Source organism: Chrysemys picta, chromosome 1, assembly GCF_011386835.1.
Source record: "Chrysemys picta bellii isolate R12L10 chromosome 1, ASM1138683v2, whole genome shotgun sequence".
Classification (NCBI taxonomy): Eukaryota; Metazoa; Chordata; order Testudines; family Emydidae; genus Chrysemys; species Chrysemys picta.
Genome location: NC_088791.1, coordinates 171,033,649 through 171,177,827, shown reverse-complemented (window position 1 = coordinate 171,177,827; position 144,179 = coordinate 171,033,649). Strand labels below are relative to the sequence as shown.

Here is a 144,179-nt window from a genome sequence, read left to right as displayed (position 1 = left end):
GGAAGAAGAGGGTATCGTTTTCTGCTGCCTGGTGATTATAATAGTAGTGGCCCTGCAGTCTTCCACTTCCTCCCTCTCCAATTCCTGTCTGTAAGTGTAGGAGGGGAATACCCTAACCAAGCAGCCTGCTTCTTTGAAAGTCCAGTATACATCATTTTTTAAATAAATCTTTTCATATGGTTACTTTCCCCTCATATTATAACTGTGAAACAACTAAAGAGACTCAATCTTATTTATTTAAGGCAGATAGTCTGCTCAACTTTGTATAAGCATAAGTTGCAGGCATCAAACTTATGTTTTAACATTGTAATGACCTGGCAAGAGGGGGGGCGGTGTGCATGAATCAAGGCCCTTTGCTGGATGGAATCATAAGTAATACCATAGACTTTCAGATCTTCAAAGATATTTAGATCCCAAAAGATACAGACTGGTGCCTAGTGGGATTCGGCTCTTTTGAAAATCCTATTAGACAACTAGAACTGCTGGGTGTTTGATACTTTTGAAAATTCAGACCACCGATCTAGTACCAAGCATGGATTTAGGAGCCTAGCATTAGGCATCTAGTTTTGAAAATCTTGGTTCTGGATTCAATTCCTGTTGTTTTTTGTGAAGTTGTGGGAGGCCAGGTTGTGCCATTCCTACTATTCTACAATAGGCCATGGATCTATTAACATGTTGCCTGTGCTTGACAGATTACTACTGAAGGGCCTTCCTTTAGTAAAGTATGTGTGCTTCCACATTGTTGCACAGGTGGTGTATACTGATGGACTATGCTATTCATAAAAGCGGAAGGCTGGAAGGGACCTGGAAAAGTTATCAAGTCCAGCCCCATGCACTGAGGCAGGACGACGTAAACCTAGACCAACATTCCCAGGTGTTTGCCCAACCTGTTCTTAAAAACTACAATGATGGAGATTCCACAACCTCCCTTGGAAGCCTATTCCAGAGCTTAACTTCCATTGTAGTTAGAAAGTTTTTCCTAACATCTAACCTAAATCTCCTGTGCTGTGGATAAAGCCCATTATTTCTTGTCCTACCTTCTGCGGACATGGTGAACAACTGATCACCATCCATTTTATAAAAGCCTTTAACCTATCTGAAGACTTATCAAGTTCCCCCCTCAGACTTCTTTTCTCAAAACTAAGCATGTCCAGATTATTTTAACCTTTCCTCATTGGTCAGGTTTTTATTCACCTTTTATTATTTTTGTTGCTCTCTTCTGGACTCTCCATTTTATCCATATATTTCCTAAAGTGGCACCAAGAATGGGACACAATACTTCAGATGAGGCTTTACCAGTGCCGAATAGAGTGTGACAATTACTTCCCATGTCTTATGTACAATACTTCTGTTAATACATCCCAGAATGATATTCGTCTTTTTTGTAACTGCATTACATTGTTGACTCATTCAATTTCTGATCCACTATAACCCCAATTTCCTTTTTAGCAGTACTACCACCTACTCAGTTATTCCCCATTTTGTAGTTGTACATTTGATTGTTTCCTTCCTACATGAAGTATTTTGCACATATCTTTATTGAATTTCATGTTGTTGAAATCAGACCTGTTCTTTAATTTGTCAAGGTCGTTTTTTTGGCTTGTGTTCCTTTCCCCTTTGTTGTTAATATTAATTGTGTTGTGTATCTGGTTACCATTGACGCTTTTAGTGAAGACTGAAGCAAACCAGGCATTAAATAACTCAGCCTTCTTGACATCACGTAGACTTGGTAGGATAAGTCTAATGACTGGAATATTGGGAGAGACGGGTATAGCTTGTTTAGGAAGGGGAAAAGGGAGGTGGTGTTGCATTGTAAGTCACGAATATATACACCTGTTGTGAGGTCAGAAGGAGGTGAGAGGCAGACCAGTTGAAAGCTTCTGGATAAAGATAAAAGGGTTACAAAATAGGAATTAATTTATGAAGGGGTCTAATATAAGGAAGGAGTGAGAGCAGTAGAATAGGGACAACATACTTCAAACACGCAGACTAACAAGCTCAGAGAACTAGTAGGTAAAGCCCCCTGGGAAGAAAATCTAAGGGAAAAGACTTCAAAAGACTTGGCAGTTTCTCAAGGAGACAATATTAACTGCAATCTATCCCGATGTGAAGGAAAGATAGGAAAACGAGTCTGAGGCCAATATGGCTCCATCAGGAGCTCTTTAATTACTTGAAAATCAAAAAGGAATTCTACAAAAAGTGTCAGCATAGATGTATTGCTAAAGAAGAGTACAAAAGAACAGCAAAAGCACATAAGGACAAAATTAGAAAGGCTAAGGCACAAAGTGAGTTACATCTACAAGGGACATAAAAGACAATAGGAAGAGGTTCTTTAAATACATTAGGCACAAGAGAAAGATGAAGAAAAGTGTAGGTCCTCTACTTAGTGGGGAAGGAGAGCTAATAATGGACGACATTTTTGTTCCAATGCCATGCTGTTGTGAAGTTAATGGCTATTAACCACACAGAATTGGTCACCCAAACACCATAATATGCATCACAGAATCCAAGTTCACTTACACACAGCTATGTCCTGAAACATTAACACTAAGAAATGGCTGGGTATAAATATGCATAATTAAAATTTTATATACACTGGAAGTTCCAGCTACAAGCTCCTTTCAGCCTGCTGCAGTTCCCAATACAGCCATTGAATGAGGAATCGTTTAATGAATGACATGGCACGAGGTAAATACGCTACAGAAAAAGACAAAGCTAAAGTACAGAAAATGTAGCCAAGTGAAGTAGGTATTATAGATCATTCCTGCCTGATGTGTATGATGAAATTCTTGATGGTCAAACCCGTCCAACACTACACTATACCATTTAGCAAGGAGAAGATAAACAATACTAATGAACTGTCAAGGTAGAAAATGTTCTTATCTTCTATCTAATAAATGACAGCAGATAAACTTTCATCATGAACACTAACCAGCAATAATTTAAGAAGGACAATGTATTCCTAGCTCCACATATGTAACAAGGGATACTGCATGATAAGGCTGGTTGCCATTGTCACAGTATCAAAGTAACTGCACCTGTATTTGCCCTCTGTGGACCACCAACGGCACCCACTTTAGACTTCTGGCTCCAGTCATCACCTCTCCTAGGCGGAGACTACCATATGACTCCTTTCTGACCAGGGTTTTTAAGGCTGCACCACTCCCTACCTTACACTGTGATAGCCTCAGTAAGCCAGACTGCCTAAAAGACCAGCTCCTGCACTTTACTTTCTCTCCAAGGGCTATGACCAGTGTACTGCCCGCAGTTGTAAGTTATCACATAGCTCCCTCTAAGCAAATTCATTTAGGTCTTAAGGTAAAAACATTACAGAGAAAACATATTTAAACAATAAAAGAACCTATACACATGCAAAAAAGCTTAGCAGGAGGTCACCCCCAACCCCAGCATAGGGCTCTGGTAGGTTTTAGTCCTTTGAAACTCATAACTGGGTTTTCCCCATGGTTACAAGTTCATCAGTCTTAGATTCAGAACCAGAACAAAGACTGGGCAGATCAGTTGTTTCTTTCTACAGCTTGCGTCTTTGATTTTGGCCTTCTGTAACAGGAAATCAACAGACAATGACCCTCTCCTCACAGCGTAGCGTCAAAAGGCTGGGTTTTTACATAACCAGAGTTGGGGAATTTGCATAAACCTCTCTTTAGGGATTCTCCTGGAAATCCACTTAAAACATTGTCCAAAAAGCCCATACGTGTCTGGCACATTTTTAGTATAGTTTTTTGAATTCTCAGGTCTCACATCTGTCATCTCCCCCATAGAAAGATTGCATGGCCCATAATAATACCTAAATTTAATACAATAATTGCCATATCTGTCACAGCCAAGTTGGATAATAGCCCACCTGTCAATAGCTGTAGTTAGTTAAATTAACTTACTTTGAATGGATTATTTTCCATGGCTGAATGTGGGGGTGAAAGATCACCTTCATATCCAGAAACATCAGAGTTGAGCATCCAAAGACTGGCACAGTTGAGTCTCCTAATCCCCTTTAACCTCTACACAAGTTGCATCTACACTAGATTTCTGGATGAGAAAAGGGCAAATTGTTCTGTTTTTCTGAACCTTTGGAGAAAATTTCACAGTACCCTGAAAACAGAGTAAACAGAGTATGTTTTTGTTTTGTTTTTATAATATCAGAGAAGAAAAAGATCTAGCGGTAGAGATTTGTCGAACTAGGCGATTTTCAGTTTCTATGGCCTTGTCTTGCACTTGGAAATTTTACAGCAATAATGCAGTTGCAGAAGTGGTAGAAATCATGTCAATAGTAATATAGACAAGGCTAAGGTATTTTTACCACCAGGTCCTGAAAACCATGAAAAAAAAAAAAGCAAAAATTCCTAGGCCCTGTCTGCAGTTGCACCATTGCTAGTAAATGAGTCCACAATTTACTATTTTGGACAAGACCACAGAGCGTCAGAGTATATTATAGTTTATCCATCCTGCATCTCTAGAGCCCTTTTTCTAGTGACATCATCCAAAACCATGCCCTTTGCCTGGACACTCTGTTTTCAACGTACCTTCAAATCACCAACCTCTGATGAACTTTTTTTCTGAAGAAACAGAACAAAACCAGAAAAATTTATCTTTTTCTCATCCATAAATTCAGACACTCCTCTGGAAATTATTTCCACTGAAATAATGAATTGCTGAGTTCAGACATGACTACTTTTATCTCAGCCATGAAAAATATTTTTTTTTGCTAGTTCAACTGCTGTCATTAGTTATTCACTCACTGTCCGAATGTGTTAAAAATTTCACTAACACACTTCACTGCCACATCTACTACCCTTATCCATGTGTTTTGTCTTTTAGAGTCTGATTCTGTTCTCACTTATGCAATTGTAATTCCATTGAGTTCAGTGAAGTTATTGTTGTTCTACCATGATGTGGGGAATGAGGGGGAGGATAATAAGGCCTTCAGATTTAGGTGTCTTTAGAATTTTTAAATATTAAGTGTCTCTTGCTAAAAATCAAGTTGGGATTGGCGGATGTTTTATGTTCTGATTTTGGTGCATAAGTACCACTGTGCTTTGTCTAAGAGAGGCACTGTATCTTTTAAAATATCGCTCTATTTCTTCCTAAGACTATTACTGAATCCACAAACACATAAGAAAAATAAGGAATTTATGTTAATTGCAACCTTATTTCATTTTCAGTGTGACGTGATTCCAAAGAACATAAGTTTTGTGGTACAGTTTCACTGAACTGGAAGATTTACCTTTAGAAGAGGATTTGTATTCATTATTATTATTATTTCATTGATGTATTTGGTATGCCAAAACCAACAGAAGGTACTTTGATATATCTCTGATTAGTCATTGTCAATTTAAAAAGTCAAGTGAGAAAGAGGAAACAAAGCAAGCAAATATATTTTGCTGTGGATGAAGTAAGAGATTTTAGAACAGAGAAAAAGTCATGAGTCTCAACATACCTGCTCTCCTATTGGTTCAGGACAGGTGTGTCAAATCCCCTTGTTGGGGATTTAATAATCAGAAGAATTGAAGGAACATTCTTCAAGGAAGCAGTCAACAACAGGACAGTGTGCTGCTTTCCCAGAACAAGGACATGAGATGTCACTTAAAGATTTGATATGCTTTTGAAGTCAACGGTAAGGGATCAATTGGTTATGGTTCAAATCAACACTACTGACACTCCATCACAGGACATCTCGCAGATAGTAGATGACTTCAGGGAACTTGGAAGCATGCTGAAAAAAAAGAATGTCCAGGTGATATTCTCTGAGATTCTTCCTGTCCAATGAGTGAAGGAAGACAGAAGGCAGAAGATTCCAGAAATGAATGGCTAGCTAGATAAGTGGTACAGGGTAAAGGGCTTTGGTTTATGGAACACTCGCCCACTTTCTCCAGGGAGAGGGGACTGTGCAGTTTGGATGGCCTCCACCTCAGTCAAAGGGGGACCAATCTCCTCAGGGAATGGCTGTCTCAAGTCAGGAGGGAATTAAACTAACAACAAAGGGGAGGGTAAAAAGAGGAAGTTATGAGCACTCAGCACAAAATCGAGATGTTGAGAACAAAATTACTCAAGGAAACAAAAGACATGAAAAAACAATCTTTAATTGCCCATACAGCAATGCTAGGAGCCTGATTAACAAACAAAAGGCATTGGAATTGCTCGTTTATGAGCACAAATTTGATCTAGTTGGCATTACTGAAACCTGGCGGGATGATTCCCAGGTAAAACCAATAGTTATAACCTATTTAGGAAGGATTGTGTTGGTAAAAGGGGAGGGAGAATGGTACTTTATGGCAAAAAAATGGAACTGCCATAAATGGAACTGATCAAAGAACTAAATATTAACAGGAACTTACGTACAACTGACCATGACTTGATCACATTTATCATGTGCAGATAGAATGAAGTCCAGACCAGCAATATATATATAGTTGCTTTAAAAGAGGCCACTTTCACAAGCTGAAAACAATTATAAGCCCAACCAGCTGCGAGGAAGAATTTAATGAGAAAAATATGAATGACAACTGGGAATTGTTTAAGAACATGTTACCAGATGCCTAAAAAGGCACGATGCCACAATTGAGGAAGAAGCTGTGCTGGATAAAAACTGACCTGGTGTAGAGGGGAAGTGAAGGCAGCTGTAAAAAACAAAAGCAACAAATGGAAGAAAGGGTAAGTTGATAGTAATTAATATAATATAAATCAGGAGCTAGGAATGATAGAAAAGGAAGCAGAGAGACACATGGAGAAATCTATGGCAAGAAGAGCTAAAGACAATAAGGAGTTTCTAATTATATTAAGATAAAAAAGAATCCTGACAATGGTATTGGTGCATTACTAGATGGATATGATAGAATTATCAATAATCATTCAGAAAAAGCAGAAGTGGTCAATAAATATTCCTGTTTTGTATTTGGGAAAAAACAGGTGACAGTCATATCATATGATAACACCGTTTCCTTTCGCTAGTATCTCAGGAGGATGTTAAACAATGGCTACTAAAGTTAGAGATTTAAAAATCAGCAGGTCAGATAACTTGCATCCAAGAATTTTAAAAGAGCTGGCTGAGGAGCTCACTGGATTGATCATATTGATTTTCAATAAGCCTGGAACACCATGGACATTCCAAAATCATAGAATCGCAGGGCTGGAAGGGACCTCAGGAGGTCATCTAGTCCAACCCCCTGCTCAAAGCAGGACCAATCAATCCCCAGACAGATTTTTGCCCCAGATCCCTAAATGCCCCCCTCAGGGATTGAACTCACAACCCTGGGTTTAGCAGGCCAATGCTCAAACCATTGAGCTATCCCTCCCCAAAAAGATAGGAAGAAAGCTAATGTTGTGCCAATATTTAAAAAGGCTAAATGAGATGACCCCAATAATTATAGGATTGTCAGTCTGACATGGATCCCAGACAAAATAATGGAGTAGCTGATATGGGCCTCAATAGAGAATAAAATGAGGGTAATATAATTAATGCCAATCAACATGGGTTTATGGAAAATAGATCCTGTCAAACTAACTTGATTTTTTTTTACAAGATTACAAGTTTGACTGATAAAGGTAATAAAGTCTATGTAATATACTTAGAATTCTACAAGGCATTTGACTTGATGCTGGATGACATTTTTATTGAAAAACTAGAAAGAGATAAAATTAATATCGCACACATTAAATGGATTAACAGCTGGCTAATTGATAAGTCTCAAAATATAATTGTAAATGGGGACTTGTCATTATGTGGGTTTGTTTCTAGTGGGGTTCCACAGGCACTGGTTCTTGGCCCTATGCTATTTTACATTTTTATTAATGACCTAGAACAGGGGTCGGCAACCTATGGCACGCGTGCCAAACACGGCATGCAAGCCGATTCTGAGTGGCACGCTGCTGCCCATTGAGAGGAGGAGGAGGAGGGGCGGAGGGGCGAGGGGCTGGAATGCACCACGTTGTGCGAAGAAGTGGGGGAGGGGGAAGCTTGGTTGCCGCAGGATCAAGCTTCTGCCTCCTTCCCCCGCAGGGGACAGCGGTGGGCGGGGGGGGAGCTGAGTGGGGCGGGGGCCCAGGACCCCCTCCCCACTGCTCTCCCCTGCGGGGGCAGGAGGCAGAAGCTTGATCCTGCGGCAGTCAAGCTTCCCCCTCCCCCGCTTCTTCGCACAACGTGGTGCATTCCGGCCCCTCCTCCTCCCCCCAGAGGAGCAGAGCCGAGCGGCAGCGTGCTCCCTGCTCCATAGAGGAGGCAGAGAGCTGTAGGGACAGGCCTGGGGGAAGGGGGTGGAACAGGTCATATCCCTCCCAGCCCCCTGTCCTGAACTGCTCAGGGCAGGGAGCACCCCCACGAGCCGAGCACCCCAGCCTTATGCCCTGCACCTCCCCACCCCAACACACACCCATCCCTCTGCCTTGCACCCCACACACAGTCCCCAGCCCTCTGCCCTGACCTCGAGTTGCCCCCAACACCCAACCTCTGCCCTGCATCTCCACACACACCCCAGCCCTCTGCCCTGAACCCCCCCACCCCACACACAGCCTTGTGCCCTGCACCTCCACACACCCCAGCCCTCTGCCCTGACCTCGAGTCCCCCCCAACACCCAGCCCTCTGCCCTGAACCCTCCACCCAGCGGGCTGAGCAGGCTGGTGGCGTAAGATCAACATTTTAATTTAATTTTAAATGAAGCTTCTTAAACATTTTGAAAACCTTGTTTACTTTACATACAACAATAGTTTAGTTATATAATATACACTTAGAGAGAGACCCCTTCTAAAAAAAACATTAAAATGTATTACCGGCACAAGAAACCTTAAATTAAAGTGAATAAATGAAGACTCGGCACACCACTTCTGAAAGGTTGCCTATCCCTGACCTAGAAGAAAACAAAATCATCAGTAATATAGTTTGCAGATGATGCAAAGATCAGGGAAGGGACAAATAAAGAAGAAGACAGATGAGCGATGCAGAGTAATCTGGATTGCTTGGTAAACTGGGCGTAAGAAAATACTGTGTGTTTTAAGACAGCTAAATGTAAATGTATACATCTAGGAACAATGAATGTAGGCCATATTTACACAATGGAGGAAGCCATCTTGGAGAAAGTGAATCTGAAAAAGACTTGGGGGTTATTGTGATTAATCAGCTGAACACGAGCTCCCAGTGCAACGCTGTGGCCAAAGGACTTAGGAGATCCTTGGATCTCAAGAAGGAGTATCTTAAGAAGGAGTGCAGAAGTTATTTTACCTCTGTATTTGGCACTGTTATGACCACTGCTGGAATACTGTGTCCAGATATGGAGCCCACAATTCAAGGAGGCTATTGATAAATTGGAGAGGGTTCAAAGAGCCACAAGAATGATTAAACAGGTCTTATGGTGATAGACCCAATGAGCCCAACCTATTTAGCGTAACAAAGAAAATATTAAGTAGAGACTAGATTATAGTCCATGAGTACCTATCTGGGGAACAAATATATAACAACAGACTATTGAATCTAGCAGAGAAAGGTATAACACAGTCCAATGGCTGGAGGTTGAAGCTAGACAAATTCAGACTGGAAATAAGGCATAAGTTTTCAACAGTAAGAACATCAGAACAACTTATTAAAGGTTGTGGTGGATTCATCATCACTGACCATTTTAAAATCAAGATAGGATGTTTTCCTGAAAGGTCTGCTCTAGGAATTATTTTGGGGAAGTTCTCTTGCCTGTGTGATATAAGAGTTCAGACTAAGTGATCACAATGGGTCCCTTCTGGCCTTGGAATCTATAAAATACATGGCCTGGGCGTAAGATCAAGTGCACTTGGTTGGATGAAATCCTGGTGTCATCACAGTCAATGGCAAAAACTCTCACTGACTTCAACAGAGCCAGGGTTTATAACTAATATTTCCCAATTTATCAATATCCTCCAGAACATGACACATTCAGATAGGGCAAAATCTAAACTTTCATTTATTTTTTTCTGTTAAATTGTATTTCAAGGGGCCCTAGCTGTAGAAACACATAAAAAGGATGGTCTCAAATAGTTTACACTTGAGGTTTAAAATGAGAGATGACAGGCGGATACAGACAGACAAGAGGGAGCACAAGGAAACAATGAGACAATTCTAGCCTTCATGGTTGCTTGCTTGAAGCAGCTACTTTTCTTGAACTATGAACTCCCCCGCCCCCTATTACCTCACTGGAGTGGCAACACTAAAGCCCAGTGAGGACACTTCATTGTCAACATTAGCTATTCCACTGCTGATCATTTTAGCAGACCGAATAGGGAAGTGGGTAGGGGTGAAGTCCACGCAGGGGCAGGAGGGGCAGGAACTGGGCAATGCTACAAGAAAGGAAATGCAGAGGGAAGAACTGAGCAGAGACACACAAAACAAGAAACAGAGAGAGAAAAAGAGAAAGGAGGATGGGGAAGGAAGAGAAACAAAGGGCAGAAATACCAGCGGCCCTAAAAGGGAGCAGGTTTTCTCAATTAGTATTGAGTGTTTCTCAACTGAATGGAACAATAAAGCACCAAACAGAAATACTACTACTAACATTAAGTTACTGCAGTAAGGCCAGATTCTGCATTTGATCTCTGAACTAGTCTCTTATTGAGATCATTAGGAGTTCTGCTGGGAACTGAGGGTAGTATGGAGTCCTAAATTTATACCTTGGTCCACTAATTATAACTAACAAGGGAATTCAGCACCTCCCACAGAATGAGCCCAACCCCTGCTTTGGGTTATGCCAGATTATCCGATTAAAATCCCCACTTAATACAAAGCCAAACGAATGTGAACACTGATTTTCTGTGACACAAGGGGAAATTCCATGAGTTCTGCTAAAAAGATTTCCCCTGCTCAACATGTTAGCTCTCTTATGTATAAACAATAGCACCATGCTAACAACCTGCTGAGGGAAGAGAGGTGGCAGGTAAAAGGCACAACTGATATTAGTAAAACAAATGCGTATTGTTTTTACATTTAAATAGTTCTAAATCTTTTGACGGAAAAAGATGGTGATTTCTCTGGAGCCTGCAGAGTACCAAGTCTTTATAAATATTGTGGGTTTCATGTCTCATTGTAATGACATGTCATATTGGCACATCTTTTGTTGTGTTAAACAGCATGCCACCTACATGGGTTTGACAGGTTACCATGAGACTGCATCAGGCAACTGATTTAGAAGAAAAACAAACTGTTGTCAGCTACAAACTATAATATGTTTTCAACTTTTTTATACCTCTGTTCTCTGTGGACTCCTCCTTGGATGGAGTTACTGAGCTAGAGTTTTCAAGCGATAACTAGTAGGGTGCATTTGTGGTCTGAGAGAAGGCAAGGTGAGAATACATAAGTACAATTGTTGTAAGTCAGGGCAGTGAGATGTACATGGCAAAGGCTGCATATTACTGAATCATCATGTACTTACTTTGAATGTTCACAGGGTCGAGAAAATTATGTACCTGTAAGTCTGGCCACAGAAAATGTTCTGAAAAAATAACCAAAAACAAAAATTAGAACAGTTCTTCCATATGAGGTCCAGTTTTGCAACCCTTATTCCCCCTCAGTAGTCCCATTGATTTAACTGGGCCCACTCACCAAGGCGTGTAAGGATTACAGAGTTTGGCAACAGATATGGCAATTCTAAAAAAAGATTAGTTATTAAATGATCAAATTGTTAATATAAACTAATGTAAATATTAAGGTACATTGTTAATGTAAAATGATAAACACCTGCAGTATTAGTCTGTATGATTCTTTTCACCTGCCTATTAATCAGCCATGGAGAAATTTAAAGATACCGCACACTCCCAACAGCAGTAGTGACTGAGATCTCCAGAAAGGAACAATAAACGGAGAAAATGGGTCCAGGAGCCAAATATAGGCCAAGCTAGGGTAATGGCTGGGAGTGGGGCAGGCTCTCCCAGGCCAAAATGGTAGAAAGAACACTTGGGAGAATGTAGTGATCCATCCTGGTGGTCTCTTCCCTCCATATCCTCCTTTTTTCTGAAGATGTTCTGGATTACTATAAACACCAGACCTGCAATAATCTCCCTGGACCTTGTTCAGGGAAATAGGAGAACTGGAACTTGCAGAAGGCTGCTTGGGAGCTTAAACAGTCACTGGTGTGAGCTTTCTGCCCCCTCACCCCCACCCCGGTAGCTATGTGATACCACGATGGAGAAGGCACAGGGCTCTCCTCTGCACCAGCCTGACAGTCTTCAGAATCAGTCAGGCAGGTGCATAGCCAGAATACAGTGGAGTAAAGGGGGTGTAATTACACCCTATTGCTGCATAACAAAGATTCAAAATAATAAAGTTCCAGTATTGTCAAGGTAATGCTCCAGATTCCTCTGCAAGCTGACCCTGAATAGTTAGGCATCTATAGTGCTTTCATTCTAACTTGTCTTGAAGTCATTATCATGATTCTCAACCCCTAGCTGTGGAATATATTCTTTTTTAAAGTAGTGCTTTTAACAAATGCTTCCATGTTCTCTCCACACTGTCTTCCTCTCCTTGTTAGCTAAAATAATCACCTATCACTCCAAAGGAAAGAAATATCGGTATATCATGCTTTGATGCCAGCTGAGCCTATTTTTCTTCTGCCCTGTTATGAGATGACAGTTACCCAAGCATAATGTATTCGTTTAAGATGTGCCTTTTTATCAGGAATCTGTGGACATCTGTGACTGTCATTTTCCTAGCTTGCTAATTATCAGGATTTTTTTATAAAGCAGACTACATTTGAAGTCTCCTTTAATATTGTTTGGTAGAGAAAGGTTTTAAGTATTACTTGATTTCAAGTGATCTCTGTTGTATCGTCATCCCTAAACAACTAAGTTTGCCCCACAAACGTAGGTATTTCGCACAATAGAGCTGGTCTATTCCATTCAGTCTGCTAGCACCACCTTTTGCTTTCTTCCTCGCCTTCCTATACTGCTTGGACCCAGGGTGAAAGTAACTTAAAGGACTTACCGGTACGCTGGAGTCCTGAGTGGGGGTGTGGCCTCAACCGCAAGAGGCGTGGCCTCGACTGGAAGAGGCGGGGCCCTTCACGATTTAAAGGCCCTGGGGCTCTGGGACAAATTGATCTTTCGTCGGGATGCGGGACAAACACCTAAATATCAGGACGGTCCCGATTTTATCGGGACGTCTGGTCACCCTACTGGTGGCGCTTTAAAGGATCCCCGCAGTGGCTGGAGTTCCGGGCCCTTTAAATCCCCGCCCGAGCCCCGACTTCCACTGTGGAGGGGTCGTTTCTCAAACTTCCCAATGTTATCACTTCAGACTCTTTCAGTCAAAGGAAAAAGTCATGTTTATCAAACCATTTTATGGGTTGAGCAATGTGATGAGCCAAGTACCCCTATGGACAGGGCCATGTTAACCAGTATGACCAAGACACACAGGTCTAGGGATTTTAGAAAGACATGGTGGGTGATGGAATATCTTTATTTGGACCAACTTCTGCAGAGGAGAGAGACAAGCTTTTGAACCATACAGCTCTTCTTCAGGCCTGGGAAAGGTATACTCTGAGCATCACAGCTAAATGCAAGGTGAAACAGAATGTTTAGCACACATTTTAAGGGCCCATTCAAGATTGAGTTAACACCTCTGAAGTCATAGGACAAAAAGAGGGGGTTAGTGGGTTATAGATTGTTGTAATAAGCCATCCACACAGTGTTTCTGTTCAGTCCATGATGATTAGTGTCTAACAGCTATGAATGTACCAGCTATGGAGTTGATCCTTTGGAGAAGAAGCTGAGCAGCGATGGGAGCCAGCCAGGGGAACCCAGAGGAACAGCAGGCTAGATGGCATACATTTAATAGCTGCAGCTGTGTCAGACAGCCTGGGAGAATAGTCGCAAATGTGTACCAGCTATGCACAGCTGAGCAATGCTGTACCAGGCAGGGAAAAGGGAGTAAAGCTTTGAATTGAGTGGGAGGGGCTGCACAGCTGATCATAAAACAGTGGGGTTCTGTGAAAAAGGGTTTACATTGTCTCCAAACGCTTTGATTTGACCACTCTTTACATAATTTGTACTAATGTATTGGGATTATGGGGTTCAGTATACAGAGCAGAGTCATAACATCTGAAAGCTTATTGGTGTTTCTGAGGTTGATCCAACTCTGCACCAAGTCAGGAGAAAAAAAATGATAATGTCCACGCCTTACAAACACTTCTTTACAGGAAGGTACAAGTAGGAAAGTTATGGAAGAGCGTGGATGATACCAAACTGCGTCTTAAAACAAACTCAGAAAAAAACATCGAATTGAGGTAGAGCTAAGTGCTTTAGGAATGCAGGTAGCCAACTTGCTTGTGAGCTTGCATTTTGTTGAGTTGAATGAAGGAAAGAGATTGGTTGGAGACACATAGAGACTGTCATAATTGGAACATTATTGAAAGGTAGAGAACTCTGTTAGGAATTGGAAAAGAGTTTGAGAATGGAGCCTCTTCCTGTTGGGTTCAGGTCTAGTCTGAGTAGTCTGAGTCATTTGGACAGGAATACCTGGAGAAAGAAGGATGGTGTCCAACAAAACTGACCAGTCCTTAAAAACCTTTACGGTTTAGGCCAATTTCTGTGTTTAAATCAGTTTGCCCATCTCTGAACATTAGTGATATATCATTGCAAAGTATGCAATGAAAAAGAAAGATCTAAGAGACCCCAAAGAAACTGGAAATCACATGGTTAAGTATAGCATAAATGGGAAACATCAGAGTTGTATGAAGCTTAATGAAGCAAAGCAGATGAATACTGATGTATCACCATGTTTATAAAAGTAAGGGAGAAAAAAAGTCACTGTAAAGATCGTAGCCAGTGGAGCTCACCCAAACCCAAATATGTAGCTCCTTATCATTATACTTGTCAGTTTATGAATAGATCCATTTTACTTGTTCTAGATGAGATAGTATTTTTTTATCTAAAGAGAGTATATACCATTTTGTGGATGGCCCAGGAAAGGTATTCGTTAATAACCCTTATAAGCAAGTATCTTTTCCAACATGTAGGTTGACTCACACACTGATTAACATTTAGCTGAATATTGTATGCCCATATATCACTTGCTTCACAGACAAAAGAATTATCAGAAGAATGCCAGTCATTTCTAGAGTACAATAAATGTGCACTCTTGCTTTTAAGATTAAATGGAGAGATTTAGTGCCAGTTTTGTGCCACTTGTCTTATGGCTAATGGTAATTAATGTTTTGACAGTATTGAACATTTGGAGGATGTTCAAGTGGTAAATAATTAAAAAACATAGCTCATTCACTAAACATTTAACAAAGGGAACTTTTGTCCTTTCTGCCTTCTCAATGTAACCATTAAATTAGAAGAACTACATTTTTTTTCACTTCTCTCTGAATGGCAAGACCAGCATAGGTTGTTATTCACAAATCCTGCCCTACATAATTTCTTGGTGGGTCCAAAATATTCTATATCATTGCAAATAGGGAAAATGAAGTTTGAGTAAGAGAGGCCAATTTGGAAAAGGTAAAGAAACTGGATCAAATTGTATTTCATTAATGGAGCACCATGCTTACACTCTAGTCCTATGAAATCAACTTGAAATCAATTCAACTATATCAGCAGAATGTTGGAGTACTTTAGGCTTTGTCTACATTACAAATGCTTTGCCAGTATAGCTATACTGGCAGAATCCCTTACTGTAGACGCAGCATATAAAGACAGAAGGTATTTTTCTGCTTTCATAGTAACAACATCTCCCTGAACAATATTAGCTCTGCCAACAGTAGCACTCTTCTGCCAGCATAGTTGCGTCTACACAGGTGTTTTGCCAGCATAGCTATATTGGCTAGGTGCTGTGATTTTTCCACACCCTGGCCAACACATCTCTGCTGACAAAACTTTGTAGTGTGGACTTTGTCTTAGTGGTGAATCAAGCACACATTAAGTGTAAATTAAACTCAGATCAATTATTCAAACATGACAGCAAATCAAACTAGATTGATTCAGTTTCTAATTACTTTGTACAGAATATTATGGATACACCATGAGAAGAGTTAAAGTACATCCAGATTACCCAAATGCCCAGTTCCTTAATGCCACTATATACCTTTAAGCATCATCAGTGAGTTCCCAGAGGATGGAAAGGACCTATCGTGGAATCACCACTGGTCATGGTTTAACTCACAAGAGTAACTCATCGATGTAACCTTTGATGGGCCACTAGTTTGGGACATTTTTCCCAAGAAAAAGCTAAAGAGTATAAAAACCTGCAGTATTATACAGTATCAGCCCCAGTTATACCCTTTCTTTACCTGCACAAGCGAACACCCAAGGGCATTAAGAGTTATGCAACTTTTTTCTCAAATCTTGTGTAACTATTAGAAGTTACTTTGCTCATTCATTAATTTGCCAAAATATTCAAAATTTCCATATTTATAGAAAACTTCAATTTATAAATATTGTTTTATCTACACACGCTGGTTTTCATTAAATGTAGCAAAGCAGTGACAGTTTTTGATCAATAATCAGCAGACCTTTTATTTTTCTTCTTTTGAGAGTGGCAGGAAAGAAAAAAAAATCACTTATTAATTACAATTTTAACAATATACCTACCTACTTATCTCTTCCACAAATTGAGCCAGAGCCATAAAATATTAATAATGGTATTTTATTATTTATGGGATATTTGAAGTATCCTGGGCTGCTGGTATATAAAAAGGCAGCAGAGGTGGCTTTCTAGAAAATGGAGTGCCTTAATTATGTGCATTAACTTTCAGTGCGTACCAGGTATCAGTTAATGTACCTTCATAAAAGTGGCCTGATTTTAAAGGTGCTGAGCACCCACAGCTCCCACTGACTTTAAGATTTGTAGATGTTCAATACTTCTGAAACATTAAGCCATTTTTATTTAGGTGCCTAAATATGGATTTAGGAATCTAACTTTAAGGACCTAGCTTCAAAAACGGTGGTCAGTATGGAAATGCCTCAAGAAAGCCACAGAATTGCATATGCTACAATAATTTCCCTCCCGCCTCAGTTTATCACTGTCAAGCAGTGTGTTCCTTGTTGCTGGAATCTTTTACAGTATGATTAAAACCATTGCCATTGCTTTAGAACTTCAAATAACCCTCATTGCTGTGAATTCATTGATTTCCTTCCATGCCCTTGAACATTCTGAATTATTCGGGAATGGAACAGTTGTCTCTCCTCTATCACTCTGCTGAGGTTTACTTAATGAGATAATAGCACATTTGAGCAATGTAATATTGTAGTGATGATATACTTTGGGCTCTTTCCAATTATTTCAGTGGGAGCAGCTGGATGCTCAGCGCTTTTGAAAATCAGGCCATCTATTTGGGTTCTTAACTAAGGACCTAAGAACCATCTCATTTTTGAAAACCTTTGCCAATTGTTTATTCCTTTTCTTGGCCCCCTCTTATAGGCCCAATCCTGCAAACATCTGTGTATAACAGCAACCCCTTGTATACTCATCTCAATAATGATTTTTTTCTTTAAAAAAACATACTTCATTGACCAAAAAGGTTTTTGTGATCCCTAAATATTTGACCATGTTCTCTGTAGCATGAATCAAGTTAGTATGGTGAGAATCCAATGGAAATTAAAGAACACTGTGGGAAAAATTTCTTATCAGAGTCATGCAAGCAAAGGAGTCAGCTGACAAGATAGTGGGTGTCCCTTCTGAAGCTAGTCATTTTCCACCACTGAAAAAAACCCTCACCCCATAAGCTAGTTTAACAAAGAGCCATTCTGCATCTGTAACAATAATCCTTGACCAGATCTGAGGGGTTTTTTTTAAGTGAATGAGGCCAACGACTCTTACATTCACTCATGCAACTCACTTCTACTTCCCTGTGCCTCAGTTTATCTATCTAATGATACCTAACTGCCAGCAGTCTTATGATACTTAGCTATTTCAAGTCTGTAAAGCACTTTGCCATCTCAGATGAAAGGCATAACAGAAGTGCAAAGTATTATTTTTAGTTAGTGCATAAACTGATTATCAGCCAAAGTTAAGAAGAAATGTCCTTTCTTCGTACAGTACTGTCCAATTACATATATTACAAGGTGCAGGTATAGAGGTATCTGACATTAACCACTGCTGGAAACAAGATGCCAGACTACATGGATCTTTGCTGTGTTGAAATGTGGTAATTCCTATGTTCTCAATTATTCTATACTGAGAAGATACCACTTTGTGTCAACTAGTCACAAAAAATGTCAGGTTATAGTGAAATATCTTCCCCTAAAAGTGCAAGAAAGTGACAAGCCATGGTTAGTTTTTATCTTTTACTTGTGGTAATATCTGTGACCAACATAGGGAAGAAAAATGCCTATTTTTAGCTTGGCTGCCATGGTAACATGAGATGGTCCCATTATTTCAGTCATCACAGTACTGTTAATCTGAGGGATAAAGGTGGGATGACTTTGAGCCATGATGGGCAGGATTATTTTCTCCGAATTACTGTGTAAGGAATTTGGATGTAAATACACTAACCATTATTGAAATAATGGCTAGACCAGGCCATTGAAAAACTAAGTAAACTAAACAAGGTAGGCAAAATCTTTGTTCATATTACATAGTGAACAGCATAGTACACTGAAAATGTGAGACAAAAAGTCTGCTTGTTTTGGGTAGGTGGGAGTGAACTGAATTCTTAGTAATTTACTAACTCTGCCTTATAATCCTTTCTTTACTTGATAACACATAGCTAAGTCTACCTTCTGTTTTCCTGTATTTTTAGTGGGAGGGGGTTTCCATAGAACCATCACAGCTCATACAATTTAGCCACTCACCACCCTGACCGCCAACGACCTAAAATAATAGTTGTGCACTGAAGCAAAAATGTTTGGAACCCTTTAAGATATCTTCGTTCTTATTTCAGTGTTTTGAACCCTGCATATAAAAGGGGGTGGCATCAGAAGAAAATTGCTGCAGGATATCAGTTATCCAAGGTAAAGGAAAACTATCATCATTACTGGAAGTTAGGTCTCATATGCAGTATTCTCTGCTCTTAAAGCCAGCAATATAAGAGACTGCTGGGGATGCAATTCATACCTTCAGCACATACTGCATTATAGAGTAACAGAAATGCACACATCACAATCGCTAGGATCAGCAAAGGCACTTTTGTCAGCAGACCTTAGAAATGTGTTCTGGAGAACTTGAGGGCGGGGCACTGGGTGAAGGTTCCATGCCTACAGAAATCACTCCTGTCGGAGCCAATTTTTTCAGCCTCCTGAGAATTGATACAAGATTTTTCTTTCCACCCAACCCTCACTAATCTAAAGTAGGAATGATCTTTTCATTCCCACTTCTCCAATTAATTTTCTTGCCATGTGAATGGTTAATTAGAAGAAGATTGAGATTTTTCTGCTACCTATTTAACTAGCTACCCCAAAAAGTGTTTCCCATCCTTCTCCCCTATGGAATCCATTCAGGATTCACTTCACAAAGTCCCCTGTTGATGAAAGACGACTTGGTCTCCTTGCTGCCTGTGACATTTCACTATATGTGACTGTGAGCTAGTTCTAGGACCCACAACAGATTAACTTGTGGGTGCTCAGCACTGCTGACAATCAGGCCCTAGGAGTCTCAAAGTATAGCATCAAAAACAAAGACAACTAATAATGTGTGCACCAATGGACGTTAGACCTGAACTTTGTCCCGGAGTTTACTGATTTGTAATATAAGTATTTGTGGGATTTAATTAATACCTGTAAGCCATTTTGAGATCAAGTGGAAGTTGCTATTCAAGTGTAAAGCATCAGCATTATCCCGTGGACACAATTTAATGATCAGTGAATGAGTAACAGCATATGTATCAAGGTATTTTTCTTGGTTTAGGTTAACAGTGTATGCTCAGAGGATAATTACTACTTTTACCGAGAATTTGGGAAAATTTCCCCTCCAACGAACAGGTGAGTAGAAAATGCCAATCCCAAACCCACAGAGAAGGGCCACATGGTCATTTTGTGAAGTTGCAATAATCAAATGTGTTACTGTCCCACTCTGGAGAAAGTGTTCTAATGAGAATGGAATGGAATGATGAAAAGGCATGTGCTGAAAACAAAGCACACATTAATTTAAAATTAGTAAACAAAACATGGAGATGAAATTACAAAACTTGTGGTTGAAAGACAGATTAAAGTTTAATTTAGTAGATTTTCTCTGTTAAAATAGCAGAACTTGTTAGCTTTCTTTGAATGTATTATGCCCTATGATCTTCAATAAGGATGGTAATTCGATTTTTTTAAATTACAAAACCATACGAGTTCTTGTCAAATAATTACTAATATAGTCAATTATCTAGCAAATACCTTGTGTTAATAGCAGGACTCCATATAGTTTATAGCAAGCACTGTAGGCACAAGTATAATGATAATTAAAAAGTAGCGTACGGTAAAGATTTAACAAAAGCTTAATTAACTTCAGCAATGTCACCCATATATGGTGAGTAGAAAGTAAATGTTACATTAGCAAACCAAAACTACATTTAGTGGCAGTTTAGGTGGCAGCAGGGTGGACTACATCTACCCAAATTCTTAAAAGAATTGAAGTAAGATGGGGAAAGACTTGTGCATTCCTTTCCACCTTCATATTGTCTACAACATGGTTGATAATACACTGCAATGTTCCATAAGGCTTTCACATTCATTTCCAATAAATATCCCAAAGCAATACATACCCCAACTTGCACTTTAGTACAAAACTTTAACCATCATTTCATGTGCTTTTATTATAGGCGGAACTGGTAGTGACAACTGTAGTTAAGGTTGCCTGATATTTCTCATTATAAGACTATGTTTTCAGTTGCTTATAATTTAGCCAAAGTTTAACCATTCGGGCTAAAATTATTCATGCCAGGCACAGGCGCCAACTTTTGTTGGCACTGGTGGGTGCTCGCACCCTCCCTGGCCCCAGCCCCGCCCCCGCCCCCTCCCTGCCCTTATTGGATTCCTCCCCAAATCCCCGCCCTGGCTCCGCCTCATCCCCAAGTGCACTGCATTCCTCCTCCTCCCCCCTCCCTCCCAGGCTTGCCACACCAAACAGCTGTTTCACGGCGCAAGCGCTGGGAGGGAGGTGGGAGAAGCAGGATGCGGTGGCCGCTTAGGGGAGGAAGCGGAGGCAGAGGTGAGCTGTGGGAGTGGGGCGGGGAGCTGCCAGTGGGTGCTCCGCATCCACCAATTTTTCCCCGTGGGTGCTCCAGCCCCAGAGCACCAACGGAGTCGGCGCCTATGATGCCAGGTGTCTGTCATTTTCAGAAAGGAGATTATGGAAACCTACATTTTGCCCAAATTTAAAAAATGAATCTATTTTGTTGAGGAGCTCTTAAGCGTCCAGGCTTTTAGACCAAGGACTTGAATTTGGCTGGCAAGGGAAGAGGGTCATTCTGGTATCAGGTATTTGCCATTTTAACTGTCCATATTAGGCTAAGTTACAAGCATCTGAAAAGTCTCAGTTCACACATGCTCAATAGAGACCTGTTAAGAGTTTGGCAACCAAAAACGCTCAAAAGATTCCATCTGCACTAAGCATTCCCCAACCCCTCACTACTCCTATGGATTGACTAGACTGCACATGTTCCCACCCAGGACTGCAGAGGCTGGGTTGCCTAGGGAGGTGGTGGAATCTCCTTCCTTAGAGGTTTTTAAGGTCAGGCTTGACAAAGCCCTGGCTGGGATGATTTAGTTGGGAATTGGTCCTGCTTTGAGCAGGGGGTTGGACTAGATGACCTCTGGAGGTCCCTTCCAACCCTGATATTCTATGATTCTATGAACTAGACTTTTCCTTCAGCCTGGCTGCTGCAATGATGGGCACAGGAACTGAGAGCAGGGAGATTGTCTTATGCTCTCATTGTCCCCGCCTCAGCTCCTGAGGAGCATGGCTGGTGATACATGACTCAAATGAGAGGGGACGAGCTGGACCTGGATGGGAGGACAGGGAAGTGAACAGAACAGACTGTGACAAAGAGCCTTCTGAAGAGGAAGACTGGGACTGGGAATTGTATGTGGGGGTGTCTGGGACTGGCTGGGGAAGGAGACAGCTGTGGGGGAGGAGTCTGGGAAGACAGATTGGAAAATGAGCCTGGGGAGTGGAAAAGCTCAAGGAAACTGGGGCTATGTCTACATTTAAACCACTACAATGGCCCAGTTTCAGTGCATAAGTGTGGACACTTACTACAGCAATAGGAGGAGTTCTCCCATCACTGTAGTAAATCCAATTTCCTGAGAGGTGGTAGCTGGGTTGACAGAAGAATTGTCCTAGCTCTGTCTACACAGGGACTTCTTCTCTTCTTCAACGCTTAGCCAGACAGTTGGCTGTAGCGATTGTTCACCACTCAGGGATGTAGATATTTTACACCCCTGAGCAATTACTCCTGGGGGAATTCAGTGCCAAAACATTTAAAATTCTGCAACAAAAATTAAAAATTCTGCGCACAATATTTTCAAATTCTGCAATATTCTGCATATTTTATTTGTCAAAATAATACAATATAATCATACCAGTTTCAATTATTTTTGGTCATTTATTTCAAAATACCTGTCAGTAAGCATGAGTATAACAATACAGACAACAAAAAAGACTCAGGAAATGTTTTTGACAAATAGATTCCTTACTAGGCATATTAATACAGCACTCTGGGTAATAATTCATTTAAACTACACTACAGAACTGTACTGCACCCCTCAGAAGCAGTGCAAAAGCTTGGGGGAGTCAGGGGTAACTGAGAAGCTGAGGAGAGGGAAGTAATTGCTGGGAAGGAGCTTGGATGTGAACTTGGAGGGTTGTTGGGTATGGGTGGGAGAGCATGGAACAGGTTTTTTGGAGGGGGCGGGGGGGGCTGGGAGGGATTGTTAGGAAGCTTCCCCCATGCAGACACTGACTGACCCCTAGCCTCTCCCATTCAGTCAGGCACATCTGTCCCTGTCCCCATGTGTCCTTGCACCACCACCCCCATGTGGCCTTGAACACCCTCCTGTCACCATGTGGCCCTGCACCTCCCTCCCTCGTGTGGCCCTGCGCCTCCACTCCCATTCGGCCCCTGCCCCAGTCTGTCCTCCCACACTAGCCCTTATGAGCCCCTGCCTTACCCTCCCAGCAGTCCCATGCTGTCTGTCTCCTGACCTGGCCCAACAGGTGCTGTGAAGAAGTCAGGCTTTCTCTCTTCCCTAGCTGGCCAGGAGCTGCTGCTCTGTTCTATTTCCACCATGCCCTCTGGTGGGCAAAAGGCAGAACTTCAGAAACTTTCCAGCAGAAGCTTTTTCTACACAAAAAAATAAAAATATGTATGGCTCATTAATTATGCACATGCACAATGGTGCAGAATTCCCCCAGGAGTAAATGATGTATTCACAGCATGGTCTGAATAGTGTGCAGTAAATAAGTCAGGGGGCACACACTGAACAATGAGGAGAAAACAAAATATTGACTAGCTTCTCATTCAGTAATCACCATTTATCCAGTGCACTGAATGAGTCAGGGGTCCTGTGGAAGAAATAATATATAATCATGTAACTAAAGACTGTATCATAACTCATAAGGGAGATGAATTATAATAGTACACATACACGCACATTTCATTAAGGATGATCAATATTCTCATGCCACTGCCAAAGGTTTGGACTCTGCAACTATGTAGCATATGGAAGAAAAATTATAATCCCTGACAGCCTGGTTCTGTCACCATTACTCACATTGAGTAGTATTTAACCCCATGAAATCAACGTGACTACTAACAGAACAAGGTACTACTCACTGTGAGTAAACATGGCAGAATCTGAAAAATGACTAAGACTTCTGATTATATCTTTCCATAATATCTTAGTGAAAGTTCTACTGTAGAATCCAATGATGGATATTGACATGCATTATAAAAATTGACATTCATTATAAAATATTGCCACTGGGTAATGTATTTATTAATTCCACTATAGCCTGCAACAGGAGCTGAACACATATTCCGGTAACATTAATGTATTCTCTAAATAACACTGTCTACTAGAACACTGTCTAATATTTGCATACACTAACTACAATGTACTCATTCAGAGATCCCAACAGAAAGCTGGAATGCATATAAAAGCACTTTGTTGGGCTATCAGCTCACCGCATCATATTAAAATTATTTTTTGTATTTGAAGTCTTAAGTGGACTGAACAAAAAAGGCTAATGGATAATATCACTTCTAAGTCAGTCCCTCGGTTTTATTTCAATGTAATTTTTTGGGGGGGGGTAGGGGGGAAATCAATTCAGCTCTCTTTTGAAGCTCACAAAGTAATTATTACACAGCCTAGTCAAGCTCCATTCCTTCAATGTCTTTTTGGTCTCTCATGGAAACATCTAATAGAATTAGATAATTTTGTTCACACCCCATTATTTATCTATAAAATCAGTCTGGCTCCATTCTATGTCACAGTTAAATATGAGACTATGACAGAAATCTGATGAGAAGTGCTGAGCTTCTGTGATTCCTACTACTGAAGAGGAAATCTTGAATTTCAACTGATTTAATGAGTCTTCTGCTATTTTCTGGTCAAAATCCCATGAGAGCATCACTTCAGATTTCATCAGCATTGAACACAAACCTAACCCTGACTAGTCCTCAAACCCAAACCCCAAGCCCTAAACCAAGTATAATCCTGATTTGGATCCAAATGCTGTTTTCTTTCCCCACATCTGTTCATGTCCTAGGACTAGAATCCAAATTCCAAGGGGTGAAAAGCCAATACACTTAGCAACCATGCCACATAGCTTCTTCAAAATGCAGTGGTTAAAAATGTATATATTTTTCTAAACACTCTTCCTGCACAAGATTTCCTCAGACTTTTGCCTCCCTTCCTGGAGAGTCAGCAAAGTCAAATGACAAGGCTTTACCATTCACCTTCAAGAAAACCCTATTTTTCTTTCTATTTAATCTCAATCCCTATCAAATCCCCAAACCCTACCTTAAACCCTTAGTCTACAATCTGCCCTTTAAATCCCATCTTTAATGGGTCTCTTACCTTCAGATAGTTGGGTAAGGTCTTTATATAGCTGAATACAACACTTGCAAAGAGCAGAAGTTCAGCCAGACTATTCAATACCCTGAAATTATTGATTAACAAAACAGAGCAAATCACTTATCCTGCACTGTTTCTTTAATTTGTTAGAATTAATTAGGTCATAAACTAGTAATGCCATTCAATGTAATTTGTCAAATTGCTAATATGATGCTTATATTGCTGTATTTGAGGAGTACAAAAATCACAGAATTGCAAAGGTCAGAGGATAAGTTTTGAGTTCCATTACATGTACAATAATTTCAAGAAGCCAAATCCTGCTGTTTATTCACTATGGACTTTTTTTCCTGCTTTCCCATGGACAAGAGAAACTCCCCATCAAAAGTTACGAAGTCACCACCCTAGCCCGTGTCTATTGTGATACCTACAAATCACTTTTATCTGGCATTGACTAGGCAAGTGGTAAGCTGAGACTTCTGCTTTTCTGTTACACTATGCATTTTATTATTATCTCATCCTCCCCCACACCTACTCTGTTCATATATTTTATCCACTTGTTGCATCCTGTCTGATACGTAGCTGTCTGACGCATGGAATTCACTGATACATTTCTATACAGTTCCAAGTACATAAGGGACTTGTGCCTTGACAGGATTCAAAGACAACAACAGATGCACAACCATTTACTTCAGTGGCACTGCTTGTGAGAGAAAGGGGAGTAGGATTTGGCCTAACGATATTAAATAACCTCCTTTTTAGTAATGCTGAAAGAAAAACTGATTTTCTATCAAAATAATTCAATATTATTGGCTACACAATGGAATTTTTCTAGTTTTACTTAACTTGTCTCAGTCTTTACTGTGTTTCTGACATGCCTATTAGCACAGTTTGCAATATCTTAACCGCATTGCTTATTTATTCTGGGGCAGCATGTAGCAATGTTATGCACTCCAATTTATTATGCCTTATATAAACTACATATTGGGTGCATCATGTAATTTGCAATAATGTATCTCGTGTGTATTTATAAGAATCTTCCTTCACTGAGATTTAAAAAAAACTGAGAAGTACTTGCAGGTATACATTAGCAAATAATACCATAACTTTAGTTTAAGTTTTCATTTCAATTAAGTAATATTGGCAAAAGGCCAAGATTCAGATCCACAAGTCTCCAAGAGCCAGATTCTGCATACTTTACTTCCAAACAAGTACTCCCTAAGGAACTCTCATAGCACTGTTCGTCTGAGCAAAAACAACATGATTTGGCCCTGAGAAAGCATAAATAAGGAACCCCACTTTGAGTTTTCACAGTCATATTAATGACCACAATAGCACTTTACGTGAATTGAAAGCTGCTGCAGCATCCATCACATTTCATCTTTTTTTTAATACTTTAGGGAGCCTTATGTGGTTTCAGAATAATGCAAAGTCTGGCCTTTTTCTGTATTTCTGTTGCAGGACAGTGGAAATAAATGACAAAACCAGACCCTTCTTTATTTCAGTCCCAAATATGGTTTCCTGCAGAAAAAAAAGACACATGACATCCATATATAAATACTGAAATCCCTGGGTTTATTTGAATTCGTCCAAAATCTGAACATACCACCTTACTGATGCCCATTATACTTTGCTAGAGAGCGTATGCAACATGAGAAGCAGAAAGAAACTTTTAGTTCATAAAGACAAACTATTCCTTTCGTATTCAAACCCTACTCACATGAATAGTCCTACTGACTTCCGGGGTAAACAACTCAAGTGAAGGAGATGAGCAGGATTTGGCTCATATGCATTGCAGTTGCTGTACCTTGTCAAACTCCAATTTATTCTCTTTATAGTTTCTCTTCCTGCATTGGACATTATCCAACTCTTTGATTATCCCACCTCTAATGTTTCTTGACAATCTGACAGTCAACTTCAAAAAGTTGATTAGTCAGAAGTCACAATAAAAACATCATCTGTCCATCTTGACTTTTCATATTGCACTCTTCACCATACAAGAACATTACTAGTTCAAAAATAAACACAAGGAAGGACCTCTAACTTCACATTCCCAAAGGCACTGAGAGAGTTTTGTTTTACTGTGTGAAGACTGGGTCCAAAGTAATGGATTTTACATTCCATTGTAAAAGCAATGAGATTAATGGTAGTTCATATATTTTGTTGTCTTGAGTACCACAGATATGGATCAGTTACTAAGAAAGCTCCATCTCCTATTCTTAAAGATTGTGGTCAAGGTTGGTAGGCCTAAAAATAATTTAACTTAACTTGATTACTTTTCAGAAGGATTTATCTTTCAGACTCTTTCTCCTATTTCTCCATTGCTGTTTCCCCTTGAAAATACACACTCCCAACCTATTTAAAAAATGCCCACAAGCTTTGTCTAAAAGTTTAAGCTAAAACAGAGAAATAAAATTCCAGAATTATATTGAAGAAAAATAACATTAAACGTTATTCATGAACATATTTCTTTCAAAAACCATAGCAAAATCAAATTTTTGAAACCTGATTAAAGAATATCTGATATTTCCCCATTTAGGATCCATTCTTTCCTCTATCAAAGATAATAGTTTTTCCATTAACTTAACTCTGAGAAAGATCAGGGCATTAATATACAACACCCAAAACTCCCAAGTGAAAAGGAATTCAGGATCAATCCCTTAATGTAAAAACACCTTCTGTAGCTTATTTTACAGGATGTGCTTCTGTGGAGCATCATTTCCATCTCTCCCACCCCCCAATACAGCCATCCCTTTCTGGCACCAGTTCAGCAAAGCAGTTAAGCAGTTGCTTAATTTTAATCATGTGCATGAGTCCCACTGAAGACAACACAGCTTTCACCTGCAGTCTATCAAAGCTTGGGTTCTTCTACATTTGCCATAGTTCCATTTTTCCTTAAACATAAAGATGCACCTGCCTGGCACCTTTTCTTCACCAGGAAAAGCTTCTTTTTCCATCTATATATAATTATTTGCTAACAACAATGAAAATACTTAACACATGCTACAAAATCCCACAATACGGCATCTGTCCCCTTCAGCCTTTGAAGCAGCATTTGATTTTTCTGCAGTGATTACTCTTTCTTTGCTCTTGTCAAATTCATTTATTTAAGGAGTTGATATTAGAAAAATCTGGTAGTTTCTTTTCTGATTAATGGCTCATTGGCACATACTTTCAGGAAATTCTTCCTCCAGTAATGAGGGTTATTCATAGGCTCTTGGATCTCTGTTCAGCAGTAAAAGCAATTATTTTATATTGCCACTTCTGGTCACTGAGGATTGTTATGAGGTAATAAAGCTTTGGTGGTTTTGTTCAAGAAAGATATCCCTAGGTGTCTATTCATGATTAACCTATTGGCTACTCAGTGAGGTGGTCACTTGAGTTTCTTGCTTAATTCTAGATTTAAACAACTCATTGCCAAAGCTTTTCTCTTCCTCTTTCTTTTCCATACATGGGAGTTCACAGTTTTTGAACCTGCTATGTTCATTTTTGCAGCAATCAAACATATTGTCATGGTTATTTTTAAATATGCAAGAGCTGCTCAGATGCTATGGAGGTGGGGGCCATATAAGTATTTGGACACACACAGAACACTTCAACATGCAATTTTATCCAAGGCTTATCTTCAAATCAGCTCTTGAATCTTGTAATCTCAAATGCTACTTGGCTTCTATAAAAGCCTGAGTTATACTCTATGTACACCTCTGAAAATAGATTTTTTTTAATCCAAAAGATTCTACTAAAGTTAACATGCTGCTGCAGTTGAGCCTTTTCAATTTGAATTGAAGATGGACTAAGGCGGAAGTGTGTTGGACTCAGGGATTAATCAGATATAGATGTCACATTTAGGTTTGGATAAAAGGCATCCATACTTTACAAGTTGCTTTTGCAAGATTTCTACCACATTTGGAAAAGTGACCACTTCTAATTTTGCATCTGAAAACCTGGGATTTGAATCTGAACTCCACAAAACTCAAAGAGGTTCAACTCTGGAAGTTCTATTTTTGGTCCATCTTGATCTTTAACCCTTTTTAGCTTGGAAGAAGGTCTCATTCCAGGAGCATACACATACCGCCCCCCCTCCGCAACCATTTGGAAAGTACGTGCTGCTAGATTTGAATTAGAGTAGCAATACACTGAAGTCCTCCCTTTACATACAGAACAGGTATGCTCTGTTCTCAGAGTGAATTTCAGAATTGCATAGGCCAGCTACATCTGCAGTATCTTGCTGAAAAGCAGACTGGTTTCAGTACAAAGTACTTATTATGAATATAACTATGTACAGAAATGAGGTAATAAAACATCCTATTACTTTGTGTAGTTGCAGCCTGCAACTGCCGTTTGTCCCCTCCTCCCCCACACCCCAACTCACCCCAGCAGTAAGTATGCCCAGAAACCAAAGACGACATGTAGTGTGTACAGGAAGTGTGGCATTACTACATTTCCTGTAGATCTTATTCTACCATACATCATCTTTTTTTAAAGATTCCTTTAAGTTTCCTGCGGAACTAAAACACTTAAACTATCAAACTATTACAAATACAATAACCGACTTAACTCTTCAGGTTGCTTAAACACAATCTTAACATGTTTCAATCACTTTTTTAGGGTGTTTCAGCAATCTTCACAATTGGCTGTATTGCAAACACTCTTTAGTTAAATCCTTGTCTACAATAGACTGTTTAGTCTCATGTTCATTGTGAGACTCATGTTCATGTGAATTGTTTTCAGTTTGTATGTCTATTCTCTTCCCTTTTCTCAGCCAAGTTGTCTGACATCTAGAGCCAATGCTTATGATTCCTTTGTAAGTGTTTGCCTTAATCTGTGATCACCGAGTATGAACATGACAACTCTTCTTTGATCACTGTGGCATTGACTGATCATCTTGCCATATTGTCACTGAATCTTTGTTTTTTAACTGTGGAAGAAATCTGACTTCTTTACTGTAATTATCTTTTTTTTTTTTTTGGTATTATTTCACTTTCTCTGTCTTTTCCTTACTATCACTGACTCCTTAGTTATCCTTGTCTTTTGTCCCACATCTGGTAACTGATTATTCATATGTCTGTTGTAGACAAGTTCAGTAGGTGACTTTCCACATTGCAACAATGTAGCTCTATATTGGAGTAGTGCTAAATATGTATCTTCTCTTTTATCTGTTTGTCTTTTAGCAAGTTCTTCACTATATATACTCCACAGTCAGCTAATTCATTGGCTTGAAGATATCTGGGACTAGATATGATGAAAGTCGTAATATTTAGCAAAGTCCAGGAATTCCCTATTCTTGAACTGTGGTCCGTTGTCAGTTATTACCATTTTGGAATTCCATGACGTGCTTGACCACTGTTGCTGCAATGGATTTAATTTAATTTATCAGCAAATTTAATTAGCACATTCCTACTTTTTGTACCTGGAGGTTGGTTTTTCTTTTGTTTGTTTGCCTTCCTCTTCCACTTGTGGGTGCAAGTCACTTTCCAGAATTATCTGGGTATATCTCATTTAATAATTTTCATGCTATTGTGGGAGCCTCAGGCATTGGTGCATCTCGGTCCCACCTATTCCCTGCCTGTGTCACAGCAGTCTAGTCTCCTCAGGGCCATAATACTTTGGTCTAATTTGGTGGTTGGGTTTACTGTACAGATGCTGAATGGTGGCCTGTGATATATAGTAGGTCAGACTAAGGGCAAAAGGGGCCACCAGATCACCTAAACTCTGTGACTACTTCTGGGAAACTGAGAAAGTGAGTTGTTCATAAGGTATCACTGGTTCTTTTTGCTGGGAATCTCTGTACTGACATGATCCATATCTGCTCACCATTTCTTCAATGTCATCTGTGGCCAAAATACAACTTCTCTAGCTCCCCTTTTTGATTTGGTCATTCCCAGGTGCCTTCTGGGTAATTGTTCCAATATTTTCCATCTCATCATTGTGGGAACCATGATCTGTGTTCCCTTCAAGAGCTCTCCTGAGATCACTCAAAGCTCATTTATATAGAGAGAATATGCAGGTGAGAAGTGCTGATTTTTTTCTCCTTTACTTATCACTTATATCACTGCTTGCAGCATTTCATTATTAGCTGTTTCTGTCTCTGATTCATCCAGTATGCCTGGAGGTACAGCACCGTGACACTTCTGTCATAGTCATATGCTTGTTTTCTGCTTGTCTCAGATTGTCAGGCTGTGTATTATCAGATGGAATGTATGCTCAAGAGTGTCTGCCATTACCAAGTGGCATCCAGGCTGGAACTCCAGGGTCACGTCCAACGCTTTCTCTCTGTTGTCTTTGTACTGAGTGAGCTTACACTTGTTCAAGGACAAAATAGGGGGTTGTGTGTATAGGGGTGACTGTGTGAGGGGTGTAGGTGAGAGGTGTGCAGGAAGGGATGCCCTAGGATAGCTTCCTCCCCACTATCACATATTAGTATCTGTACCCGCCATTTGCAGCCTTAGAGGTCTAGCCAGGAGCCTATGCAGAGATGTGTCAAGACCACCCCTCCCCCAGGCTGGGGCCTGGGCCACAGCTCCCTCCCCATGATGCCTCTAGGCTGCAGCAGCAGCCACACCTTTGGACACCAACTGCCCGGCAGGCACGTGGGACAGGAGTTGTGCTTTGGTTCCAGGAAGCTACAGCTCCAGAACCTCCGCTGACACCACAGAAACTGGCCTGGCCCCTCATCTGAGCTCAAGGGGCATCCTGGAGCACCCACCTCCATCAACACCACTGCTGCCACCTCCTCCCACACCAATACAGCATGTTCCCGAGACCAGAAGTGTTTCCACTCTTCCCACAGGCAGGAGACTGAGCCACACACACAGCCTGTTGGTAGGGGAAGGGGAGAGAGGAGTGAGCAGAGCAGGTTCTTAAAAGGCCACACCATGACCCTGCTGGGGCCACGCAAGTTTCTGAACAGCACAAATATATACAAGGTTGCTGCAAGGCTGCACATGCATGCAGTTTACAGGGATCACTGGTCGGATCATGCTTTTGTAGTCACTATCATTGGTGGTGCAATCAGTGGTTTGTGATCAGTTTCTACTTTGAAGGTATCATAGAGAAAGTAATGAAATCTTGTACATCCATACTCCAGACCTAGTGCCTCGTTTTTAATTTGTGCATACATCTTCTCTGCAGCTGTCATAGCCCTAGATGAATATGAGACTATCAACCAAACCATAATACTGTAATAGAACTGTTCCCAGCCCTTCTTTTGATATATGTATGGAAGGTTTGATGTCTTTCAATGGGTCAAAAAATTGCAGCCCTGGAGCTGATGTCAGAATGTGCTTTAAATCACTGAACTCTTTTGTGCTCTGGCATCCACGCTCATTCATTGACCTTTTGGTGGAGATATCTTACATGAGTTGTGAAAGCTGCATAATTAGGTATGAATTTGCTGACATAATTCAACATACCTCACAGCCTTTGAATGTCCTTTTTATCTTCAGATTTTGGCATTTATGGTGCTGCTCGAATCTTTGATTCATTGGACAAGGATTCCCTCAGAGGTTAATCTCTCTCCCAAGTAGGTTATTTCTGTTGTTTCAAAATTACATTTGGATTTATTCAGTTTAAGGTTATTAGATCTCACATTTCCCAGTACTCTCCTCAGTTGCTCCTGATCTTCAATGGCAGAGGTGTCCCAATGTCTATCGTTTATGTCACATGTGCCATTTGTGCACATTTTAAATAGTCAAACTTTTGAGTTTTTAGCTTCCTCAGTTATTGTGCTTAAGAACAGCTCTTCATTTTCTGCACTCCCTTCCTGAAGAAGAATCCCTTGAAGAATCTCTTTCTGCACTCTATACATGAACTTTACTCCTTTCTCTGGACATTGTAGCATAATGATTGGGTTTATTACAGTTTCTATATATTTACCTGAATGCTGGGCATTTTCTATACTCATGCAGGTTGCTACATTGCTAGGATGGTTTCTTGCTTTCTGTCTTTTTGTCTTCAGCCAATTTGAAGTTTTCCCTGGCTAGTTTAGTGATAGAACTCACAGTCATGTGCTCTGTACCTTTCTCTAGGCTTTTTATTTTTGTTTTTGCTCCCTGCTTCCTCTTCCTACTTGGCACATAGAGTTTCTGGACGTGGTTGCCCAATGAGCTTCAACTAACTTGACCTGTCAGACTCTTAACTTTTTGTATGTTCCTTGAATCCTGCAGACAAGCACAAAAGCTGGAAAGGGCTGCTTGCAGTGAAGTCTTCATACTTAGAAATTAGGTACAATACTATTGTCCTGCAGAGAATATTGTACTCCTAAACTTAGTGGAAATTCTGTACCTTACATCTGAAAAAGTTTCCCAGTGAGCTGGATGTTCCCCCCCACCCCCATGGAAATTGGGGTTTTGATCACAAAAAAAATCACAGAAAAATGTTGTGGTTTGATTTTTTTTTTCATTTTCGGATGAAATTGTACAAAAAATGTTTCAAAAATATTTTGGGTTTTTTTTTCAAAATGATGAGAAAACACACGTTTTTGTCACTTTTTAAAAAAATGTGTTCTCCTTTCACCTCACCTCCCCCAGTTGAAAAAGGGAGCTGAATGGGAAGGGAAGTAAAACAAGTAAGAGAAATTCTGTTTCTTCCAGTAGGGGGAAAAAGGGGGAGGAATAAAAATTCTAAACTTTTCCTCATTTCGATGTATGATTTGAATTTTTCAATAAGTGAAAAAAAACATGAACAATTTTGAATAAAATGAATATTTTCCCCCCCAAAATATGTTGCGATGGAAGATCAGATTTTGACAAGTAAGATTGTAACATAGATTGCACGACGAAGCTCCTTGGGGGAGGGACCATTCTTTTGTTCTGCGTTTGTACAGTGTCCAGGCAGAATGGATCCTTGTCCATGAGTAAGGACCAGGCTCTAAGGGAACACAAATTGAAGATACAGAACAATGAACTCTAGTTTTCAATCACTTATAACTCAGCTACTTTTAAATATTTTTTAGATTAGCCTCAGTACTATAAAAAATGTAATTGCTGATTTTTTTTAAAAAAGAGGTTCAAATTTGATCACAAGTTTGAAAGTTTTGGCAAAACTATTTCTCAACAAAGAATAAAATTAAAAGGTATATGGCAGTGATACAGTTAGGCGCCCATTCGACTCTCACTTTCTTAAGTTAACAATAGCTAGGGCTGTCTACATTAAAAATTGTGCCTCAGGAATTACTTCAATGTAGTTCTACAAGTGCAAACATCTAATTTATACGTGCTGCGTCACTGCACAGTGGGGCTTACATTAGATACAACTTAATTTGTTATGTTGTCATATTAAGCAGCACCACTGCAAAACCTACATTGGACCAGTGCAGCTGTCTGCATCACTGCAGCTACATTAATGTTGTGGCACTGGTCTAAATTTCCTTAATATTGATAGGGTCTAAATTTAGATCCCCAGCTAAGGCTGTTTTGTAAGTGGATGTGCATTCTCCCCTCCCCGACCTTCCCTTGCTCTCTAATTAACTCACTTTCAGTATGGAAGCATCACAGGTCTGCATAAGTTAAAGTTTTCACAAGGTGAAATTCAAAGGAATTCTAGCCCTACAATAAATATTTACACATATGGTTTCTAGCTTTAGGTTAAAACTCAACCTCAAAGCTAAAAATATGAAAATTTTGTACTAAGTTTTTATAAATTATATATGAAAATACCCAGAATTTGAAACATGTGAACTACTGAAAATTGTTTGATGAGCAAGCTGTCATCCACATATCAACTATTACTGAGGACTAAATTCGTGGGAAGCATGGGGCTTTAGAGTTAGCAATTATTTATTTCTTTACATTATCCCAAGTAAACCTTTTTGTATACCTTGGTAAAAATGATTTAGTTTTAATATTGAGTGACAATTTACATAAGAATAAACAGTAGAATTCAGAAGAACAACTGGAAATCTGGGCACTGATTCTTAAGTCCATCTAAGCGCCCATCAGGGCAGGATAGGTCTGTTTCATTCTGGACGGTAACAGGCCCCTAAGGGACATAACACCAACTGAGCACAGGCTCTGTACCCAAACTACGTTTCCTCCACTATCTACCCATCATGTCTCCTACATGAGGAGTGTAGAGCTAGCTATGCCAATTCTATGCCAAACAGGGATTCCCTCATGCTTTGGGGAATCTTCAGGTGCCCCTTTAGATCCACACTGTGGTACAGCAGCTGGCCCCCAATTATATTTTTGAAACATTACTCAACATCACTTTCACTCACATGCAACAACAACCATCCCCAATTATAAGAAACTGTTGGTTTTTTTATTTTATTTTATTTTTAAAGTATTTTGTTGTTTCCTTAAAACGTTCATTGACTCCAGTTAAAGTCATTTGGAGATAAAGACATGTCTCTACTTTCCAATATTCACACCTCTGTATTTGGCGGCTAGTCTATTTCAGAGGCAGTAATTATCTTGTTCAGAGGTGCCGATGTGTACATTAAGGTTTCCATGCCTCCCCTTCACTGTAGTCAACCACTAGGTGGCAATGTTTGCTCTTCATATGCTTTTAAAGACCATACATGTTAAACATATCGTATACGCATGATAGTGTAACAAATTTGGTCCTCAGTATAAGTGAGGACATATAAAATGGTTCAGTTCTGCTCTTCAGGAATCTAGAATCTTCCAAATAAATTTAACAACCAGAAATGATCAGTTTTCTATAGTGCAGGTGTTTTTATGAAGAAGCTAGATAGGGGCATGCTACATTTCAACTAATGTTAAACTAATATGCAGAAGGTTACATCTAATCCCCCCCCCCCCCCCATTTTTACGGCTTTTCAGTGCCACTTCATAGTGGAACTATTCACACTTTTTCATTGATTTGTTAATAAAATGTTAAATAAAACAGAATGAAAAGATATAAGGATAAAGAAAGCAGCAACAATCAGTACATCATAATATTAAATTAAAATACTGCATAGCAAAACATAAAAGAGAAGTCTCATCCAAGCATTAGAAGTCCTCTGTTTGCTGAAGTAGTTATAACCATCATAAATATGATAAAGAAAAAAGGGGCAGAGAGGTATATTATAGGATGAGTTTAACTAGTTCAGGAGCTGTGCAGGATGAAGGTGAAGTAAGGAAATCCTTAAGGCACAAGACTAGGAATCACAAGTGCTCTTCCCATCCCAACCATTGATTCATGATGTCATCTTGACCAAACCACTTAACCTCATTGTGTCTCACTTATATAAAAAGAGGGTAAAACACTTAGTCTATGTAAAGAGTTGGCTGTTTGCCACAGACAGAGGACACACAGAATCTTTGACTGAAAGGTACTGTAAGGGCAAAGTATTACTTGGCTGAATCAAAAAATAAACTTGGATTAAAAATTTACAAGTTTCCTGATGAAAACATAAGCTACTTCATTCCCCAAAAAGCCAAACTCAGCTCTAAGTGGTACAAATTTAGAACAACTTTTCATTTGTTCTTGATATTATGATAAAAAAAAGCTAAGAAACAATAGCATGATGTACTTGTTGAATGGTTCCATTTTGAAAAATGGATGTACTCAACAGCTGAATTTACTAGGAATCCGAAATGATGGATTTTTAACAAGATACTAATTAGGACTCATCCACATAGTCCTATTGGCTTCTGTGGTCCGCACTACCTGTGGCTCTCATCTCTCTTTGCTCTTTAGGCTTCTTCTCTTATGTCTGCCTGTCCAGTCCCTCCTCCCCAAACTCTATCTGTCACTGTCCGCCTTTCAAAGGCTTAAACAACCTACCATCTTTCACAGACTATCTTGACTGGCTTTACTGAGAGTCAGACAAGCCTCTTGTGAACATTCCCTAAGCCCCAATAAGCATCCTCACCCCTTTGTCAAGAACTATGAATTATGGACAGCAGCCCATACCTTCTGAGACAGTTCCATTAACACATCTTACATGAGACAGAGATGATACTTTATCCCAAACAACAGTCAGTCTGTTCTATACTCCTAAGGTCATGACATTGCTGCGATAGGACAAGTAATTTATTACACTTGGATTACAAAGAAAAGACCCCTTCGGCAAGGTGAAACATAAGATGTGCTTTAGGAGGAAGGAAGAGAACTTCTGAGAGACAAGGGGTAACATTTTCAAAATCACCTAAAAGACTTAGGCTCCTAAATCCTATTTTCAGAAGTGACAGGCATTTAGGAGCTTAAGCCTCATTGCACGTCACTAAGGCCAGATTTTAAAAGGTTTTTAGGCACCTGAAGATGCAGATAGGCACTTTGAGAATCCCACTAGGTACCAATGGGAATTAAGTACCTAAACACTTTTGAAAATCCCACTATGTTGGTGAGGAAAATAGTAAACATTTAATGGGATTTTTTCTAAAGAAAATAGGATTTTTGAAATTTCCACCAAATGTTTCAACTATCAAAAATGCAATCAGTTTTACAGCAAGTCAAAAACATCAAAGTGCTGATAAAAAAATTAATCAAAAGGGTTTTTTTTTGGGAGGGGTGTTCCTGTCAAAACTCAAATTTTAACTGCTATAAATTTGAAATGTTGAAATATTTGATTAGCCCACTTTTGACTTATTCTCTCTTTAAACAGCAGTTTCTAAAATGCACTCTAGTTTAAGGTTTATTTTATGAGGTATTTTTTATTAAGAGGAGACAAGAAATCTCTCCTTTCAAAGAGAAGCCTCTGGACAATATAATCCAAATTCAATTTTAATACAATGGTTTAAGTGAAAATAATTATTTAACCTTTCAGTTAGGTGAATATATCTGCCCAATACACTTACATTTCAAAGTACAATTGGAATTTCCAGGTTCAAGTTGAAACTCAATAAAAAAAAATCAAAGCAACCTTCCAAGAATCTGTGCTTTCAAAACGAAAAAAAGAAAGAAAACAAATTAATCAAAATTCAGAATTTTTGCTGGGCTCATTTTGTAAAAAGTTCATTTCCTTAAATAAAAATCTAAGTGTCAAGAAAGCATGACTAAGTATAATTTTAAAATGCAATGATGAAATATTACATAAACATGAATGTTACTCTAATGTGTTTTATAATGATATAGTATATCGCTGAAAGATAACAGAATCAATAGTGACATGTATTTGCTTCATTCTATCAGTTTGAAAGACACTTGTCCTACAGATAATAACGCTTGCTTTTTCATCCACATAGGACTGAATTCGCTTGCCCCTTTGTGCTTCGGCCACCATTCCAGAGGACATGCTTCCATGCTGATGATGCTCGTTAAAAAAAAATAATGCGTTAATTAAATTTGTGACTGAACTTGGGGGAGAATTGTGTGTCCCCTGATCTCTTTTACCCACATTCTAACATATATTTCATGTTATAGCAGTCTTGGATGGGTGACCCAGCACATGTGGTTCATTTTAAAAACATTGTCACTGCAGATTTGACAAAACGCAAAGAAGGTACTGTGACAAAGTTCCTCCTCTATCTTGGTGGGTCCTGCACTTATTGGTGGATTTTCTTGCCTCAGAGATTCACCATGTGGGTTGGGGAACAGCCCAGAGACCTTCCCCTCTGGAAGAACCCACAGTCCAGGTCAATTGGGAGGTTTGCGGGGAACCCGGGCCCGCCCTCTACTCCGGGTTCCAGCCCAGGGCCCTGTGGACTGCAGCTGTCTATAGTGCCTCCTGTAACAGCTGCATGACAGCTACAACTCCCTGGGCTACTTCCCCATGGCCTCCTCCAAACACCTTCCTTATTCTCACCACAGGACCTTCCTCCTGGTGTCTGATAACACTTGAACTCCTCAGTCCTCCAGCAGCACACCCTCTCACTCTCTGCTCCTTGCGCCTCTTGCTCACAGCTCCTCACACTCCCACCACAAACTGAAGTGAGCTCCTTTTAAAACCCAGGTGCCCTGATTAGCCTGCCTTAATTGATTCTAGCAGCTTCTTCTTAATTGGCTCCAGGTGTCCTAATTAGCCTGCCTGCCTTAACTGGTTCTAGCAGGTTCCTGATTACTCTAGTGCAGCCCCTGCTCTGGTCACTCAGGGAACAGAAAACTACTCATCCAGTGACCAGTATATTTGCCCTCTACCAGACTCCTGTACCCCACTGGTCTGGGTCTGTCACAGTACCAATGTGAGATTTCTAAAGATAGCTACAGCACTTGAACCAAGGTTTAAGAATCTGAAGTGCTTTCCAAAATCTGAGAGGGACTGGGTGTGGAGCATGCTTTCAGAAGTCTTAAAAGAGCAACACTCTGATGCAGAAACTCAAACCACCAAAAAAGAAAATCAGCCTTCTACTCGTGGCATCTGACTCAGATAATGAAAATGAACATGTGTTGGTCCATACTGCTTTGGATTGTTATCGAGCAAAACCCATCATCAGCACGGATGCATGTGCCCTGGAATGGTGGTTGAAGCATGAAGGGACATATGAATCTTTAGCACATTGGGCACATAAATATCTTTGCAATGCCAGCTACAACAGTGCCACGAGAACGCCTGTTCTCACTTTCAGGTGACATTATAAACAAGAAGCGGGCAGCATTATCTCCTGCAAATGTAAACAAACTTGTTTGAGCGATTGGCTGAACAAGAAGTAGGACTAAGTGGACTTGCAGGCTCTAAAATTTTACATTGCTTTATTTTTGAATGCAGTTTATTTTGTACATAATTCTACATTTGTAAGTTCAATTTTCACAATCAAGAGATTGCACTACAGTCCTTGTATTAGGTGAATTGAAAAAATACTATTTCTTTTGTTTTTTTACATTGCAAATAATAAAAAGAAAATATGAAGTGAGCACTGTAAACTTTGTATTCTGTGTTGTAATTGAAATCAATATATTTGAAAATGTAGAAAACATCCAAAAATATTTAAATAAATGGTATTCTATTATTGGTTAACAGGCGATTAATCGCGATAAATTTTTTTAATCGCTTGACAGCCCTAGTAATAACTATTGGGCTACAAAATATTCATGGCCAATGGGCTGAACTTTAACTCAATATATCACACAGTTATTATCTCACATCACATACCTAGTTCATTGTTATAAGTGGGTGAATTGCCTTAGGTTCTCAGTTTATCTACATCCTTGTTACGGCTGACTATTAAAAACATAAAATTAGTGTGTAGAGTACATATTTTTCTTTGAAAAAAATCAAAATTTTAGTTTATTAACTCATTCCAGATGACAAAAAAATGCACTATCCTTACAGACAAATATCTCCTGCACATCAGAAGTCACTGCAGCAAGATATAGAAAAAAATGCAATATACATGAACTAGAGGACCTAAAGAGAAACAAACACACATAAAAACAATAATACGTTACCTTTTAATGGCACCTTCCAGATAAAGATCAAAGAGCTTTACAAATATTAATGAATCACATTATCTTATGAGGTAGGGAGGTATTTCTAGCCTCTCTTAATATATAGGGTAAACAAAAGGTCCAGTAACTTTAAGTAACTTGTCCAAGGTTACACAACAAATATGTTGCAGAACAAGTAATAGATCCCAGATCTCCAGTCTCCTACTTTTGTACTTTAACCACAGGACCATCCTTTCCAAAATGCAGAAATCTAGGCCTCTTGACCTAAGGTCTCACTCTGGTGAGAATTATTAGTAACTTCACTGAAGTTAATAGCATTAAACTGGTATAAAACCAGGTTAAGCAAGACTGGACTCAGACACATTAGGAATGATTGTCTACTGCCTTGTAACTTAGCTATTTACACTGAGTTCAATAGGAGTGGCAGGTGATGAGCACCTCTGAAAGAATCAGGCCCCTTATTTAGGATGTTAATTTGGATTTAGATAATTTATATTTCGAGAATGAAATCCTGGCTCCATTGAAGGGAATGGCAAAATTCTCATTGCCCTCAGAGAGGTCCGGATTTCACCCCATGTATCAGATTCCCCATTTGTAATACTTCTCTGCTTCACAGGGGCAGGATTAGAGACCAAATAGATTAATTCTTTGCAAAATCCATTGACGGCCTTGAATGGAAAATGCCATGTAAACGCAAAGTATTACATTATTATTATATTTTGTGTGTTATGGTCTCACTCTGGCAGGCTTTACTTCCAGTGGCATTTGGACTTTCTTTTTAGAACAGCAAAAACAGATACAGAAGTGTTGATTTAATTTGTGTATTTGTATGTGACAAATTGTTTCCTTTATAAATTCATCTTCCTTAAACACAATTTAAGCCCCAAAAGAATGTTGTTCCCAGCAAAGAACTAGTTTCTTCTTTCTAGCCAGGGCCGGCTCCAGCCCACCAAGCATCCGTCCCGAGAGCGGGGCCGTGACTGGGCTCGCCGCCCTCCCCGCGGCGTTCCCGTCACTGGGGAGAGCGGGCTCGCTGCCATCCCCTTGGCGCTCTGGACGGTCGAGGAGAGCGGAGAGCCCCGGCCGGGCTCTCAGCCCTGCTCCCGGCCCTCTGGCCGCCGGGGAGAGTGGCGGCCGTGGCGGGCTCGCTGCCCTCCCCCCGGCGCTCTGGCTGGTTGGGGATTGTGGGACCGCGGCTGGGCTCGGCGCCCTCCCCTGCCACGCTGGGGGCGGGGGGGAGGGCGAGTGGCTTTTTTGTTTCTAGCATATCCTTTAACTATATTGGTTCACCTTACCCTGTTCCAGATGCTTATAAAATTCAAAAATACACTTAAAAAGCAAGCCAGAGCATCTTGGTTTAATTTATTCTTCACACAACCTTCAGTTGAATTCCCATTGTTGAATGGCAAAGGGTGCCATAAAATTTACTAGGTCTTTGACACATTCTTCACATTTATTGATGACTGAGTATGTTCAATAGGATTAAACAGGCAAGTTTCTTTATCTAACCAGTGAGAAGAAAAAAAGGAAATTGAATCATAAATCATGATCAGATTTTTAAACTTCTAATTTGCATCACCTCCTTCAAGTGCATGAGCGCATACAAAGCAGCAGCTATTGCAGTTTCATGGAGTTCAACCCTTGTTCAATTTGTATTAACTTATACTGCTAGTAATACAACCACATGAATATCTTAATTTCTACTCAAAGTAGCAGCCCTGGGGACAGCGAATAAAAATAACTTGTGATTACAAATGCCCATTTTGATCCTGATTATCCTAATAGCTGCGTATCATGCATCCATTTAAAAAGATTTAACTTGCACTGTATCCACTCGTATGGTAATGATTTCTAACACTGGGGGCTTTAAAAAAAGAGATTGTCTATGAGGAGAAGAAAATTCTCTCTCTGATATAACCTGGGGGCAGAATTCTCATAGGAGAGGTCAGGGTCAGAACTTGCTCATTGAACATGGAAGATTCTCTTTTATGTAGCTAATCTAAAATGCCTTAATTAGTTTAGAGGTGTTAAGTAAATGGTTTCTTTTGTTTTGAATCCATTTTCACACCATTTATGATAAATTTTGCTTTAAGGTAGTCTACTGTTGGGTGTTTCCGGCAGTTCATCCCTAGGAAGAAAAAAAACTTCCGCAACCCTCAAGGAGAGGTGCTAAAGGGCAAAATTGTTATGGGACCTAAACCACCGGCTCAGTCTCAGTTATAGGGCCTGGGCAATGTTTTCTGTAGGGCCAGCAGCACATTAAGGGAGACATCAGCAGGACTAAGGAGGATAAGTGAGTAGAAGGCTGGCTAGGTGGTATCCCACCCAATGGAATACAATTGTGGCATCTTCTTGGAAAATATGAGACAGAGGGGAGTTCTCTCTCCTTGTTGGAAATCAAAAGGTTTATAAAACTGAATACTAAACTATATAATCATCCAATATGAAATCAAGCAAAGAAAAAATGGAATGGAATGATAAATAAAGGATGCTTCAGACTTACGCAGTAAAGTCCTAGATCTGTGAACACATATTAGCTTAACTTCAATGGGTATAAATGTTTGCTGTATTGGGGCTTATATATGCTGCATGCATTAGGCACCAATGTGTGGTCAACTCTTATGTACATACACAGCCTCATTTAAAAACAACACATTTTAAAAATTATGGTGGGGAGTGTGACATTGGTTTACCCATGAAACAAAAACAACCCTGGCGAAACACAAGAGTCAAGAAAAGAGGAGGAGAACAGCTGCCAGAGCGCCAAACCATGTCCTGTGTTCCAAATGAGAGAGTGTTTATTATTTGTTTGTTTTGGCACTTGCTGGTATGAAAAATATACTGCAGCATCAAGAAAAAAGAAAGGAAAATGATTAGTTTTACCTAGATAACTCAGCCGAAGAGGCAGACAGCTGCCAAAGCAGGAAGGTACTGTAATGTACAACGGTGAGTAGGCAGGACAGACTTTATACCATATTATAGATTAGACTGCTTTAGCAGTGAATGAAAGAAGAATGAAAGGTTGAATTCAAATGGCAAATTAGTTGAACTTCAGCTCTTAGATTTCCTCCTCATTAAACAAACTATAGACATAGTGGTCCAAATTTAGCCTGGGTGCAAGCAGCAGGAAGCAATGGAATTGCACCTACTTACACCAGGGCACAATTCTGCTCAACCTCAATTTTCTGTTACATTCTGCCTACAACCCACCCCCACCCCTGCTTCCTCTATAGACAGTGTAGAAGCAACCAAAATATTGTTCACATTATTTACAAAATAATGATGAGCCTCTGTCTCATCAGGGCTCAGTGATAAAGTAAATTGAATGAAAAACAAAATTAATTTTAGCTTTTGTGCTAGCACACACTCTCTGTCATTATATCCAATGGTTGCTGGCCCCGCATGGGAGAAAGGTTCCATGACTTGCTGCCATCTCCACTTTTCGTTGAACCATGTTTGAAAACGCAGTTTTGGACTGTTTTCCAGCATAGCTCCAGCTAAAACATTTCCATGCAAAAGTTGGGCTGGACAGTGAGGAAAGGGACCAACTTTCTTAAAAACTCATAGTTTGGTCTTTTCTATATTGACCAGTCAAACAGCCTGGGGACTGGTTTAGGACCTGATTCTGCAAACCTTCCACATGTTGAGTAGCAATTACTAATACAGGTGACCCCATTTAGTTCAAAGTTTGTGGGACTCATGTGAGCAAGTACAACACAACCTCAGAAAGAGTTCCAGAGTCAGGCCTTCAGTTGGAACTCTCTTTTAAAAACTCTCTTTAGTTGTCCATCTGAAACCAAAGGAAACGTCTCCTTCCTCCCCTCAATAGCCTAAGCTTATCTGGAGGAACTACACATTTGTAGTGTAAAGTCTGGATTGATGGTAATTTATTGACACTGGATCTGCTATCTATTTATTCTGTCTCCTACAAGAAATAATCCCTTTCTTGAGCTCAAGTGTTCAAAGCCAGAATCTCATTTTAGGAGGACAGTCTAACACATGTATGTCTAAATTTAAGTGGTTGTTCCTGCTCCACGGTGCCTTGATTTTGGCTTCCAGACACAAAACAAGTTATTTAGCAATTCCCTAATTTGAGTTTATTCCCAAGCATGGGACAGTCTATCAATTGAAAAATGACCCTATGATTGAAGTACTGGCAGTTCTTTGAATCCCTTCTCCCAGTTGTCCCAGAGCCAAATCTTCACAATTATTCTGCCTTGAAAATAGAGGACTCTGGAGTTCTGCTGTGCAGTGATTCTCAGACAACACAAATGGAGCTTTAAAATAATCCAGGGCACCAACCTGGGAGAGCCATCATCCCACGCTATCTATAATCACTCTAACACAAGGAAAAAGATAAGAAGTCATTTAGGAGAGGTTCCCTGCCAACCCATTCATGTCACATTACTACACCAAAACCAGACATGGCTAGTTCAGCTTCTGCTAAAAAACATCACCTATATCTGAAGCAAAATGTGTTAATTAGAGGCATACAGTTTTACTACTGACATACCTCTGAGAACAGAAGGCAACAATGTATAACTATGCTCAGAAGTACACTTACAGTGAGGAAATAATCCTAGCACTTCAAGAGTGGGTGATGGGGAGAGCAGCTGGCTCATTTTCAGTCCCTGTAACACTTCTGCATATGACATATCCTCATTCAGCCATTCTGAACCAGGCCATTTCTCTCAGCACGCTCCTCAAGCACATCTGGAACTTGACAAGAAATCCTTCTGAAGAGAAATATGAAAAGGTTTTTTGAAAAATAACATGGCAAGCACTGTGCAGAAAATCATATTTATAATGCCATACCACTTCTTTTATTGAACTGGAAGTCACTGGATACAACTCTTGATGAGAGTAGCTGTAAACAAGTAAAGGAGGGATTCTCAGATGTTTGTCAGTCTTAATTTCTGGAACATGTACTCTCTATAGGTAAGTTTACATATATAAAGAGAAATCTTACAGCTGATATATTAAGCAAATCCTACCTTCACATAGACTTCAGTTGGATTTCCACTACTGCATGGGAATTGTTCCTACATACCTCATTGAAGTATCTCACCCATTCCATCCAGGAACCTTGCACTGGAGAACATTTTTCACAAATCACAAGGCACTTGAGTAAATTCGCTGGTAGAAAATGCAGACACATGAAATGCGAGTAGTCAAATCAGACTGAGTAAATAAACAAGAAAGCAAGCTGATCTATTCAAAATGGTGACCATCACGTAGGACCCCTTCTCACCTGTGGAAATACAATTCTCTGTGCCAGTGCAAGAGGACTGCCAACCCGAAGAAGAACCCAGGGGATCTTCTCCCTCAGCCCATGAATCCGTCAAGACCTATGTGGCTCTTGAAGATGCAAGAAATATCTATGCAGATGCGTGGATAAAAATCACATTAGAGAATGGCTCTCTTCAAAACATAATTTCCTGTTACTTTGTTAATAAGTATTCCTGATATAACAAGAGGTGCATATTTAGGGTATGTTAGTGAGGTATATAGGGTATGTTAGTGGTAGACTAGTATTTCTTTAAAAGAGGGTCAGTTTAAATACAAAGTGGACGTTAGACCACATTCTGTTCACTTCACTCATGTGATTCAGCTCACAGAAGTCAAAAGGGCTGCTCCCATGAGAAGTGTCAAGTAGAAGCTGGATCATAACAGATACACATATTGTCTGACCAGAATGAAGTTTGGAGCTTGTGGCTGCTCTCCAAAAAAGCATGTATCTTACAATTTAACATCTTTTCCATATGGCCATTCAAAGCTGTTTACGGAGTCTTTTGGGCTCCAATGTAATCTAATTTCCCTTTAAAAGTCAAGGTTAATTTTATTTTACTATCTCTAATTTTGAAAGCAAATAAGGCCTTACAAGACTCAATTACCACTAACCTGATTTATAAACCACTCAAAATTACCAGACACCACTTCTCCCTCCCAGCCCTCAACCGTATTTGTTTGTTTGTTTGAGATTTTTTATACAGCTGGCAGCAATCTGTGGAATAATAACCAGTCACCAAGGTAAGAGTAATTTCCCCCCCCCCCCCAACATCTAATCTTAAAAACAGTCGCTAGTTTAAGCATTCCTTGCTAATGGAGGTGGCATCTTTACACAATGTGCCCACTTATATTGGATCACGATCACATAAAAATTGAGAGGAGCAGCAAATTTAATAAATTCATTCCTTTCCTGTAAAAAAACAAACAAACAAAAAAACAAAACAAAAACCACATGTAAAAATGCTACTTCCTCTTTTATGGGTCCAGTTGTTGGAAGAATATTTTAAGGTAACTTTAACGGCAGAACTGAATAGCCTTTGGCTCTTTTGTTTTATTTTTATTTCTGATCTCCAGTATAGAAGGGCTGTGGTTAAATTTGAAGTCCAGCTTCATCTTGCTGTTTAATTGTCAAACAAATAATAAGAGGGTTTGAAACAAGAACATGTCAAGGATAAGGCTACACTACTGAAACTGTGTTTTGTATAAAAATCCTGCATACGTAATATTAAGACAATGGGAATTCTTCCTCTAAGGCTTCTTACAAATGGTAAGAACATTAAGCCAACAATATACTTGAATTTTACAGCAGCATTTCCATAATACACAAAACCTCTTTTATCAACATATGGATAATTTAATCAAACCAAAAGACTTCAACTGATTAAGAAAAGAGTCAAAGTGAAGATAGAAGTGTTGAAAACATTGTGATCATCAGCTTTTGTGATGGAGAAATCAAGGACAAATTGAGAATTAAGAATTCCTGATAAATCAAAGAGGAGTTTTATCAGACTTCATTGCTAAGAGTTTTTATAAAATGCTGGGTAAGGAGGTTCAAAGGGATCTCCACTTTTCCAGATGTCCAGGGTCATTTGGCTACACCAGTTCATCCCAGCAGAATCCTGGTATTGTGTATGTACATACTCATTCATTTGTTAACCTGAAAATTAGCAACTGATTTACAACACTAACACTTGTTTGGTTTGAGAGGACTACTGGCAGAACAGTATATCCCACTGCTCTCATTTTCTACAGAATGTGTTTATATTGTAGCCAAATATCCTCTAAGTCAGGCATTAAGTGACTGGATATAATTAACACAGGATGCTAAATTCTCAAGTCAATGGAAGCTTTTCCTGAAGGTCTGAAAAAGGGCTGCAGGATTTGCTCCAGTGTTTAAAATAAAACTAACTATTACTCATAATATAACCAGCATAAAACGATCTGAAAATATAGACAGATTTTTATAGCCTTTCCTGTGACATCTGGCTACAGCAAATGTGTCTTCTTTTACTCTTGATGACAGAGCTCTAATGATGCTCCTTATATTTTGGGATTTCTTGACTGTTTTCTAACTCTCTCTTCTTCATTCCTTCCCCTGGTTGTTAATCAGATTTAGTTACTGTGCTCAGATCCCAACTGACTAGCAAAACTTCATTTGTTTATTTTCCTGAGATTTTTGACTCAGCACATGTGGCAGTTTAAGCCTTCTCTTTAAACCTCCACTTGATAGATGCAATTGATAATTCTCTTTCTCCAGGAGAGAATATCTGGAGCTATCACCCTCTTTCTGTTGAACTCATCATTCTGACACTTGCCCACCTCCCTCTAGCCCCTTACTGAATTTATTGTAGCACAAATTCCATATCCACTATGAAACCGACTGAGAAAGCTCCATTGCTTTTGTGGTAAATCAAACCTTGCTTGACGTAGAGTGGGGTCCAAGAAATGGCTCACAAACCATGACTAAGGCTAAGATTTTGTCATCCATAATTTTACTAAAAGTCATGGACAATAAAGAAAAATTCACGGAAGCCCATGACTTATCCGTGACTCAGAGCTCCAAGGTCCCCCTGCTGCCCACCAGGGTCCCCTGCTGGCTCCAGTGGCTCAGAGCTCCAGGGTCCCACCATCACCCATGGCGGCTTGGAACTCGGGGGCCCCCCACTGTCTCTGGCAGTGGGGTGCCCCGCAGTTCCCGGCTGCCAAAGGAGGCAGGGAGACCCTGCAACGTCCAGGCGCTGCAGGCTGAAGTCATGGAGGTCTCTGGAAGTCACAGATTCTGTGACCTCCATGACAAAATTGTAGCCTTAACCATGACATACATTGTTGAGGACTGCAAAATGACAACTTCTTGGAGGTTTTCATACCTTGAACATTGTTGATAAGAATGCGGTGGCTTGGCTTGACAGGATCGCATCTGCCAAACAAACAAACAAACAAACTGAATTTACTCCTTGTCTAATTGAAAAATAATGTTAAACTTGACATAACATAGTGTTCAGGGCCTCAACAGTACTATTAAGTAAAAACTTTCCTGCTTTATGAGTTAAAGTATAAGGTTCAACTCTGGAACCACAGCTCTAAAAAATGCTTTCATGGCTCGTCAAGTTCTTGAACCTACGGATCTCCTATACTTTTTCACAATATATTCAATGCATCCCTGCTACCCTTTAGTCTTTGCCAGGGCTTTGTTTAACAGCTGAAAAGGGGCCTGCTTGTTATCTTTTGGCCAATCTAAAAAAAGGCTTCCCTTCCGCCTCAGGGAAGATTAAACCCTTTGTAGAAAGGTTCTGGGTTATCTTTTCCATATTTGGAGGGAAAAGGAAGTTTCATTCCTGCTCTTCAGTGAAATCTTGTGCATCTTAAAGGCAAAAAATAATCCGTCAAGAAGCATCAAAGATTTAGCAATAAAAGTCAAATATGGACAGGATAGTTCTGCAGTAAGTACAGGACAGGGTTCAATGTTCCTCACTCTTTACCACACCCTCCTCTCCTTCCCCCCTCCATACAAAAGCTTTGTGTATGTACATGCACTAACATTATTTACTTCTATTTTATTTTAACATTTTGGCATTCACCTTTAAGCCATTTTTTTTAATTAACTTTTCTGTTGCTGGTTTTGTTTTCCCTTCCTTCCATTTTTCAGTCTTTCAACCCATGTTCTGTTCTTCTGTTGTACAGTTAGTGTCTCTTCCCATGTCCCTCAATGTCTGCCTCTGTCTTTTCTCTTTCCTTTGACCTTCATGTATCTTGTTCTCTCTACTTCTTCCTTTCCTTGCATTGTTTTTTCTCCCTCCTTCCCTTCTGTCCCTGGGCCTTTCAATCCCCATATTTCTGTCTCATTCATCAACAATCTTCTTCCTCTCTTCTGTTCTTCCCCCTTATTCTCTCACTCATCATCCTATCCAAATCCACATTCTTCTTCACCCAAGATATATTAGAATTGTGAAAAGTGCAAAAAAGGAAACCAAAATTATTAGGGTATGGAGCAGCTTTGATACAAGGAGAGATTAAAAAGACTGGGCCTGTTCAGTTTAGAGAAGAAACGACTAAGGAGAAATAAGATAGAGAGCTATAAAATCATGAATGGTGTGGAGAAAGTGAGTAGGGAATTGTTATTTATTCCTTCACATAACACAAAAGCTAGGGGTCTAGGCAGCAGGTTTAAAACAAACAAAGTATTTCTTCACACAATGCACACTGTGGAACTTGTTGCCATGGATGTTGTGAAGGCCAAAAGTATAAATGGGTTTAAAAAAAACTAGATAAGTTCATGGAGGATAGGTCCATCAATGGCTGTTAGCCAGAATGGTCAGGGACACAACCCCATGCTCCAGGTGTCCCTAAATCTCTAACTGCCATCAACATTTGGCACTGGCCATGGTCAGAGGCAGGATACTGGGCTAGATGGACATTTGGCCTGACCCAATATGGCCGTTCTTAAGTCAAATGGTCTCCTGTCCTCCTTCTCCTCCAGCCTGCGCCCCTCAGTTCTGCTTTATTCCTTTGCTTCCCGGAGTCACTGCTGTTAGTCTCTCCTTCTTGCCCTCTCTCTCTTCCTTTTGCCTCCCTCTTTTCCACAAAACAGGCAGCAGCTCTTGGCTCCACTCAGGAGCAGCCCATAAATACGACTGTCACTTCCTTCTGTTGTGGGAAGCAAGGACAGCCCCCAGCTCCACACCCTTCTGCCCCTCTGGAAGGACACCAGTGTGGAGTGAAGAGGCTGGCCTAGCTCCCTATAGAGCACAGTTCTGGCAGTTACTTTTATACCTTGCTAGAACTGCACTAGATGGAACTAGGGAGCATTGTCTGCTATGTCAGGGCTGAGAGTTTAACTGGGTCTGGAAGAAGAATAATGGGGCCGAGTGTGCAACCCTGAACCCAGCCTGCATCTAAAAACATTGCCTTCTTGCTCTGTCGGTATTGGTTTCCCAATTTTTGTCACAACATGACACTCCTAATAAGTCACAAAACCACTGAAATTAGAGATAGAGAAGATGTACTGTGCCATTTTACCGTTCCTCTCGCTACAAACAGGGAATGTTCCCTACAGTCAAATTTCGATTGCTTTGTGGAGCCTAGTGAACTTGCATGAAGAAACGAGAAGATTTTCATTTTTGATTTTGTCTGATGACACTAAATGGTATCTATCACATACATCACTTAGCATCTAATGAAACCAGGATAAGACCCTAAATTAAGATTTCAAAATTGATACTGTCAGGGGGTACATGCAGAATAAATGCTGACAAATTACAGGACAAGAAAATGAATAAAATATCACCTGTCTCTCAACTCTGTTGTCATCGATGCTATCTTCAGAGTGAAACCTGAATGAAATGTTAAACTAAGCAAATGATCAAGATGACCTCACAATTAAACATTTGTCCTTAAAACTGAATTAGACAGCAGTTTTGCTGTAATGCAGCTAAATGAAAACTATGTAAAACCTACTTTTTCAATAACGACGAGTGTCAGAAACCAGCAAAATCAAAGACTTTGAGGTGAGGGTGCTCAGCCATTCACTCAGGTTGTTATTGTGCTGGGCATGGGGCCTACTCCTAGTATGGCAACTAGAACTGATAAAAAAAATACAAATTATTTATTAAGTTGGCACTCAGAGACCCTCACCCTGCAGAGCACGTGATCTACAAACCCCCCTTTACATTTGTTTTGTACATAGTCATTAGATATTGTGTTCACGGTGCCATAGAAATCCATTGGACAGGTAGTCAAACCTTATGACTGTCTCATGATGTGGCAAGCAGTTGGTGAAGTTCCACAAATTCTGATTTTGGTAATGCCCACTAGCAATGCTTTAGTTACGTGAATATCAACTTTTCCATTGTAAACTTTGATTTTTGTAAGTTTATAACAGATCTATAAAATTTATTTTTGTCAGAAGCGTGGCACAAAACACAAGGACTTGATACCAGAAAGTTATTTTATTATTTATAAAATATTCACAAAACAAAAATCAGTCATTTTCATGTTACAGAATATAAAATGGGTAGATATTGACTTGTCTGCTTTTGTTCAATAAAATCATTCAACATGTCTTATTTCAATTGTGTAATTGAGTAACTGACTAGTACAGAAATACAATCATAGTATTTAAGAGAAAAAATATTAAAAATGAGTGAGCTATAAAAATAAGTTGCTACTGCACATGAAAGTATGCCCTCCTGGTCCTAAGAATAGTAAAGTTCACCTGTTCCTCCCTAAGTTGATTTGTAGTGCACCTTCTGATCAGTGCCCCCTGGGTTAGTCATCCTTCTTAGGATAATCACAAGTCTTGGCTCTTTGCTCCTGGTCTTGAATGATATAATATATCCCTGGTTGGTCCTTCCACCTAGTGTCTGGTTGAATAAATGAATAGCCATACCTCTAAGATAATTCTAATAGAACTGGTCAGGAATTTTTCAACAAAACATTTTTTGTTGGAAAATGCCAATTCATCCAAATTTTGTTGGGAAGGTTTCTGAGGTCCAGGATAGAATTTCGATTCAAATCTACAGAGCGAGAGAGAAGAGAAAAAAAAAAGAAAAGAAAAGAAAAGAAAAGAGAGAGAGAGTCTACAATAGCCCTGTGGTTAGGAGACTCAGCTGGTATGTAGGAAACCCTGGTTCAAGTCTCTGCTCTGGCTGATTCTGAGGAGGAACTTGAACCTGTGCCTTCCACATCCCAGCTGAGTCCCCAAACCAAAAATCTCTTGCTCTCTGACCCAATGAGCATGTAATGATTTACACAAAGTGGAACAGCTCCAACAAGAGTGATTGAGGGGAGGACTAGAAAGAAAAACTAATGTCTACTGCATGGATTAGCAGATGCCACGTACAGGCTACTCCCCCAAGTACGCTTCAGGAAAACATGCCTTTCCTTTGGCTGTGTACTGGGTCTGCAATGTAAGTGTTTCAGAGGTACTGTTGGAGTCTTATGCTGTGCTTTTTGGGACACAATACCAGGTAGGCACTTCTCCTCTTCATGTAGTCGACCTTCTGTCTATTTTTGCATTGTCCCATTCTACATTCTTCCATATGGTAGAACAGAGCAGAGATTAATGCATATTAAGATAAATTATATTTCAAATCCACTTTTGAAGCAGCCACTTCCCTAATGAAAGTGTTCTTTCAATAATAAATCCACTGTTTTATTTTAAAATTTTAATTCACTTTTTTAAAAAAAGAAACAGACTGCTATTTATACCACACCAGGTTTTGTGTGTGTATGCTTATATCCCTTCTCTCTTCATTTTTTATTTTGTTTTTGTTCGAAGATATTTCATAAGGCATACAAAACATGGAGGCAGTCAGTTGAAAAAGCCAAACTACCCTGAGGTATGAACAATAGTAATTAAAAGGTCATCTATTCAGCACTGAAATGTTGTATGGAAGAGGCTACATTTTGCATAAATTAGGATTTCTGAAACTGGTTATTAATGTAATGCCTCAGTTCATTAATTCTATGATATTATATTCAGAGAAACAGATTGTAGATAGAGCTTTAATTATGCAATACATTTAAATACAAGCCAGATTTGGGGATGTGCTCACTTATTACATTGAAAAAGAATCTGTATCTTTTTGTTCCATGTCTGAATGGATTTATATAGGAAAATAACATTATAAAACCTATTAAGCTACCAAAGAGCTTCATTCAAATAATGTCAAAGATCCCACTTAAACGTATAAAGAGCTAAAGCTACCACTACAGAAATAAACCACAACTGAGCTGTGAATAGGCTATTAGTGTATGCCACAGGTCTATCTGCCTCTGCCTTATGCCTTCAGCCATCCAATAAGTGCAACAGCAGCCTAAGCGAGAGGCTAACGGCTATTAGAATATGGCTAACAGTGGTTTGTTTTTAATTTTCAAACAAAAATTTCATTAAAAGAAGATACATAAAAAAACAACCTGCCAGTATGAAAAGTGGCTCGTAGTCAAATTAAGAGGAAATAATAAGAAAAGTTTATAGATACCTTTTTTCTACTATTTTGAATCTCTCTCTTCCTCCCTCCCTCTCTCCCTCTCTCCCTCCCTCCCCCACCCCTCTTCCAAGGTTCCTTGGAACCAGTTTAATTAGGAATATTGAAAAGCTCCCAGTTCAGCTTTTACACTAGAAAGTTCAAAAAATGACTCAATGGGCCACGCATTGGCAGAAGTGCAACTTGGCACTTAGGAGGAAAGGGTAGCTCAAAAACTGTTACTTATTCATTTCACTCTTCTTCACCTCCCTTCCCCCCCACTCATCTCTTTTTACCCTTGTTGCGACCATGAAATTTATCTTGTACAAATTAAAAGGGATAATTCAGGAAATTAAGAATATTTTTCCAGTAGTGCCATCCACGCCCTGAAGCCTCTTGCATATTTTTGCCCATGAAAATATAAAGGTTGATTTGCTTTTTGAATTTCTCCCTCTTTGGAGTACAATGCATTTAAGAAGATGTTGGTTTCCCACTGCCCAACCCTGCTGCTTTCATTTGTTACAATTTATCTTTCTGTCTTTGCCAGGTGAAGCAGCAGCAAACCCTTGACATCCAAATGGGAAGTGCTGCCTGTGAACACTCCATGTGGAGTGCAAGCTCAAACAGCCCTTCGGTTTTGACTGAAAAGGGTTATAAAGAAAATCCCTTTTCAGTCAAAGACGAAAGGTTGTTTGAGCTTCACTTCTCTTCTGGCTTTTGCAGGGACATTTCCTGCTTACGCACCAGGAACTGGAGTACCTTTAAAGCTCTTAGCTTTTATTATAAACCACCACCCCACCCCCTCCACATGCTGACACACAATCACCATGTACAGTGAACTGAAGAGGTTTTTCATGGCACTTCAGTTCCTGAGGCAGCAGGAGAGGAGAAAAGGAAAAACATGTTTCAGAAAAGGCAGAGAGGGAGAAGTGGAGAAGCAAGGTAAAAATGGTTTACAAGCATAAATACCTTTGGATAGTTTTTAAATCACTTTAAAAAAAGAGGTAGGGAGAGGTATTAAAAAGCATTTTCCTCCTTTCTTTGCCCCTGTCACGTTATTGATTTAATCTGGGACCACATAGAACATGGTTGCATCCAAAGCCCTGTACTGGCACCAAGTCTTGTATAAAGGGGGTCAAATGAGGTGTCTAAGACAAGGTTATGGTTTGCTGGTTATGATTATGCTGTCTATATGTGTATCAATTTTGTAGTTAAAGTTATGAATATTGGCTCTATACTGTCTGTATTTCAAACTTATGAGATGCTTCTGGGAAACTTCCCAGACAAGTTGGTGTTAGCTCTGCCTAGCCTGCTTGATGGCCCATTAAGGACCATCAGCTATACAATTGACCCATTGAGAGAAGGCAAATATGCCTTGCAACTCAGCAAAGTATGCAGGGACTGGCCCATGTGACTCCAGACTCCATTTTGCTGTAATTTTCCACAGTAAGGACAAAGGGTGTTCTTACACCTGGAAAAGACTATAAAAAAGCTAATGCCTCTCCTCCATCTTGTCTTCAATCCTGCTTCTTACCTCTGGAAGGACATTGCTGCAAACTGAAGCTCTGAACAAAGGACTGAGGACCCATCCCAGCTGGGGATGTATTCCAGAGACTTGATTTTGAACCTGTAGTTTATTTCATCACTGCTACAAGCCTGAACCAAGAACTTTGCCATTACTGTATGTAATTGATTCCATTTAACCAATTCTAGCTCTCATCTATATCATTTTCCTTTTATGAATAAACCTTTAGATTTTAGATTCTAAACAATTGGCAACAGCATGATTTGTGGGTAAGATCTGATTTGTATATTGACCTGGGTCTGGGGCTTGGTCCTATGGGATCAGGAGAACTTTTTTTTCTTGTATTGGGGTATTGGTTTTCATAACCATTTGTCCCCATAACGAGTGGCACTGGTGGTGATACTGGGAAACTGGAGTGTTTAAGGGAATTGCTTGTCTGACTTGTGGTTAGCCAGTGGGGTGAAACCAAAGTCTTCACTGTCTGGCGGGTTTGGTTTGCCTTAGAGGTGGAAAAACCCCAGCCTTGGGCTGTAACTGCCATGTTTTAAGCAATTGGTCCTGAATTGGCACTCAGTTGGGTCCATTAAACAATGAAGGGATATTTTTGAGTGCTCGGATTCCCAGCGGTGCACTAGTGAGAGTTGGTATATGGCCAGTTAGAGCTTTAGACAATCTGTATATCCAGTCACATACTGCCATATTCTTATGCACATGTACTTTGGCTTTTGATTCACATCAGCTGCACAGACTTCAATTAAGTTATGTCATGGATGAATATGATACATGCAGGTATACCTTTTGCTAGATTAATCGAAAATGTGCCTGTGCACATATTTCAAGCTATTTTATCTTTTTCTCCCTTTTATAATCCTAAACCTACAGAGAGTCTATTGTAATATAAAATACTATGTTCCTTAACATCAAATAAACTATAAAGAAACACTAGTATACTTTGAATCAAAATAAATACCTATAGAGATTGACTGTAAGACTGCATTCTACCATTTCAACTTAATATTCTAGCAACTTAAAGACAGGCCAGTTTTGGAATATAGAAAATGCTACTGCAAGGGAAAGGGTGTAGCTCACTATAGCCTGAAAATTAGATACAAAAATCAGAAGTCCTTGTAATCTTTGAGATTATCACTAATAAATTACCAGTTTGCCTGTCCAAGCGAATCTTGACTTGAGCAGCTGAATGATAGGCCTACAAAATGAATGGCTATTGAAATTCTATTGTCTCTCTCTCATGTGGTAATGAAATTAAAGTCCTGGGGAATCACAGTTTGTGGACACCTCATATTTAAGCCTCGTGGCTCAACAATCTAGGACACTGCTGAAGAAATACATTATTGTATGCTCCACAATGGCCATTAGTCAAATAATAGACTGTCTTTCACTTTATTTCTATTCCCCAAGTAAAATGCTATTAGGCAGTTTTACAAAGACAACTGTTATTAGAAACAAAATCAAATTAAATTAAAACTGGGGGTTAAGCTGGGGCAGAAACTAACAAAAAATAGACCATAGGATCATGAAGGTTATCTATGAAAAGGAAGACTGCCAAAGCTGCCCAGTCCAATGAGAATGATAGTTCTCCTTCATGAGATTGTGCACATATACATTCCATTGCAGGTGTATACGCACCCAATGCACTCAAGTTGGAGACCTTTGCCAGCAGTACCACTAGGTGGTGCATGTGCTCCTGCTCTCTTTGTGCTCTCAGGTAAGGGCACAAAAGGAAAGGGTCTGCCACCTTCCTCTCCGTTCCCTCACACCACTGTATGTAACATCCAAAGTTGCAGGGAAGGTGGGAGGGTTGTGGAATATATATGTACATGTCATATCTCAAAGAACATTTACTGTACAAGTAACTAACTATTTTTTCTCTTGTGAGCAATTGTGTGCACAAAGGTTCCACAGCAGGTGACTCATCAGCAGTTCCCTTACAGGTAAAGAAACTTTGGATCTTCTGAACCAAGATTGTAACACCAACTCACCAAAGTTGGCATCACCACGAGAGACTCACATAGCATCATCTGTTTTACTGGAAAAACAAGTTTAGATCCTTCTAAGGGCAAATGTTCTGCTGTGTTTTGCAGCTCCTTTGCCATGCCAGAAGCTTGCAGGCAGGAAAAACACCTCATGGAAATCACAATGGCTATGGAAGATGAGGCTGTATCAGCAGCATCAATAGCTGCTTGAAAGGATGTTTGGGCCAAGAGACGTCCCTTTGAAACAAAAGCCAAAAACTGTTCCTTATAGTCCTCTGGCAACTTGTCAGCAAATTTAGAAATTGCAGAGAAATTAATAAAAGTTTATTTAAATAAGCCAGGCTGATAATTAGCCACTCTCATTTGAAGAGTAGTGGTGGCATAATTCTGGTCACATAAACCCAGTCTCTTAAATTCTTTATCCTTGGGAGTAGCTTTATGATAGGGTTGACAAGACCATTCATTAGTAGCTGTAACCACCAAGGAATCGGGAACTGGGTGAATAACAAAAAATAATCAAAATCTTGATGAGGGACTTGGTATTGTCTGCCCACTCACTTGGCCATAAGAGGTATATAGGCTGCGGCCTGCCAGAGGATGCATTAACTCACTCTTGAGCTCAACTTTGAGTCAGAAATCTCTCTTTGAGTCATGGGGGGGAATGAGGTACAAATAGGGATTTGTCCCTGACGTGGCCTTCACTAAGACAAATCAAGCTCTTGTGCCTACTTGTGACAGGGTTTACAGCCCTGCACATAGTACATTGCTTAAAACCTGGGGATTTTTTCATAATAAATCCTCCAGGTAACTACTAAAACTATACTACACTAAATAAACTAAGATATACACACTACAGAGTTTGAAATGCTGGCTAACCAAAACAAATGCTAGCTCCAAATCTTGCCACAGGTGGTGAGAAGGAACTGAGAGTGATGTGGTGGACACACCCCTTTTATGCCCTTCCCTGAGACCATGACAAGAACAGGGTTTCTTTGTTAGTCCTTAACCGGAGTCAAACTGTCTTACTAAGGGTTCTTGAAATGACCTTGAATGAGTAAAAGAAAATATAAGAGGAAGTTTTGCTGTCTCCTTGAAAGCTAGTGTCACATTTCCATATTTCCATAGAATGGGTAATTGTGAAGTTCTGGCTTCCATCTTGATGGTTTGTGAAGCTTTTAGGGTTCTGGTGGCATTCTTTTTTGTACAATTTCTGCCATATTACAGAGATGCTTTATGCAGCTCACAGTGCGAATCCCCACTACCCAAACAAATTTACTGCACAAACTTAACTAAATATTAGTGGACATTTCCCTCTCTTCCAATTATTCTTCCAGTTAGTCAACGTGATTAGGAGTCTGCACTCTTTAGCTACGGCTAATCACCATAAATTTTGGTAGCATCATATTCTCAGCTGGTTTGTTGTTTTCTAACAACCTTTTATCATCTTCACTGCATAAAACCTGCACAGCCAAAACAAATAGTTTTTGTATTATCATTTTGTAAAATACAGTCTTAAAGCTGAAAGTGCCAGCTCTGTGTTTTAGTGATAAATTAGGCAGTGTGGTTTGCTTAGAAGGAAGGAAGGTTTTTCAAGCGGACATGAAAAGAAAACTAAAAGATAACAAAAATTACTTGAAACATTAAGTTTCTGGAACAACCATGCAAAATGTTGGCCTTGGCAGCAGATGCTGACCCTGTTGGGCGAAGCTAAGTGAGACTAGCTGAGTCTCCATGGCAAGTGCAGCTTGTTAACTCCATATTGGATATGGCCTTTCAGTCAGTGGAATCTAGGATCCTACGCTCAGCAGTCCTAGGATAGAAACCCTAAGAACAGCCAAGCTTGGAGAGAAGGTTAGGGCTGGAATTTGAATTAAACTTCTTAATACAGCCATATTCCAGTAGATGTTCAGATACCAAGTGATGGGTAAGTAGATAGATGACAATGTGGTGATTTTTGACCATATATAAATCAACTGTGTTTTAGAGCAGGGTGGGAATGCCACCAGTTCACTGACAAGTTACAATATTTGGCATAGAATTGTATACACAAGTAAGTACTTGTATATGTAGAATGATTCTATGCCAATAGTGTAACCTGTCTGTGAACTGGTGGCACTCCCTCTGTGTGAGTGTGAGATATCTCTTTCTCTAATGGTCTCTCTCACACAGACACACACAATGACCGTACACTAGATATCAGAATTTCGCAATCTCAATCCGCAGGATTACAGATAACATTTAGCGTGCTGGCTAATGCGGTTATGTTATAGGCATCCATTGTGTACATTGTTTTTAAGCTGAAGTAAAGCCAGTTTGGAAAGTCGATTCCTTCTCATCAAGCATTTCTAAAAAACATAATATTTTTGGAGTCCTTCAAAAACAAGACTTCCATATCACGATTACTTCCTGCTGGTAACGAGGTAGTTATTACAAGAGCATCAAGGATGATACAAAATAAGTATTCATATTGCTAGCTACATGAAGAAATTGGAAATGTAGGACAATCTATTGCCCTCAATCCTTCCTAGTGTGCCACTCCCACTAATGTCAATGGCAGTCTTTAAATTTTAAAATTAAAGTGTAATAAAAATATGTTTCAAATTAATTTTGCATAAAAGTCAAAGGTTTGCCTTAGCACTTGGATTTACCACAGTGGCAAAGCAATGAACCACAATTATATACAGGGTGGTGTCCTATGTGAAAAACAAGGGGAGAAGGTGTTTATAGTAAGAATCCTGCTTCAAAAGGGATGCCTTTCAAACAAAATCTAATAATTAAAACAGGAAAGTGAAAGAAAATGACACTGCCATCAATCTCAGCATTTCAATCCAATATTTTATGGTAAGGTTAACTCTGCAGTATAGATAAAAATGGATAATATAAATTAGTTTGTGAAAAATTAGTTAAGTCCTGTGGTACAATTTATGCTGTGTGAATTGCAGAAACTTCTTGGCAGTCCTCATACACTATCTGCCAAGTAGGACAGATTTCCAATATGAATGGCATGGATAATGAAATCAATGGAAATCCAGCACACACTAGTCAGTAAAAATAGTTTCTTGCCCTGTTGCTGAATACACATGCTGGATCCCAATGCTCTGTGTTCCTATGTGAGGCTGTTTCTAATGGGTGCAATATGTACAGGAACGGGGGAAATACACAACTGATTAAGTTGTGTATAGATGTGCACACTGTTTACATGTTGGTAGAAAACCGCAACATTTAGGTTTAATTTTGTTTGTGCATGCCTGTCAATGCTGCCATATGACCAAAATGCCAGCTCCTGACTGCTGTGATGAAGGCAAGAGAGTAAAGGCTACTCCCTTCACCTGATGTTCTTAACCTTCATCTCTATAGTACTCACCCACATAACCACGGATGGTTTACAGAAGGGGAAGGGGCAAAGAGAAAAGGACATTGAATAGGGATCAAGGAAGGACCTCAGTAAACACACAGAAAAATCACTTTTAAATGCTGAATGAAATGTCTCTCTCATTTAACCTGTCTGGACTTCATTTCCCGGTCTGTAAAATGGGAATAATAATGCTTCCCTAGTTCACAAGGGTATAGTGAGGATGAATACATTAAAACATTGTGAAGTGCTTTGAGGTATACTGATGAAAAGCATGATGTAAGAAATTGGCATTTTCTAGTGAATGCTATAATTTGTGGATTATTGAAGTAGTGCTGCAATGTTACATATCCTTTTAGAGGCTTTTATTGTATTATAATCTGCTCTTCTTATTACATTACTACTACTGGCGACCACCTGCTTTCTCTCAAAAGTTAATAAAAATTGAACACATTTCATTTTCATATTAAAAATACCTTTCAAGGAAAAGACAACTTTTCAAGCTTTATAAAAACATGCTACAGTATTCTATGGTGAGAGTTCATACCCTGCCATCCTACAGCAATGATGCTGCCATGTTTGGGGCTATTACTCTAGAATACCGGCGAGCTTTTTTAAGGACAGGATGGCTAAATGAGCTTTATTTTGACACTCTCATTACCTTGTTCTAACATGGCACACTCTTCAATCCAGCATTGCAAAAGCAGAAAACCATCACCATGGTGTACCTGTGAGTGAGGCAAGCATACTAGGTTGTTAAGGTGAGCACATGGTTTTGGGGGAACTTGGGGCTGGCAGTGTGTTGGGGTCACTTCACTGGTTATAACCAAGGAAACTAGAGTGGGGCTGTTGGACATAGACAGGCTGCTGAACCAGAGCTATCTAGGACACAGACACTCCAGAAAATTCAAAATGACCTTGACAAATTGTAGAACTGGTCTGAATTCAACAAGATGAAATTCAATAAAGAAAAGTACGAAGTACTACACTTTGGAAGGAAAAAAATCAAATATATTAAGGGCTGCTATAAAGAGGACTGTGATCAATTGGTCTCCATATCCACTGAAGGTGGGACAAGAAGTAATGGGTTTAATCTGCAGTAAGGGAGATTTAGGTTAGATATTAGGAAAAACTTTCTAACTGCAAAGGTAGTTAAACTCTGGATTAGGCTTCTAAGGGAGGTTGTGGAATACCCATTTTGGGAGGATTTTTAAGAACAGGTTGGACAACCACCTGCCAGGAATGGTCTAGGTTTACTTGATCCTGCCTCAGCATAGGGGACTGGACTTGCTGATTTCTGGAGGTCTCTTCCAGCCCTATTTTTTATGATCCTGTGCTGATCCTACAGCAACCTTTCATGTTCCTGAGCTTTTTTCCCTTATGTTTAGAAGCTGTTTAATATTTGCTTAACCTCACAATGCATTAAAATAATAGAAAACAACAAAGAAAAGAGATAACAGCATTCATCATTCATTGTTCTTATAATATCCTTTATGCTCCAGTGCCTATATCTGTTTGACTCAATATACAGGGATCAACAATTCATGAAAACTCTTTTCAGTACCTACTTATAAAATGGTTGGCAAAAATCAACAATTTCAGAGCAAAATATCCTAAAGGGAAGATACTTGTGCATGACATGGGAAATGTTTCTATGTACCTGACTGCATCTTTTCATATTGCAGCATCAGCATTTGTTTAAGTGGCTTTCAATTCTGTCAGCCTTACTTATGCAGTAGTACCTTACCTTACTCTGCATGTATTCCCATTTACTTCAATGGGTTACACAAAAAGTACAATGCTATTCAATATACGAGTAAGACTGCAGAAATGCACCTCAGAATGATCACACCAATTTAAAAATTACTCCATGGTTAAGCTTTGTATCTTGTCAAAGCAAGCATGAGACATTTTGAATGCTACTAGAACAACAAGGGGCAGAGTTAATTTCATAAGTGTGCATATATTGAACAGTTTCTCACCTAGGGTGACCAGACAGGAAATGTGAAAAATCGGGACAGGGCTGGGGTGTAATAGGAGTCTATATAAGAAAAAGACCCAAAAATCGGGACTGTCCCTATGAAATCGGGACATCTGGTCACCCTATTCTCGCCTAAGATGAAAAAAATATAGGCCAGCATCTGAACATAAGTATCATGCTCCCAACCTAGTGTGTGTGTGGGCTGGGAGAAGGAGAGTCTTAAGTCAGCTTTATTTAGGTAGTTAGTTAGGCTTTACCCTGTCGCTCCTGACAATTCCTGACATCGCTCGCCCGCGCCGCTTCCCGCCGCCCCCATTGGACTGGGACGGCAAACCACGGCCAGTGGGGGCTGCGATCGGCCGAACCTGCCCCGTCAGCAGGTAAATAAAACTGGCCCAGCCCGCCAGGGTGCTTACCCTGGCGAGCCGCGTGCCGAACGTTGCCGACCCCTGATCTAGACCATTCCTGACAGGCATTTGTCTAACCTGCTCTTAAAAATCTTCAATGACGGAGATTCCACAACCTCCCTAGGAAATGTATTCCAGTGCTTAACCACCCTTACAGTTAGAAAGATTTTCCTAATGTCCAACCTTGCTGCAAGTTAAGTCCATTGCTTCTTGTCCTATCCTCAGAAGTTAAGAAAAACAAATATTTTTAAGAAAATATTTTTCTTCCTCCTCCTTGTAACAACCTTTTACATACTTGAAAACTGTTATGTCCCCTCTCAGTCTTCTCGTTTCCAGACTAAACAAACCTTTTTTTTCCCCAATCTTCTCTTATAGGTCACGTTTTCTAGACCTTTAATCATTTTTGCTGCTTTTTTCTGGACTCTCTCCAATTTGTTCACATCCTTCCTGAAATGTGGCGCCCAGAACTGGACATAATACTCCAGTTGAGGCCTAATCAGCGCAGAGTAGAGCAAAAGAATTACTTCTCATGTCTTGCTTACAACACTCTTGCTAATACATCACAGAATGAGGTTCACTTTTTTTGCAACAGTGTTACATTGTTGACTCATATTTAGTTTGTGGTCCACTATGACCCCCAGATCCCTTTCCACAGTACTCCTTCCTAAGCAGTCACTTCCCATTTTGTATGTGTGCAACTGATGGTTCCTTCCTAAATGGAGTACTTTGCATTTATCCTTATTGAATTTCATACTATTACTTCAGAACATTTCTCCAGTTTGTCCAGATCATTTTGAATTTTAATCCTATTCGCCAAAGGACTTGCAACCCCTCCCAGCTTGGTATCATCCGCAAACTTTATAAGTGTACACTGCATGCCATTATTTAAATAATTGATGAAGATATTGAATAGAACTGGACCAAGAACTGATCCCTACAGAACCCCACTTGTTATGCCCTTCCAGCTTGACGGTGAACTACTGATAACTACTCTTTGGGAACAGTTTTCCAACCAGTTTTGCACCCACCTTCTAGTAGCTCCATCTAGGTTGCATTTTCTTAGTTTGTTTATGAGAAGGTCATGCGAGACAGTATCAAAAGCATTACTAAAGTCAAGATATACCACATCTACCGCTTCTCTCCTATCCACAAGGCTTGTTACCCTGACAAAGAAAGTTATCAGGTTGGTTTGACATGATTTGTTCTTGACAAATCCATGTTGACTGTTACTTATCACCTTATTATCTTCTAGATGTTTGCAAATTAATTGCTTAATTATTTTCTCCATTATCTTTCTGGGTACAGAAATTAAACTGACTGGTCTGTAATTCCCTGGGTTGCCTTATTTCCCTTTTTATAGATTGGTACTATATTTGCTCTTTTCCAGCCTTCTGGAATCTCTCCCGTCTTCCATGACTTTTCAAAGATAGTCGCTAATGGCTCAGATATCTCCTCAGTCAGCTCCTTAAGTATTCTAGGATGCATTTCATCAGGCCTTGGTGAATTGAAGACATCTTATTTGTCCAAGTAATTTTTACCTTGTTCTTTCCCTACTTTAGCCTCTTCTGATCCTACCTAATTTTCATTGGCATTCACTATGTTAGACGTCCAATCACCACCAACCTTCTTGGTGAAAACCGAGCTAGTTTGATCTTGTTTTATGCCTTGGCCTTTCTAATTTTGTCCCTACATAATTATGTTATTTATTTGTATTCATCCTTTGTCATTTGACCTAGTTTCCAGTTTTTGTAGGGCTCTTTTTTGATTTTTAGATCATTGAAGATCTCCTGGTTAAGCCAGGATGGTCTCTTCCCATCTTTCCCATCTTTCCTACACAGTGGGGTAGTTTGCTCTTGTGCCCTTAATAATTTCTCTTTAAAAAATTGCCAACTGTCTTCTACTGTTTTTCCCCTTAGACTTGCTTCCCATGGGATCTTACCTACCAACTCCCTGTGTTTGCTAAAGTCTGCCTTCATGAAATCCATTGTCTTTATTTTGCTGTTCTCCCTCCTTAGAAGCATGAACTTTATCATTTCGTGATCACTTTCACTCAAGCTGCCTTCTACTTTCAAATTCTCAACCAATTCCTCCCTATTTGTCAAAATCAAATCTAGAACAGTCTCTCCCCTAGTAGCCGTCTCTACCTTCTGAAATAAAAAATTGTCTCCAACACATTCCAAGAACTTGTTGGATAATCTGTGCCCTGCTGTATTATTTATCCAACATATGTCTGAGTAGTTGAAATCCCCCATCACCACCAAGTCCTGTGCTTTGAATGATTTTGTTAGTTGTTTAAAAAAGCCTCATCCACCTCTTCTTCCTGATTAGGTGGTCTGTAGTAGACCCCTATCATGACATGACCCTTGTTTTCACCCCTTTTATCCTTACCCAGAGACTTTCAACAAGTCTGTCTCCTATTTCCATCTCAACCTCAGTCCAAGTGTATACATTTTTAATATATAAGGCAACACCTCTCTTTTTCCGCACCTGTCCTTCCTAAGCAAGCTGTCCCCTTCTATACCATATCCCACCAAGTATGTGATGCCAACTGTCTCATAGTTGTATTTATTTAATAGCATTTCAAATTCTTCCTGCTTATTCCCCATACTTCTTGCATTAGTATACAGACATAGAATCATAGAATCATAGATTATAGGACTGGAAGGGACCTCGAGAGGTCATCGAGTCCAGTCCCCTGCCCGCATGGCAGGACCAAATACTGTCTAGACCATCCCTGATAGACATTTATCTAACCTACTCTTAAATATCTCCAGAGACGGAGATTCCACAACCTCCCTAGGCAATTTGTTCCAGTGTTTAACCACCCTGACAGTTAGGAACTTTTTCCTAATGTCCAACCTAGACCTCCCTTGCTGCAGTTTAAACCCATTGTTTCTGGTTCTATCCTTAGAGGCTAAGGTGAACAAGTTCTCTCCCTCCTCCTCATGACACCCTTTTAGATACCTGAAAACTGCTATCATGTCCCCTCTCAGTCTTCTCTTCTCCAAACTAAACAAACCCAGTTCTTTCAGCCTTCCTTCATAGGTCATGTTCTCAAGACCTTTAATCATTCTTGTTGCTCTTCTTTGGACCCTTTCCAATTTCTCCACATCTTTTTTAAAATGCGGCGCCCAGAACTGGACACAATACTCCAGCTGAGGCCTAACCAGAGCAGAGTAGAGCGGAAGAATGACTTCTCGTGTCTTGCTCACAACACACCTGCTAATGCATCCCAGAATCATGTTTGCTTTTTTTGCAACAGCATCACACTGTTGACTCATATTTAGCTTGTGGTCCACTATAACCCCTAGATCCCTTTCTGCCGTACTCCTTCCTAGACAGTCTTTTCCCATTCTGTATGTGTGAAATTGATTTTTCCTTCCTAAGTGGAGCACTTTGCATTTGTCTTTGTTAAACTTCATCCTGTTTAACTCAGACCATTTCTCCAATTTGTCCAGATCATTTTGAATTATGACCCTGTCCTCCAAGGTAGTTGCAATCCCTCCCAGTTTGGTATCATCCGCAAACTTAATAAGCGTACTTTCTATGCCAATATCTAAGTCGTTGATGAAGATATTGAACAGAGCCGGTCCCAAAACAGACCCCTGCGGAACCCCACTCGTTACGCCTTTCCAGCAGGATTGGGAACCATTAATAACAACTCTCGGAGTACGGTTATCCAGCCAGTTATGCACCCACCTTATAGTAGCCCCATCTAATTTGTATTTGCCTAGTTTATCGATAAGAATATCATGCGAGACCGTATCAAATGCCTTACTAAAGTCTAGGTATACCACATCCACCGCTTCACCCTTATCCACAAGGCTCGTTATTCTATCAAAGAAAGCTATCAGATTGGTTTGACATGATTTGTTCTTCACAAATCCATGCTGGCTGTTCCCTATCACCTTACCACCTTCCAAGTGTTTGCAGATGATTTCCTTAATTACTTGCTCCATTATCTTCCCTGGCACAGAAGTTAAACTAACCGGTCTGTAGTTACCTGGGTTGTTTTTATTTCCCTTTTTATAGATGGGCACTATATTTGCCCTTTTCCAGTCTTCTGGAATCTCTCCCGTCTCCCATGACTTTCCAAAGATAATAGCTAGAGGCTCAGATACCTCCTCTATTAGCTCCTTGAGTATTCTAGGATGCATTTCATCAGGCCCGGGTGACTTGCAGGCATCTAACTTTTCTAAGTGATTTTTAACTTGTTCTTTTTTTATTTTATCCGCTAAACCTACCCCATTCCCATTAGCATTCACTATGTTAGGCATTGCTTCAGACTTCTCGGTGAAGACCGAAACAAAGAAGTCATTAAGCATCTCTGCCATTTCCAAGTTTCCTGTTACTGTTTCTCCCTCTTCACTAAGCAGTGGGCCTACCCTGTCTTTGGTCTTCCTCTTGCTTCTAATGTATTGATAAAAAGTCTTCTTGTTTCCTTTTATTCCCGTAGCTAGTTTGAGCTCATTTTGTGCCTTTGCCTTTCTAATCTTGCCCCTGCATTCCTGTGTTGTTTGCCTATATTCATCCTTTGTAATCTGTCCTAGTTTCCATTTTTATATGACTCCTTTTTATTTTTTAGATCGTGCAAGATCTCGTGGTTAAGCCAAGGTGGTCTTTTGCCACATTTTCTATCTTTCCTAACCAGCGGAATAGCTTGCTTTTGGGCCCTTAATAGTGTCCCTTTGAAAAACTGCCAACTCTCCTCAGTTGTTTTTCCCCTCAGTCTTGATTCCCATGGGACCTTACCTATCAGCTCTCTGAGCTTCCCAAAATCTGCCTTCCTGAAATCCATTGTCTCTATTTTGCTGTTCTCCCTTCTACCCTTCGTTAGAATTGCAAACTCTATGATTTCATGATCACTTTCACCCAGGCTGCCTTCTACTTTCACATTCTCAACGAGTTCCTCCCTATTTGTTAAAATCAAGTCTAGAACAGCTTCCCCCCTAGTAGCTTTTTCAACCTTCTGAAATAAAAAGTTGTCTCCAATGCAGTCCAAGAATTTGTTGGATAGTCTGTGCCCCGCTGTGTTATTTTCCCAACATATATCCGGATAGTTGAAGTCCCCCATCACCACCAAATCTTGGGCTTTGGATGATTTTGTTAGTTGCTTGAAAAAAGCCTCATCCACCTCTTCCCCCTGGTTAGGTGGCCTGTAGTAGACTCCTAGCATGACATCTCCCTTGTTTTTTGCCCCTTTAAGCCTAACCCAGAGACTCTCAACACTTCCGTCTCCTATGTCCATCTCTACCTCCGTCCAAGTGTGTACATTTTTAATATATAAGGCAACACCTCCTCCCTTTTTCCCCTGTCTATCCTTCCTGAGCAAGCTGTACCCATCCACACCAACATTCCAATCATGTGTATTATCCCACCAAGTTTCAGTGATGCCAACAATGTCATAGTTGTATTTATTTATTAGCACTTCTAGTTCTTCCTGCTTATTCCCCATACTTCTCGCATTTGTATATAGGCATCTAAGATACTGGTTTGATCTTTCCTCCCAGTTTTGTCCTGACTCTCCTTTCTCTCTGCCAGTATAGCCCACACTCCCTCTTGTTTCCGACCCATCTCCCCGGTCTCCATGTTCCCCACTTACCTGTGGGCTTTGCTCACCTGTCCCCGTCGAACCTAGTTTAAAGCCCTCCTCACTAGGTTAGCCAGTCTGTGTCCGAATAGGGTCTTTCCTATTCGGACACAGACTGGCTAACCTAGTGAGGAGGGCTTTAAACTAGGTTTAAAGATACTGATACATCTAAGATACTTCTAAGATACTGATTTGATTCCCCCCCACCCAGTTCTGTCTCGTCTTGTCCCTCTTCTATCCCTGTCATAACAGCCCATGCTCCCCACAAATTCCAAACCTTCTCCCAGGTCTCCATGTTCTTGACTTACCTGTGGGCTTTGGTCACCTGCCCCCTTCAAATCTAGTTTAAAGCCCTCCTCACTAGATTAGCCAGATATATTTTAAGTATATTTTCTGCCTCTTGCTTTTTTTTTAAGCATTGCTGCATCCCATTCTACATTTTCTCATCCACCTTTGTTGTTCCTAACATCCTGTTCTCTACACTATTCTTTCTTTGCTCCATTTTTTTCCTCCTCTCCTAAGCACAAGAGCTACCAGAGTCCTTCACAATGGAGTGGAAATTAAGATATGGGTGAAATCACTGTATTAAATTAATTAACTATTCCTAATACACTTTTCTCGTAGTTTGTAGTAACTATGGGGCTGATTTTTCTTTCACTTGCACCAATACAAATCAAGAGTGACCTTTCTGAAGTCAGTGGAGCTACCTGATGAAGGGGGAAGAGAATCAGGCCCTGTATTAAATTTGTTTGAGATTTCTGTGGTCACATATGTTCTAAAAACTAACTGAATTTGGGTTCCTTAAGCACATAAGAGACTGAGCCTTTGTATTTGTATTTTGATCAAATAAAATAGCACTACTGAAATGAATCTCCGAAGGCTGGGGTCCCCAACGCGGTGCCCGCGGGTGCCATGGCGCCCGCCGGGGCATCTAAGTGCACCCGCCTGCTGGCTGGCAGATGAGCATCCGCCGAAATGCTGACGACAAGCAGCAGCATCCAGAGGCGTCGCCACCAAAATGCCGCCGAAAATCGGCGGCATTTCGGCAGCGACGCCTCTGGATGACGCTGATTGTTGGCGGCATTTTGGCGGCGACGCCTATTGACATTGCCACTTGTCGGCGGCATTTCGGCAGATGCTCGTCCGCTGCCACGGTCCTCCGTGGCTCGTCGCCTGGCACCCGCCAGACAAAAAACGTTGGGGACCATGGTCTTAAGGTAAAACAAGAAAACAAAAATTAAATTGGAAACAGAACAAATCTCAGTCTAACATAGGGTGCAACAATGGGAGAAGTTATACAAATATTTCTCAGATGCTTTCTTTAAGAGCTATTCAAGTATTTTATGCAAAGTGGAACAGCTTCAACAGGAGAGTGAGAGACCCTCACCCCAGCATATGCTGTAGCCCAATGATTTGGGTGCTCATTTGCAATGTGGGAGAGCAAAATTCAAATCCCTACTCTAAATCAGAGATATTGTGGACTTTAACCAAAGACTCCTACAACCCAGGTGATGGCCCTAAACCACTGGGCAATAAGATATAATGGCAGCACCTTGATGTTTGTGACTGGTGCCGAAGTCCTATTGTGAATCTAGCCTGAAAATTTTGATTTTGTCTGAATTATTTGGCGAATTCATGAATAGTTTTGATCACCCTGAAAACTGCATTTTTCAGCAAATAAACCATTTATTTGAAAATAAATTTATGCGGCTCTGAAAATTTACACACATATTTCAGCCTTTACCAGATTGGTTCCTAAATAGTTTTGTGCTAACAAACAGGCTCTTCAACTGCTTTCCCATTGAAACCTCACTGGCCTTTGACTTCACCGCTATATCATTATCTGTCCTCCCAGACTACCAACCACCACAAAAGCCAACCCAAGGTCTTTGGAGCAGCTCATGCCTCACCCAACAAAGACATATGTTGTTCCTTCCCTCACCTTATTAAGAGATTGACTTATAGGAATTAATACTGGGTACTCATTGATGTGAAAACTTTGAAGACCTTTTCATATTGGTGGGCAATTATCACATGATGGCCAGGAGAAAGCTTATAGCTTCCAGCCCAGGCTTAACAGCACATGGAGGAGGGCAAGTCATGAGGAGACTACTCTGGAGGCAATGTAAATTTGTAACAAGCATTCAAGTTTTGGAGACTTTTACCACTACTCCATTTGCTACTGAGCAGGGCATAGGCGTCGACTCCATGGGTGCTCTGGGTGCTTAATGGCCCTGCAGATGAGCTCCTGCCCCTCCCTCCCAGCACCTCCCTGCCTCCATGATCAGCTGTTCCATGGCATGCAGGAGGCGCTGGGGAGGAGGGGGAAGATCAGGGATGGGGTGTGCTCAGGGGAGGGGGCGGAACTGGGTGGGAAGAGGTGGGTGGGGTGGGGGCTTGGGAGATAGGGTGGAATGAGGGTGAAAGGAGGTGGGTAGGGGTGGGGATTTGGGGGAAGGGGTCGGGTGGGGGAAGGGTCTGGGGCAGAGCAGGGGGTTGAGTACCCCTGGGGCCTGGAGGAAGCCGGCACCTGTGGAGCAGGGGATATAATCCAGTCTTGCACCGAAACATCTCCCTGGGCTAATAAAATGTGTTAGTAGGAGTCCCTGATAATTGTCTGAAATACTAGTGTGCTAATTAGGCAACCAACCCAGAGCGTGCAACAAAAATGACTTGTTTCATAGTTCTACACTAGTGACCCTATACATTTATTATTCGTTTCCTACTCATTCATTTTAATTCACACTTTTTATATCCATGCCTATCCTACCCTCTACTTGTCTGTGATAAAAATGTACATAATACAAAAGACACATAGATCCAGTGACTAACACACTCCCCCCCCCCCCCCCCCCCACACACACACATACATTTCAAATACGGCATACATTTTAGATAGTCCTGACTGGGGAAGGTGCGATTGTGTTTTTGATTTTACTCTTTGGCAGGTAATGGGAGGAATTTGGGGGTTTAAAGCAAAAGTCTTTTATGGAAGAACCAAGCACACAGCAATAGACTATCCTACAATCTGAGATCCATACTGGTAAATAAATACTGGAGAGAATGTAGTATTATATCATGCAGTCTGGAAACTTTCTTCAGCATGATGATTAGAAGTGGGCCTAAAACCCAAAATTAAGACAGTTTGATGGTGGTTATATAGGGTTTGGTTTAGTTAATTTGGTTTGGTTAGGTTAATCAGCAATAAAGTTGGAAGCTGGATTCAGGTTGGGAACCTTCACAAAGTCTGAAAATATTTAATCCCAAGGGTTTAGTTTCCAGCCCATCTCTAATGAAGTGATTCATGTCCCTTTTTCAAACTCCAAATCCACTCCATGCTTATAACATGCCAGTCGATAGCTTCATCATTTCTCCTGAGAGAGAACCTAAGAAGAACCTAAGTGCCACATCCAACCCTCCTTCCACCCACCCCAGTCAAACTGAATTAGCTCATAGTATGAGATAAAAACCAGGCCTATAAAGTGCCAGCCAGTAACTTCAGTTTGTCATTGTCATTGACTTCATTATGAGAAAAAGTGTGGACAGCAACACAGGCATCACATAGCTCAACAACAGCACACTAGGAGATCTAGATTTTGTTGATGACATCACTAAGGGACAGCTCAATCAACATGCAAGCAAACACCAGAAGACTGTGCAACATAGCAAGAGAGAGAGTGTTAATCAATTATGAAAAAAATATCTAACGAGGACCCCAGCAACTCCCAATTCAATCATTGCAAAACAGTACAAGAAGTGAGTAAATTCACATACCTTGTCAGGAATGTGGAAGCCAGCGAGGATATCCAGAAGCATATGTCATGAATTACTGACAGCTACATTAGGCAGCTTCAGCAAGATTTGGTTGTGGAAAACCTACAATTTAAAGACCAAATTATTAATCTTCAACTCAAATATCTTAACAGATGGACTTGAAAGTTGGAAATCCACAAAAGGTACACACAGATGTCTAAATGCCTTTGAAAGAAAATGCCATAGAAAAAATACTAGGTATTCAATGCATGAATTTACAAGAAATGCTGAATTTGACAAAGAATTTAACTCCTCCTCCTCTCCATTGGGCCACTGGGCAGCTGGAGAAGCACACAAAAGGACCCCTCCGTCAGACACTACTCCAAGAATGAAAACTTATGGGACTCAACAAATAGAAGACATGCACAGAGTGACACAGTATAAACAGGGATAGTGGAGTTCCGTACGCAACATCTGATGGCATGGGGAAACTTCAGATTCAGAATAGCATCAGTCATTTCCCCTCTGGGAGAGCCTCAGAAATGAAGTGCCACATCAGAGCCTATCAGATGTTGTCACTGCAAGACCTAACAATTTCATACTAATTAAAGTATCATTTAGTTCCATCAGACTCCATTCCAAAAAAAAAAAAGGTAAATCATGAAGGATGTTATACTGCATACATGCTGGCCATAATTTCTACTACAGTTTTGAATATAATACTCCCAAAAAAGACCTTCAGCTTTTTCTACAAGCCTACACGGTATGTTTCAGAGCACCTGCAATTGCTTGGCATTTCCAGCATTTATCGGACGCTGAGGATAAGTCTGATGTGTGCTGTAATTCATAATTAGTTTGATTTCACTATTTCATAGGATTTTCTCCTGTGCTTCCTAGTCAAGTTTGCCACTAATCTGCATATCAAAAGTATTTCAGTATATTTATAGCAATAGACTTTAAACACTCGAAAAGTATTAGCACGTTGGCATTAATATAATCAATTTTTTCTGGCATTTCCCCTTCTCTCTCCTCCCAACCCATTCATTTTACTCACATAGACAAAAATACGTATGTAGGTTTGGCTGCTAATTATTTTCCATCTCTGAATACATATTAGGCATCCATATATAAAATGTCTATCTTGCTTTTGTCTTCCTTATCTCACCCTAATCTGATGAGTGAATTTTTCCTTGACATTACCACCACCATAAAGTTGCGTGAAAATTTAATTACAAAAACATGCACACATTCTTATCTGTAGTGTTATAAATAATTGCAACAAAAATCTGCGTTGATTTTTCAATTTGTCATGGAAAAAGAAAAATATAAAAAAAGTTTTAGATTATCTAGTATAAGTAGTCTTTAGACATTTTAAAACAAGCGTTTCATTCAAATTGCACCCATTTTGGAAATACACATTTCCAAAAAGTTGATCTTGCAGATAGTGATTCCTCCATCTTTCTCATGCTGCCTGTATTGTATTTATCAGGCAGACGCTATTCTCTACATACACAATACTGCTTTCCCAAACTTTTGAAGTATGTATCATGATGTGATATACTCAGTGCTCAGTTCCCATTTCAATACCTAAATAAAGTTGCCAGATTTTTCAAAAGATGCCTGAAATCCTTCATGAAACTCTGCCCATAACCTTTCTAAAGTCTATTGGAAATGAGAAATACAACTTAAACTGGATCATATTGCTGAGAATAAGTTCATTTTGCAGCAAGCCTTCATCATCTGTGAAACTAAATACACTCAATAGTATACATACCAAGAAGGTAAATTACAAATAATCCTATGGTGGAGTGAACAGTTTCACATGTTCCCTCTTGTTCCATTCAGAAGCTTAGTCAGTGTAATTGCTTTTCTATAAAGGAGACGTGGGGTAGCTCGCACACTGGAAAAGTCAATGTTTAGAAATCAACACTACCTTTTTAACAATCAGTCTTTGCCTTTTGTAAATTATCATGAACATATGCAGAATTCTTTTCAGGGGGCACAAAAACTCACTACGTATATTACATTGACTTTTAAAGTTCTGTAACACCACACACCCACTGTGCATCTGTCTTCCACTGATGCATCTCTTCTGTCACCCAGGGACTCTCTAGACTCAAGCAAGTACAGCAGGCATTAACTTTATATCAAGTTTAAATGCTTTTCATCCAATTCATGAGGAAATTCAGTGTTACAGTTGCAAAAAGTAACTGCAAATTGACCCCATTGCACATATATTGACATATTTAAGTGTGCAAGACTTATTCACAATACTGCCCTACACCAAAGTCTAGCTCTTCTGAATTTTTGTAATAATTTCAAACACTGCATTAACTGGTGTGGTTTTCTTGTTTGTTTTTTGTTTTTCCTCCCAATGGTGTTATAAGCATTCCAAGAAGTCAGGTTAGCTTTAGGTTCAAAAAGAGATTTTTTTCCCCTTCTTCTTTTTAAAGATGGGTGGGTCAGATGTAGAGAAAAATGGCTAGACACAGATAGAGAAGCCATAAATTACCCATATCTAGCTTCTACTTACAAAATGTAGTAAATCTTTTTAAGACAGATACAAATAGCAAGAACAGCAGCATCCAAGTCTATTTATATGAACAACAGCTAAGATCTCCTCCTCTGAACAAATTTTACTCTTTATAATCCCCACACAGAAACTATCTCCTGCTGCTCAGTCTGGTTCAATCATGTTTGAAACCAAATTTACATTCAATTGCAAAACTGGGTGTGCTCTCTATTGGTCATGCTGCCTTTCAGATTCAGGGATTATGCAAATAGGTTGTCTGCACTCTGGACTGACACTAGAAGGTGTCAAGTTGTCTTGCCCAACAAAAGGGACTCAGTTAATTGCCTGCATTTCCCCATCAAAAAAAAAATCAAAGGCATCCTCCCTTATCCTATCTTAAGGTGTCCTTAAGCAGGTACCAATTAAACATAATTTGTTAGTGAAGAAGTTTCCTTGTTCTGTCAGTGAACTTGGGCTCTGGACCATCTACAGAAACTAAGAGGTATATTTCCATCATATGAAACCTGCTAGAAAAAGCATTTAAAAGTTTTATATTATTTGCCAACATACTAAAAATAAACATTTCCCAGGATCTGGTTAATGTTTTACAGTGCTAATGACTTTCACATCTATTGATTGGAAAACAATTAATGATATTGACAGACCATCCGGCATAACTGCCCTTTCCCCATCCCAAAATATTTCTTCACCTACATTACCTCACTAATTTAAAAGCTGGTCATTTTCTACTAGATACAAAATGGTCATGGTTGAATGAGAGATTGAAATCGAAAAGGAATGAAGAAGCACCCTGAATAATCAAGTGTCAGCATTTTCACTTTCTGCCTGGATATCTTTAAATGACTCGTGAACTTTGTAACTGGAGTTCAGTAGTATATAACATGTAGGTCAAATTCTTCCCTCAGGCACACCCATACAGTTGGGAGAATGTTGCCCTAGTTTAAACAACAAATAATTGCCTGTTAGTTCATCCCAATTAAGCAGGTCATCAAGTGTTCAGAAGTTGCAATATGCACACAATAGATTTCATTAGCATTGCAGAAGGCACATTTGGTGTTCCAGGCCTTTGATCAGAGCTGTTTGAGCATTAGAATATGGAATCTGGGCACCTATTGTGATTTAGGCAACCAAATATGAAAACATAACCCCAAAAAGGCATCTGCTTACACAGAAGAGATTTTTAACAGAACCAGTTTATAAGTAATGCATGTTCACTATTCTGGAAGTGCAACTTGCTCATTGCAATATACTGAACCAATCTGGACTTTCACTATAGTCTACTTCACTGTAAGCAGAATTCACTGTATTTGTTACCAGAAACTATCATTTTACAACCCTAATTAATCATAAGCTTTTAATAGATATGTACAAATATTCACCCTTTAATGTTTCACCAGATGCTACAGAGCAGAAAAAGCACCATACTAATGAGAGATTTGCTACAGTAGCACTTCCTTGAAAAGCTTTGGCAAAGTAACAGTATCAGCAGTGAGTACTATGATATTTAAATATGCCGGAGATCTGTGGAAAACAAATGTTATCAAAGATTGAAACAAGCAGACACCACATAATAGGGCATAATTTCAACATTTGTCTATATTGATGAAGATGTTCCATAGACAGTAAAGAAACTGTTTATATGCTAGACATACTGCAGGACAACTTGTACTTGAATTCATCTATACGTACATATCACGTGCACACACACACGACATCTTGCACTAATTATATTAATCAGGAATCTCAATCAAATCTAGAGCCCAACTGTGACCAACTATATCAACAATTACAATCAAAAGAGTAGGTCTACACTGCACACTCATAGTGACAGGGAGTACAGACGCTGTATGCCCAACCCTGCAGAGTATAAATAGCTGTGTAGCTGCTAAGGCGCTGCTTAGGCAAGTCAAGGCATGTCTGAACCCTGTGGGTATGTACCCTACATGGCTCTCTACACACCCAAGCACAGCTTCCCACATCTATACTATTTTTAGCAATGTAGGGTCCTGCTGCCAGGGAAAGGCTCCAGCAGCAGGGAAAGGCTCAGAACTTCCTCACTGTCTCTGCCTGCAAGAGTTTTTCATTGCTATGTGTCACTATACACTGCAGTGAGGATGCAGCCTGCTCTGCACTGCAGCATGTAGCTACACGTACCCTACATGCCACCGCCAGTGTAAACAAGGCCCAAGAATTTTGTCTTTTGTTTCCAATGGACAGCATGGTAAATGGAGTCTGGGAAAAGGGGGGAAAGGAGACAAGCGGCAACAAAACAATTAGAAAATTCTGAGGCATGTCAGTGACAGGACAATGCCGGGAAGGATACTCTGACAAAACGTAGAACCATAAAGGAAATTTTAGCATCGTTATTTAAAGATGATTTTGTAATAAAAACAGTCTTTGGAATAGAGTCTTTGAAGGTCGGTTACGGAATCATTACTGGAGACTTCTAAGACCGGCTAGAACAATATCACTCCTGAGTATTTGAGTGCCTATTCTCAAGTGAAAACTAAAATATGGCATCATTAGCTTTAACAAAATTCACAGCCAAAACCATAAAACCCTCTCATCAGTACCCAGCAACTCAGCCCCATTTTAATCAGGAAAAAAAAACACTTTTAGGTTTCAGATTTTATCATGGAGATTTCACACAGATGTAGTCATGGATACAACAAATGTTGTTTCTGGAACAGCCATATGTGTATGTTGACTATTCTCTATTCCACCTTTTTACAATGCAGTTCTTCAAAGTATACAGCAACAAGGTGATCAAACTACTGAATCAGTCTCCCAAATAATGCTAATATCATTATGAAGTGCTGGAAAAGCAGCAACATAATAGCAATGCTAAGCCCTCACAGCAGAGAAACAAAGATTGTAACCTGGAGCAATTAATCAACAAGAAAGAAGCAAATGAAATGGTCTGCTAAACCTAACATTTACCTCTTTCATCAATAGGACATCAATGAAATTAACCTCAGACTGAATAGTGACCAAAAAGTCATCATTATCTGATGGCTGTTCCATGGCTGAGAGTTGTGACTTGGTACTACTGATCCCACAAGTTTGGTATCCACACATCACAAATGTGCACCATCAGTAACCTCATTAACTAGTATTCTTATTGGCGGACTCAGGAAAGAGCTCTGGACTGAATGGACATGGATCTTCAACTATCCTCTCACATCTGGAAGTAGCCCCACTAGCCCATTACTGAAGCACACTGTACAAGGTTGTGAGGCAGAACCTACCACTGCCACATGCCATGGTGTACAGGTTCTATGGATAAACGGAGACTTCAGTTTCCAGCACTATCCGATTCAGTACTTTTCATAAGTACAATCATCTATCTAAGAAATAAATAAATACAAGTAAATTTACTTACATGATTTAAAAATGTATTGCTAACAGAATGTCACAGGCAAAACTAACCCTTTAAAACAATAGCTGACATGAAATAACCATAAAAAAAATCAGGATAATAAAATTTACTGGGTGAAGTTCAACACTGACAAAGTTTTGGTAAAATTACTCCATGGATGAACACTGCCTCTTGTGTGTAGCTAAAAATCTTCTTGCATATCTCAAGACAAGGGAGAACAACATTTTTGTTAGAGGCAAGAGCGTATAAACAAAATATCATCATTTTGCTCAGTAGTTATGTGCTAATGTTTCCAAACTTTATCCAGATGCAAAACGCTTTTGGAAAATCATGCAAACAAACTTCCCATTGGAACCAGCATGAGAAAAATTGACTGAAAAGAAACCAGGCCTATACACCCTATCAAAATTCATGTCCAGTAACAACAAAGATGGCCAATTCCCCACAATTTACACAAATCACTCCCTTAGAGGGTCTGCAGCTAGTCTACCATATGAAAATGGTATTGAAACAAGACATATTGTGAAAGTCATGAAAATGAATCCAGCACAAATAGTTTTATTACAAGAATAAATTTACAACCAAGACAATGTTTCAATAACATAACTGGAGCGAAGGACAAAAGCTGAAACAAAGGAACTGATTTATGCTTCATCCCCAACCTGTCCTGAAAACAAAATGCACCTATATATATTAAATCTCAAACATGAATGCCTGCATGAAATGAAATCCAAACAGCCAACGTACATTTTTTCTACCCAATTGCTTTAAAAGTAGCTGATCAGAACCCCATTGTCTGATTCCCAGTGCAACCTACTCTGTGCGGTCACTGAAGTGAACTAAACTGAGCTGCAAATCACTTTGCTTAATGAATTACCTAAATATGAGATAAATATCTCAACTGATGATATTTTCAAATAAAACACCTACTGTTTCAATGCATTTTCTCTTTAATCTTGTGGTATAACAAGAATAAATATTCATATTGCTGGAACATGCCCACCATAAACAGCTTTTGAGGTTATCAAATGCCGCCGCTGCACCTGAGCATCCCATTTCCCTGAAAACATTTTTTACTTTTGCATTCTCAAACACAAAGAGTATTATTATTCGTGATTTTATAACACCAAGGACTGTTAGGTGCTTCAAGTAACACAGAGAAACCACCCACACGATTCTCTCTGCGGGACTGGAGCCTAAATTATACATGCAAAATGATAAGTAAGGATGATAGACAATGAGGATAGAGATGGGGATTTAATCTTAGCACATTCAGTAGCTCTCACTGAGAATCAGATACTAATATCTTCATTCCATGTGCAGAATTGTCATTAGAGTCAATGGGTTTGCATAAAGATGAAGAGCAGATTATGACTTTGTGGGTTGATTTAACTTTATGATGGAATCTACAGCTGGAAAAATACTACTAATTATACTTGATCTGAGTCAGGGCTGGCTCCAGGCACCAGCTGAGCAAGCTGGCGCTTGGGGTGGCAGATTGTTGGAGGCGGCATTCTGCCCAATCCGAGGGCAGCACGGCCGCTTTTTTTGTTGTTGTTGTTGTTCCGCTCCGGCCGTCCTGTAGGGGGGTAGTGGCGGAGAGAACCAGAGCACCCTGCAGGGCAGTCCTCTTCCTTCCCTCCTGGCAGGTGGCGACGCAGCGGGAGGGTCCGCGTGGCAGCGCCCCTGCTGTAGCCCTGGCCGCCCACTTCTCTCTCTCCCCCCCCCCCCCCCCGTCGGTCCCCCTGGACCTGCGCTCCGTTTTTTTGTTTGGTTGGTTTTTTTTGCTTGGGGCGGCCAAAAAGTCAGAGCCGGCCCTGATCTGAGTCTAGAACGAACTAGCATTCCATGCAATTTAATGACTTTAGAAGTCATCGACTTAAACACTTTAGTTACAGTGTAATTAAATACACTTATTACAAACCACAAAAAATTATCTTTGAAATGACTTCAGAATCCTTTTTTCATATAGAATTTTAACATTTATGTAAATGGATCCAATTCTCCATTGCCTTGATCTTGTATAGTTATTTACACCTGGGCAAAGTGGGCATAAAACAATGCCTAATTCACCCTAATTCGGTAGCATTTTACACCCACATTTCACAGGTGTAAAATAACGAGGCAATAGAGAAACAAGCTTGATGGCTAATCATGGGAAGATGAAGACAAATTTGGTTTCATTTCAGGTTGTTTGGTATGTATTTCCCAATTATTTTTTCTAGTCAAATATTGTAGCACTCACCACTTAATCTATACATCATTCATGCTTTCAAAGTAAGAAGATTGTGTTGTCCCAAATCAAATAATTTTTGTGGTACCGTATTTTCAGAGTCGTAAAACACTTGAGTCCTCTCTGCTGGCTCCTTTCTCTGATCTGCTCTGCTCCTCTGCCTGAGCATGAAAAGCTCAGTCTGCCTCTCTCTCTCCTACACCTCTCTGTTCCTTGCTTCCCTCCACTTCTCTGCCCAGAGACAGCAGAAACTGAGGCAGGGCCGGCTCCAAGGTTTTGGCCGCCCCAAGCAGCCAAAAAATAAAAGCGAACAAAAACAAAAAAAGCTGCGATAGCGATCTGCGGCGGCAATTTGGCTGGAGGTCCTTCGCTCCAAGCAGGAGTGAGGGACCGTCTGCCGAATTGCCGCTGAACAGCTGGACGTGCCGCCCCTCTCTGAAGTGGCTGCCCCATGCACCTGCTTGGTAAGCTGGTGCCTGGAGCCGGCCCTGAATACAGGGGCCCACCTCTTCCCTTCTTGTGCCCCATCCCCTCCCCCACCAAGGGGACTGTGAAGAGGTTTTTAACTGGCTAGAGTGGGTCATTGACTCATTGGACTCATGCTGTACTGTTGTTGCATGAAAAGTTATGACAAGCTTTAACCCTGAAACACGTGCAATCTGTGTGATGACAGTGAGACAGGTGGGGAAAAAAACATTTTATCAGAGAGCAACGTACCTTGAACAAGCATTTTATAGTTTTAAAAATGGTATATTGATAGATGAAATAAAAAAAATGGAGAACTGTCGTCAGGAAGCCAGAAATCATCTTGGGACACCAGAACACTAAATAAAAAAGTGGGATTATTCAAGGTAAAAATCAGCATGTGTTGTTTCTATGTTTAACTAGTTTGGAAAGATCAATCATCTCTTTACTGATAAGAAGTTTATGTGCTTCTAACGTAGACTGTGGATGGTCACAAAGTGTTCATATGCAAATTTCTTCCCCGTCAATTCTTCCCCTTCAATACTTCTAGGCTTGGAAGAATTCCATTTTTATTTTAATAATTCTGACAAATAAAAAATAATTACAAATATTGATATTTTCAATTTACATTTATCATTGTTGCAGGAAATTAGGGGCAGGGGGTCAGACAATTATCTAATACCAACATTACAACACATTTAGGTAGGACTACAATAAGTTCCCAAGCACCATTTTTCTTACTTTGCTTATCTGTGCATTTCAACTAAAATGGATAGAAATATTTTTTCAATCAGTTTGTGTGTACAATGAAATTGACATTTACTGACAAAAATCTTATTCTTCCAAACCTACACATACAGTATTTTCATCAGTCATGCTAAAAGCAAAGCTAGCAATGTGTTTTTAAACTTTACAAGGGAAAGGCTTATATAATACCCTCACAATGCATATTGCTGTTTACAACAAATTAATGAACTGTTATGGCCATAAAATAATACAATTCAATACAATTCACAATCTGAGAGTCAGTTGAACAAGTCTTACTATCAATATATGAATAGCTAATCAGCTAGAGAGAAAAAGAAATCAAATGGTTTGTAGACTGTCTGCTACTGAGAACATCATCTGTCAGCTGCAATTTAAATGTAACATCAGTGGTGCTAGTTAAATGCAAAAGATTTAAAATATGATCAGATCTCACCCCAAAGCCCTTAGGACTCTGGTTAGCTTGCTCAGGACAGCATGACCAAGGAAGTCAATGAACCTGACTTTTCTCTTACTTAAATCGGAATAAATCAGGAGTAACTCCACTCTGAAGTTTCAATGGAGTTCCACTAGCATATGGAGTGTGTGTGAGAGAGGATAACTAGGCCTACAATGCCTAATCTTTACTGAACATGTCATTTCAAAAGGATTCTGTCTTAAGTTCAAAATGCAGCTTCTAGTCGTTGACTTCACATAGACTGGCTCTATTTAAAAATCAAAAGCACATCTTGCACTTTAAATGTCGTTACCATAGGTCTTCACTTACAGTACTGTTAAAAGTTGAGAGCAGCAGGTTAAGTAATAGCCAATTTCTGGAGGGTTTGTTTCTTTTGTTCCGCTAAAAGTTGTATTTAAATTTTAAAATTGACCCCATAGTAAATACTGATAACCAGCCTGTGGTCCTTACTCAGCTATTCCGTCCTTACTCAGACTGACCCCCACTAACATCAGCGAGAGTCAGCCTGAAGGAGGACTGGGAAGAAACCCAGAGTAAAAACAACAAGCCAAACCCAAAGGGCCTTTGCTCCTTTCAGGCTCACTGGAGTGTGTGTGGATGGCTGCACTGCAGCCAGAGTCCATAGAAGAATTGGCTGACTGGCTCCATCAAAATTCCTTCAGGGGTCTTCTGGGTAGCACAGCCCAGGGTGGCAGTATCCCCTCCCTTGGATGCTCCTTCTCTCCTTTGCTCCCACCCATTTCAGTGGTTGACCACAATCAGAGCCTGTGCAAGGCCCTCAGCATTTGGCCCATTTATGAGAAAAGGATAAAATATAGCCCCAAACATCTGGCCTTGGTTGCTTCAGTACATTGCATGTACAGTAAGCTACATAAACATGATCAACTGCCCAATAACTGTACTAATGATCTCCAAGGAAGTGATGGTAGCCATTGTCTCTGAGTCCACTACACTGGACAAACCACTTGACCATACCAAAAGGAACTTCCTGCTTAGGCAGAAGAGGAGGAACACTCACCTAATAGGTATTTTCCATTGCTCATATCTATGATTATATTAAATACAAACATTTCCTTAAGCTGATCATTGGAAGCTGTGTATTGAAGAATTGACAGAGCATTTACTTAAATTTCCTATCACAATCTTCAGCTTTTATTACATGAAGAAAAGCTCCAGGAGTTAGAGGAATTCAGAGAGCAAGAGAACCATCTTCCAGGGAGTTCTCTAGTAGCTTTCTCTACATAGCAAAGTTCATTGTCAGTATACTACTCCACATAGCTTTTTCTCCACATGTATGCATGGAACATTCTGCCAGCTGGTGGGACTGAAGACAGGGGAGGGGTCACTTGATGACTGCCCTGTTTTGTTCATTCCCTCTGAAGCATCTGGCATTGGCCACTGTTGGAAGACAGGATACTGGCTTAGATGCACCATTGGTCTGACCCAGTATGGGCATTTTTATGTTCTTATGTTGCAACAATGTATTAGTATTTGTTTGTTCCACAGGCATTTCTAGGAAATAAGAACACAGCAGACAAGTGTCTCAATTAACCCACGTGCAACAGATTCAGAAATATTTAATTCCTTTGTTGCTGGATTAAATACTGTGAAGAGTACATAATGTATGTAACATCACAAATTCATTCTCAGGCAAAAAAACAAAACAAAACCCTATATCCTGAATTTTTCCCCAAGGATTTGCTCCTCTCTACTTATTAGATCAGGAGGAAAAGCAGCTTATTAACAGTGCCAATATTTATACAGTATCTTCACACTTGGCGATTTGATTATTTTAAAATTAAAAATCTCTCTTTAAGAGCCTGAATCTAATCCCAATGATGGAAGCAACAAAACTTCCTTTGAGATCAATGGGAGCTGCTAGGTGCACAGCACTTTTGAAAAAAGAAAAATCAGACCCCTTATTGCCAGTTATTTAGATATCTAAAATATCCACTTGGCCTGACTTCAAGCACCCTTTTTTGGAAAATGTTTGTCAGTATGGTTGGCAGATTTTTAATCATCAGCCATAGCTCTAAAGACTTTCCACCCGCCCTATATTTATAGAGCTCAAATCATCTTGTTTTAAAGTTTTTTTCCCCCCTAACCTGTTTAATGATGTGCAATTTCATTCATAAATCTTTCTGATTTCTTCTTTCAGCACTGTTTGGAAATAGATTGGGCTTGTCCTTGTGATTCATAAAAGGATTATTCCTTATGCATCAAATCTGACTAACACTTTAATAATCAGACCCTCTGAAGTAACCTGGGAAATGCAGCATTTTGGGCCTTTTGACAGTGGCCGAAAATAGCAGAAATGGTAAATTCCTTGAATCAGAATCCTTTAAGTCAAGTTGAGATAACTTCCCAAGTGTTTTAGGGCTAGATATTATATTCTTGAAGATCACTTCAGTGTCCTCACAAGAAGCTCTCCATTACGTCAAGACAAGGTCATCAGTATGCATGAAGAAAGGAATTCTTCAGCCTAAAATATTTTAGGCAAGTCATTTGGACTACAGTGAGGATTTCAAGGACCTGTTTGGTGAAAAAAGGCAAGGTTTCCTCCTATATACTGAACATGCCAAGAGCACAGCTGCCCCCTAAACAGTGAGTAGGTATCACAATCACAATTCTACAGAATGTTAGGAATGACCATTTCAAGTTTTTATAAATTGGACTTGCTGGTCATGGTAGAATGGAAAGTATCGCCTTGTTTCACCAACATTTATTTCTTTAACAGGCTAATTTCCAATATAGTGTTGTTTGCTTCTGTAAAACACATTACTGTAATGATTTGTTCACTTATTTTAAAAAGCTTTATTGAATCACATCAGAATCTGACCCAACATTCTTCAGGACATTTCCCTAACCCCATCTTTATGTCAGATCTTTTTTTTTTTTTTTTTTTTTAATTTAAGCTAAAACTCCTACTTTGTATAAAAACAGACCAACTACTCTTCTAATGTTTCAGAATCATACCACTATATATTGTTACATTAAGAAATTCACTGTCACCTAACAAAGTTATGATTTTATTTAAATTAGAAAGTAACAGAGCGGACAAAAAAATTAAAATCTGGAAACCAGCTTGTCATGTGTTAGCTGAAAAAGAGAGATTTACAAATATCTAAAAGTCACACAGGAATATGGTTCACCTATAAACATTTCCACAGACTCTACACTTTTGAGCAGAATCCCATTCAGGATCAGACCGAAAACGAGGGCCTGACTTTGCAAGATGCTGAGTAGTGAAAAATGGTTGAAAAATGGAGAAAGTTAGTCAAAAATTTGCATGTTCAAAAAAGTTTGATCACTGGTTGAAATAAAACCTCACAAAAACCAAAACCCACGTTTGTTGGGGGGGGGGGGGGGGAGAGGAGGGGAGAAGGATTAAAATTTTCTTTAAAAAAAAAGAATGGCAAAGAATGTCAGATTTTTGAAAGTTTTCTGCCAGTGGTGCTGTGGAGCACTCCTGTAAGGAGTCCCTCAATCTCTCCACTGCTAATTACTCTCCCACTCCTAGCAAGCACTTGCTTGTGTAGTTTAATTTTCTCTTCAAAAAATTGTTCCAGCACCTCCTGAGTAATCTGAATACAGCAGAGTACATTTCCTCAAAAGAAAGAGTCACCTTTGACAGTGTCAGCGTGGAGTGATATGCCCAATGTTGTACTTTAGGTTCTTTGTAGATTTTAGAGCACTTAGAAGAGCTGAGTTTTTAAACAGAAAGCTGGTCTTAATCTTAAGTATAGCAGAGTGACCATATCAGAAGGACTACCGGTGAGCGTACTTCCATCAGCACCTGTGTAGATATCATACCTGCTCCTGGCACCAATCTGAACAATGTCCCCAAATGCCACTCCTCATATAAGGTACCTCTTGACCCTTGTCACCCCATCTCAGGCAGCTCTTTCCTCTGGAAGTTTTAATTTGACCCTGAGACTAGTACTGCAGAAGCCTGATTTTCTTTTTTGGTGGTTCAGGTTCTGTAGTTTTTGCAGAGTGTTGCTCTTTTAAGACATCTGAAAGCATGCTCCACACCTCGTCCCTCTCAGATTTTGGAAAGTACTTCAGATTCTTAAAGCTTGGGTCGAATGCTATAGCTATATTTAGAAATCTCACATTGGTACCTTCTGCAGAGACAGAAGGGGGGTTTCTCTGCTGCTGTAGTATGTCCATCCCCCCTCGAAAGGCAGTAATTAGAATTCCTCCATCAACCTAGCTGAGTGTACGAAGGTTAGGTCGATCTAACCACATGGCACTGGGCACAACATTTTTCACAGCCCTGGGCATTATAGCTAGGTTGCCTTAAGTGTCAGGTGTAGCTCACGCTTCAGACTCTTGATCACCAAGTCTTTGTTTTAAATGCCTTTGGCATTGGAGCTGGGGTTTCCCCTGAAATGGTATTTCAACTTCATTGGTCTCATTTCCCTCTACTTCTATTTTAGCTGACACTTGTGTAGCAGACAAAAACAGTGTGATATATTTGATGGATCAATTTAAAAAAATCCTCCCAGATCACTGTCATCTTTGCAATTCCATTCACACTTTTTTCCCTCCCTTTCATTAGATGTTGTGCTTAAGGGCAAATGAATGTCACAGCTGCTTATACCAGGACTGAAACTGGTCCACAGACTTTATTCTTACTAGAAAGGAAGAGCCGCCAAAGATTCTGTTAGAAAAAGCACCCCAAACTGTAGATGTTTTTATTTCTACCTTATCCAAATCTCTTGCATCTATGGAACTGGGCTAGAAGTCTCATAAGAAACTCTTTTCAACTTTCCGGTACCCTTTCTGCTTCCAGGGAAGTCACCAATGATAAAATGTTGGCACCTCTCCCAGCTGGAGTCAAGGTGCATAAAGAGCTCAAAAAATAAAAATAAGGAGGGGCACTGGAAACTTCACCAGATCTCAAGGATGAATCCATGCTTTATTTTTACTTTATTCTAATTATATGCTTTTCCACCTTTATTTTTATCATCTTTCACATGAGGCCTCTGGTCCAATTGAACCGTGGTTGGTGCAAGAGCCAAGGTGGGCTTTAGTTCACTTTTGAGGACCTAAAATCAGTTCTCAACCAGGGGTACGCATACCCCTGGAGGTACTCAGGGGTCTTCCAGTGAGTACATCAGCTCATCTAGATATTTGCCTAGTTTTACAACAGGCTACATAAAAAGCACTAGCGAAGTCAGTACAAACTAAAATTTCATACAGACAATGACTTGTTTATACTGCCCTATATACCGTACACTGAAATGTAAGTACAATATTTATATTCCAACTGATTTATTTTATAATTCTATGGTAAAAAGGAGAAAGTGAGCAATTTTTCAGTAACAGTGTGCTGTGACACTGTTTTGTATTTTTAGGTCTGATTTTGTAAGTACATTTTGTAAGTAAGTAATTTTTAAGTGAGCTGAAACTTGGGGTACACAAGACAAATCAGACTCCTGAAAGTAGTCTGGAAAGGTTGAGAGTCACTGCCTTAGATCATCTGGCTCAACACAGACCTAGTCTCCCAGCATAAATCAATGTAGTCTAAAAGCTGCCAATAAGCCATTCCAGCAGACAGGGATTGCTGGGGCAGAAAAATGCTTTAGCTAAACTAGGAGGGAGCTGGCATGTGAGACGAATCCTCCATTGTCCAGATCCACCCCATCAAGGACAAGCTTTAGGCCATTTTATAGACCAGAGAATTTGCCTAATATATTTGACATTGTTTTAAACTAAAGAGTGGTATACGCAATATAGAGACACTATGCAAAAAGATAAATGACCTTTTTCCCCCCTCATATTTTAGGATAAAATAAAAACGTTCAGGAAACTGGAAGACTAAGTGTTTGTTTTGACTCATCTTTAATGCTTTCTTTTTAATCATTTTTAAGAAGCATAATTGTAGCGTGTAGTGAGTCACTTCTAACTAATAATTTTTTCACATTGTTTTCTTTACCAGGTCAGATTAATACTTAGTCTGATTTGGCACTCTAATACCGGTCTTCCTCACTTTGACACAGTATGAGTCCGATTCTGATCTCTCTGGACCAGATGGTTTTCACATGTCTCAAACTGTCAGAAATGAGTCCTTGACAAAAACAAAAATAGCACCCTAATTATAATGCAAACATGATAGCAAATCCATGCAAAAGAACTTCACCTAACTGAATTTAACTGAATGTTTATAAATATTTTGAAAACCAGCCTTTCAAGACAAAGGAGAGACCCACCAAAATTGTGACTAACCTGCAAATTAGGAAATAGGAAACCTCTTATTTTATGTTGATTATATAACACAAGGAGTCAGGCTGGTTGGAGAAAAAGCACAACACAACTTCCAGAATAGACCCTTAAGACTGAGTTTATTCTCCTTAGATACACATCAGCTGGTCGGAATGGTCCTTGGTTATGAATTAAAAGGCAAATGTCCCAGTTACAGTAACTCCCCACTTAACGTTTTCTCGCTTAATGTTGTTTCGATCTTACATCTCTGCTCAATTACAGAACATGCTATAACGTCATTTGGCTGCCTGCTTTGTCCACAGTTGGCAGCCCCGCATCAACTCCCCTACGCCTCCTCCCCCCAGCGCCTCCCACCCGTTGGCAGACCAATGGATCAGTGCCTCCCCCGCCTCCTGCCCGCAGCAATCAGCTGGCTTGCGGTGTTCAGGAAGATGGGGGAGGAGGAGCAAGGATTCAGCGCGCAGGCTTCCCCTCCCTCCCAAACGCCACAAAACAGCTGATTGCCACGGGCAGGAGGCAGGGGAGGGAGGAGGGAGCCTGCATGCCTAGTCCTCACTCCTCCCCCCACCCGCCTGCCCCCGAACATCACAAGCCAGCTGATTGCCACGGGTAGGAGGGAGGGGGGAGGAGCGAGGACGCTGTGTGCGGAGTAAAGGGGGAGGAGGGGGGAAAAGAGGCAGGTTAAGGGTGGAGGCTTGGGGGAAGGAGTGGGGTGGGTGGGCCGAGGATTGAGCCCCCCCACCCCTAGTGCTTGCAGAGTAGGGGAAGCTGCTGCTGCTGCTGCGCAATGTGCTTCTCCTAGCCTACAGCACCTTCAGCCTGCTTGCCTGCCTCATTGTCTCCAGTGGGCTGTGCCTGTGAGGGGCAAGGTGGGGGCACCTCCCAACTATAGTATTGTATTGTATTGTATGGCAAAAAAATAAAATTACCCTGGAACCTAACCTCCCCATTTACATTAATTCTTATGGGGAAATTGGATTCGCTTAACATCGTTTCACTTAAAGTCGCATTTTTCAGGAAGGTAACTACAACGTTAAGTGAGGTGTTACTGTACAATAAAAATGGGGGCCATCTAAGTACCTGAGATACTCCTTTCACAAATTTATCTACAATCCTTTCTTCTTCTGCAAAAGTATTATACATCTGCAGAGTTGTAGGGCTTGCCATGGGGAGAAACACCATAGACAACAGGTTAGGCGCTCACTCTCTAGCCTTGTGATGAAAAAAACATTCAAAAAGGTTGTTTAACCAGATGCTATTTTCCTACAAGGCTTCTTTTCAGATCCAAGTGCCTTGGAAAAAATAATTGCTCCCTTTTTGGTTTAATACAAGTTCTGACACGACGTAAGGGGAAGCCAGTCCTCAGGAATAAACTGGAGAGCTGGAACAGTACTTTTATTACTGCATGAATAGACAGTTCAGATTGCTTCTACTCAGACCTCTGGAAACAACTAGTTCACACTGGCCATGTTTTGAGGCTTTAACTATTTAATGCATTTGCTTTCAGATGCTTCTATTCCATCATGCTTATATGCAGGGGGGGCATCTCTACTTAGGAACAGAAAGGCTTCCAAAGAAACCTATAAAGCAATCAAGAGCAGTCTGACCCTCATCCTGTCCCTAACTTGTTTAAAAAAAAAAAAAGTTAAAGTACACAGCTGGCATACTTTTTAATACATAAGATAATTTTGTCCTTCATCCTTTGCACTTTAACCATTCATTTCTGATGTATGTCGAAGGACGACAATATCGTTATGGTGGAGTTCTGCCAATCCAGCTATTAAAGTACAGTGGCTGTAATCAATCACTTTAATGCTACTTGCTTCTACGGGAGTAATGACTCCAGCTGAGTCAGCAGCTGGCACCCCATTGACTACATGGCACCCTGTGAATCCCAAGCATTCGGGCACCAAGTCTGGTTGAAAGCTACCAGATGGAAAATAATTTTTCGACCGTATAAACAACTGTTTTATGAAGCTGCACTTTATGGATCCTGAGAGGTTACTTTAGAGTTCATTTCATGCAATATGTAGGAGTAACTTCAGAGGCTGGGTGGGGCAGCTCCACAGAGCGTAGGCACTGTGGCCTGAAGCAAAGTGCTCTCTGTTGTCACCTGTTGGTGAAGTGGGAGAAGAGCAGCCCCGAGCTGCTTAAGAACTGCAGAGGTGCAGGAAAAGGAGCTCTCTGCTGACATCCATTAGAGAACAAGGGGAAGGGACTGAATGGGACAGTTGGAGGCATTTTGGTTACAGCACAGTAAATTTTGAGTTTGGAGGCAATTAAATGCTATTGACCTTTGTGGGAAATACATACAGACATCAAATGTGCCTTGGTTTGCCCACACACAGCTTCCTGGCGTACCAGACCATTTGGTATATCTGAGAACAGTGCCTGCCCTCACCTACGTGATGTCACCGGGGTGACCTCACATGCACTGTGTGTGCAAGTTCATGCCTGCGGGGGGTGGAGCAGCGCGCTTTTCAAAATGGCATCTGGCTCCGTCTCAGTACCAGACAGGGGACGAACCTTAGAAAAGAAGGATTGTCTGGTTTAACACCAGCTGAATGGCCTGCCTAGTTTTCACTGACTGAGATTGCTGTTAGGCACAGTTGGGTGAGGGAGCTTAGTCAAAGCTGAGAAGAGGGAGGGAGAAAGAGGCTCCTACCTTCCGCTGGGAGTGCCTCTCTGGTGGTGAGGACTCTGTTAAGGGTCCAGCCTACCACTGAACCCTCACAGAAGAACTGAGCTGAGACTGCTACAGAACAGTGGAGGGGCAGAGCTAAGGGAGGCTTGGAGGCAAGAGACAGTGCAGAGTGACAGTAGCAGCTTTGGGGTGACTGATGGCACAGAGCAGCCGTGGCTGAGAATTGCTAAGGCAGCTTTGGCTGAAACCACAGAGTATGTCTAGGACCCTGCGAGGCTGGAGATTCCCTGAGCCCAGAAGTCTGCACTGCAATTAAACAGCTCAAGCCCAAGCCCAAGCCAGCTGACATGGGCCAGTCGTGGGTGTCTAATTGCTGGATAGACATGCCCAGAGAGACCAGCAGTCCAAGTAAAGGACTCTAGTGCAGGCCTCCCGGCCAGCAGTTAAAGCTGAAATCACCCCAGCTGAGCCAGGTGGTAGAGCCCCCAAAGCAGGGGTTTAACTTTGGTACAAAGGGACCCATTTTAAAATGAGTGTAAACAATGCTCTAGAGGAATTAGGGAGCAAAGAAACCTGAGCTGTCAGATCAGGAGAATTTTATAGTAGTGAACAGTTTGCCATTCTGTCAGATGGAAGCAAGAGATCTATGCATCAGCATGTTAATTGCGCAGATCTGGTAATGACTTCATCTGCATTAATCTGCTTAGTTGCCTCACCCTTCAAAGCCAATGTGGCAAGACCCCTCCATCTGTCTTTGTATCCTGTATTTTCATAAATATATTCCCATTCTTTTTAGTGCATAGTTCATATGGATAAGCTTCCGAGTAAGCTATTCTGAGTTTAATTTGAAAGTGATTCATTAATGTGTATGTAAATTCTGTTCACATTGTTTGGCATTCCAGGAAGTTCAGAAAGATTTATGTTCACATAAATCCAGTTGTGACCCTATCACACCAAATTCTCCAGAATTGAAAGTGGGACCAAACCTCCGCTCTGCTGCAACAATGAAACACTGATCTCAGAGAAGTTGATTTCCCTTTCTAAAAGTAGGCTATATGCAAGACAAACTAAACAATGAGAGTTTCCAAAAAACTGGGGAAATACAAAATATTGGCGTACATAGGGCATTGGCAGCAATATAAAGAGTAAAAAAAATTATGACTTTTATAACTTAATCCAAAAACTCAACTAAAATACATCCTCATCCTCTGAGAAACTTCATGGAAATAGCTTCAGCTGAGCTGGTCAATCTTCCTTAGCACAGGAGATAGGCTGAGCCTATCAGGGATATAAAAGAAATACCATGCAGTTTGATTTTCCACATGTTCTCTCCCAGAAAACCAGGCTTGGAGTGGATAAAACCACCGTAAAAGAGCAACCTGATAAAGTCTGAAGATATCCAGATAGACCCCCCAAAAAAGTTGAGAGGATTATTGACAGTTTAGACACAAACAACATTTGTTGCAAATACTATTCAAACTAACCAAGCTAGACTGAGTACTTATTTAGTTCCACTCAAATGGTTCCGGCCGCTCTTAACTTTATATTTCCTTTTATCTACAAGTGCAAACAGCATGACACAGTTATGGCTTCCACAAAACAGCCAATATTCAGCATTAAGTTCCTCAGTCTGAAGTAGGTTGTAAATTCTAGTACGAAATCAAAGCAGGAACACACTTAATAAAGAGTGCTGAATCTCATCATAACATTTAAGAAGCTCTTAGCATTAGGTATATTTTTGTGGTCAAAGTGAGAGAGGTAACAGGGAACAAGTATAAATACATCTGAGTCTTCGATCTCTATGGCCCTGATCCTCCCATGGAGCACGAAAAAGGCCCTTTGCTCATTTCTGATATCCCCCCGTGGGCTTACTGTAAAATGTACATTTGTGTCTCTTTCAGTTGCTTAGTATGTACCACAGACAGCGAAGAGGCTATATATAAATCTGGTACATAATCAAATCCTACTGCTGAAGAAGAGTGACAAGTGTTGTCAAGAATAAGATTTAGTGTCCAGAACAGTCCACACACAGTATACAGAAAAGATGGTCTTTTCTCCTAAATGTTATCCCCGTCATGTTAACCCCATCATATGCCTGGGCAAAAAAAAGTTACAGAAAGCTCTAAAACACCAAATCTTTTCAAAGTTTAAGTGACAGTAATACAACTGTTTGCATGCAGCTTATCTGCTTGGACAGATTATTAGAAAACCACCTCTACTGCACAATTATGGACACAGAATGTGATATCAGTCCTCATTTAGTTCTGGCAAAAAAAAAAATTGACCATCATCTGCTAAATCAGAATATAGTTTGACTTATTGGATTCATACACAATTTCTCCTGTTCTACATGTTGCTGTAGGCTAATCAGAGCATTTTATGATTCAGCAGATCATAGGTAACTTTGGGTAGAATCATATTTACTGATTTAGGGGACACTGCAATTTCTTACTGAAATCCAAATATTTCCTAAAGCATCTTTTAGAATCACTCCCTTCATTTTCATCATAATATGGAAAAGAAAACCTCACTTCTCCAAATGAAGAGTGACTTCAAGGACTCTCCTCCAATACATTTCTTTTTTTAATTTCCAGATCTTACTCTTGTCCACCTGAACCTCCCTCTTTCTATTTTTATGCCCCCCTGGCTGACACTGCACTGCTCTGAGTGTGAGAACTGGTTTGTTCAACATTTTTCTAGTTCTTAATCCTAGGGTTCAAATAATTGAATTGTAAATGCTTCTTTAAAACACTGCCCTAGCCCTGGATAGACCAATGACAAGTCAAACAGAAAGCATGCTGTTTTTCCATTGATAAATTCCAACTATCAGAACTTTGTACCACACAGTGTAACAGCAAAATTAGTCAGAGAAACATCTCTTGGATTCATAGATTTTATGGCAAGCAGCAACTATTATGACCTCCAGTAGAACGTTTGTCCCTGAGATCTGGAAGAGAATTAATGATATTATCAGGAAGAGATGAGATCAGACCTGATGGGATCAAACCTACTGAAGACCACATATTTTCCTTACTTGTATTTATTTGCCATATTAACATTAATTCATGCTCATCTGCAACTGAAGATCATGAGTTTCGGGTAGAGGTGATGCTCTGCTGGATGAGGGGTGGCCAAGAATTCCTCAGTTTGCCAAAGACAAACACAAAAGCACTTCATCTTAAATTTCCAATCCCAATGTGAGGAAGATGATGGACGTTGTGCAGAGGTTGACTTTTGTGTTCAGTAGTCCTGATCTAGCCAATCTGGAAGCACTGCACTACACAAATGGGAGGTGGGGAAAGCTACGTCAGTTGCTTCTGTGGCACTCCCTCCTTAACCAAGCCACTGGCAAATAAGGACCACCAAGTCCAAAGGTCCTGGTTAATGTGAAGAGAGTGAGTGGGGCAGGAGCCTTGGTATGCAGCATGCTGTTAACCAGTTTTGGATAGAGGGGGCAGCTGCTCCAGTTTCTGATGTAGCCCTCCCCACTAGAGAGTGCCATCTTGAAGAACCACCACAGATGTGAGAAAAATCAGGCAGAATGGAATTCTTGGATGTGGGAGGAGGATGCAGGGGTGTTTTATCTTTCTTTGAGGTGTTTGCATCACAGTATGATATATGGGTGCTATTAACCTTGTCTCCATCCCTGTATAACAATCATTTTTAGGTTCATGACATGGAAATGTTACTCAGGCTTGTGAATGGATTATTGTGATCTTTGAGCATTTACTATTCACATTTCTTCCCTTACTATCCTGGATCTGAGACAGATACTGAGAGACTACAAGCCACTTGTCCCAATTTTTCCCTCCTTGCCAGAGAAATTTTGGCAAAACTGAATCCACTGTTGCCAGCTGTGAACACTGGCTTAAAATAAGAGGAGAAATGTGTTTGATCAGGACACAGGAAACAAATTTCATGAACTAAAACATCACTGTTGCCTCTCTCATCAGAGCAAAACTTCCCAGACTGCAATACATATTGTAAAATGACTGTTGCAATTACTAAAACCATTCAAGAGGTGTCCCTTAAATGAAAAATTAACATGATAGTTAATGCTTGTTTTGATGGCTGCACCAACATCCAAAAGAAATAGCTTCCAAATTGCTTTACACAAATCATATGCTCCTCTGCCATCTGGATGCCTTCCCAAGTGACTCGCTATTAGCATTCTGGGTGGCTGGCAGGTCAAGATTACTCTGTGCAAGGTGTATGCTGGTTAAGTGGCACCATTCCCTTTTTTGATCAATTATTTCTCCCTGTCTCCACTTGACTCTCTGAGGCTCCTTTCCAAAAGTGTGTATTATTCAGAAGCATTACCTTCCAGCTCAAATCCATTTTTTATAAAATCCTTTTGTCTTTATTAATTCACCTCACTTCTCCATCTTAATTGAGAACTCTCCTGGAAAATTCACCTTGTCTGACTCCCCAGTTCTTAGTCCCATGAGAAGAGCAGAATAGATACCAGGCACTCATTGAGACATACATAATAGCATTGCTCCAATCCTCTCCCTGCATAAGCTTATGCTACTTCCCCTGAAATAGTCTTCCAAATAGCTTTGCTTATGCCTCCATAGCAGATACCCAATACCAGATAAAATGTCAAGCAGATATACAAAGATAACAGAGGGGTAGCCGTGTTAGTCTGGATCTGTAAAAAGCAACAGAGAGTCCTGTGGCACCTTTAAGCCTAACAGGACTCTCTGTTGCTATTTAAAGATAACAGAGTATTTCATATTCATAACTTTCATGACTCTGCACTATTTTTACTAGATACAATAGGCTGATCTGCTAAGAAAAATATATTGTAAGAACGACTTATTGGACTTTTAGAATTATTTTATTGGTGTAAAATAAATTTATCTGATCATACCTTACCAGGAAGCAGTACATGTAGTTAAAGATCATAGCAATCCTGTTTCTGTAACTGGAAGGCATGACATACTATAAGAATGACAACACAGGAAATGTAAAAAACTGAAAAGTATTTTTGTTTGTCCTCATTACTTCTCCAGCCTAAACTCTATTATGAATAACTAAAGTAAAGTGTTCAAAATAATGGATCAATGTTGTTATAATCCAGAGGGGTCAGTATTCAAGGAACAAGGCACCTAAATCCACATTTACCAGCCTTCATGAACACTGCAAGCCTTAAGTATGTTGTATGATAATATTGCTTTGCCTTTATTTATACAATGCTTTCATTGCACTATTCATCTCTGGCGCAAGACATCCAAGTGCCAATGAAAGCACCATTGGGCTTAGTCTTTTCTACAATAACTCTAGTATACTTTTGTAAAGGGGAAGAATTACACATCACTCCCTCCAAATGCCATCCACAATACTCTGGATTGGTTCGATGGGGTGTTAGACACTCACTAGACAAAGCAAGACGCTCCCTAACACCAAGACTAGATGAATTCCTTGTGCTACACTTGCATCCTCCCATCTGGGCAGTAAGAAACCAAGCCTGTCCTGAATTATGAATTCCTGTGTAACCATCTGACTTACCCTATCTTCCAAGGCTAGCTTAGAAACATTGGTCCAAATTCAAAAGCAATGAGTGTGGTAACAAGCTAGACTGACAGACTTAAATCTCTTTCACATGGGGACAGTAGGTGTAAGTAGAACTAAGGAAGTTTAATTTACAAACCAAAGAGTCAGGATAAGGTGCAAGTTTTAAAAAAATAACCTCTACCTTCTACTCCAACTCCTGTATTAGCCTCAGGAGAGTTCTATCTCCAATGGCCAAAAAAATATGGACTAATACCAATTAAAACCAGATCAGATTTAACAGTCAATGTTCTCCACCACATTTTGGACAACCACTATGAAAATTATTCAATTATTAGCAGGACAGGATCTCAGAAGAGATCCCATACCGTTTGGGTTTGTTTTTTAAAGCACACCCTGAATACTACAGTGCCCAGAGGAAAAAAATTGTAGGTATCACTGATTTTCACTGTGTTATTATTGAAGTGTTTGGGATGGTTTAGTTTTAAGGAGGGATTTTTGTTTTGAACATTCAGAATGTTAAGTAATAGGTTTTCATTCTTAAATATTATTGACTTCACAGATTGTAAGACTGGAACCTTTGGGTTATGATTATTGAATAATTTTAAAAAGTATCCCATGGATTTTCCTACATGAATCCTGTATGCTCTAAAAAGAGCACATTTATCTCGCTCATGCTTCCTTTTATGATATATATGTATACATCTGAAACTGTGAATTTCAATCTAGACCTGGAAGAAAACTGCTGTATTATGACAGGTGTTGGACTTCACTCCCAAAACGATTTACATGGCCTTCAGCAGCTGAGAGCCACCTGAGTGCTAAGTACAGCATACATCTTTACTCATACTACAGCATAGGCACTGAATTTGTGTAAGACTCCCCATGGAAAGGGAAGCCATGCTGCAAATATTTTTACATGTAGGGCTCCTGCAGAAGTAGTTCTGATGAGTGATTAATATTAGCCTTGAGAATTGTGTTACTCATTCATTGCAGTGCATTGGACTCTATTGCTTTCCTGCATTTCCAAATGTCATTGGTGTCCATTTGTATAAACCCCATGAATTTCAAACTTACTCTCACCTGCTAATCCTTATCTGTGACCCAATATCCCACTGGGCAGACTGATGGGATAGATCCTGCTCCACACAATAGGTCCACAAGCACCTCTGTGCTGCCCCTCCCACCAAGTAAGTGCTTCCTCCCTAGGGTAACCAGACATCCCGATTTTATAGGGACAGTCCCGATTTTGGGGGCTTTTTCCTTATATAGGCTCCTATTATCCCCCCCATCCCGATGTTTTACACTTGCTATCTTGTCACCCTATTCCTCCCCATCCAGCTTGTTCCAGCAGACCAGAGTATCTCCACAGCTATAGAGAAGCCACAAATGTGAATTTCAAGTGTTAAGCTACTGAAAGCTAATTAGATTGCCTTGCATCTAAACAGTCAGCCTTAGGCATGGGTGGCATATTGGGTCACCCTAAAAATCATGTTTTTCTTTACAAATATATTTTCTGGTATCTCTGCTCCACCAGTGTGGACTAATAGGGTAAGTGTGACCATGCCTTTATCGCTAGCATACAGAAGGGAGCAAATGACTAAGTCAGAATCACTAAACAGTTCTAATAAGCACCACCTGTGAAGTCACTTCTGTTCATACAATGTAGCATGTCTGACTTTAATACTTTATAGATGCTGAGCACCCATAAGTCCTACTGAACTCAATGAAGTTGCAGGCTTCCAGGATCCCTGCAAATCAACCCCAAAATGTATCCAATTTGGCACTGAAAAATCAGTGGCCACTTTTGAAAATTTTGGACCCAAAGGTGAGTGAAAACATTGAACAAATGTGGAAGATAAATAAAGTCACCCCTTTAAGAGACACAAAGAAGAGCATGCATTTGCTTCCAGGATAGCCAGCAAATTGAATGGGACTAGATGAACATGGAGGATGAACCATTCAGGCTGGAAAAAATGGTGGGCACTTGATTTCTGTTAATGTCTCCTGCTTACTAGACTAGAATAGGAGTACTCTTTAAAGAATTGAGTTATTTAAATAATCCACATTTCTTCTGATCAGTATAAAAAGTGCTGCATGCCATCTGAGGCTTTAGACATGATTAAAAACATGCAGAGGTTCTATCTGAACTGGAGATGACTGATTTTGCTATTCTGACTGAAATAAGTTCTAAAATGAATATGAAACCCCAAACTGTTTGATGGATTAGGGACGCCTGCTGTATCCCATAGACTTTCCAGAATAAAATAAAAAACCTAGAGAGATGTTGGGATGCTTTATTGCTATTATAATATTCCAGATGAAATGAACTACTACTATCAATATATAGCAGGAAACTGGATCAATTTCAACACAGCAGAGTGAGTGTGACAGTAGAACTGTCAACTGTATACCTATTAAAGGGTTTTTAAAAGTCTCTCTCATCATTTTAGGCAAAACAGTCTGTTATAGATATTACTAGAACCAATTTACGTACAATATTACTTTATTATGCAGTCTGATGAACAGTCATGTTTTAAAACTTAACCAAGAGCAGGTCAAAGGAAGAAAGAAATGAAGGCGCTAAAGTAAAATAGTTAAGGTATTCTGGGGAAGGGAAGGGGTCAAATTCTATTATAATCGGTAAAACTGGAGTAATTACAATAGCGCTGCTCCAGATTTTCACTGTCTTAACTGGAGTAAAATTTGGACCATGATGTTGGATGAGTACTGCAGGTAACAGAAGTAATGCTCAGAAACAGAGACCCCCCTATACGACCAATTCTCCCCTCAATTACAGCAACTCAATGAACAAAATAAGAACAGTTTCCTTACTACCTGGTTCCTCCATGAAAACATTCAGAAGGTTTTAGGTTTGTTCTGCACTGGAACAAAAATTTGAAACACTGAAAGTTGTAGCAAACTTTGATCAGCCCTATTATATTCCTATGTAACCTTACTATATGTTTGAAAAGATGCATAGCTGAAGTTTCAAAAGGAATCTAATAGAATCCGGCCACCCAACTCCTACTGAAATCCCATGAAATTGGGCCACCTATCTCGTACCAGCAAACAATCAAAACATTTGCAACAAAACCTCAAGCCACCACTACTGCTGTCCATCCTCTGCCTGCTGTGTGACTAGAGGGGGCTTCAATCTCCCCTGTCACAAACACTACCATGAAGCAAAAATGTGAGAGAAGGGGGAAAACAGCATCTGATATTTTTATGAAATAGTGTTTAAGAAACATGAAGATTTTGGATCTGCTGAAGAAACTGTCATTTCCCTGATGTCACTGAAGTTGCACTTGTGTGACAAAGCAGAACATGCTCTTCTTTATTATAACCTATTCCAAGACCATCATTTACACAGAACAGTCTTGGTTTAGAAACTATTAATAGAGAATAACGGGAATCTCCTGTAATATGCTTGAGAGAGCTTTTAGGAGAACACAGGGAATTAACATCCACAAGAATGGAGTAGTTTATGCAAAGCAGTTCAAGGAAGGGCAGGTGCTGACTTGGAAAATGAATCACAAGAATTATTTTAGCAATTTTGATGAAGCAGATTTAGTCAAAACTTTTACTTTCAAAAACACAAAACATCTGCACAAAACATACACATAATCCTGCAAAGAATTACAATATTTTTAAATTTCAGAGATGCAATTCAAAAATACGTGCCATTAATTTCAAAGGTAAAGACTTCAGATACACTAGTCTCATGAGAATGACGCACTCTACTGAAGAAGCAAAGCACCTGTGATGTGAATCTTTTGCTGTCTCTAAAATAGTGCTGACATTTACTCCTCCACAGGGTTTGTCTTTTGTTGGTCAATGCTCAGAATTAAACTGTTTACAACCAAAAGAAGCCCTCTGTTACAGATAGACAGGTACAGCAAGTTGCTAAGGAAACACACAGAATTGTTCAGGTTATAATATTAGCCTTCTTGCCAATGTGATGAACTAATTTATTGGCTTTACAAGGCAAAGTGGGGCATTTAATGAACAGAATAGAATAAATTAGATTATTGCCATTAACTCTGTAGGTCTGGTGTTTTTATATAAAGGAATTAAGAACACACCATAGTGTTTTATATAAAGGAATTAAGAACACTATAGTGCTAACAGGAGGCATCGTGTGACTAATTCCCCATGTCCTATACTGAAAATCTATACTGAGAAGAAAATCCGGTTATAAACTCCAAATAGAAAGAGAAAGGGAAGGAAATGTCACAATGAACCTGAATTAGGGGAGAAAATTCTTCATATCCACCTTTCAGAATATTCAAGTTTATTCATATTCAGTATTGAATTCCCCTAACCCCCCTCCCCTACTATCACATCTCATGCAGAGCCACTCTTGACTTTATGCAGGGAACTAAGCATAGCTTAAGTGGGACAAAAATCTTCCCCTGCCCAAACCTGTGGATACAGACTGCAGCTCAATCCTTGCATAGCCTTCTGCAGCCTGTGAGATAAAATAGTGGCTACTGACTCCTGACCACTTCCAGTGGCCTTTCTCCGGAAGCCTGCACCCGATGTGCTGGCATGCTAGCATAACTCACTGGTGAGTGTGTTACAGGTCCCCCTCTATGCCAGTACAGAGAGAGTGCAAGTATGTTACAGCCCCCAGCTAGCAAGCCTTGGCTCTTTAGCTGAAGCAGTTCATGCTTTTAGCCCTGGAGGTCCCAGGCTCAATTCCTGGTGCGTCAGCCACAATGGCAGCTGTCACACTATCATGGTAAGAGACATAATGGAACACCCACCCTTCCTAGCCAGGAGCATAGACACTCCTCTCCATAGCTGCTCTGCCCTCTCCCCACACCACACACGGACTGTAGGTGCCTCCAGAGACATGCAAGACAAGGACCCTCCCACATCATGTCCCCACCTGTCTGCAGGAGTGCTGGTCTCTAACACCCAGACAATGCTGGAGAAAGAAGACTGGTGAGAGCTGTGGCCAAAGCAGCCATCAGAGTTCTCAACTCCTTGCTCTCTTGCACTGAGGCAGGTATAAGCCCACCCCACCCTCTTCACTCCTACTACTTCCTTTGAAGCAACGCAGGAAGGGGAGGCAGAGCCAAACCACAGGCTGCATGTCCAGTCTCTTCTCCCCACTTCAGGGAGTAGTGAAAAGAAAACCCACCTTTGAGTGGGAGTGAGGTTAGCCAGACACACACAGCCCACGGTTCTGCTTTTTTTTCAGGGGTGCTTCGAAGGGGGGACTGTCCACCCCTAGAAGCTGAGAAGCTAAGGCAGTCCTCCCTGCCTCCAAGGTATAGAAACCAAATCCCTGGCAGCTCCAGCTCACCCTGCTCACCTCCCCACTGGTGGCTATACTGGGATTTGAGGGCCAGGCAGAAGGAGAGCACACTCCCAGACATGCAGATGTGTGATTGGTGAAGGACGGGTGGTCCTGGTGTCTTTTTCTACTTCTCTCTCTGGAGGCACCTGTTCCCTCCTTCTCTGCATGCCAAACCCTAGCAGAAATGTTAACTTTGTAAGTTACTAAATTGTGTCCATCAAATGTAATGCTGAATTAACATTGTTTCCAGATTGCATATGTAGTCATCAGTGACTGCAGGAAATACACGGGTTAAATAAGCTTCCTTTTCAATCAGTTCCATAATAAGTAAGATTGACATTAAACAGCCGCTAGAGAAATTTTAGCGGAGAGATTTGTCAATCATGCCTACTTTCAGAGCAAGCGCAAGAACACAGGGCTAGATAAAAGTTCATCACCAGGCTTAAGAGGACTGTACAAAGACTTAATGCTCACACTGAGGGGTCTAAGGCAAAAACCAAACCATCAATGTTTTTCTTTCATCTCTCTCTCCACAGGTGGCCAGACATATTCATTTGACCTAGTGTGATATCATAGAGAAAACAAAATGCCTGGCTGCAGATCTTCTCTGTAGGAATATTGGAGAATAGGAATTGCTATGCTGCATCAGGCCAGTGGCCCATCTACTCTGGTACCCTTCTCTGATTTTAGTCAGCACCTGATGCTTCAGCAGGAGGTGCAAGAAACCCTAAAATGGGGACAGTTATGGAATAATCTGCTCATAGGAGAAAAGTTATTTCTAGCCCTATTAGCGAGCATGTGGCTTATTCTCTGCAACATGAGAGTTTCTAGCTCTTCCAAAATTAAAAAAATCTGTCGCTGTAGCTTGTTATTTGTATGTGTCCAATGCTTTTGTAAACCTTGCTAAACTCTTGGATTTAATCCTCACACACACACACACACTTTAGTAAATCAGCCATATACAGCCAAAGGGAAAGTTTATATTCCTCCATGTATCACTATGACTGACATTTTTTGGGGGCTTTGCCAGTACCCTCACAAACTGTGCTGTTCATACATATCTCAGGCAGGACTCTCTTACAGAAACTCAGCACCTTCAAGTAAAACCCATGCATTTCTCTAAGAGATTTAAAAGGATACACATAATCCCTTCATGTCAGAGACTTGGCTGAACCACAAAGTTCAATTCAAGATGCACATCCAAATGTTCCCAAAGTTTGAGACAGTTCAGATTTATGCTTTTGGCTCAGCCCCTTAGACATACAAGACCTGCTACCTCATTTGCATTCAGAGCTGGATGTAAACCTCAAAGATCACGGGTATTGGATCAAGGATTTTGATCTGGGCCCATATTAATTGAAAACTGCATATATTTAAGTCAGGGACTTAAAACTCCCACCCTGCAAAACATCTTTTTCTGAAACCTGGACATGTTCTGTACTGTGCATTCACTTTCCACGTTGTTGTTTAACTCTTAACGTTGATCTTTATGCAAGAAGTTTAAGCCAAAATCCAAAGCGATTAAACAGCATGTGCAAAATTAAATCATGGAAAATCACTTTTTTTTATTGATGGTACTTTAAAAAGAAAAAAGAAAAAGGTTAAAGGCTTTACCTTGACAACAAACAGACATGCAGAGGCATGATGGAGAAAAGGCTGGAGGCAAGTTTACCAGGAACACCATGACGGATGCCCTATTCTTTAATTTACTCCTCCGGCACGGTCTTAAACACCAACTCCTTTAATAAAGTCTTGGGTAGCTTAAAGAATTAAATGGCTATTTGCAGATTCTAAAATATTAGGCAAAATAATTTCATGTTTTAGGACCATAAAATATCTCTTTCTTAAAGAGACAGTGCTCCCCGCCAAAAGTGCCAGTATTACCAGCGCAGGAGAATTTCTACCATATTACACCCTTCAATTACATTGATATTTGTCAGTGGTTCTTGCTGTAGGAGAGGCTAACAGATAGAATTCTATCTCTGAACTATTGGGCATAATTGCTTACACCTTGTAATTGTACCTGCACTAAAGAGAAAGGATAGTCAGAGCAAGGTTTCCATTGTCTATCACTTGGCACGAGAGACCGAACTGCTGGGCTCTACCTTTAATGTTGCTGTTTTGGCTGTGAATACTAAACCATTCCTGAGATCAACAGAAAAACCCTGCAAGGAGGGAAGGATTTTGGATTATTTCATTTAGTTATGATTCTCTGTCTGTAGCAAAGAAAAATCAGGACAGAGACATCTGCAGGTGTCAGGCTCAGGCACTGTGGCATGATATGAGTTCTGAATAAAATATTGGCAGGTTATTCATTGGCCTCTAAAGCACAGACTGCCAGCACCACATCTGTTTCATGCATTTAATCTGTAACTAGTCTGCAACCAATACTGAGTTGTTGGCTAATCATTTAATAATCCCATGGTGTGATTACTTGCAGGATGTCAACTGATAGCAAGTTTCATTCTAGAATTACAATCATTCTGAAAAATCATAGAGTAGAGTTCAATTCAAAGCTACACTATTGGCTGAATCCTCAGGGACACTGCCATTAATGTTCAACCACCTGTATCGGTACCAGGCTGGAAGCATAAAGCCTGAAAAGTCTTCTGTCCGCACTTGCATAATGAACCCAGACAGTGAAGTAACTTGGCGATTCAGGATTGCATTAGATGCCAATATGCCTTGTGCTGAGTCAGTTAGGAAGGCCACATTTTCATGACCTGAAATGACTGAATACTCAGCTTGTTCAGTAAGACCATAAGGACTGTATCAAATACTGGCATCAAGTATGTATTCTAGACATGACCTTCTCTGACTGGTATTTATAATATTGTACCTTTGCTCAATATTTCATGGATATACTATGCACATCTTGTACCAGCACTGCCACTCTACAGTGGTCTGTATACTAGTCACGCTCATTCAAAACAAAGAGTAATTTACTGAGTGACATGGCCCCCACTCAGAGACCATCATTAATAAGCAACTACATAAGGTATCACCAAACATTTTATAATTAAACTAAGCCACCTCCTTTCCACAATTACAAGAGCTCCATCTGGCACAAAGTCTGGGTGATCAGCACTCTCTCCTAGGAGACCAGCTTAACCACTTTGTACAACATTGACCCTGAGGAACAACACTATATACACACAGCTTATGTACAGGAAACTTTGCATAGTTCGTGACATTGCTTTAGGGCTTTAGACAAACATCTGACAGAAAAGTAACATGTATTATAACTGCTATTTTAAGAGTAACCCCCAGAGACATTAATATTTCAGCTACAAGTGACTTTTTATTCATTAAAACTTATATTTATTATGTGCCAAGTATTTTGTAAACAGTAAAGTAGTTATACTATTTAGTCTTCTATGGGAGTCTCTACAGTTTTTCAAGTAAAATTTTCAGTGACCTTTATTATTAAAAGACCACCTCTTATAAGAGATCAGTTCTTGTTAGGCCCTTGGACAGCCACTTAATACAGGCTTCACTGTATTTCTGACTTCAAAAACAGGCAACTTACTTTCATTGCAAGTTTCCCTGTGTTAGGGTGTTTATGGCAAGGTATGAAGTGAAAAGACCATGTTTGGATTTCTGTGACACTGATCTTTCCAAGTCATTCTAGAATTACTATGGATTTTGTTTGAAGAGCTCTTCTGACATCAACTTTTGGGACTGCATCAGTTCTAGCCTATGAGCCTAACTCTGCTCTCAGTTACACCAATGTAAATTCATAATAACGTCAGTGGAATTACAGTGGATTTACACTAGTATAAATGAAATCAGAATTTGGCCCCATGAGTTTAGATGAAATTAAATTGTAACTCCACATAAATCCCTAATATAGATTTTTGTGTAACATTGCTTAGAAGATACATAAGGCTGCACAGAGTCAACAGCTGGTACAGAAGTAATATGAGGACAGATAGTCTCTCATTTCTCTTAGAGATAATTGAACAGAGAACATAAGAATGGCAATACTGGGTCAGACCAATGGTCCATCTGGCTCAGTCTCCTGTCTTCTGACAGTGGCCAATGCCAGGTGCTTCAGAGGGAATGACCAGAACAGATAATCAAGTGATCCATCCCTGCTGCCCCTTCCCAGCTTCTGGCAAACAGAAATCCTTTTGTGTCATCCCATAGGAAGGGGGCATGTACTATGCAAGTGCTGAAACAGGCTGTTTCCTTTGGCCAATGTCTCAAGCTCTTCAGATTTAGGACTGATTTGCCAAATGCTCCTCCAATATTAAATTAAAACACATATTGATAGTTTATCCAAAAAATTCACCTCAGGATAAAACTCTTTACTTGCCTCACTATCGCTTTCCTCAGGCAAAGTCCAAATAAATAACTTCGACTGTGCCCTAAACAGGGCCGGCTCTAGCTTTTTTGCTGCCCCAAGCAGCAAAAAAAAGCGCCGCCCCCGAGCCCCCCCGCCGAGCGCCCCCCCCCAGCTGTGAGCCGCGCCGCCCCCCACCGGAACCCCCCCTCAAGCGCCGCCCCCCCGCCGAGCGCCACCGGAACCCCCCCCGAGCGCTGCCCCCCCGCCGAGCGCCACCGCGCCGCCGGAGGGCCCCCCGCCCGCGAAATGCTGCGCCGCGCTGCGCTCCCCCCGCCGCCCCTTACCAGGTGCCGCCCCAAGCATGTGCTTGGGTGCCTGGTGCTGGCCCTGGCCCTAAACATTAACTTTAGGTTCTGCTGAACCTATGGAATTGGAGAAACTACGTCTAGAGTTGAGGGCCTTTAAACCTAGTGAGCATCCCAGCTGACCTGAGCTGTAGAGATGGCACACGGGGAGAGAGGCAATTTCTCAGGTAGCTACTGTAGCATCCCAAGCCACAGAAGACTTCACAGCTCAACATCAATACTTTGAATTGCACCCCCAAATAAAATAAGAAGCCAGTAGAGATCTCAGAGAGCCTGTACAATTTGCTCTCTGGGGCTAATACTGCCGAAATAAACAAGCAGCCACATTCTGCACCAGCTCTAGGTTCTGATTAATCTTCCAGAGTAGGCTGTAGGGCCTGAAACCACAGGATCAGACCCATCAGCCACATTTGTTGAAACAAATCGATTTTGAAACAGATCCGCTCCCAACGCAGCCAGACCTATCAGAAGGGTAGAAAAGTCAGACAACTCCAGGATGCCCACTAAGGACTTCACCATCGATAACCATTTTACAGAGGTGCTGAGATACTCTAGTGATGGGTGGCAGTATAAAACCAATAGACAGACAATGCTGAGATTATAAAGGAAGGGATATTTACTGTAAGGCTCACACATCAGAAAGGAATTGCTTACAATCAGCTAATAAAATGCACTGATGTTATGTGTGAACACAGGAGCTGTAGAATGATCCAGAAGTAATTTCAGACAGAGAACCTCAACAACAAATGATGAGTAAACCCCCTTTATAATGGGGCCCGATACCATGCCCACCACATCTTCCAGGTAGTTTTATTATTATTATACAAGAAACAAAACTAGGCTCAAAGACATGAAACACATGTACCATAACTCTTAGTGCCATCTGTGTTTGCAGAGCTGAGACTATATATGTGTTTTTACAGCTGGTGGGAAAGTGTTGAAGGGACTTTTAAATTGTATCAGTCACATGACTGGTGATTTAAGCAGAGATTTTCCAATTTGCCTAAGAGATGCAGGATCATAGTTGCCACTGAAAGTAAATGGGACTTGGGTTCCTAACTCCCTTAGATGCTTTTCAAAATCTCCCTCTAAATGAGGCATGGTCGGGCAAGAGGAAGGAAAAGTGCTGCTGTTTTGGACTATTTGTGCTTTAACTTCTATACGATTGTATTTATAAAACTCAAGGGCACCCATAGGTTTGGATGGACACGCTTTGATGTGGAGTTTCTTACAGACCAAAATCTAAATAAAATAAATAGCACTGGCTTCCAGCTTAACAGACCATAGCAGTCAGTCATTTAAGCTTGCTGTATAGTCCAGCATCCTAACTCACTTTATAGTCACAGTATATTACCGTATATCCCACACTATATGCCACATTGCTGCTTTTCAATACTATTGAAGTTAACAGGTAGAGCAGCTGTACAACTAAAGCACCCTGACAGCTATTCATGCTGAAAAAAAAAATCAGGAAAAGCTGAAGTCCAAGGTATGTTTTCTGTGGAAATCAGACATAATAATCATTGCATGCTTTGTTCAAGTGGATGTGATTCTCTTGTTTCCTTCCCTGCTAATGTTAATCTGGGCCTTAGTAATGGATTCAGTACAAAAGCAGAAAACAGGAGCTAATTTTGTTGGCATCCTTCTCAGCATGACACTGTTACAGATGAAAGCCCCCTGCTTTAACAAGGGGAAAAAAATAAGTTTCCTTCTGTAAGCAAACCCCCCTGCCAATTTTCTTTATATGCAATAAATAGATCATTCATGAGCTAAAAAAATAAAGCTTTCTAGCTTGGAAAGAAATCACATCAATATTTAACTCTCTGCCTGGCTTCTTGTTTGGTAGGTGTATCACTTACCAGTTGAAAGGAGAGATATTTGTTAGCATGCTTTAATTTAAAGGCATGCTGTCTGGAAACAGCAGGATTTATTCCAAGTTAAGGAGTTCTCCAGCCATATCAGGGTTCTTCACTAATGAGGTCAGTAAATCTGCTGTCACCAGTTCTATTAATGCACACCTTTCTAGATTACTTTTAATAATTGGATTCCCAAAGAGCTATCCAGACTATGCTTTGCTTGCTCATAATTGCTGGAGCCAAATCTGCTCCCATTGCAGCCAATAAAGTTAGGTATTGAGTTTAATGAAAGCAGCAGGATTGGGCCCCATAGGACTTACTCTAAATATCTGCCTTTAAGAAAAACATTCATTGAATTAGATTTCTACAAAAACTTTCAGACACAAGTTCATATTCACTTTGTCTTTAAAGGCACAACCCTGTTCTCGTCAACAAGTAACTTGCATAACAATTTTGAGATGCATAAAACCTGTGGAATTGGGAATTGTACCTTTACATCACTTAGGCCACACTAACGAACTAACGAACTTACAGCAGCAAAGCTGTACGGATGCAGCTGCACCGCTGTAAGATCACTCATGTAGCCACTTTATGCCGACGGGAGAGAGTTCTTCCGTCAACATAACACCACCTCAATGAGCGGCGGTAGCACATAGCGCTGTGCACACTACCACATATGCTGGCAAAATTTATATTGGTCAGGGGGAGTTTTTTTCCCCCCACACCCCGAGCAACATAAGTTTCACCAACATACCTGGTAGTGTAGACATGGCCTTAGTGTCAGAGACAGAAAGTTTGTGGAGGGGTGCTGCAAAATACTATGTTTTATTATGCAGAGACAGTTGGGAAACTATGACACTGAATAATGAGGATCTCCTTCATGCACCTTGGATGTAGAGCAATTCCTGAGCACCACAGAATGTAAAACACCAGATGCAAAATTAAGAGAGAATTCACAGTTGCACGAAAGTAAGATAATACACTTCTTGAGATCCGAAACTCTTCATAAAAAAGTATGGTGGCAAGATTCAGAAATGAAAGTGTCTACTTTGGATGTCAATTTTTGGTTACTCAGTTTGAGGACACCTTTAAAGGGGCCTGATTTCCAGAAAGTGCAAAACACCCACCCTTTGAAAATCTGGTTCTCTTAACGTATCTCAAGGTGATTACTCAAAAATCATTCACTTTTCAAGAGTTAGGCCCATACTTTATTATTTATACACACGTGAAGGACAGATTAACACTAAGAACACGAGTAAATCAGAGAAGGAATATTACCATTGCTATGCATACAAGACTGCACTTGCCTGGACAGTTATTCTGTCTCTCAAACCAGAGGGCATGTGCACATACACATGTGCGCACTCAATCCCAGGCTTTACATGCATTGCATGTTTTCTTTTTTAAAGAGATTACACTTGGTTCGGCAGAAAGGAAAAAAATCTTCCTGGAAAACAAATAGTTTATATATTTGCAACACAGGACCAAGTTGTCAGACATGGGCATGCATGATGACCCTGAAATAAATGCACAGACACAATGGGCAATTGTACAGCCCAAACCCCTTTTTCCATACACAATCACTAATTTTCCCATGTGCAAATGCAGGGTTATTAGGCACAAGTAGAGCTGGATGAACTTTTTCAGACAAATCATTTATTCACTGATAAAAGAAGTTTCAATCAACCCCAAAACTTCATAAATTTGGCATGAATTTGCCAAAAAAATTTGGCCCAATTTAAAAAAAAAAAAAAAACAGATACCAGGAGGTGGTGCCAGCCTCCCTATAACCGTTAGCCCAGGGGTTAGAGCACTTACCTGAGATGTGGGAGACAAGTATTTAATTCCCCACTCTGCCTGATATGGAGAAATGATTTGAATTTGGGTCTCCCACATTGTCCTGTCCTAGCCCTAGTCACTAGTCCAAGCCACTTCTCTACAGGGTATTCTGGGGCACATCTCTCAATCTCTCCTATTGAAGCTGTTTCATTTCCTATAAATAATTATTCAAGGTACTTGTGGGTCACAGAAACCCCTTTGGGACTGTCACATGATGTGCCTAGACTACCTCTGAGCCTGTTTTCCCTGCCAGCTTGGGACTTCAGTACCTTGCCTGGTTTGAGCCAGACATGCTTGCCTGCTGCAAACACAGATCCATGTCTGAACCATGTCCCCCACAAGCTGCAGGCATAAGACGTGCTCCTGTCTCCAGCACTCAGATGCCCAGCTCCCTATGGGGTCCAAACCCCAAATAAATTCATTTTACCCTGTATAAAGCGTATACAGGGTAAACTCAAATTGTTCGCCCTCTATAACACTGATAGAGAGATATGCACAGCTGTTTACCCCCTCCCCCCAAGTTATTAATACATACTCCGGCTTAGGTAAAAAGTGATTTTATTAAATACAAAAAGTAGGATTTAAGTGGCTCCAACTAATAACAGACAGAACAAAGTAAATTACCAAGCAAAATAAAATAAAACACGAAAGTCTAAGCCTAATACAGTAAAAACTAAATGCAGGTAAATCTGACCCTCAGAAATGTTCCAATAAGCCTTTTTTTTTTTTTTTTTAAACACACAAACTAGACTTCCTCCTAGTCTGGGCCCAATCCTTTCGCCAGCTCAGGTGGTAACTAGGGGATTTCTCATGATTGCAGTCCCTTTTGTTTTGTTCCACCCCCTTATATATCTTTTGCACAAGGCGAGAATCCTTAGTCCCTCTCTGGGTTCTCACCCCTCAAACTAAATGGAAAAGCACCGGGTTAAAGATGGATTCCAGTTCAGGTAACATGATCACATGTCACTAAGACTTCATTGCCCACTTGCCAGCACACAGGTATACAGGAAGACTTCCAAGTAAACAGAGCCATCTACAGTCAATTGTCCTGGTTAATGGGAGCCATCAAAATCCCAAACCACCATTAATGGCCCACACTTTGCATAATTACAATAGGAACTCAGTTATATTTCATATTTCTAGTTTCAGATACAAGAATGACACACTTATACAGATAGGATGAACACACTCAGATTATAAGATTTGTAATGATATCCTACAAAGAGACCTTTTGCATGAAACATATTCTAGTTACATTATATTCACTCATTAGCATATTTTCATAACGTCATATGGAGTGCACCATCACCGTAGTTAAGTCCAAAGCTGACTGCAAAGAGTTACAAAGGGATCTCACAAAACAGTGACTGGACAACAAAATGGCAGATGAAATCGCATGTTGATAAATGCAAAGTAATGTATAATGGAAAATACAATCCCAACTATACACAGAAAATAATGGGATCTAAATTAGCCGTTACCACTCAAGAAAGATCTTGGAGTCACTGTGAATAGTTCTCTGAAAACATCAGCTCAATGTGTGGCAGCAGTCAAAAAAGCAAACAGATCATCATCAGGAACCATTAGAAAGGGGATAGATAAGACGACAGAAAAGACCATAGTGCCACTATATAAATCCATGGTACGCCCACATCTTGAATACTGAGTGCAGTTCTGGTCACCCCATCTCAAAAAAAAAAAGATGTATTAGAATTGGAAAAAGTACAGACAAGAGCAACAAAAATGATTAGGACCCTGTCTTTGGTCCAAAGCTGCAGGGAGAGCAGAGTGAATTAGGGAGGCCAGGTGCAGGAGGAGAACATTAGTTCTGCTTTAAATACTGAATATCTATTTAGCGTTTATACACACAGTGGGGTTCAGGGGTAGGATACCGTAGTAAGGGGAAGTAGACTATCGCTCCATTATTTGTTAAACGGGAAACATATGTGCCAAACTTAAGTGCTACTGCAGGAATGTTATCTCTGTTCAAGACTTTTAGAGATTATGTTTGTTTCTGTCTTGTCAAAACATGATTTTGCTATAGTAATAGGTTGGCAATATTTTGAAAATGTAATTAAGATTTTGATTTCAGGTCCCTACATTATGTAAATGTGTTATAAAACTAGATATACTCAAGGCCAGTCCTGCTCCTATTGAAGTATGTGGGAGTTGGATTATTGGCTTTAATGCGAGCAGAACTGGCCCTTGATCAATTGGTGTTTGAATTTACCCTTTTCCTTCAAGCCACAATTTCTTTCTTCCTGCTGACAGGTCTGTTTCTTCCTGCTGGCCTACAAAAGGGTGCCTTTAATGTGGAAAAGGTTAGCAGATATCTTTGAATGTCAGCTAACTTTTTTTAAACATCTTTATTTCAAAAGAAAGTTATTTTGGATTAGACTAGTAGCTCTTCATTTGCTGTATTGTTTTGAGTAAATTAAATTTATCTCCCATCACTCCAAAACACACTCTACCACACTAAGATTTTCTATTTACAACTCAAAAATCTAACAAGATTAAGATCATTACTATCTCAAGGCAAAGTCAAACTTGTTGAATCTTTAACTTCTGTCTTTTGTGATGGTTTGCAACTTCACAAAATCTTGAGATCTTTAATTTTTAAAAAGCTACCTTTTGATATAGTCAGAACATCTAATGAGGTACATAGGGGAAATTCATGTTTTAACCTCTTAGAAAAAATAATCTGCATTTTATCAGTGAGACAGCACCAAAGTGTAAATCTGTTTGCAGATACTGTGTAGTTCAGTTTGCGTAGTTTTACAAAAGAGTGGGTGAGATAAGTTTTCATGCTTAACAATCCCATGAGGAACCCCTTCAGTGTGTCATACCTTTAAGGGGGCCCCATTCTTCCTTAAGGGTAGGGCACAGCCCACAGGATAATGCCTCTGAGACTGAGCCTCTGGGCTCCAGCACTCCTGTTTCACACCATGAATTCTGTCTCAGTTGGCCTCACTGAGACAGACAGCTGTTTCACCCTTCTTCAGCAATCAATGCTCCTCCATGAGTATTTGCGGTGACACAGGCAGCCATTTCAAAACAGAGTAGGGTTTATTAGTCAACTGGAGCATAGTGTCGGGAAGTCCTTAGCTTAGTATAGAGAAGCTAAGGTTAAGACATGGAACCCTGGCTTGGTCAATGTGGACTATCAAACCATGTTGCTGAAGGGGAAAAAAGAAAAAAAAATATCTTGATTTCTTCTGTCTCTGACCCAGAGTATGAGACTAACTATAAAGATAATGCTGGCAGAGCCATAAAACCATAACTATGCTAGAATACCCCTGTAGCGTAGATGCAGCCTGCACTAACAAAAGGTTTTTTTCCTGTTGGGGTAGTGACAGGAGCTAGGTTGATGGAAGCATTCTTCTGTAACCAGCTGCATCTATGCTAGGGTTAGGTCAGCATAGCAATGTCAGAGGTGGTTTTTCACATCCCTGACTGACCTAGCTTTATCAATGTAATTTTTAATGTAGACCAGGCCTCATGCCATGTGTATGCTACAAACTTTGGTCAATACACGTTATGTTGGCCTAAAGCTGCCACAGTTAGTATCATATGCATGCATACTCACCAAGAGTACTTGTGTTGACAAAGTGTGGTGCACCATGGATAAGTATCCCAGTATGCTATGCACCACTACTGGCTCAATGCCTTCTGGAGAATTTTCACCATGAATGGTGGGGCACACAAGTCATACAGGGAGGGTTGGGAACAAGGGGTCAATCATGCAAATTTCTCCATCCCATATTGCCATCTATATCCCATAATTTGTTTCTTTTTTTGAAAAAAAAATCCCACAAACCTATGCAACACTATTTGCTATCTACCATCTCTGACACAAGCATTGAGACTGCACAGCTCTGCACTAGTCATGAACATTGAAAAACACAGGATAAACAATCCTCCAGTAATTGCAGAAAGTACTGCAACAATGGGGGACAGGACTTATTTGAGGACAGATTGCTCTGGGACATAAGGAAAAATAATTCAAGGCTGTTGGTAGCATTCACGGAACAGCTGCAGATAGGGGAGTGCTGCTTCTGGGCCCAAGAAATGAGCATTGACTGGTGAGATCTCATCATCCCAAACTTTCATTATGATGCTGAGGGGCTGCAGAACTTTTGGATGTACAAGACCACATTCCTGGATCTGTGTGCTGAGCTCGCCCCAGCCCTCCAGATTGGACACCAGAATGAAAGCTGCACTGATGGTGGCGAAGTGAGTAGCAATTGCACTATGGAACATTGCAGTGCCAGATGGCTATTGGTCAGTGGAAAATCATTCTGGAGTTGGAAAAATCAACAGTGGGATCAGTTGTCATGCAAGTGTGTGGGGCCATTAATCATATCCTGTTATGCAAGATTGTGATTCTAGGCAATATGCAGGACATCATGGATGGGTTGGCAGCTATGGGGTTCCTGAACTGTGGTGGATGATAGATGGCATGCACTTCCCTCTTGTGGCCCCAGCCAATCATGCTACAGAGTACATCAACAGAAAAAGCTACTTTTCTATGGTTGTGCAAGCATTGGTGGATCACCAGGACACTTAATCAACATCAATGTGGGCTGCTCAGGAAAGGTACAAAAACAACAAGGAGTCTGGTGGCACCTTAAAGACTAACAGATTTATTTGGGCATAAGCTTTCGTGAGTAAAAACCTCACTTCTTCGGATGCATAGAGTGAAAGTTACAGATGCAGGCATTATATACCTACTGCAGGACAGGCCCAACAAGGACAATAACAGAACACCACTGGCCATCACATACAGCCCCCAGCTAAAACCTCTCCAGCGCATTATCCACGATCTACAACCTATCCTGGAAAATGATCCCTCACTCTCACAGACCTTGGGAGGCAGGCCAGTCCTCGCTTACAGACAACCCCCCAACCTGAAGCAAATACTCACCAGCAACTACACACCACACCACAGAAACACCAACCCAGGAACTTATCCCTGTAGCAAACCTCGTTGCCTACTCTGTCCCCATATCTACTCTGGCAACAGCATCAGAGGACCCAACCACATCAGCCACACCATCAGGGGCTCATTCACCTGCACATCCACTAATGTCATATATGCCATCATGTGCCAGCAATGCCCCTCTGCCATGTACATTGGCCAAACCGGACAGTCCCTCCGCAAAAGAATAAATGGACACAAATCAGACATCAGGAATGGTAACATACATAAGCCAGTAAGTGAACACTTCAATCTCCCTGGTCATTCTATTACAGATTTAAAAGTCACTATCATTGAACAAAAAAACTTCAGAAACAGACTTCAAAGAGAAACAGCAGAACTAAAATTCATTTGCAAATTCAACACCATTAATCTGGGCTTGAATAGGGACTGGGAGTGGCTGGCTCACTACAGAAGCAGCTTTTCCTCTCCTGGAATTGACACCTCCTCATCTATTATTGGGAGTGGACTACATCCACCCTGATTGAATTGGCCCTGTCAACACTGGTTCTCCACTTGTGAAGTAACTCCCTGCTCTCCATGTGTCAGTATATAATGCCTGCATCTGTAACTTTCACTCTATGCATCCGAAGAAGTGAGGTTTTTACTCACGAAAGCTTATGCCCAAATAAATCTGTTAGTCTTTAGCCGATGGCCAAGCTCGGCAGCTGCGGCTCTGGCGCCCCCGAACCCCCCCGAGCCGGGGCCTGCTGCGGGGACCCAGCAGCGCGCACGCTGCGCACGCCCAGCCCCTGGCCAGTCATGTCTGGGCTGCTGCCCAGCTGGTGCTATCCCGTGGCGGCCCCAGAGTGGGGGCAGCAGGCCCCAGCCCCCCCGTCCCGCTCGGGTCCCGCAGGGGAACGAATGGGGCTGGGCTGCCGATGCCTCTGCCCCGGGGCCGCCGCGGGATTGCACCAGCTGGGGAGCAGCCCAGACGCGACTGGCCAGGGGCTGGGCGCAGCATGCGCACTGCTGGGTCCCCGCAGCAGGCCCCGGCTCGGGGGGTTCGAGCCGCAGCCGCCAGAGCCACAGCCGCCAAGCGCCATGGCCGCTTCCTCCCCCGCGGCAGTGGGAGCTGCAGCAGTGGCTGCTCCCGAGTCCCGCTGCCCAGGGCGGAGAACAGCCACCGCCTGGCACCGCGGGCCGCCCCCCTCCTCTCCCTACCACCCAACTGAGTCCTGCCTGCTCGGGACCAGGCCGGACTCTTACTCACCACGGCCCCACACTTCCCCTGCGTCTCCCGGGCCTCCTTCCAGTGCTTGTGCAGGGAGGAGGAATGGGGAGCCTGGGGAAGAGGCGGGGATTCGGGAAGGGAGCCAATGGGGGGAGGGGGGGGTGGAGTCGGGGTGGGGGGGGGTGCGAGCACTTCCGGGCTCCAGGCTCCGGCGCATTTCCTTGTTTGTCCAGTGTCCCGACCGCACATCGGTCGGGACGCGGGACAAACAAGGAAATATCGGGACAGTCCCGATAAAATCGGGACGTCTGGTCACCCTAGCTGCGGGTGCTGGGGGAGGTGGCCTGAGCCCCCACTGCTGCTGGGGGGGGGGGGTTGGCAGGGCTCCATACTCAGCTCCATGTGTCCCTGCAGCTCTTAGGCAGAGGAGAGGCCACGAGCCGCCGCACACTGCTTCCGCCATAAGTGCCAGCTGCGCAGCTCCCATTGGCCAGGAACCGCAGCCAATGGGAGCTGCGGAGGTGGGGCCCGCAGGCATAGGCAGCACACAGAGGCCCCTGGCCCCTCCATCTAGGAGGAGCTGCAGGGCCAGGCCAGGACAGTGGGAGCTGGGGAGCCCCCCAGCCCGGGGTAAGTGCCCCTGCACCCTCCCAACCTCCTGCCCCTAGCCCTGAGCCCCTCCCACACATCCAAACTGCTGCTGCTGGCCGCTGCAGAAGTCACGAAGGTCATGAAAAGTCACAGAATCCGTGACTTTCGTAACCTCCATGACAGACTTGCAGCTTTAGTTATAGCTCCCTGCTGTCTCCTGCATAATGTCTGAGAAGCAAAAGGGGGGAAAGTTGTGGTTGGGGTGGAAGGGAGGGAAGCTGTCTGCTGATTTTGAACAGCCAGATACAATGGCCATTACAAGAGCTCAATGCAGAGCTATGTGGCTAAGGGTGGCCTTGAATGGAGCATTTTAAATAGCCAGTCACAGTAATATGCTGTGCTGGATATCACTCTACTTGGCCCTGAAGATTTGAGGGTTGTATGGAATTGCGTAGTGCTTGGCCTACATTTATGAACATCACACGGCCTTTTAATGAACCCATGAATTATGCTGTGCTTACTGTACCTTTATAATTATTACACTAGGTTTTTTCACTGAACCTGTGAGTTCTGGGCTCCTGTTTTATTACAAGTAACATATACTTTGAGTGCCACTAGACATTCTGCACATTGTGCTATGAAGATGAATTTCAAAAAAGTGAAAACAAAAATAATGTGCAATTAAAAATTAATACAGTATAAACACAGAAGATCAATTAATGGAGCAGAACTTTAAACTTAGAATAATAGAAAACATCTGTGTCCATTTCACTCCATTTCTGCCAAACATACATGAACACTGGCTCTCACATAGGCCAGTGTAGGTGAAGCTGTGGTTCTCCTTACTATCCCTGGCACGGAGTGGCAGGGGTAGGATGTGGCCCATGATGAGACCTGGAATGCTGGGGGCGGGGGGGGAGGGGGGGGAAAGGTTAGGGAGCAGCTGAAATGGAGTTTTCCATTGACTGCAAGGGGAAACGAGCCCATGGTTGTAGGTCAACAAGCGTCTGGAGCATGTGTGTTTGCTGGTGGGGAAGTCCCATTAAATCCCGGTGCATCTCCTTCGCCTTTTCCTACTGGGACTCCTAAGCCTTTCTCCAGTCCCTCTGTCCGTGGTCTGATACAGCACTGGCTTGCAGGATCTCAATGAACACAGTCTCCCTAGTCCACTGTTCTCCTCCTCAGAGTCAGGCATTCCGCAGGTGTGGAGGGGCACCCCTCAAACCCATAATGACAACAGCCATAGATCAATCAGACAGATGCATCATATTTACGATCACCATTAAAAGCAAAAGCTAAGTTTCAGAATTCCCTTTCCTATGGGAATAAGTTTTAAATAAAACTTGCTTATTGACACTTCAGCTATGGAGCATCTTCGCCCAGCACTGCTCTCCAGCCATGGTAAGCATGGCCCACCAGGGGCAAGGAGGTGTAGGGAGGTGTCGGAAATCAGGAAGGAATTGTTCAGTTGCATAAAACCAATAAAACTTTGGTCCCCTATTTCCATGAGTACGAGTACAGGGCAGTGGCCCTAAGTACTGGCACTATTAACCACAAGCAGTGATGATTTTAGCTGATAGCTCACTCCTGAGTGGTCACAAAGCCACAGAGAATGCAACTGCTGCTGGCCTCCCAAAACCACACAGGCCCTTATGCTGCTAGCCTGTTTACTACGTTGGTACCTGCTGAAGCCATTGTGGAGTAGTGTGGGAAAGCATCCGACCGTGGAGGAAGAAATAAGGCAGCCGTCCCTAGAAACCTTCAGGAGAGGACTGCAGGGGACTTCCATGAAAGTCTCATTGAGATCTCTCAGGAGGCACAAGGAACATCCCTATGTACATAAACTGCTCTGCATGCCCCCACTCTGCCCCGTCTAATCCTACAGGGGAATGAAAAAACAGATAATCAACTCTACCTCTCTTTGTTGTACTGCTACCTCTTCTCATAGGAGTAAAACAATGAAAAAGTAGATGCTTGTGTCCTGCCAACTTGGGGTTGGGCAGGGATCCAGCTTCACATTTAAACACTGAAAGGGAGAATGCATGCACACACTTACTGGAGGTTCCTTCTCCTCAATTGGGCTCATCTGTGCTCAGTTGGTGGGACTAGCTAGACTGCGGTAGAGTCAGGATCTGTTTGAGACTTGCAGCATAGCTGGATACCCTGCCCCTGTCCCTCTTCCTCCTCACTTTTCATGACAGAGGTGACGGTCTCAGGCTCCACTGAGGTATCCATGGTGGTCTGGGGGTGCTGGCGAGGTCTCTGCCAAGGATGTTATGCAGCTCATTGTAAAAGCAGCAGCTCTGTGGCTCAGCATCAGATTGACTTGTCTTCCCTGGCCTTGTGGTGTGCCTGCCATAGTTCCTTTGCTTTCATGCTGCTGATCCCTGTTATACCCCTGCATCGTCTTCATCCCGTATGCAATTCTTTCATAAATGTCCAAGTTTCCAGCACTACTCCATACCTGTGATTGCACAGCCCCTTATCTCCACAGGCCCTGGAGATCCAATATCTCCTGTCTGCTCCAGGCAGGACCCCATCTAGAGCATGTAGCTGGCATGGCAGTTGGCACACAAGGGACATCTGCTAGGTGCATTTGCCAGGCTGATCCAATCAGGAAAAGATATTTCAAAATATGTGGGAGTTTTAAGGCGGGGGAGTGGGAGCCTTCTGGTCTCCATGACCCCTGGGCAGTAGAGTTCACAATTGTGACCATAGTGGTCACCGTTGAAGGACTGTTAGGGTCAACATATGTCATGCAGTATCTACACTTGGACTGCGTCAACCATGGCTCAATGCTGTTTGGAGAGATGGTGTTACTGCATCATCGCAACGAGTCACTTATGTCAGCAAGAGACAGATTTGAGTGCAAACAAATAGGTCGACACAAGGCGAGTTACCTCAACCTAACTTTGTAGTGTAGACCAGGCCACAGTCAAGTTCCCTGAGCCCTGTTCAAAGTGGTTTGTAGGCTACCTAGGGGAGCAGAACAGGGCTAGGGTCATTAAGGCTACTGGCTCTGGTATTGTTTCTTACAACCTGTAAGTGGAAACTGTTAGGCAACTATTAAGAAGGACCACCTCCTTCTTGCCCTTGGCTCTGCTACCCAGACAGACCCCCTGAGTGGGCAAAACCCATCCCTATATATGGTACAGAAACACCATGCTAATGATGGGTCCAGATACAGTATTAAATCTTAAAGAGCACCCCCACATTTGTCACAAATACAAATTTAATATTCTAGTTTAAGATGAGCTTTCAATACCCACCCATATCAAATGGGATTTAGAATTTATTTTTTCAGCCATTTTTAATATTGCCCCAAGGCCTTGATATTCTCCAAAGAAAAGCACATTCAGATGCAGAGTAGCAGAAGATTTCATCTAAGGTCACTCCCTTTTAGCTTCTTTGTACCAAACTATGGGCCTGATCCTGCAGTCCCTTCCATTGAGGGAAGTTTCCTGCGGCCCTCAGCCTTGCATCAGTCCTTATATGAAAGTTAAGATTTTCTAGCTGTTTCAAGCCCCCAAATGGATTTCCACCTAATCCAGTAACATTTTCAAACTACCAAATATTTAGTAAATGCTTTCAAGCATATGGGGGGACGTATAGCTCAGTGGTTTGAGCATTGGCCTGCTAAACCCAGGGTTGAGAGTTCAATCCTTGAGGGGGCCATTTAGGGATCTGGGGCAAAAATCTGTCTGGGGATTGGTCCTGCTTTGAGCAGGGGGTTGGACTAGATGACCTCCTGAGGTCCCTTCCAATCCTGGTATTCTATGAAACAGTAGTTCAGCAACTCAATTAGTGAGCATCAGAAAAAGATGGAACCACCACTTTGGCATAGACAGGTATAACTCCAAGTTATACACAAAGGCATCAAAGTTAATTGATATGGAATTAAACTGAATTTGAGGTAAAATATTGTATAGGAGCATGGGTCTTTTCCATTATTATGTACTTGGAAAAAATATACTCCTTGTCTAAGTACCTAATTATGAACCAAAATAGCCCAACTAAGCATGACTGATTACAGTCTCATGGTTTACCTAAAAATGCAAATTTCTCTCCTATTAAAAATAAGGTCGAGGGTAGGGAGTTAGTTATGATTAAAGTACAAGCATTTTGAAACTGTAAGTACTTGTTTAATAATTGGCTGAGGCTTCCTTTTCAGGAACCTTACATGTAACAGGATCCAATTGTCATGCTTTGTTGGCAGGATGATTCCTCCCCTTCAGTGAGTTTCATTGCTTAAAAGGTTAATTGCAAAACAAATTAAAACTTAGGACCAATTTTTTTTTTTTTTTGGAGGAGCAGGAGCGGAGAAGTGACATTGCCCACCTCTACACAGCTTTCCCTCTGGATCCCACACTGGAATGAAAAGGAAATGCATCAAGGAGACACTGGAGTTTCCTGCCCTATCTCTGGGTACTGCTACTAAGGGGAATGACCTAGGTATGAGTTAGGCCCAGTATTCTTCACTGAGTGTTCTGATCTGCAGCTTATGAGAGGCATTCAGCACAGAAGGAAGTTTAGTTCTAGCTTTTCATCCACTGCCAAACTCACCCTGTGAACCAGGAAGTTTGAGGAGGATTTCACAATCTCAGAATGCACTTCGTTCAAAAATACCACGGCGATGAAAAGTGTGATCTTGTATTCTGGGATAAATTCAGTGAACGAGGAAGTACCAAGAGGATTTCACAGGCATAAGGAATGCAGATGGGAGGGAAGAATGTTTTCATTATCTGCTTTGCAGTTCACCTGTACAGCGATAGCCTGGTTTGAAGAATTTCAAATCTGAGGTATGTCTTATGCTCTTCTCAAAAGAACTCACATCAAGAAAGGGAAAGCCTATTTGCTTTAAAAATGATAGATCCTGCCTTTGATTATTTTTATATTGTTGAATTCCTTTAACTTGCTCATATAGCTAGGGATTCCATCTTCAAACATTTTCATATTACTAAAGTTTTCTTCTGAAATTCCTCCCCCCAAAATTATTACGGAATTTCCTTCTTAGATTTTCATATCTGAAGTCAACTGTTCAAACATTTTCCACGTGCCTCTCTCAAAGAACCTCTCATACGCAGCAAGGTTCTTACCTCCCTAGCCATTGTCTGCAGAGCACAGCTGGGAGGAGGCTTGCAAAGGATTCAGTTGTGATCCCCTCATTGTGGGGCCAGTTTTACATTAATCCCACCTCTGTACACTTCAAAGCAGCCTGGAAAATGCTCTAATGTATGATGTCAGGCAGTAGCCTCAAGGGACCAGTTGGCTGGTGGAGAATAGTATTGCTCTGGCCACACCCTATGCACTCACTACATCTGAAATAGTCAGGAGTAGGTGTCCTAGATACCAGAGGAATTCCCAGCCACTGAGAGCCAATGGCTTTTAGGACCATAGGGTGGATTCTGGCTCAGCGTAGGGAAGGTGGGAAGAAAAGAACTCTGAAAACCCTTTCATCCTTGAGGAATGTACACTGAATTATTCCTCATGATTAGAGAAGACACACCACTCCATGCCATGGTATTTTCCTACATTTGGAAGGGTCCCTAGATATAGGCCAGATTTTATTTCTACTGAAGTCATAGAGAGCAATTGACTTACCTGGGAGTGGGGCATATAGAGGTACTTCCAACCCTAAATGTAGGATGTGCCATACTAGTATGTTAAACTGAAAAAAATAAAATGAAGATTTTCCTCTTTAAGCATCAGGAATTCCTTTGGAAAATGTCATACCATATTGCACTGAAATATCACAAGACTGGCCTAACTTCTGCTATTTCCCTCTTCAATGCCAGGTCAATGCGCTTTCATTCACTAAGAGTGTGAAATGGCAGAGCCCAGTTACACATTTTGTAGCCGATATCTTAAGGGAAAATAAATGTTTTACAAATCAGCTACATTTCTACCCTGTCCCCCGATGTCGCAGTCTAATTTGAGCTGACATTTTCTTAAATATCAAATGTATTTTTAAGTTAGCTTAAATGTCTTGAGTTCTATCTAGAGTTGGTCAGAGGATTCTACAGGAATTTTTACTTATTAAGTGAGGATAGGAAAACTGGGTAGACCTGAAGTGCAATATTTAAAGGGACCACTGATCATGTGTACATCTAATCCACTGGTAAATGTGTTACAGATCTCCAGCTCACATCCTCTGTGGAACAGGTAGAGTCTGTTACAACCCTAGCTACAGACCCCTAACGCATTAGCTCAAGCTGAAGTAGCTTTAACTCTGGAGGTCACTGGTTTAATCCCTGGCAGAGGTGCTGACTTCGATTTCTCGGGGGTGTTTGACCCCTGCTGTGCCCCAGGTCCCGCCCCCACTCCAGCCCTTCCCCCAAGGTCCCACACCTGCCCTTTCCTGCCCCATCCCCTGAGCATGCCCTGCTCTCTCTCTTCCTGCCCCCTTCCCCCCAGTCCGCTGCTGAACAGCTGATCCTCAGCAGGCGAGAGGCACTGGGGGGGAGGGGAAGAGGGAGGAGGTGATGGGTGGGGTCTGCCAGTGGGTGTCGAGTGCCCACTTTTTTTTTTTTCCTTCCTGTGGGTGCTCCAGCCCCAGAGCACCCATGGAGTCGGTACCTATGATCCCTAGTGTATTGGCCATCACATATACATCTGCAGTGAAATGTATTGGTAATATAATTTTTCCTCATGCAGTAAACAGATTGAGAGCCCATTCTGTATCCAGTGAATGTATGTTTTCGTAAATTCTCTTCCTTTTTGTAAACTAACAGGCTGTCAAAGAAGGAAAGAAAGAAATAATTTACAAGATAGAATGAAAAAAATCTGCCCTGTGTCAAAGAAAACTGGGCCAAAGCACTGGTGAAGGCTTTATATTTATTCATTTCCTCGTGGCTAGGCTACATGTGGAGTTTCAAAAGAGGGCAAGAGAATAAAACTTGAATGTCAAACATCATCTAACAGTCTTAAAAAAAAATGCAAAGACAGATTAACCCATCTGAGCAGCACATATTCTCTAAAATAAAGTTTAACTAACTAAATCAGAAGAAAAAAAATCCTAAAATCAGCAAACAGGCTTAGGGCTTTGCAATCTAAACAGTGAGATTTTCAGGCCTAAGATGCAAAGCAACTGAACATTTATTAGGAAATCACCAAATCCTAGCTTAAAACTGAGAGAGAGAGAGAGCGCATCTGTGGGCTGCATTAAAGAAGGGATCGTTCCTTATCTATTTTAGTGGCTAGCATGACAATGAGAACTCAACACAGGATTTTTTCTATTTTTGCACTGTGCAGATATCTTGGTTTGTGCGCATGCCTGGGAGTCTTTGCAAGAGAAAGAGTCTTAGGAGGAAGAGGTGTCACCGTTTCAAGGGTTAACTACACTTTTTGATCTCCTTTCTGGTCTCCCTTGAGGGCACCCACTTATGGTTTCCAGCTCCCAGGCATCACCTCTGACAGAGATCTGCATTTCCCTGCCTCAAGACCTCAGGTTTAGGCTTAAGGCCCTCTGCACCTCACTGTGGTTCCCCCAGCAGGGTGAAAACATTACAGAGAAAACAAAAACAACAAAAGCCCTACACACATGCTAAAAGCTCACTAGAGGTCACCCCAACTCCAATCTAGAGCTCTGATAGGTTGAAGTCTCAGACCCCCACAGCTAAATTTGTCCTGTTGGTTAGGAGTTCATGTCAGTTTTTAGATCAGGAACTAGAAACCTGATCTAGACAGTTCAGCTGTTTCTTTATACAGCTCAGGTCGTTGAGACCCAGTCTCAGGAAACAGATAATCATCAGGCAATGGCCCTCTCTCTCCTCAGGGCACAGATTCAAAAGGCTGGGTTTTGGGTTTGTATTTTTGTTTGGGGTCTTTTTTATATAACCAAAGTTGTGGAATTTACCTTACTGTGTTCTCAGGGATTCCCCTGCTTATCACCTATTGTATTGTCCCAAAAGCCTGTCTGATAGTATTTATAGTATTTTTTTTAAAACTCCTAATACTTCCCAGGACTCTCATCTGTCACAACAGGCATGCTATTAAAACAAAACTTATTTCCACATGTGGGGGGATTTTACTTAAATTTTACTATACAGTTTTTGAAAATGGATTCTAAGTAGCTAAAAACATTACAGGTGTTAAACTGGATTGTGTGTAGATGTATTATGAAATAGTAACCAATAGCACATAGGACCTGATTATGCAAATCCTTTAACAGGAAAAACTCATTCATGTTAATGGGAGTTTTGTCGACAGGATTGGTCCTATAATGTTGAAAGGGGCAATATGTAGAGTCCCTAGATTTTCATATTCTCTTTCAAATCTTCAACATACACTTTTCAGAAAAATTAATTAGCATTACATTTCTTTCTGCAGGCTATGGAACAGTGACAGACATTATCTGCCATGATTAAACCCTCTGAACGAGCACAAAGCTCAAAGGAGAAAAATTTATTAAACCTGTGCTCTCCAATCTAGTGTCCTTGCTTGGAGGAAGCCTGAAGAGGGTATTAACTTCACGAGCTAAATGTGCTGAAAATTGTGTCTATGCACAGGGAGATGAAGATGCAGTAACTTCTACTACCCCAGCAAACCCACAAAGCAGGAGGACAGGACATACTTCCAATGTGTAATTTCTAAGCGAGACCAGAGCTAACATGCCTGGGCTAATACGCTGGCCAGTGCTCCACACAACCTTAAAGGGGTGTAGCCTGAGGGTCAGAGGGTGCAGCCAGGCCACTTCTCTAGCTGTGCATATGCAGTCAATAACTCCCACGGAGGGACTGGCTCACACTACTCCATTATGAAGAAGTACTTGCATCTAGAGTGCACTTCCCCCTTATTCTCCCTTGGCCACACACTATTACCCATTTTGTGACACATCCCAGTAAAAGGTGGGATTTTTTTCCCCATGGCAGCTATTTCTTAAAACAAATTATACACCCTTTTTTGGCAGTGATAAGATTATTAATGTTTGAGGTCCAGTAAGGTTTCTAGGATAACCGTTGACCAAATCCAACTGAATGGTAGTTTTGCCCAAACAAGAACAGCAGTTTTTTCCTGAAGTAACAAAGAAAAAAAAACGGAAAAAAAACACCTATGAAAAAAGGCATAGTATTACCAAGTGTTTCTGCTTTGTGTCACAGATGTATTTTTCCACAGTCAGTTATTTGGATTTCCTATAAAAGAGACAGACATTGAGATTAGAAGTTATTGCTGCTTAATATCAAGGTTGAAATATCTCATTAATGACGAGGGGGAAAGTGGGAGTTCAAATTCTCAGATTTGCTGTATAAATCTATCATGGGTGCAAAGATATTGCCAGATTGCACACATCTTTCATGAACCGGAAAAAAATTACATGTTCAAATTAATTTACAAACTGTTTTGAGTAGCACTTCTCTTGTTTTGAAATGATTTACAATACTAGTCAATTAAGATGATGGCTTGATCATATATTGGGTGAAATGGTTCAGAAAACTTACATTAGTTCCACAGTAAGATTTAAAGGTCTTTATGAATAATCTTACTGTGGGTTCTAATCACCAGCTTGGAAGGTTATTAGGAATATTAAAATAGCATTGACATTCATGTTATGTATAACTGTAACAATACAAGTTTTCAATTTCCATATATTTCACAAAGCTTTGTAGCTGCAACTAAAAGCAATTCATCCTCTCAGAAGGGTAAATATTTAGCACATTGCTCCTCAGTTTAAAGAGAACCACATTAGACAGCACAGGATGCTTCTCTCATCCAAAAACGAGTGGTCTTTCAGTTTTTGTTTTCATAACTATAAAGGGTGATTAAAGACCCCCTAAGACCATTTTTGCAAGACAGAGTTTGAGTGTCCTTGTCAAACTGCAGTTTGAGTAATTACACACTGGCTTCCCAAATTCCCTTATCACTTCAGCTGAATGAGGGAGAATGGAAGCCATTCAAAAGTCAACATTTGCCCATTACTATGCAGCTAATACTGTCACTGATCCCACTGCAGGGTGTGTCTAATTGCTGTTACACACCACTCCCCACTAAGTGTCTGGCAGCATGCTCCGCATACTGCAAGGTTGAGGCACGTGCTGCCGTAATTTCAAACACTAAGCTATCCATGTGCTAGCAGTTGATGGGTCTCCATAAAACACTCACATTTTGCGTGAGTGTCTTCACTAGGACTACCAGAAACAAAAGGTGGCAAATGCCCTAGGCACAATTGCTGTAAATTGCAATACAAGATTACCCTACGCTTCTTAACCTAGTCCCTACTGGCAGTCCAATACAGAAGTATTAAGGTAACAGTCTCATTGGGATCCTCTCTACACCATACTCCGGCCGCACATGTGCGGTTGCTCCCACATCTCCTAACACCTGGCCATGGTGCTGTATCCCTCCTATTAGAGTTACTGCTGCCCCCTTCCCCCCCCTCCCACCCCCACCCCCCATCAGCAACAGGCTGCTCTTCTCTGCCCAGCACTCAAGCTACCAGCCACCCAATCTTCCCTTCTCTCCCAATTCCCAGACTGCTGCTCCTGCTCTCCTACAGTCGGACTCAATCCCCAGTCTGGACCCCTCTGATTGCAGGATGTTACCTTTCACCTGTACCCTAGGGCAAGAGTTCGCACACAGTGGTACTTATACCATTGGAGGCACATGAGCTTGTTGGAAGTGGTACACTAACAGGGTGGTCTGTCCCGTTTAAGGGGTAGTGGGGCACAGGACCATCCAACCTCTGTTCCAGGATCCCTTTAAGGAAAGGCATTGAAGGGAGCGGCAGACAAGCTGCAGAATGGAACCAGGTGTTGATCAGGTAGCTACATCTTTAGCACGATAAAACCCAGCTGTTAGGTAACTCCCAGAAGGAGAGAGAGCAGGCTGCTTGGAGAGAAGAATTATGGGATCAGCAAGTCAAAGAGAGAGACTCCCTGGAATGGGAACTAGAATGGTGAGCCAGGGAAGCCTGCCTGTATCTCACCAGAGCCCCAAGGAGGAATCCCTTAACCAAGAGGAAGAAGTTGTGACTTCAGGGACGAGAGCAGATGGGAAAAATTCTGAGAGGCCAAGGGATTTAGTGGGACTGGCAGAGCTACCTGGCACAAGGGGAACGGGGAACCTGTAGTCTTGGGACAAGGGTGAATTGGAGCAGAAGCTTCCTGCTGCCAAAGTAAAGCTCCTTATTTACAGCACAGACTTTGCCATCTCTCTCACATGCACACACACAAAAATCTCCAGCCAGAAATCCTACCTTCAGTCTAACCCTCATTAGATCTATGCAGAAAATGGTTTCCCACCTTGTGAAACTTTTTGCTATTTCCATACCTCATCAGGATGAAACTTACACCTTTCAAAAAGGTATTTAGAGAGACTCACCCACCCAAGAATAGCATGGTGGTCAGGTCACTCACCTGGGACGTGGGAGAGTCGCATTCAAGCCCTAGGTCTGCTTGATTCAGGTCAAGTGACAGTGCTCTCCACTGACTAGCTCCTTTCCCTCCTGCTCAGCCAGAGTAGAGGGAAGGTACCAAGTAATAAGAAACCAGGCTCATTACAATGCAGATATCACCTATTCTATGCACGGGGCAGTCTCAGAAACCATAAGCTGGACACAGAGGAGAGTGATTGTAGAGAAACCCTCCCCTCCCAAGGGAAACCGAAAAGAAATTCTGCACCATTTTGGGGCAAATCACTTTTAGCTGTCTGTCTTGTCTTTAGATTGTAAACTCGAGGCAGGAACAGTCTCTCTTGTGTTGGGTATGGTATCTACTGAAATGGGGCTCGTAATCCCTGGTTGGGACATTTAAATGCTACTGGAGTACAAATAAGTAATCTATAGTCACATCAGATACTATTGCATAAAAACAGTTGGCAAATGCCTTTTTTTTTTTTAATAGCAACTATTTTTTTTCTTCCTCTTCATGTCTTAAAACTGTTGCTCTATTGCTGTCACCTCCCACTGCAGTGATGTATTTTCAGGCTGGTGTGAAATGATCCTGACTATATGCCGTGCACAGTATGAAAAGTTGTATTATGGGTATTTCTTTATTTTACACACACGCACGCACACACACACGCACACAGAAAAACATTAAAAATAGGATTTTGCTGAATACTGAATGTCAAAGTAATAAATTTGTCTCTTCTAGCGTGTTATGGAATTTTAACTTCAGTTAATGGGTTTGGAAGGATGTTAAGAGAAGTACTCCAAAGACCAAGACCGAATACTTTACAAGAGAAAAACCAACAGGTGACAATATTAACTGTAGAGTGTTTGCTACATAAAATATTCCAGTGAAAGCTTAATAGAAATATTTTAATGACATTAGAAGATAAATGCTTAGTTTTTGCATCTTCTTACGAAAGAGATCCATTAAAAGAACAGGAACACTTGTGCAATTGTTGCAAAGCTTAGAAATATAAAAATCAAGGTGCTATAAAGTTATCATGAGCTAGGCTCCAGAGTGGGAGTGCAGCTGTGTGTGGCCAACTACAGAAAGGCCAGTGAATAGCTACTCTGTGCACCAAGTTCCAAAGCAGCATAAACAAGAATGCAAAAATACCCAGAGCAGAGCTAGCTGCCCCTCCCAGGCTTTAATGTACTATACCATAAGAGTTATGGCCATAATGGGTCAGACCAATGGTCCATGTAGCCCAGTATCCTGTCTTCTGACAGTGGCCAATGCCAGGTGCTTCAAAGGGGATGAACAGATCAGGCAGTCATTGAGTGATCCATCCTGTCATCCACTCCCAGCTTCTGGCAATCAGAGGGTAGGGACACCCAAAGAATGGGGTTGCATCCCTGACCATCTTGGCTAACAGCCATTGATGGACCTCTCCTCCATGAAGTTATACAGTTCTTTTTTGAACGACAGGGAGGACACAGAGGCATTTAGTAGAGGGCTAACCAATGGATAAGTCAGCAATGTAAGAAGGCTATACTGTAGGGAGCCTGTGGGGATGCAAATAGTTTAAGGTCCATGGGAACTGACCCACTTGGTATTGTGGACTTCTGTGTTCCATGAGAACCCATGGGCAGAGGTGACACATTGGGGCCATGTGAGGGTCATGTGTCCCCCGCCCAGATTTGCTGCTTGGCTTGTACTGAGCTTGCTCAGTAACACTGCTGAAGCCAGCTGCCCTCACTCTACCCCACCCCACCCCACTATCGGCAGGCATGGGTCATCTCTGCCCATGGGTCACACCTAGTAGCAATTCTGCTGTGCCACCAACCCTGCCTCCATTAGGAGAGGAGGCAGCAGAGCAGAAGTGACTCAGTAACCCTGGCTCTAAAGGGCAAGTTCTCCCCTTCTATCTCTTTCTGTGGACAAATGGAAGAATATGTCCTTAAAGATAAAGTACAGGAATGGCGTGTTATGGGACTTGAGTCAAAAAGGCCCTAAAGAAGAGCCATGGTTCGAGGGAATGGGGGAGGCAGAAGGGAACACCACATGATCAAAAATAGATACCCAGCCAAGTAAAGTAATTATATATTGCACTATAAACTCCATCAGAATTCATTTTGTATCCTGAATTGCTTCCGCCTCATGTTTAGGAATACCTGATCATCAAGCATCACTGCCAATAAATATACTGTATTGTGGTAGGAGACACTGGGCTGAAATAATTAGATTCTGGTGCAGGTGCAAAAAGACGACAAAATTAATTGTGCAACATTTCAGATAAACAAAGATGACAGAAATCAATTACAATAAGTAGCTGTTTTCACATGCTATAGTGCAAATAAATCAACACATAGTACTTTGATCAATTAAGATGAAAGCCTGATAATTTTTGATTATTCAAGTTGAATTTTATCCATTGAAATAAAAGGTGGGTAAGGAATTGACTGACTGAAGTGTGGTTTTTTGTTGTCCAATACCAATATTCCTACTCCTCATGAATATCATGAGGTACTATTCCTTGGTTCTCAACCTAAAAGGTCTGAATGGGTTTCAGAGGTTCATGACTACTGTTAGCATATAAACCTAAGGTTTCAAGTATCCCTCATAGTTATGCTAAAATAATTGTTTATATATAAACAAAACGATCATGAAACTTGCAAAAGTTATGCTAAGAGAGAGAATAGAAATCACTAACAGATAAAAGTTAAATTGCTTTAGAGTAAAAATATAGAATCATAGAACCATAGGGTTAGAATCTCCCACTGGTCTGACCCAGTATGACCATTCTTAAGGGGTCTATAAAAAACCTATATAGATTGTATACAACTTGGACCAGCGTGGGCTGCAGGTGCTGAAATCCCAACTGGTGAATACCACCTTTCTGTCTGTGCTGATAATCAAAGATTTAACATCCAGGATTTAAGAACATAAGAATGGCCATATTGGGTTAGAACAATGGCCACTGGGCTAGAGGGACCAATGCCAGGTTCTTCAGAGGGAATGAACAGAACAGGGCAATTAGCAAGTGATCCATCCCCTCTTGTCCGGTCCCCGCTTCTGGCAGTCAGAGGTTTAGGGACACTCAGAGCATGGGGTTGGATTTCTGAGCATTTGGTCAATAGCCATTGTTGAACATATCCTCCATTAACTTTTTTTTTTTTTTTAAACCTAGTTATGCTTTTGGTGACCACAACATCTGGCAAGGAGTTTCTCAGGTTGAATGTGCTTTGTATGGAAAAAGTACTTCCTTATGTTTGTTCAAATCTATGCCTGTTAATTTGGTCGGGGAACCCCTGTTCTTGTGTTATGTGAAGGGGTAAATAACACGGTCATTCACGATTTTAAAGGTCTCATATCCTCCCTTAGTCATCTCTTTTGTTAAGCTTATGAATCTCAGCCTTTTCAATCTCTCCTCCTATGGAAGCTGTTCCATACCTCTACTTTTTTTTTTTTTTGGCCCTTTTCTGTATTTGTTCCCAATTCTAATTTTTTTTTGAGATACAACTAGAACAGCATGCAGTATTGAAGGTGGTGTGTGCGCACGCATGCCTCCTGATTTATATACTGGCATTATGATGTTTCTGTCTTATAATCTATCCCTTCCCTAATGGTTTCTAACATTGTTAGCTGTTTTGACTGCTGCTGCACATTGAGCAGATGTTTTCAGAAAACTATCTACAATGACTTCAAGATCTGAGTGATAATAGCTAATTTAGATCCCATCATTCTGTATGTATTGTTGGGATGTTTTCCAAGGTGCATTGCTTTGCACTTATTAACACAATTTCATCTGCCATTTCGTTGCCCACTCACCCGGTTTAGTGAGATCCCTTTGTCGCTCTTTGCAGTTATTTTTTTTTTTTTACTTAACTATCTTGAGTAATTTTGTATTATCTGCAAACTTTGCCATTTTGCAGTTTACCATCTTTGAGATCATTCAAGAATATGTTGAACAGTACTGGTCCCAGTAGGATCCCCCAATGATCTCTACTATTTACCTCCCTCCATTCCCAAAGCTGACCATTTGATTCCTACCCATTGTTTCCTATCCTTTAATCAGTTACTGATCCATAAGATGACCTTTCCTCTTAGCCCATGACAGCTTACTTGCTTAAGAGCCTTCAGTGAAGGACCTTGTCAAAGGCTTTCTGAAAGTCCATATATACGCTATCCACCGGAGCACCCTTGTCCATGTTTGTTGACCCCCCCAAAAAATTTGAATAGATGGGGAAAGAGTCAACACGGCTTTCGCAAAGGGAAATCATGCCTCCCCAAACAAATCATGTTCATCTATATATCTGATCATTCTGTTCTTTAATTTTAACCAGTTTGCCTGGTACTGAAGTTAGGTTTACCAGCCTGTGATTCAGTGGTAGGATACAGCCCCTAACCCATTTAGCATATGAATATAGGAGCTATGGACTGTACCCTACCACTGAATCTTAAGTAGGAAGTTCCTGTTCCTATGTTAAATCGCACATTTACCGGTTTAATTCAATCTGGTTTATGTTTGTTACCCAGTGAACGCAGGTGGTGAAAATATCATAGACCCCCTTGGCTCACCTGTTTTTCTCTGATGGAGAAGACTTATGCAGAATATTTTTTTTACAAGTATAGGTGCATGCCCAGTGCCACTCAATGATGTGCTCATCATAATGTACCCCTCTACCTCTCCACTGCCTCTTTCCTAGGTCTGCAGAGTCCATCCATCAGCTAGTTTTCCAGCCTGACCAAATTATGTTTTACTATCCAGCTTGTTCAGATTTGATCTTAACAAAAGACTAGCCCTGATATTTGGATAAAATATTTTCTGTTAAAGTTTAGTGGTATTGAAACCCAGGAGCACATCAGATCCTTTACTGGTATATTCAATGCAAGAAAAAATAGGAACTATATCAACCTGTATGTCAAAGACATTTTCAAAACTATTTAAGCGTATACTTATAAACAGTCCTTTCAAAAATGTAATGCAGCTACTCAATACAATCCTAATCATGTGCTATAGATATGTTGTGCAGAATCTCACTCTTTAGGCAACTGTCCTAAAATCAAACTAGGTTTTCCTACAACCATTTGATCCTTGAGCCAGCAATTTGTCACTTTAAGGAACATAAAAAAAGTTAATATGGACTCGGTTAAGCTTTGAATGTCTTTTTTAATTGGTCCATCACTCTATGGTCCCTGAATGTTTTTAGGAGTGACTTGCAAAACCCTTAATTTTTGTTAGCAATAGAGAAGATTTTGTTGCGGCTGGAAAGGAGATCACCACCTAGAGCCTGGCATGATGCAGCCAGCAGCATTGTGAATGTGCAATTCTGCCAATCAGGGCTGTCCTTAGGCATACACAGCATACGTGGCTGCGTAGGGCACCTGAAAATTTGGGGCACCACTGGGACAGCAAGTAAGAGCAGGTTGGCTCCTGCACACCCAGCGTGCACTGCAGTCTCCTTAGGCAGGGGCCCTATTCACAGAGCCAAATGCACTAGTGCGGTGCATTTTGTGTGAGGGAGAGGGTGCGGGAAACTGGGATTCTCCACCACCGTGAGGTGGGCTGGGCGGCTCAGTATCCTTTGCGGCCTCATCCCTCCCCCCGCCCAGGCTGCGAGCCTGGAATGCCACAGCGTCTGCTGCGTATGAAGCTTGGTGTGTGTCAGTAATGGGGGAGAGTCTTCTGGGGGTCCACGCACTATGCCCCAAGTTGGGCATAGGGGCACCATTTTAATAATACTGTGTAGGGCCCTATAAATCCTAGGGATGGCCCTGGTGTCAATGCACCTCCTCAAGTAATTGGAAAAGGAACAGAAGACGTTTATGAAGTTAGGATTCTCTGGATTCATAAAACCCAGCCCCTGCAGTTAAACTATAAATAATTCTTCTCATAATACCAGAGTTAGAAAATCTCAAGTGGGCCATTTGGTGAAGGATAAAGATTTCAAAACTAAACAGATCCTGCATCTCAACAGGCATTATGACCTACTGGGTAAATCTGGATGCAAGTTTAAAATCAATTTCTGACATATAGTAAGGAGCTTCAAAAACAGGGAAAAGTCATTCTATTATGAACCTGTCTGATAAAATGGCATCATGCAAGAAACTAAAAATTTTAACATTGTGTTTAAATATACTTACATAGAAACACATCAGTAACTATTCTTGAGTTAAACTCTTGTGTGTGTCAGTATTAAGTACTTCCTAACAGAGTGGGATTATTCCCACCTCCCCAAATCCACACATCCTCCTACCCCATCCCCAGATTATTTTTTTAAATTTACCATTCACAGTGAATAGTCTGGATTAATAAATTGAAGTAAAATATTTACTTTTATTTCTACTTCATATTTCCTGAAAGTACCAGTTCCAGGGGCTCCAAGCCTGAACTAACATTTTAACAAATATACTGAAGGCGAAAACCTCAATACAAGCTCCTTTGTAAATCTGTTGACCAAAACTCCTCAAAACTGCATCCCCTACCAACTTCATTTCAGCCCAACCACACACCGAAATTCAAGAAAAATAAGTAAGCATGGCAACTAGAATCCCACTACATCTTTAGATAGCTTGGACATTATGTATAGCATTATTGCTTTTCACAAGATGGTGTCAGTGCAGAAGGTCTTACCGATTCTGTTTATCTAGTCAGGGGTCGGCAACATTTGGCACGCAGCTCGCCAGGGTAAGCACCCTAGCGGGCCAGGCCAGTTTTATTTACCTGCAGACGCAGCAGGTTCAGCCGATCGCGGCCCCCACTGGCCGCGGTTCACCGTCCCGCGCCAATGGGGACAGCGGGAAGCTGCAGCCAGCACATCCCTCGGCCCGTGCCGCTTCCCGCTGCCCCCATTGGCCTGGGACAGTGAACCGCGGCCAATGAGGGCCGCGATTGGCCGAACCTGCCGCGTCAGCAGGTAAATAAACTGGCCTGGCCCGCCAGCGTGCTTACCCTGGCGAGCCGCATGCCAAACGTTGCTGACCCCTGAGCTAGCTAATCACCTAGCTCTTGAAAAAATGCTAGGTATCAGATTTAGTGCATTAATTTTTAGAAGCTGAATGTATTCACCAGTGGAAGCTATTCTGTCAGTCTTGCTCGCTAAATCATTTTTGTTATAGCTACTTGCTGCAAGTTATTTTGTTTACTTGTGTGTGGGTATGTTACATCATATTTCTATTTTGTAGTGTCTAAGAACCTCAGCCAAAGGAGCAGTACCTTATTGTGCTAGACACTATGCAGACAAGACAACAGACCCTGTATCAGAGAGCCAGTGTACCAAACCTGGACAATCTACTGCAAGAAAGAAATATCAGTGAGCTAATTTCATATAGCTAGAATATCTTTAGTGTGTTTATCTATTCTGGAAGTTATATTGCAGTTAATCTATTCCATGAGGATTAATTATATAAACTAAATACCTTTGTGCTTCTCTGAGACAATAATATGACATAGAAGATTCAGCAACATTATTAAAATGAAAGCATGCTCTCTAGCCAGTTGGTTTCAAAGGTCTGAACCCACCAGGTTCATATTTTGATTTTGGGATGCAAAAATCATACTTCCACATTTTGTTTATTAATTATAAATATGTTTAACACCCCCCCCCCCCCACACACACACACACACACCTCTCACTTTATTTGAAAATAACCACAGGATTCCACCCACCAACCAGAACTCCAGAGGGTACCAAGCAAAGGAGTATACCTAGGACAATATGGGCATGCTACAGCCACAAATGATTTTAGTAAGCTGGTAAAACAGCTTCCTCCCACCCCCAATCTAATATACTACAGATACCAGCATGTTGCAGCACCTTCTAAAAGCAGCACTGAAATGAGACAATACAAAAAAAAATGTTTTCCTATAATCCCATCCATTGTGAGATGACATCCCTCCAATCTCCATGATGAGGGAGAGCAACTGGAGCCACATTGACCTAAGGGGGCAGGAAAGATGTTGCCAATTCCTGCCCCTGTTCCTCAGATCTAGAAATCTCCCAGCCCCCTCACTTCCACCAGGCAGCGTGCAGGGCCGGAGACAGTCTAGACTAGCTTTAGATATTTGTACTGAGCTGGAATTTCGGTCATGGGTGGGCAGAGGAAGGAAAGCACATGATGCATCAATGGCAGAGCAGATTGACTGGGGCATCTGTGCAAAAAGGAAGAATCAGATGGGAGGAACAGGGCGAAGAAAAACAATTGTACCCAATATCATCTCAGACATTTTACTTGTCAGCTGTTCAATTGTAATCTCTTTGGGACATGTTATTCAACATCAGTGAAAACCCTCAGGCTTCACCTCATCCTGCGCAGAGAACTACATAAGAAATATACATAAGGAGTCAGAAAGCCACCGACTGGCTGTGTAAGGGAAGAACAAACATTTCTGCTCATATAGCTGGTATGTAAGGACAGCCCAACCACTGGGCTACCCAAGTGGGAGATCTGATAGAGCCCTGCTGCTTTGGCCAATGGTATATAACCTGGTTTAAAAAGCCAGTGCCACTGGCCAGCCACAGTTTGAGAGAGGAGTGAGTTATTTTCACAGCCTGCACAGACACCCCTGTAATAGCACCCGGGCAAGTTACAGTAGAGGTAATTTTTTCACAATGCTATCCTCTAAGTGAGAACTGATAGGCTATTGTAGGTGTTCATAAAAGATGTGTGATCATAATAAACAGCTTTCAGACAGTTTAATGTGTTAGATTTATGTTAAAAGTGTCTTCAGTGAATTGCATTAGCAACTTAGTTTCTTGCAATGTAAGCTGACACCTTTATACACCAGCATTACTAAGCCTCAAGATTTTTAATATGTAGAAAGAGATAGGATGGATAAACAAAGGAGCATTGACGAACAGCAGTAACTACCGTAGTTTGCTTTTCCTCTATCAATGAAATAAGTATTCCATTCCATTTTGCAAGCACCCTGGAGCATGTCCTCTCCACATCTCACACATGCACGTGTTGCATATACTGCACAGTATCAGACAGTTGCATTGCTAAGAATATTCATTCACGACCCATTATGATTCACCAGCTAAAAAAGCTAACTTTTAAAATATTTGATTTGACAGAAGCAAAAAACTACTCAATGTAGATTTTGGACAAATTTCAATTGATCTATTGCACTGAATATCTGTTGATGCACAATTAAAAAGAGCTTTGGTCCATCAATACTACAGTAGAGTATTTGGAGATTAAAACAGTGGAGAATTTTATCCTGACACCAAATGCTGTCTGATTTTACATTTGTCAGTATTATGAGCAACAAGATGAGATATTTCACTGATAATGCAAAATTTTCTTTTCCCAAGATTAGCTCATCCCCCCCCCACACACACACACTTTATAATATATAAACAAAGAAAAAACAAAACTTTTCATAGATTTTTTTTTTAATGTTTAAAGGTTTTCCTCTGCTCCTTGAAATGACATTGATTATATTTAGGAGCAACTTGGAAAAGTTTTATTTTGTTCCATTTATTTATTTAATGCTATTTAGCTCCTGTGTCTTTAAAAGCTGTAGCCTTTATGATATTGATAGATTGGTGCTGCCAATATTATCTTAGACCACAGTGACCTGTATCAGTGGCTAAAGTATCAGAAATAGCAGGGCAAGAATCACTATGAGGACTATCACTAGGTTTGGAGACTCCAGGAGCACACAAGGAACAAATCAATGACCGCAACATCATTCACAAGTTATCAATCATCCCTTTATTACAAGCCTTATTATGCAGATTATATCTGTGGCATTGATTGATACATCAATTAAGATAGAGAGAAATCAAAGTGTCCAGCATTCATGTTTTCATACTCCACAGGACCCTCTGTTGCTTTTTATGAGTGAGTGAGGGTACCATATTATGGTACACTTTCCCAAACATCAACCATTAACACATATTTACTGATATAGGGTTAACCCTCTTTAAACTAGTCATGTCAACTTCTTTCAGACCTAAGGCCTGTTAATGTTTAGCTGAAATTTGACAGGCTTCAGGCTGGTGGACCTTGCTTTAGATCCTTGTCTTACTTATATAAGTAACACGCTTACCAATAATATATACTTATCAACCTTTACCCCTATAATACTATCGCCTACATATTCCTACAGTAATGCCTACAACTTAAATCTATTCATCACACATTCATTGTGTATGGGTTAATCACAATAGATAATTAAATTTATATATGATTAGCTACAAAGCTTTTTTTTTTTTTTTTTTTTTTTTATTTAAAGAAGAGTAGTGGAGAGCTCTCCTTAATTCCCTAATTTGGGAGTCTTCAGATAACTGGGATTGTTGCACAAATAAAGGACTTTGGTTGGTTGAAAGAAAAATGATAAAATGCATTCAGTTCTACCCCCAGTCTAGGGGCCTCACTATGCTCCCATTAAGTCAGTCGCAAAGTCCAGATGACTTCAATGGCTGCAGGAGCAGTCCTTCAGCAGGCCTGCAATCCAATGCACCCGCAAATAAATTCTGGAGTGCAGCTATTATACAATCAGCCTAAACAATGGTTCCAATATGGGGCCATATATCCAGTAAGAAGTTTCTCTCTGATGGTGTATGTAGTCACCAGAATGCCAAGACGTGGAATGTGGGGTTACACAACAACCCTTTATTATTATTATTTTTTAATATCACAAAGTTCTATATTTCTATTTCCATATAGGTTTTTATGTCATGCTCATCACCATAGCAATCTGACCTACATCTAAGCCCTACATGTAATATTGCTCCCTATCACTCACTCTCATCATGGCTGCCTCCATCAACCCTCCCCATACCACTTTCAAGCAGTCCCACTGAAATCAAGGCCTATTATGAAGATCTGCAGAATTTGCTACGAATGATACCCTATTCAGTTGTCATAAATGACTGGAGCATCTTATTTGCCCCCCACATCCCACCCCTCTCCTGCTGCAATTCAACCTGTCTATACAACTTTCATTATTTGAATGCCCCTATGAAGTCTCCTTTTATTTATTCCCTCTCCAGGTCAAACACTCCCAATATTCGTCAAAACAGAAATTTTTCCATGCCACTAATTTTTTTGCTGTTCCCTTAACGCCTACACTCTCTCTCCTCCATCACTTATGAGATAAGCTGATTGGAGCTGCACATAGCATTCCAAGTGGGGGCGAGGACAGCAGGGATTTATATAATGGTGCTTCAGGTATTATTTCCTATCCTATTCCTTCTGCACCCTAATATTTTGTTCACTTTTTAATGACACTCAGGTGTTTTTCCTAAATAGCTAAAATTAATTTCTAAATTAACAATGTATATAAACAATTCAGATTAATCCTTCCAATGTTAATAAATGCAAGCTAATGAACAATCAGTTTAATCTGTCATCTGCTGCCCATTTCATCTTGTTTTTCTAGATTCCTCTGAAATGCCTTGGTATTCTCTAGATTTTTATTATTTGTATTACAATAGTGCCTTTAAGCCCCAGTCATGAATCAGGATGCTGTTGTACTAGGCACTGTACAGACACAAAACAAACTCTAGTTTGTTGAAACATACTCATGTGAAAGATGAATGCAAAAATGTGACACTGTGAGGAAGAAATTGGAAAGCAAGGGAAGGCAGATAAAAGGTCTGCAACAAAGCAGAAGCAAGACTTCAAGCAGTTGCAGCACTGAAAAGGAAGTGCTTGAAAAAACTCAAGGCCATGGGGAGGGTGGGGGGAATTATGTTTTTACAATAAAGGAAGAGTGAAAAGATGCTAAGCCAGCAGAGACTGAGGGGAAGTAATACCTAGTGGCAAAAAGACAAAGGAAAAATTAAACTGATATTGGTTGTGCATTGATTGTACAGCTAGCACAGCAAGTGTGACACGCTTTCAAGGAGTACCCAGGGTTATAAGGCACATCGCTACCACCTGCCCTTAGCATGAGGGAGTCTTGTCTGTGCATGCCTGGGGTCAGCTCCCAACTCCACTGGTCATGGGCAACACAAGCACTCCCCTCTAGGCCTCACAGACCCTGCTGTCACTGTACAAGGTTAGCAATAGACACACTCCAACCCTAGGGCCCTCCAGATGTCTCCCTGGAGTGCCCAGTCCCGGTTCCAAAGCAGCAGTACACCCCAGCAGTTCCCCCTCAGATCACCACTCCACTTTACACAGGGCACTTGATTTCACTATAAAGTATAAAAGTTTATTTAATTAAAAGCACAGAGATTAAAATAACAGCAAGTCCTGGAAACAAATGGTTATATACAAAATTAAATCATAACACACATTCCAGAACCTAGACTTAATTAACTAGATCCTCTTATGCCCCGTAGAGTAGTGCTCACCCAAAGCCCTTGCAGCTTTTTATAGCCAGGCTTGACTGTGATCCTCCTTTCATGAAAAAAAGACACTCTGTCAGCATGTCTCCTCGGTGAAGGACCCAGTGTATTCTTTTGTCCCACAAGACAGGAGTTCTCAACCTTTTTCCTTTCTGAGCCCCCAACCCCCGCTATAAAAACTCCATGGCCCACCTGTGCCACAACTGTTTTTCTGTATATAAAACCAGGGCTGGTGTTAGGGGTACCAACCATGGCAATTGCCCATTGCCCCATGCCACAGGGAGCCCCGCAAAGCTAACTTGCTCGGGCTTCAGTCCCGCTGCAGCTTTGGCTCTCTGCCCTGGGCCCCCGTGAGTCTAATGCCAACCCTGCTTGGCAGACCCCCCTGAAACCTGCTCATGGTCCCCCCAGAGGGCTTATAGACCCTCAGTTGAGAACCACTGCCCCAAGACAGAGTCCCATCTTTTGCCTTCATTCATAAATATGACAAAACATTCTGTTGTGAAATCTACAGGAGACGACAAAATCTTTCAACTGACAGGTAGCTTAGTATACAAATGGGCCTCCATTGAGAGGCAGATAAACTGTTGGCTACTGCAGTGCCACTAATAAAACGGTATTAATCCTAATCCTGATGTGGGTGGGTGGGTGTGTGTGTACACAGAGTTACCTTTTACAAAACCACACTCACCTGCCTATTTATAAATGCTGTGGCAACGCACCTCCCTTGCCTCCACATTTCTCTTTCTCTGGCAATGGGGGGAGACCTAGAGTGAATCAATCCCACTAAGGAGCCTATTCAATCTTTTCACTCTGATTTATTTTTCAGTATTTATACAGTTAGGCCCAGTAGTTCTCTTAAGCCAAACAAAACCCAAACTTATAAAAATAAATGCCTCACCCTGTCCCCTCTCTGGGGAGTTGCCTTATTGTACTGGCTTCTAGTTGCCAGCCCTTCCCTAAACAGCAGTTAACTTGGATGTTTTCACTGTAGGGAACAAAGCAGCCTTCCATCCAGGAGAAGCCTTTTCTGACACTAACCCTGCTGCAGTTTGTTTCTCACCCCTCCTCTCTGGGGAGGTCACTGGCAGGCCTTAATTGGCCACAGGTGTTACTCATTAAGCTGAAAGGAGGTTCTCTCAGGTTATAGGGAACACAGCCCTCACCATTCCAGGGCGGATATATCTGTGTTCCACTACACCCCTAAAGTTGTCAGGTCTGACTTTGTCACAGTGTATGTTAGATCAAGCCAGCTATATTTGTGAGACCACATATAAACACCCCCATATTTCACTCTATACTGATGCAAGCAACACTAGGATTTCACAAGCATGAATACTCCTGATAAGTGCAATGAAGTGGATCACTGCATATATATTCCCTGCTTTGGTAACTATCTGGCCATCTGACACATGCATTCTTGGTGTCTGTATTCCACAGAGAAGGCATAGAACACAGCTGCTCTTTCAGCATTATGTGAGCTTGTGTCTCTTTTGTTGAAGATTTTTCAAATGAGGAAACTGGTAGCGGGGGAATCAATGCCGCTATTATGCAGCTTGTGGCTTCTTCATTTCTTTAGATGCTGTTGTGCTACTCACTTCATAAACACATTTAAAGTTTTTGTTTTTGGAAGAGTCCAACTCTTTTGTGACTAAATTTTATCATTTTCATTACTAAACTAACCCGAGAACCACTTTCCTAGCAAGCTCTTGAAACTTAGGAGTTTTGTGACCTTTTCTTTCCCAAAAGCACTGGACCTCCCTCCCTCTTTGCAATCATGAAACATCTCTGTGGCAATGACTATCGCTTAGGTGGAAAAGTAGAATTAGCAACATTTTTCCATGTATCCTTAACTGTCTCTTAAATGCAGTTCAGCAGATGGAAATAAGGCAAAAGAGCCAGCACAACAGACCTGGTGGCCCCGAGAGAGCTGGCTAGAAGTCCACAAACTACAGATTGGGACCTCTGTGCTAGAGAATATTGACACTTGTTAGGTTCCCATGCATCTTACATATGTCAGAGAGCAACCATCACAGTATTTGATTGACTGTCTTGAGCAGAGGACAAATAATCTTTGCCCTAATACAGCGGTGATGAACAGATCCCCTAAAATAGACATTTGTGAAAGCTGTCTGAAGAGCAGCAACAACAACAACAAAGGAAAGAAAAAAAAATCCTTGACTCCAATCTCTCAAAATGTCCATTTTGCCATTAGAATCTCAAGAGGTTCATTGAAATTCAATTGTCTGGCAAAGAGCAGATATGCTGAATAGATTCTGTCATTCTTACCACATCTAATGTCCTTTTGGAAAGAAGCTGAAAAATAGATAGCAGGCAAAAAATCCAAATGGTGATGGGAACAGATGTCCTTTCCATTTTTAGTCTGCATACATTTATTCTTTGAGGACAGATCCCACCAGCCAACAAGCCAGGCAGACATCCAGAAGAGATCTAGGGGTGTTTGTAGGGAATTATCAAGGATTATCTCCCTCCTCCTCAATTCCCAGGCCACTCTGCATCACTACAACCTCAGGGCTGCAGGCTCCCAGACTCCCAGCTCTTCCCCATGATAGAGGAATGGTCAGTGGATCCATATAGCAGTGGATTCATGAGCCTCCCCCTGCTGACAACCCTGAAACACATATGCTCAGGCACAACCCCAAAGTCACGTTCTCCCAAAATCTCCCCCTCCCTCCCCACCACCCATACAGCAAAATGAGTCTTGGACTTTTTTAGGGGATTTATCCCCTATGTACAGCTCACAAGAGACAAAAATGACAGCTTATTTACATTTATCCACTCATAATTCAAGAGTTGGGTGTTACACACCCGATTCAATGAATATTTCATTATTTCTAATATGAACATATCAGTCACAGACCCTTATAGGGTGCATGGTAGAAGGAGCACGCAAAGGGGATGCCCCTCTCCCCCTGTGCATGACCTTTGCAGTGGAGTACAAGGACTGCTCTTTTGATGCAGCCCCAGTGCACGTAGTGCCCTAAGTGGGGAGGGAGGGCCCAGCCCTGTTTTTCACACCATGGGGCAAGCTCGTTGCACTGCGGGAACGGATAGGCTGCAGCATCGTAAAAGAAGGTTTAGTATGTGCAGTCCTTTTGCCTATCAGGCCACTCAGGTACAGTACACAATCCCTTCTCAAGCATACTCTGTATCCTACTCTCGCCACCGGCAGAAATCTGCAGTTTGGCCCTGATTTAAAATTATGTTGCACAGTAAATGAAGTGGTAGAGAATTGTTAGAATAGAGCACCATTAGGTAGATTAGTACTATGGGCTTGTCTGCATGAACAATTAGACTGTGCCAAACTAGGAATCTACCTGAACTAGGCTGCCACATTTTAACTATCCACATGCACCCAGCTAATGTGTGTTAACAAGTTGGTTAGGACACTTTGATCTAGTCCTGTTTCAAGGTCAAAGCACTCTAACGCACATCAGTAAGGTGCAAATGGACAGTTGGTCCGTGGCAGGCTCCTGTGGGGTAGAGTCACACCCCAGCATGCCACAGTCTATACTCCTGAGGGAATTCTGTACACAATATTTTAAAATTCTGTAAACTGCATATTTTATTTTTAATTATTTGCTGACAAGTATTTTGAAATAAATTACCAAAATAATTGAAAATGTAGAGATGGTATTACTGTGTTATTTTAACAAATAAAATAGGCAAAACTTTGCAGAATTTTAATTTTTTAAATTTTTTGGCACAGAATTCCCTCAAGAGTACTAGGATTCTATGTGGCATAATCTGGGTGTGGGCAGCTTGGTTGTGGGTCTGGCTGCAGGGGGGAAATCTGGATGCAAAGGAGCTCAGTGTGGGGTTC

General features: G+C 41.0%; 1 long non-coding RNA gene across 1 annotated transcript; it reads right to left on the bottom strand.

The window, feature by feature from the left end:
• Positions 1-47,800: 47,800 nt before the first annotated feature.
• LOC135983891 (uncharacterized) lies at positions 47,801-141,371 on the bottom strand. The gene is made up of 3 exons (XR_010601713.1): positions 141,237-141,371; positions 72,102-72,203; positions 47,801-48,431 (listed from the first exon to the last, which is right to left on the bottom strand). It is a non-coding gene; the product is annotated as an uncharacterized LOC135983891 (long non-coding RNA).
• Positions 141,372-144,179: the final 2,808 nt, after the last annotated feature.